The sequence below is a fragment of the Pipistrellus hanaki genome (assembly GCF_964339955.1).
Source record: "Pipistrellus hanaki genome assembly, chromosome: 4".
Taxonomy (NCBI): domain Eukaryota; kingdom Metazoa; phylum Chordata; class Mammalia; order Chiroptera; family Vespertilionidae; genus Pipistrellus; species Pipistrellus hanaki.
The window spans coordinates 43,955,478-44,099,656 of record NC_140506.1 but is presented as its reverse complement, the minus strand read 5'-3'; positions in this window follow the sequence as shown (position 1 = coordinate 44,099,656).

Below are 144,179 nucleotides of genomic sequence, written 5' to 3'. Positions count from 1 at the left end.
TGGTTCAAATTTCTTGAATGTAAGAAAGCCAAAGGGGAAAAGTTGAGTTAAAAACTGAGACACTGAAAGGCAGAAGGGAAGGAATAGGAAGAAACAGGAGAGAAGAAGTTTTGCAGAGAGAATAGATGGATCAAGAGCAAAAAAGGAAGAGTTTTTTAATGATATGGCATTCTGATGTGATCACTAAGTCAAAGTTTATAAATTTGATGATCTATTGTTTGCTGATTTACCTGTGTACAAGGAATAACAAATCTCAGATATGCATTTTGCTTATACATTTAAAAAATATATTTCTTTACTGATTTCAGAGAGGAAGGGAGAAGAGGAGAAAGATAGAAACATCAATGATGAGGGAGAATCATCGACTGGCTGCCTCCTGAACACCCTCCCACTGGGAATAGAGCCCACAACCCAGGCATGTGCCCTTGGCCAGAATCGAACCTGGGACCCTTCAGTCCACAGGCTGATGCTCTATCCACTGAGCCAAGCCAGGTAGGGCAATTTGCTTATACATTTTGAGAGTTAACCAAAACAATAAAAATGACTCCTCTGAAAATTAAGACATTTAGTAATCCTGAGCCTGCATAGAGGAACAGCAACAGTCACAGAAGGGTTCAGGTTAGTTAGCCCCTTTAAAGAGAGAATGCACTTCACAGTTTACCTCAGTATTTACCACTACCATTATATGTGGGATAATAATCAATAATTAATAAGTGAATAAACATAGAATTAAAAGCATATATTATGAAAGCAGAGATGATTTTCTGCTAATTCATCTATTGTTTAGTGTTACAAACTTGAAAAGAAGTAGTGACATGTTTAGTGAAATCTAGAACATTGAAGGCAGGTTGAGAGAGGGCACTGCTTATAAACAACAAGATGTGGCTTTATTGTGCTGGGAAATTTAAGGACATTTTACCCAAGAATTGTAAACCACAAATGGAAGTTAAGGGGGCAGGAACCAAAATAAGCACAAAGATATTTTTAAATTAGAACAGTTCTACCTCTCTCCACCTCTTCCCTATGATAATGAGCAATGAATCAAATGTATAAAATCCAAGATCCTCTAATTCCCTGCAGGCTAACTCATACAAATGACTACTGCAGTTTCACATTTCTGAGAATCTAACAAAATAATACATTTTCTTATAATATTGCTTTTGAATGTTTGTTCCAAAGTGAGCTGGTTGCACGGTTTTGGATCATATTTAAAAAAAAAAAAATCAATGCAGGTAATGAATTACCCTGATGTGTTTAAATTTACAACTATCATTGTAGAACTATTGTACAGTTCCCTAAAACTGTTCTTATGTGAACTTGAATAAATCATTAATGTTTTCTCACTGCATTTCAAATTTTCACCTCTAAAGTACTTGTAAAGTCCTCTTTCCCATCCAATCACGTGTCAGCTTTCTAGCCTCGAGAGAGAATGGATTGGGACTTTCCTATTTTGATTTTATAAATTTTAAGTGTTTGATGCAATCACACATTTAAATCTGCTCAAGCCCAATGGGTGCTGCCTACACAGTTTTCTTCAGAAAAGTGCACATACATGAGAAAATGTGTCCTGCTTCCCTTCGCCCATGCTGTAGAAATAGTCATAAATGGAATGAAATCCTCAGGAGGGGGTGCAGAGGATCAGAAACGTGTTAGGTTTTTTCCTCTTTGCTTCAGCATCACATTCTCGCTTTTCTGGGTCTTGTGGTCTAGTTCTAATGTTTCCCTCTATGCGACCACCCACAAGTTGTCTGGTTTTGTCTGTTGATGTCAAATGGGTCCCTTTTTTTATAATCCTCCATCTGATCAGTTTGGGAGAAGAAAAGCACCGGATGCCAGCAAACCTCGTTTTTGTTGTTGTTGTTGTTGTTTGTTTTTTTTCCTTTTCTTTTCCTGAGCATATCTAATTTAGAATCTATATAACATTGGCACATGGAAACAGGTATTGTGTTTTCATGTTGCCTTTTAGTCACTTATTCCCATCAAGAAGAGACAGACCTACATTTTCCAAATACAGCTCTCCAAAAACACATAAATAGCAAGCTGTTCCTTCACATGAATCTTTACAAAACGATATCAATAACAACAAAGGAAAGAAGAAAACCACTCTAGTATTAAAGGATTTTTTTTTTTTTTTTACATTTTCCTCTAGTTGATTCTAAAGATAAACGTTAAAAACAGAAATTTAAATAGATGCACTTACGTACGAATGTACTCAAGCAAACATTTGTTTACTGCCTTCCTCCACACCCACCACTTCCCAGGAGGGGGAGGGAGGAGGAGGACCAGAAAACCACAGATTTCATCATGGCGTGGTGCTTGCAGCAGCTATTGCTATGGGACTGTCATCATTCTTGCTAATACTTTCTGTTGTAGTGGTGTTTATTGTTTTGTTCCCTTCGGAATATAATTGGATACTTGAGCATATTCATGTTGTTATTGAAATTGTTTTGGTGACATGATGTCACTTAATTGCTAGATTTTAAAAATAGGATTAGTGTTGTCTATCAACTTTAAATCAGTAGATACCACTAAGATTTCAATCAGCTGATGCTGATGCTTATGATAAATAAGGAGGAATAATCAGAAATTTCTGAGAGGCCAGGTATGGAATCACAGCAAAATTTTCAAGCTTAAATTTTCAAGAGCATCTTGAAAATTTAAGCTTGAAAACTGCCCACAATCCGGGCATGTGACCCTCACCAGGAAGTGAACTGGCAGCAGATACCCAACCAACTGAGCTATACAGGCCAGGACTATATTCTAAATGTCTTAAGTATTTTAACCACTGTTTTTTTTGTTTTTGTTTTTGTTTTTGATTTTACTTGAAGAAGAGGAATCACTAGGCTGTTAAATCAATAAGTGAATTTTATATAATTTAAATTATTAGAATTTAGTTGCTGCTAATGCCATCAGCATCATTTACTATCAGCAACTTATCACCATAGAAAGGTACTGAATTTTGGTTACCTTCAGAAATAATAAACCGCCAAAGGCATGATCCTAAATTGAATTTTACACTGCAAGAAATTTACTGCTCTAAAAATTTACTAAGAAGGATACCAGCACATCTGCCTCTATAGGGAATGATTTTGCATAGTAAGTGTTGATCTGCATAACCATATGATCATTGCAAGTGCTGATTACCAAATCTGAATCATCATTACTTAGCAAACTTCTATAAATACACATGGCACCATGTAATATATTCAGCTGTGCTAAATTAATGACAACGCCCTTACCCCAAGGAGCTTGGGGGTCTAAAAACAAAGAACGAAACAAAAGTCAGAAATGTAGAGCACACACTGAGTTGGGAGAGATCTTCCATGATAGAAATTCAGTGAAGGATTTTTATGGTTTGTGGCAGCCAGGGAATTAAGTATCCACATGAAGTTTGCCTTTTGAATTGCTCTCACTCTAAGTTAAGTGCTGACCTGTGAAAGCACTCCAGCATTTTAATGTCTTGCCTTCTCGGGAATTTCAGACATATATTTCTAACTGCACTTTTAAAAAGCTTCTTCACGTGAGTATATTTAAATAGCATAAAGTCAATGTATCCAAAAACTCATTATCTCTTCTTCACTTTTACTTATTTTTTTTTTATTGTTCCTTGAATAAGCTTCTGGCTTGAGTAAAGGCACGGTGTATTTCCAGTGATGACTCAAGAAATTTCAGAAGTACCTTCTCACCATTCTTTTCCCTCACCTGCCACCAAATCCCATAGATTACCAAATTGATGCTATATTCCCCATGTGCACCTTCTTACTCCTATTTTAGGTTGCCTTACTTTATTTTAGAACATGACTGTGATCTTTCATCCATCTCCTCCCTAAGGTGACCCTTAAAGTCACATTTAAAATACCTCTTAGCCACTCCTGGACCAGGTCATTTCCAGTTCTTTACAATCCAAACCACACTCCTCTTTCCATTCTTACTTCCTACCAATCCCTACTCACCATACCCTAAAACTGTAGGTTTTGATACTCTAGTCACTTTACATAACTGTATATATTCTTTGTCCTTATTATGTGAGACTTATGAAAAATGGTCTAACGAAGCCCAGGAATAAATGTGTCCTCTGACTTATATGTACCTATATAACATGATAGAATTTGCTTTTGTCTAGAACAGTGGTCGGCAAACTGCGGCTTGTGAGCCACATGCGGCTCTCTGACCCCTTGAGTGTGGCTCTTCCACAAAATACCACAGCCTGGGCGAGTCTATTTTGAAGAAGTAGCATTAGAAGGAGTTTAAGTTTAAAAAATTTGGCTCTCAAAAGAAATTTCAATCGTCGTACTGTTGATATTTGGCTCGTTGACTAATGAGTTTGCCGACCACTGGTCTAGAAGACTTTGGTTGGCTGCCTCCCCAACAGTAACATCCCCTTTACACCATCAGGAGCACCCAGATTTCCCTTTCTTATTTGATTGGCATTATAATGCCTGGAATTCTATTTGTTTTCTTCCCAGAGGGGATCAAGCCTGTGGTTAGAGATGAGAGATTCATTGTAGGATACATTTTATTTTATTTTATTTTATTTTATTATTTATTTTTTTTTATCAAGCTGCTTCCAAAATTGGCTTCATCCATGGACTAATCTGTTATGTGAGTTACTCACCTTTCTTTCTTGTTTTTTTTTCCTTCTTTTTTTTCTTAAACCAGAGTTGAGTTTTCTGATACATGCATCCTAAAAAATCCTGTTTCTATATATATGGATGATTTTCTAAACTTACAATATTTTCCCCAGTATAAATTATGAGGACAAGGAGTGGCTAGTATCTCCAGTGTCTCCTCATCCTGCCCAGGGTGGCATATTGGGTTAGCAGTAATTTAAGCAGCTACCATATGATGACCTGTCAGGAATGCTTCCAAAAGAAATACCTCAGGGATGAGAGATTGAACTATGTGACCTGAAGTGTCCCTTGTACCCCTCGTCATTTTTTATGACTCTATTAATTAAAGGCTCCAAAGGTATTTCATGTTGCAAAGTTGCCTGTGATAGTGTACACAATAAAACAAAAAATTGAATGTTTTCATTTCCTGGAGTGCTCATGACCAAGTACCACAAACTAGATGGGCTTGAACAACGGAAGTTTATGGTCTTATAGTTCTAGAGGATAAAAGTCCACATTCAAAGTGTCAGCAGGACCATGTTCCTTCTGAAGGATCTAGGAAAGAATCTGTTCCATGCCTTTTCTCAGCTTCTGGCTGTTGGCTGGCAATCTTGGGCTTCCTTGACTTGTATAATTCCACAAGCCTTCTCACAAGGCAGATTCTTCCTTTGTGTTCACATGGTGCCCTTCTTATAAGAACACCAGTCGTATTGGATTAAGAGCCCACACTACTCCGAGTATAACCTGATTTTAACATAGCTGTTTACATTAATATCAACCTAATTTCCAAATAAGGTTACACTTTAAGGTGGTGGGAGGTTAGGACTTCAGCATATCTTAATTTGGGGGGACACAATTCAAACCATAACAAATGCCAATAAGTAGTGTTTTCAAGGAGGAGTTTAATTAGGGCTCCTTGTTCTAGAGAGGGGAATGGGATAATTAAGACTCTGAGGGAGAAAGCGAAATGATTTAAATGAAGCAAAGAAAGTACTGGTATTACCCATAAGTGGAACTGACACCTGGTGACCAAAGACAATTTTTTAACAAATATGTTTTTCTCTGTGACTGGTGATTCCATGAAAGAAAAAATAATCCCAGTGGACACCAGCTCCGCCAGGCAAAAAGCCATTCATGTTAACAACACAACCTTACCCGGTGAGGAGATGCTTTTATTCAGTTTTGCTCATGAATAAATTATCTCTTTAAAAAATTCATAAGAGAAAAATACCGTGTTAAGTTGTTTTCACTTTTATGGGGTTATCTGTTTATCCAGATGAGGGCATTATGTAATTTTAATGAATGAATGCAACAATATATTCTTTTGTTTCATAACAAGATTAAAATTGATTCTGAACATAATACAGATCATTCTGTTGAAAGGCGAACCCCAAGGCTTTTTCTCCTTTATGGAAATATTATCACAGAACAAATTCACTTGTAACACCTGTTTGGAGTCAGGCATTTCTTGGGTCAAATCCTGTCTTCACCAATATCATTTTTAAGTGGCATTGGGCAAGTTACTCAACACCCCCAAACCTCACTTTTCTAAACTACAAATCTCAAAAGATTGTTAAGATGATTGAATTTAGTATATTCACGTGGGACATTTATTATCTTGCAATAGCATAACAGTTTATTACAATAGGGCTAGAAGAATTTCTATTCAGAAACATTTGATGCAGAAACAAAGCAGAAAAACCTAAAACAAAATAAAATATTAGATACATTTTTAGTTATGTGGACTTCCTTTTTGTAATTATTCTGTTACATAATCACATGTAGGACTCATTTAATTTGCTGTTTCTGCCACCCAGTGTTAAATATACACTCATATGTGAAGCTCAATTCACAGGACATAGTCACCCAATAATTCAGAAAGAAACAAAAAGCTTACACACCAGAGTAATCTGGATTGACTCTACAGAGATCTAAGGAACCAGGTGATAACTAGTCTACCATGCAATCAATGCTCTTGTCTTCCTCCTATGCCCTGACCACTTATCATTTTTCAGTTAAAAAAAAAAAGGTAAAAAATGTTTAACCTTTTTTCTTCTCTTGCTCAACATTTTCCATGAATGATCTATCTTCTCCCATGGTGTCAGTATCACCCAGGTACTGATAACCTCCATCCCTCTGTAGTGAGCTACTTGCTTCCTAGATTTTTCTAACTAGCTATGGAAATCAATAGAACATGAGCTATAGGGATTTGCCTATATTATTTACCACTATATTCAGGGTTTATCACAATTCTCTGTTTCCCAGGCACAGAGTAGGGGTTCATTAAAGATTGTTTAAGTAAAATGAAAGTATATTACACAGGTACCGCTGACCATTTTCCCTCCAACATGCTTCTTGCTCTTAGCTAATGGAACCAAGATCACAAGATGCCTAATCCAGAAACCTGGGGAACATATCCAGTTGTTGTTTTTTTAATATATATTTTATTGATTTTTTTACAGAGAGGAAGGAAGAGGGATAGAGAGAAACATCGATGGGAGAGAAACATCGATCAGCTGCCTCCTGCACACCCCTCACTGAGGATGTGCCTGCAACCAAGATACATGCCCTTGAGCAGAATTGAATCTGGGACCCTTGAGTCTGTAGGCTGATGCTCTATCCACTGAGCCAAACTGGTCAGGGCTATTCTTGCCTTCTCTTTCCATATGCAGTCATTCTCTAATTCTGTCAATATCATCCCTTTAAAACATGTCAAATTGGTCCACCTTATATTTTTGCTGAGACTACCTTAATCTTATGCCTCCATTACTGCATCAGCCCCTATCTGGCGTTCTGCTGATATCTGTTGTGCATAGTACTCCCAGAGTGAATTGGAGTGAAATCCAAGCTCCTCTTAATTGTATGCACATCCCCTTGAGAAATTTTCCAGCTTCACCTCTCAACACTCCCTGCTTTCCGCTCTTTTCTCTAATCACGTTAAATGGTTCCCCATGCTGTGCTCCTTTGCCCTTCAGTACAATAAACATGCTTAGCCCTTGCCTCAGAAGGCTCCTCCTGCCAGCTCCTTGTCTAACTAACTCTTTCTTCGCTTTTGATCTGAGTTTTGACATCACCCACTTTGGGAAACTAACCCCGATTTCCCTCCGCTAAGACAAGTGTCAGAGCTGCCCCCTATTCCCGAACCCAGAGCACTCTGATGTCATTTAGAATTTGACTCCCTGTATTGCTTCTGCTTCTCTCCCCAGGAGATGCTGTAGGCGTATTGCATGCCAGGACTGTGTTTCAGTCATTGATATATTTCTAGCACCTAGGACAGTATTTGGCAAATAATCAACACTTAATAAATATTTGTCGAATGAGTGTTATGTAGACACAGTGCAAAGTAGCCTTTGGCCGAAGCCATGATTACAGTATTAGCAAATCTGTGCTATTTTCTTTTCCTTCAGAACAGTTCACTTTGATTTATCTTGAACTGTTATGCAAGCTGTAACTAAAAACGACTGTGCTTGACACTGACTATAAAAATACCACTGTGCAGACTGTGTTTTTTAAAAACCAGTATTGAAGCTCAAATCATTTATAGTGGTGTCCATATTAAATGCTCTCAACCTACGTTCACTAAGTGTTGAAAGATTTTTTTTTTTTTTACATCTTTCCTACAGATTTTTCTTCCAGCTGCTACCATGATTGCTTCCCTTACTTGGTCCGCACACTTGCTAAATGCAAACAAATCAGACTGTGAAACAGAATCCACCTGATTCCAGGAGAAGACGGAGTCCTGTGAATCAGCCGCTGACTCACTCAGCACTGGCTGCTGTGACTCTACCCTGGCATTTGCAGGCACCTGAGGAGGTGGTTTGACCCACAGAGTGCTGCCTACTCTTTCTATACTTTAGAAAGTTTCAGATTTGAAGGGATTAGGGTAAGATAGCATGCCTCACTGTTGTCTCTTCCTTGTCCATGTGTGAAATATGTTTCATTCCTGATACTTCTTCACACTTGAGGATAGTTACTACATCAGCTATGATCAGACTTTCCTCTCAGATTTATTGTTTTTCTTAGTTCAAGATTTTCTCAGATATTACAGTGAACCATATCCCAAATATACATTATTGAATTTTGAAGATTCTTACACTTATTCAAAGTTGTTATTAATCTTTACAATGCACCCATTATCACTATTTACATATTTATCTTACCATTAAAAATAAGAACAGAATTATATTTAAAGTACTCTCTGAAAAGCAGACTAACAATATGGTTAAGGTCACAAGTAAGAAAGCCCAGTCTTAACACTGATTTGTGTTCCTCCCAAATTCATATGTTGAAACTCTAATACATGTGAATATATTAGGAGATAAGAAATTTAAAGAAAAATAAAGGTCAAATGAGGTTATAAGGGTGGGGCCCTTGTCAAATATGACTGGTGTCCATATAAGAAGAGAAAGAGACACTAGGGTGGCACACACACTAAGAAAAGTCTATGTGAAGATACAGCTAAATGGCAGCCGTCTGCAAGCCACACAGAGGCTTCAGAAGAAACCAAATCACCAATCACTTTGATCTTGGACTTCCAGCCTTTAGAATTGTGAGAAAATGATTTTTTGATGTTTAAGATTTTTAGTTTGTGGTATTTTGTTAGGGCAGCTCTAGCACACCTGAGTTTTTGACCCCACCTGGGTTTTCATCTTGGCTTTAATTAACACTTAGAACTGCATGCTGATAGTGAAGACATCTAGTTCCTGAGTTCTATTGCCTTATTTGTGAAAAGAGTGTAACTAGAAATGTCACGTCTATGGGATCCTTGTGAGATAAGTCGCAAATTATGGTGACGGTGCTTTGTAACTTTCTTAAGTATTACATATTATTTTTAGTTCTCCTTAGTGTATTGATATGTGCTAAATAGGAATTTTTATTTTTTTTCTTTAAATTCAAAGATATTTTGAGTCATTTTTTTCCCCAGCAGTACCAAATTTTCATTTTATTTTAGGACAATGCTCAGAATAGGGAGAAAAAAAAAAAAGGCCTGATGTGTTGAATCTCACAAAACAAATCCCAGCTTTACTAACGACTACCCATGAATCTTACAGCAAGTTACTTCTCAGAGTCCCAGTTTCTTTCTCTGTAAATTGGGTCTGAAAACAATTACATCTGCTGGGATTGCAGGACTAAACGAGAACACGTGGACCCTAGCACAGGTTTGCCCCTGATAAAGTGTGTGCTGATAGAATGAGTGTGTCTCCCATAATATCTGGGTTCCTTTCTGCCAGAAGTGAAGGAACTCTATCTAGACATTCTTGTGTTGCTTTCCTTTATTACCTGTGGAAAAGATAACAACAGCAGCACACAACTTCATCCTGTGTCAGGCACCATAATAAATACTTCAACTGAATTAGTTTATTTAATCTTCACAGCTCCTCATTATTGTACTTTTTGTACAGTACATGCCAGATAACTGAGGTCCACAGTAGGGTTGCCAGATTGAGGATGGCCAAGTACAATATGGGATAAACTTATACTAAAATAGTCATTGTTTATTTAAAATTCATATTTAAATAGACATGCTTTTTTTCTTCTTTTTTTTCTTTTTTTTTTTTCTGGCAATATGGCTCAGAGAGGCTAAGTAACTTGCCTAAAGTTACACAGGAGCTAGGCTTAAAACCCATGCACATGACCCATAGAGCCCCAAATCTTGCCAATGGATTACTGGTTACATATAATTTTAAAGAGAGACCATTTGGATAGGAGAAAAGAAATTAAGCTGGGAGTTATACTAGCTGATAATTGAAATATCTTCATAGATTGGGCTGTTTGTAAACAAGGTCAAGGCAAAGGCTTCGGGAAAATTCCAGTCTCTGAACTGAAAACTCAGGGCCCTACTTCGTTGGGCAATCTGCTTTGACATCAGGAGCAGAACAAAGTTTAAAAGCAAGCAAGGTTTCTTTCGGCAGAGTTGTTTAAAAAAATATTTCTCTCTTGCATTGGAAAACATTTTCTTGAACTGGAAATAATGCTACAGCTGAATTAGATGGCAGCAAGTTAGAAAATGCTATTAAGCGTGCTTCTTTGTAGAAGATGGTACTGTGTGACCGCTTTGCCTGTGAGTTTGGTGAATTGAAGCTGGAGCTCTGCCCAGGTGCGGACTGGTAATGAACTATCTATTGTAATCTGGTTTCTTTGGCCCTGAACAGTGAGTGAAGCAGGAGACCTTGTGCCTCACAATAACCTAGAGATCTGTTAATTACGCCAATTATGACTATATTAGGAGATATATCAATATGTTTTCCGATGGTCTTAGGCTCTACAGCAGCGGTTCTCAACCGGGTCACCTAAGACCATTGGAAAACACAGATATTTACATTACGATTCATAACAGTAGCAAAATTACAGTTATGAAGTAGCAACGAAAATAATTTTATGGTTGGGGTCACCATAGCACGAAGGTCGCGGCATTAGAAAGGTTGAGAACCACTGTGAGAAAATTCACTCAGAAAGGAAATTCAAGTGGGCGTGTCCTAATGAAGGCAGGGACTGGCTTCTTTGTCTTGAGGGGTTTTATTTTCTTTCCGAAGGTGGGGAGTTTAGGAGAGGTCTTGGGGAGATGGCAATAGAACATTCATCAGCCAATCTAGGTGTGCCCTTTCAGCGTCCTGGTCTCCACTGATTGGTCAGCACCAGGTCTGCACTGATTGGTTAGCACCAGGGCGAGGGCTCATTAGCCATTGCAACTGGTCCTGGCTTTACCTGCGTGCTTTTGCTGCTTTTCTGGGCCCAGAGCTGAAAAACAACTGAAGCCTGGATGGCATCTCTAGGCAGAAAAGGTAAGTGGAGGGTCTGAACCACATGACTAGTGATGTGCCCAGTGGTATCTCAGGGGAGGAAAGACCACCCAGGGGGCAAAGCCTCCCACCAGTTTTGCCTGTTGTTAGGTACGTGGGGCTTTCTGCTCTGGTGACCTGTTTCTGGTGGAAAATTGCTGGGCCAGTTTGTCCAGCTATCTGTCTCAGTTTTCCCATTCCACTTGCCATGGAATTTTTCTAGCTTCTTATTATCCTGCATTTGAATTGGAGATTGAGAAAAGTTAACAAATTCCAGAGTAGTTTAAAAAAGTTAAATCAGAAGTTCTCAGACTTCAGCATGTATTACAGATTGCTGGGCCTTAAAGTCGGTTTCTAATTTCGAAGGTCTAGAGTGAGTCCTGAGAATTTACATTTCTAACAAGTTTCCAGATGATGTTTATGCTGCTGGCCAGGAGACTACACTTTCAGAACCAGTATTTTAAATTCACAGGATTTACAATAGATTGAATGTTGGAAATGAAGGCAAGAGCTATAAAAATAATGATTTTGAGATTTCTGACTGAACCATGTTGGTGTTATTTGCTGGGATGGGAAAACTGAAAATTTAGAGGAGGCATTCATGAGTCCTTGATTCACCTGATGAGTCTGACATTCATTTAAAACCCACAAGAGAAAATGTTGATAGCGTGATGGATATATGCCCCTGAATTTAGAAGAGTGCTCTGAAATAAACATTTTAATTTTAGAATCCTCAATATAGCGAGGACAATTAATATTGTAGAAGGGGACAGGTTTGCTACATGGAAGCAAGGGGTCTTAGGACCCAGTCTGAGGAATTAGTTCACAAAGGAAATTGAAAAAGTATAAGGAAAACAAGAACAGCAAAAGGTCCCAGAATCAAAGCAATGGGGACACCCATGGTTCCTCATGTATGCATATGACCGTTAATGTCTAGGTCAGTGGTCGGCAAACTGCGGCTCGGAAGCTACATGCGGCTCTTTGGCCCCTTGAGTGTGGCTCTTCCACAAAATACCACGTGCAGGCACGCACGCACAGTGCGATTGAAACTTCGTGGCTCACGCACAGAAGTCGGTTTTCGGCTCTCAAAACAAATTTCAATTGTTGTACTGTTGATATTTGGCTCTGCTGACTAATAAGTTTGCCGACCACGGGTCTAGGTAGTTCTTTCTGACTGCCAAGTCAAAAGGCAGATTCCATTCACTTCACCACTACTTGAATTTTTATTACTTTACATTTCAATAGTTATTTTCCTACACACCTATTCCTCTGCACAGACAGTATTTGTCCCCAGTTACACTTGGCAAACACCTTCAGTAGCTCTTTGTCTTTTTTCTGATTTCAAGGTAAGCTCAATTTCAAAATGACAACTATTTCCTTTTTCTGAGTGTCTGGGGCAGATTATTATGGGACCATTACATGGAAACCATCCCCTGTTTCCCCTAGTCATTTCTGGTTTTCTTTGGCTCCCTGGACAATTGAATCCAGGATCTCAAATGCCATGAGCTTTCTCCCTGTCTCTCTGTCTCTATGTGCATCTGTTTCTGTCTGTCCATGTCTCTCTCCAAGTTTACATGAAGAAGAATCAAGATCCTTGGCAATTTGGGGCTGACTTCTTTACGGCATCACAACAAAAGAGAGGGATGAAGGAGAACTTCTCTTCTCCATCATAAATAAATACTGAAGATTGCTTGTGATTGGTTAAGTTTCAGTCATACAGCATTTCCTATACCAATCACTTTAACTGGAAGCATGAACTACTCTAGTTAACCTGGCTGATGTCATGTTTCCAACTCCACAGGGGCAAAGTGATCTTGCAAGTCTTTCCAGAAATCCATGTTTAGGTTGAGGAGGCATAGCTCCCCAAAGAAAAAGGATTCCTGTTGCCAAGGGAGTCATAAATTCAGGAAAAATAAAGCAGATACTTTAAATTTGTTACTTTTATTTCTCATTACTTACCCTATGGTAAGTAATAATTTTCACTTCAGTTTGTAGTTTCATACATATTTGAGTTGATTTACTGTGAATCCTATCAGGCATTGTATCTTCTTTGGTCTCATTTGTGTTCCCAGGTGTTGGCAGGGTGACTAACACAGAGTAGGTCCTTGATACATATAAGTCTAATGAATTAATAAAATCCCCAAGCTGAAACCAGTTTGGCTCAGCTGATAGAGTGTCAGTCTGCGGACTGAAAGGTCCCAGGTTCGATTCTGGTCAAGGGCATGTACATTGGTTGCGGGCACAGGGGATGTGCAGGAGGCAGCTGGTCGATGTTTCTCTCTCATCGATGTTTCTAGCTCTCTATCCCTCTCCTTTTGTCTCTGTAAAAAAATAATAATAATAATTAAAAAATATATATTAATATATCAATAAAACATATTTTTAAAAAATCCCCACAAATATTTTATCTGTAAATAAGTGCCCTGTCCTGGTATCATTATCTTTCCTCTCCATCCAATTTTTTGGCATATTTTATTTTACTTTATTCAGGCTTATTATCAGAGGATTAACTAAGGGTCTCAAAATCTGCTTCACAGGACTTCAGAAGATCTAGGGCCGAGGTCACCAAAGTGTTTCCGTTAGGGCCAGATGGTAAGTATGTTAGGCTTTAAAGACAATGTGGTCTGAAGTACACCTACTCAACAACTTTATAGCATGGAAACAACCACATACAATATGTAAATGTTGGTATGGCTATGTTCCAATAATACTTACTTATTAATACTTATTTATTAAAAGTGATTCTTTATGTGAAAAGATGAAAGGATTTTTCCTGAGGTTTACTCGACCCCTGACTATCATCAAAACTTCCTGCTGGTTACCATCGGAACAGCACTGAGTTCACCAAAGTATACACATTAATATGAACCTAATATTATGAACCTGGTTTTAGTGATTTCATTATTTTCTTCTTCTCATAATCCTTAACAGATAGTTTCCTGATCCTTGCATTAAGTTTAGTAAAATGGGAAGTGACTCTCTATGAGAATGTTATACTTGGAGTGAATAGGAATTAAATATAATTCAGTGTTTTTGAATGACCAGTAAATTAGGAAAAAAGAATGTGTCTGGTTTTGAGTTATATTTTCAGTATATAATCACATTAGTCCATGTGATTATATATTGAAAATAAGAATGCATTAACATACCTTTTATTGAGCAAACAAGATTGAGACATAAAGTTTACCATTACACATTTTATTTAGAAAATCAAGTTTAAAAGAGTGCCTTAGATACCCAAAGGTTCAGTTTTAATTTGATTGAGGTAAGAGAGAGAAAAATAAGAATAAGACTTAGAAAGAAGGAAAAGGAGTGAATTAAGCTTATCTTTCAGGCACTATGTGATAATATTTTATTGAATAACTCAAAATTCTAGCAGTACTGGCAGTGATATAATTTCTGAGGGAATTCATCCTACAAGGCTGATGGTCAATTTTAATACAGAATTCAGAATAATATGATGACATGGGGAGTTTCCACCTCTGATTATGTCACACCCTGGGGTTGTTCTTCCCAACCCAATGGAGAAAAACAGATGCCTGTGGTCCAGGATCATGGCTCTGGAGAGCTTTTAATCATAGGTATGAAAATAGATTGATGTCTGAGTAAATACCTGCAGCCATCTAAGTGTCTCCTCACTAACTTTACTGTGAATTGATGAATAAGCATGGCATATAAACATTACACATAGTTCAAAGAGAAAGGAGATTCTCAAATTATTCCATTTTGAAAAATTCAATAGCATATTTAGCTACTAGAGTCATTGCTTGCTCCAAATTTGAGAGAAAGAAAACAGACTATTTAAAACTTAACTTTTCTTTGCATGGAGAATTTTAAAGTCTTTAGATGTATAACATTTTAAAAGGTAGAAGGGGCACTTCCTTCAAAGACAAGAATCTCTCTGCATTCCTGACAAATGATGTCTACCTTCCGTTAGAAAAATGTTATAATGATGCCCATTTTATATCTTTCTCACTTTCAGAAATTTCCCCTTTGTTCCTGTCCTAAATCTACTTGCCCATAGGGTCCACCGGTTGCTTTTATCACCTCTATTCCCAAGCAATATGCAAGGCCCTATCTCTCTTCTACATGAGAACTCAAGTTAATTGAAGAGAGCTACAGTAGTCCCCCCATATCTGGAGTTTCACTTTCTAAGGTTTCAGTTGCCTGTGGTCAACTATGTTAAGTAAAATATTAAGTAAAAAAATGTAGGAATAAACGATTCATAAGTTTTAAATTGCTCACTGTACTGAGTAGTGATGTAATCTCATACCCTTCTGCTCAGATGTGAATTACCCCCCCCCCCCCGAGTCTCCATTAGTCACTTAGCAGCCATCCTAGTCATCAAATCTACTGTTGCAAAATCAGAGGGCTTGTGTTCAAGTAACTTATCTTACTTAATAATGGCCCCAAAGTGCAAGAGTTCCTGACATTGATGATTCAGATATGCAAAGTGCTTCTTTAAGCGAAAAGGTAAAAGTTTTTAACTTAATCAGGAAAGAAAGAAAAATATGCAGTGATTGCCAAGACCTACGCTAAGAATGAATAATCTATCTGTGAAACTGTGATGAGGAAAAAAGAAATTTGCTCTAGATTTTATCTTCCTTCTGCCCAATTGTCAGGTCAATAGTAACCTAGCTCTTAGTCACAGTGCTACATCATTTACCTCACTTCATCTCATCACCTAGGCATTGTATCAGCTTATATCATCACAAGAGGAAGGGCGAATACCGTACAATAAGATATATTGAGAGAGACCACATTGATATAGCTTTTATTACAGTATATTATGAACATTTGTTCTATTTTATTATTAGTCATTGTTGTTAATCTCTTACTGTGCCTAATTTATAAATTAAACTTTACCATAGGTGTGTGTATAGGAAAAAACAGCATGTAAGGGTTTGGTACTACCTGTGGTTTCAGACATCAACTAGAGGTCTTAGAACGTAAACCCCATGGACAAGGGGAAACCATTGTACATATAATTTCTATGATTCCAGCTAAAACAGTCCATTTTACCTCCCTGTTCTTCATATTAGGTGATTTGCAGTCCTTTCACTTACCAGGTCCTTTATACAAGATTCTGCTTAATGCGAGAGTCTCAAATCAGGACTAGATTCTTCCATTGGAGTCTGATCTGTGAGACAGAGTAGTCTTCTCTGATCAGACCTTTTTTTCATAAATAACTGTCTGGCTCACTAAAATGCCATCTCTTCAGGGGATGAAGGTCTATAATGATATCATTGTTTCTAATATAATTTTTAAAATTACTTATATATAAATATATATATGTGTGTATCAGTTGTATAGGATTAAACTAATTATATCATCCAGTTCATAGTATCTATCATCATTGTCCCATGCAAGTGTATATTGTTGTGTTGTCTGGATGCATTTTAATATATGGGTATAGTATTGTGTGTATTTTTTTACTCAGTACTATCTTTTAAACATCTGTGGATAGGTGGGTATTTAGTCTGTTGCTCCTAGCTGCTTCATAGAACTTTGGGGTGTGCATTTATCTCAGTGATGGATATGCTGACTATCTCCGACACTCTGACAAAGAATATGATGGTTGATAAGCTTCTTCAACACTGTGTAAAGGATTTGGGGATTACTGGACAATGGGGTGTAAATATATCAAATTAGATTCAGTAATGCCAGATTACTCTTCAGAAGGACTATCTAAGTCTGCCTTCTGCATGAGGGTCTCCATAACTTCACATCCTCAACAACTTTTGCTGTTTTCTAGGTTTCTCAATTTTGCCAGTTTAAAGAGATAGGTCGTTGAAATCATATTGTTGTTTTCATTTTCAAGTTACTAATGAATTTGAGCATCTATTTATGTTTGTGTTTTTTAAATTTCTTATTCTGTAAACTGCTTACTATTTACTTCGTATTTATTTTTTCATTGTGTTTTTATCTTTTTTCTTGTTGATTTCAATACTAACATTTTTAAACATTGCAAATATAATTCCTCAATGTATCATATGCTTTTTATTTTTGCCCATTCATAATTATTTGGCATATGATTAGTTTTATAAATTTTATTTAAAATATTCCCTTTTTGTAAGATATTTTCTTACATTTTATCCCATTAACTTGATAGGCTTTTAATCCATTTGAGTCTAACTTTGTATACAGTGTTGTGAGTTGTATTTGCTCCACAGAATGAGCTGCTATGCCTCACACCATTTAAAAGGAAATCATCATTTCCCTATTGGGTTAAATCTATATTAATTTCCCAAATAATACATATTTTATCTCTGAATATTATTTTTTAAAATTTATCTTTATTGGAAGTATTACAGATAACCCCCCCTTTTTTCCCATTGACTCTCTCCACCCCATCCTAAGCCCTTCCCACATCAGACCTACTGCACTATTGTCTGTGTCCATGGGTTATGCATATATGCACATACATATCTTCGATTAATCTCTTCTCCTCCCCCCTTCCCCTCCCAGCCTCCTTCACTCTGATATTCATCAGTCTGTTTCATGCTTCTATGTCTCTGGATCTATTTTGTACATCAGTTTATTTTGTTCATTAGATTCCACATGTGAGATCTCTGACTGACTTATTTCACATAGCATAATACTCTCCACATCCCTCCATGCCGCCTCAAATGGTGGGCGATCCTTCTTTTTTACAGCTGCATAGATTCCATTGTATAAATGTACAACAAGTGTTGTTTTTTTTTATCCATTAATCTACTGATGAGCCTTTGGGCTGTTTTCAAATCTTAGCTATTGTAAATAGCACTGCTATGATTGTAGGGGTGCATGTATTCTTCTGATTGGTATTTCAGGATGCTTAGAATATGATTGATCACTGGGCTAAATGGGGGTTCTATTTTTAATTTTTTAGGAAAACCCATACTGTTTTCCATAGTGGCTGCACCAGTCTGCATTCCCACCAGCAGGGTTCCCTTTTCTCCACATACTTGTCAGGACTTGTCATTTGTTGACTTGTTGATGGTAGCCATTCTGACAGGTGTGAGGTGATATCTCATTGCCATTTAAATTTGCATCTCTTTGGTGATTAGTGACATATTTTCAAGTCATCTCTGAATATTCTTCTGATTCATTTGTCTGTTTTGTGCTGAGGCATGACTTTTATTCCATGTCCTTGTAGTTTATCTTCATATTGGTTGGGAGAGTCTCTTCATTATTTCCTTTTATTTGTCTAAGAGCTATTTATTTGTCTAAGAACATTAAATATATTCATTAAAACATCTGGCTGAAAATAAGAGTGGGATTGTATTGAATTTATACATTAATTAGAGAAAACTGACACTTTTATTAAAGTGAGTCCTGGTTAAGAAAATAAAATTTCCATTTATTCAGACCATGTTTATATAATTGATTTTAAAGTTTTCTTCAAATTGTTATTAAATACTAGTTTTAATCTAATTTCCAGATAGATGTACTCAAAACTATACTTCTTAATCAGTGATTTTTTTTCTTTTGGTTGCATTTCACAAATTTTGGCATGTGTTCTTACTATTATCATTTAATTAAAAATAGCACAGTACCTCATGCCTGAACGAAGCTATCTGAGTAAGGAACATCACAGCCTTCCTGTAGTTGGGAAACTAGACAGCACTTTAGCATTCGGGGGACATTTTAAGCAGCAAAGACACCCAGAAAAGCACAAATATTTGAAAATTATGGCCCTAAATAGAGAACAAAATGAATGGTTATTTACAATATGAACTGAAAAGAGAAGGCAGAGCATCGCCTGCTTGGACCTCAGCCCATGAGGAGACTCAAAGTTTTAATCTCTCTACACATGATTGCAAATGACTAAATATGCTACATGTATTGATTTGGGGGGTACAAATAAATTTTAGAAAGAGGGAAAATCACAAATAATGAATCCATGAATGAATAATGAGAGTTGACTCTCTGTATAAATTGTCTATAGAAATATATACATCTCTCTCCCACCTATATCTCCCCAACTTCCCCCCAGCACACATCCCCAACTCTGGAATTATAATTCTTTCTCACACCTATCATTTCCCTAGATATGTTTTTGGTTGTTTTTTTTGGGGGGGGGCAGGGTAGGGGCAATGGGCAGTGAGGATTTGGCAGGGAAGCCAACAGACCATGTTAGTTGTCTTGACTAGTATATAAATTAAATCAAGACAGATTACCCACTAATTGTGGAGGTGTTAGGTTAAGGGCTTGGCAGTGGCAGTATAGCATAGGGAAGATAGGCTTGGAACCAGCCACTAGATTACATCACATTAGCAACCAAGCTGAGGAGGCAGTAATGATGGGGAGGAAAGAGGAGAGAAGCTAGACAGCTTGGTATAGTCTGTGAACAGAAATCAGACTGCACAGAGGGAGGAATCATAAACTACTCCCATGACCCCAAATAGCACCGGGGATTACTCCTGAGGATGTGGGTGTGGGTGGAAAGCTGAGTTTTATCAGTTCTTACTTCCAACCCTGTGTGTGCCTGTGGGTTTCCATTTTACTTCTTCAGTGCCCCACAGCGGTTGGTGATTATTGTTATTTGAATTATTTTTATCAATAGTGTCAATGACACAGCTTCTTTCTCTAGTTTAATCTAACCCCGTTTAATTCTCCCAAGAACACATGGTTCTCCAAAGAGGTCTGATACTCCTGTCAGGGGATCCTACTTCCTGACCTGGGACCAGATAATCTCTACACAGTGCTCTGACATTTACCAGACTGCTTTTGCCTAGTGAATTATAGATATTCTAGTTCATTGAAAACAAAAATCATGGGGATGGGGTGGATGAAGGGGGACGAAAGGGGAAAAGGGAATAGGGATATCTGTAATAGTGTCAACAATAAAAATAAAGAGAGAGAAAAAAAACAAAACCCACAAACACAAATGTATCCACTTACAATGTTATATTTTAGTCTACCTTCCCCTTAAGGTCGCTAAATTTAATTATTTTTGATGACTATGAACAAGCATAAATTTATATATTACTATAATACCCACTCATGGATAAAACAGTATTTTCTTTATGATTAGCCATTTTTCTCTTAAAAATACAGCTTTCTGCCCAGCTGGCATGGCTCAGTGATTGAGCATTGACCTGTGAACCAGGAGGTCACAGTTGGGGTTTTTTTCAAAAAACCCAGGGCACATACCTGGGTTTTTTGGCTCAACTCCCAGTGTGGGGCATGCTGGAAGCAGCCAATCAATGATTCACTCTCATCCTGGATGTTTCTTTCTCTTTCTACCTCTCCCTTCCTATCTGAAATCAATAGAAATATATTTTATAAAAAGAAAAATATACACAACCTTTATTTAGCATAATTGAAATATATTTATGGAATAAATCTTCTGACTGATTATTATTTTATTAGAGTTTCTCCCCAAAAATTATTGCTCTCCAAAGTGCTACTGTTTTTTTAAAGAGCCGTTGTTTCTACAATGAAAAGGATTTTGGAGAATTAATTTAAGAATTTTCAAAATCAACATTAATAATTACTATTTGAAACCTGGATTCGATTCTTGGTAGGTTCAATTTAATCCTCTCTGCCACACTGAAAATCTGTACTCCATCTCTCCACCCTTTGTACAGTTTAATGAAGCAAATTATCTGAAGATGAAGTAGTCAGACTCTATGAACATGGTCATTTTTCAAATGCCAAATGGAAGGGCACTGTGATGATCTGAATATTGTCTTTAAAAATAGGTAATTTGTTTGTAACTACAAATTTAGGTGGCAATGGAATGACTGGAGGTATCATACAAGGATAGAAGGAAACTAAGCACAGAACAGTGTTCAGTGAAATCTTTTGGATGGAATTGTTTGTCTAAAGGACCATTTTTGCCTGAGCAATGGATACATTATGTCTCAAATTTCTGCAGGTTATGTTTCCTCTAGCATTTCTTGCTCCATTTCTGAGCCATTTTTAATGCCTGTGTGAAAAAAAAAAGTTAACTATTTTTGTGGCCAAAAATCTGCTTTTCATCTCTGCAGCAAGTGGAGCTTTTGTATTTATTTTTCAGTGCAAGAAATCATGATAATTTGAATTCTGAATTCATGAAATTGGATTTAGAAAACAATTGGGTTTTGGAACTTCTAGCAGTAGAATCAACTGGAAGGACCCAATTTTATCCAATTTGTAGCTTGATTTCATCCAGCAAGACATACTTAAGCATAAAGACCTAAAAGTGGTAGGTGTTGTATTGAAATAGCATCACACTTAGGGTGCAATGAGGCGTAAAGTAATGCTGAATGCTTTACATTCACTAACACGACATTATTCCAGCATGACACACAGTTCAAAGCTTTTGCAATTACAGCTGTGACCCCAAATTAGATTTAAAACATGTATATATGTATATGCATTTTAAAATCTCCCTTAGTTTTTATCTCCTAATAGTTTAGAAATGCAAATGCCTGTGGCTTCTTAAAATAACTCTCTTCACCCTGAATATCATCCTTCCACCTCAGCTGACTTCTTTGGACAATGACTTTTCTTTTTGGGGGATGGACAGGATTTTAGGGAATGGAGTTAGGGGCTGAGGAGCTCCTGCTTCTATTAAAGCAAAGCTCCACTATTTACCTGGAATGATTAAATTCCTTCTCTCTCTCTCTCTCTCTCTCTCTCTCTCTCTCTCTCTCTCTTTCTCATTCCATATAAATTAAAAGCAAGACTCAAATTCAGGTTTTTAAAGCTACAATGACAGTGCCAGCTGAGCTGATAAAAAGTCCCCCTTCCTCTCTTGTGTCAGGATTAAGTCACAGGGGCTCCTCGCTGCCTCCAGGCTGAAATTCTGAGCGACATGAGCTCAGAGTGGCATCTTAACATTTTCTCTGTGCTCATGGAAGCATTTCCTTTCCCCCAGAAGGCACTTTACATCACGAAGGGTCCCAGACAGGGAGGCTCTCCCCACTCTGCTGGCTGATCCCCACAGTACCGGGCCGCCGAAGGCCTGGATTGACATGCACATTGTCTGAATAAGCCCTATGTGTGAGCATTTCATCTGTGCCTTCTGTCCCACGGCTTCCTGCCTCCCTTAGAAGATTATATAATCACTTATCTTTTCTATTTTTAAAGCAGATTAATTTGATTTAGTAGGAAGGAGACAAGGGAGAAAAGAAAGGAATAATGGGAGAAAGCCAATATTATTTCTTTCGAAGCAGTTTGGTTTAGAGTCATTTTAATAGGTCTGAAAAATTAGAATTGGAGAAAAAGAAAATCAATTGTGATGCTATATTCTAGTTTGGAAGGGAACATAAATCCACACCGGCACCGACTTCCTCGTGCTAGATAATTAGGACTGCTTTGTTCTCGTGGGAGAAGCAGGGGAATCTTCGGTTTCTTAAATCTATTATTATTATTAACAATGTCATGAATACCAGGAATTCTCTTAGGAATGCAAGATGTTTGCAGGATGCCTCCATCATGGGAGCAAAGAGTACACAGCATGTCTGCCCCTCACAAGGCTCCACCCATCCCTCTCCCACTTATTGAACATCAGGTTAATTCCTGTCTATCTCCTTTCTCTATGAATCTTCTAAAGATTTTATTCTAGAAAATTATTCTGGCTCTGGCAGTGTGGCTCAGTTGATTGGATCATCACCTTGTGTATCAAAAAGTTGCCCGTTAGATTCCAGGTCAGGCCATATACCAGTTTCTGTTCCCACTCCAACTCTGGTCTGGGGGTGGGGGTGGGGGTAAGCGGGGGGGAGTGTTGGAGCCACACTGATCATGTTTCTCTCTCTCTCTCTTTTCTTTTCCTTCTCACTTCCTCTATCTCTAACATCAATAAAAATATTTAAACAATTATTCTGAAAGAGTAAAATAAATGCAATCTATACCTTGAATTTTTTTTTCCCCATTTTTCACCTGAGGATATTTTCCATTGCTTTTTAGAGAGAGGAAGGGAAAAAGAGAGACATCAATGTACAACACAAACATTGATCTGTTGCCTCCTGTATGCACCTTGACCAGGGATTGAACCCCAAACCTAGGTAGAAGCTCTGACAGGGAACTGAACCTGTAACCTTTTTGATGTATGGGATGACATTCAACCAACTGAGCCATCCAGCTGGAGTATACATTGGGTTTTTAATGCAATGTAAAACTTATTTCAGGCTTAGTTGAGTCATAGGAGAGTTTTTAAATGCTGAGGAGAGCTAGTGCAAAAACTACTGGAGGATTTGAGGAGGAGATTGTTCAATGTGATGAGGCCATCTGATTACTAATTCTTGCTTATGAAAGTATAACCCTCTCCATCCCAGAGAGAAGGAGATTACATGTCAAAAGGATGGCTCCACGGTTCTTGAGAGAGACACTCTTAGGTTGTAAAACTGGGAAGAAACTGAGAGAAGAGTTATATTTCAGGGGGACAGAAAGAATTCACAAGTTTTCTAAGAAAATGGAGGTCAAAGTTGTGTATTTAGGCATATAAGGTTTTGTTAAGGTGAGGGGAACTTTAAGGCTACTGTATCGGTTAAAAAACACCAAAACTGTAAATGTAGGGGTATTTTGCAAATCTTAACTTATTATGTAAAATATATGAGTCTGCTCCATGAAATTGATGTGTGACTTAAAGAAATGTATATGTGTAAAACATTTAGAACACTTCCTGAGATATAATAAGTGATGAAAAATATTAGCCATAATTTGTTATTATTTCTATTAATTATATAAGAAGAGAAAATTAAGGATACTCAAATATAGGGGTCCAACTTTTTTGTAAAAGAAAGGGTCAATTAAAGCTTTATTAGGATGTTCTAAATTATTAATTAGGAGTTATTTTGCATTAAAGGAAGAATAATGCATTGGGATCAATATTTACCCTTTACCTCCAACTTTTCAGTTAACGAAGACTGTGCATACAGATACAAAGGTATAAAAAGCAAGGCTCACTTTTGTTTTCAAGTAGGTCAAAGAGGAGTAACATATAGAGGACACTTACAATGCAACATTCAAAGGCAACAATAGAAATAGTATTTTTCTAATTGTCAATGGGAACTGAATTGACCTGGATTTTTCCTGAGTGGTGGGCAATACTCTACTTGGTAGCAGAATTCGATAATGAGATCATATGTTTACTGAATAATCTATAGAAGTTTTAAGGCTGGATTCATCCTTGGAACCCCTGTGTCCAACATAGAATGGTATTTTGTATACCAACATTTGATTAATTGCCTCTCTCCATCCCCACGGGAAACATGGACAAGTTTGACCAGGGGAGCTATCAGGAGGACAGAAATAGTAAGCCCTTGTTGCTACTTTATAACTGTAACTTTGCTACTGTTAAGGAATCGTAATATAAATATCTGTGTTTTCCGATGGTCTTAGGTTCTACAGCAGCGGTTCTCAACTTGTGGGTCGTGAGCTACAGGTTGAGAACCGCTAGCAGGGTCACCTAAGACCATCAGAATACACAGATACTTACATTATGATTCATAACAGTAGCAAAATTATAGTTATGAAGTAGCAACAAAAGTAATTTTATAGCAACAAAAATAATTTTATGGTTGGGGGTCACCACAACATGAGGAACCGTATTCAAGGGTTGCAGCATTAGAAAGGTTGAGGACCAGTGCTATATAGGAAGCAAACCCAGAAGCACTTATAACTCAAACCCTCTTAACATAAAAAAATGGTAGAAAGTCTAAGGGAGTGAAAGAATGAGAAAGGGAGTCAGAGTGGACAGACACTGTGTGACACTGAAAAAGATTCCTTCTGATCAAGGCAATTTCCAAGGACTGGCACTGAAAACATTTTCTGGATAGGAGCCAACATTTTTTTCTTCTCGTTTCATGGTAATAACAAGAGAAGCCACTGAAATAACAATGAAAGCAACAGGTGCAGCCATTGTCTCTCCTACATTTGGAATAGGCTCTTAACTTCTCTCATGAACTACAGAAGGAAGAATGGTGCCAACTACAGAAACTCATGCCCATGGCTAGTCCTCTGACATAACTCACCAGTAAAAGGACATAGGAGACTCCATGACCCTAGTGTCCCTGAGATCTTGCAAGAGAGGCACATGAATAAAGAGGTCCAAAATACTATATTATCCAAATGGGGCAAAACGAGGCTGTATTGGTCAGTGATTATGCACAGGAAGCAAAAGGCCCATGTCCTGTACCTCTGATTCCATTCTGAATAGGAGTGGAGCCTCCCCCCCACCCAAACACTGCACCCAAGCTATTTACTCAATAATGGCCTGGCTAACTCCTTTATTCCTACCTGTGCCACCGTCAATCCTATCTCCGTCACATTGAATAATGAGCAACGTATCACTAACACTGATATGGCCAAGGGGATGAATTAGCCATTGATTATCTTCATAGGGTAAATAATCATCTTTTTTTCAACCTTTTGGCCTAAATCTTCTTTAGCTAAAGAACTTGGCCTTGAATCTCTGTTCTTTTCTGGAAATCGTTTAGACTCTTTCCCAGATCAGAGAACTCTTCAAATTAATTGCCAAAATGTTTTCATTTATCTACCTTTTGTCTGCTTTTAGCTCTGTATCTGCCAAAGCCATCCAAAACATGGTGGGGGGTGGTGGGGGGGTGGTGGGAGGTGGGCACAAATAAACTTGGAGAATAAAAAATAAGTGAACCCAGGTGAAGAATCTATTTTCCTGAAATGTATAAGTCTCTGAAGTCTGTGCTTCAGTTTACCTCTTGGCTAACAAATAATCCCTCTACATCCAAACCAGCACTGCCAAATCATTAATTATAAAATGTTGAGCAAACCTTCAACCATAAAAGGAGGCTCTAAGGAGTATTTTCGAAGAGAAAGTGAAGGGGAGGATTTGCTTTACTCTTGCCAAAATATTCAACCCTTGCATTTTCCTTACATCAAAGCCAAACCTACAAGCTTACTCTGATGCAGTAACATTTGATGCTGTGAAAGGATACATGTGTGGAAAATTCCAATATCAAGTACCTATGAAACATTACTTTAGTTTTATAAACTGATAAGCCTGTATGCTGTAGGCAACAAGAATGAAGTTACCTTTCTCCACTTGTCCTTTATTTAATGTATGCTAGAATACTTGGACATGTGCGCGCGTGCGCGCGCACACACACACACACACACACACACACACACACACACACATGCCTGCACCCTGCTGGGCTAATGCAGCCAATTGGAATGCAGAAGACAAAAGTGTCAGACATTGTCAAGCAAGGACATGACCAGGGGAGCTATTGGGAGGACAGAAATAGTCTTGATTATCTTCTGCATTTCATTAGAGTTGCTATGAAACCCCTGAAATCTATCTTAATATTTAAGCAGTATGGAGCCCAGATAAACAAGCCCAATAGGAGTTGGGTGCAAAGCAGATGTTCTTCTTTGGGGCTCAGAAATGTTATTCCTTTGTGTTTTGAGGGTAATAAAGCTGATTAATTACGTATGGTTTGAAGAGAGAAGTTTTGCCTTATTCAAATATCTTCTAGTTAGTATTTTTTATTCCCTTTAACATAGGTGTTTGTGTCTTTTTTTCTTGTCAGTGTGTAGTATATTTTCCAGAAAGGTGTTATAGGTATCCTGAAATCAGGATATAATAAGTAGGGTGATATAGTTTATCTTCCACCTTTGGAAAAAATAACAGTATCTATAATGATTTCTACAAGTCTTTTTTGGAAAGGTAATACTATGTTGATATATAAAAGCAAATTATACCTAAAATATTCATTTAAAAGAAAAAGTGGCTTTATGCAATGAGACAATTTGTACTAGTTGCTATGGTATCTTTAATATTGAATGGAAATCAGTCCCTAAAAGAAAAACCTACTAGTCCATCTTTATATATGGGTTGTAATTCAAATAATTTTAGCTTCATCACTAATGTAAGCTGATATTTCTGTTTTTACTGCAAGTAGAGAATGATTTTAGGCCGCTCTTTTGATATGGTAAGAATATGAGAATAAAATAATAGACTTTTCACAAGATAGGAGGCTGTAAAAAGAATTAACTTTGTTAGGCTGAATAGAAATTTCATGGGGCAGAGCCTGCCAAGCCAAAATTAAAAACAAATCATGTAATACTGCCTCATAATCCTTCCTCTGAAGAAATAAGAGGACTTTCTACCTTTTAAAGGTTAGAAATTTGGTTTATGTATTTGTGAGCTTAAGTTGTTTGTAATAACAATCTCTAGCGTCTCACATGAAAGGTTGAGCCACCTCCTGCTCATTTGTACAATGAGTCATAACAACCTCAACAACTCTGTCTAAAGCAGCAAGCTGTGGTAGCAAATGTCCACAAAATTAATTACGTTGAGGGGAAAATACCAATTCAAGAAATATGCACATTAAGCCTCCATTAAAAATAAAGAAGCATCAAAATCTAATATACCTTTATTTTGACAAGTTTGCACAAAGAAAATAAATCATTACTAGTCATAGGAAGGGCTGACATTGATAAGATTGCATTTATCATTGTCTTTCAGTTATGTAAAATGCTTAAGCAAGAACAATTCCAATGTAAGAAAGGCCATTGTATGTTTATGATGCAAATAGGATGACTTAGACTAATTGTAAACAACCTAAACGCAACTTTTCAAGTTAGTCAATGTAACAAATGTGAAATTTGCTGGAATTGCTACTCTACATTTCCATCTGCCTTGCAAACCATGGCAAAATGCTTTTCCCCCAATTACTTTCATTCTTCTCTTATGAATAATCTGAGCAAACAGGGCTTGGAAAACACATATAAAACCTACCTATTAAAAGGGGGAAACTATTTAATATTGTTTATTTTTGCTATATCCTTTCAATAATACTACAAGGGTGCTTGAAATCATTTTTGTAACTCATGGATTGATTGTGTATAAGGATGAGTCATCACCATTTATGAAAGGTCAATTTAAAATCTCAGTTATTTATTTTGAATTAAATAGTGTTTTATTAAAAGGATGCATTTTCAGAATCATTCCAGTACATAGGTATTTTTCATTTGAGTTTGCTGAGAGACTATAAAAAACATCTTTACTATCAAGCCATTAGATTAATAACTGGCTAATTGATTAACATCATATAAATAAATGATGAAAAGTAATAGAATTTTTCAGGTAATTGGTTAAAACCATCAAACTTTTTTTTTCCATTTTGCACTTTGAAATTAGCAGTTTAATTACCATGAAATATTTTCCCTAAACAAATTTTAAAATAAAAATATTCTCGTTCTTGTGATGTAGAAAATTTGGGTGGTAATTAATAGCAATCACTAAATAAAGTAATTTTCATGGCCTTACCAACCTATAATCTTGACCTACAGCTTTGAGAAATGAGTTTTGATAATTCAATCCTTTTCCTCCCAGGCCTTTTTGCTCTGTGTTGAACTCACCAAAAGGAGAGACAGGAGTCATTCAACATCTCCAGAAATCCATTAATTTTCATGTGTGTCTGTCTCCTGAATGGTAAGTTTTTGCCTATTGAAACCCTCAAATGGCTCGCCTCCACCAGTGGAAGCACGTGGAAGAACAGTTGTGAGAGGTAAGAGATGGGCTCTTTTCCTATTTCATCCTGCAGAAAGTGTTGTCTGTCTGTTTTCAGTTCCAGGAAACTATCTTATTTCTCCTGTAATCTTATCAGACTTTCATCCGTCCCATATCTTAACTTTGAATATCTTAACATCAAAGAATTTCTCCTGAGATAAAAAGTAAATAAAGCTGATGCAAACAAATGCACATTTTAAATCAAAGAATCCTACCATGATTAAAGTTATACTGTGATCCCAAAGCCATTAGTCCTTATCTCTACCACCTACCTCAACCTAATAACATGTCAATGACCTGTTTTGGTGGATTAAAAAATGGACAACTTTAAAAAAAAAGGGGGTGTAGACAACTATTTAACTTATGAATGGCATTTTGCTGAGTTGAACAAATGAATAATTTATAATAAAATCTTACTTTACCTTACATAACAGTTTCCTATTCCTTAAGCTTAACTAAACCTTTTTCTTTTCATTTGTTTTTAATCCTCACCTGAGGATACTTTTTTAGAGGTGGATGGAGGGAGGAGAGGGAGAGAAAAGCATCAATGTGAGATAGACACATTGATTAGTTGACTCTTGGCCGGGGAGAATCTGCAACCCAGGTACGTACCCTTGTTAGGGAATTGAGCCGACAATCCTTTGATCTGTGATTTGGATGCTCTAATCACTGAGCCAACCCAGCTAAGGCAAGCCTTATATGTTTGAAGGTAAGGTGCTGCTATTTAACAGAACAAAATCTAAGAGACAGCAGGAAAACATGGGTTTTGTAATCATAGTGTCTGATTTGAAGCTCAGCTCCAATGCTTACTAGATTAACAATACTTAGTATTTCAGAGTTTTCACAGATGTATAATGCAAAGAATAACAGTATGTGCTTCAAAAATATAGAGGGATTCAAGGCTTTGATGTATTCAAAGCACTTAGAACATTGCCTGGCACACTGAAGATGTTAGCTTTCTTAGTTCCAAAGTAGCTTGGAGCTGAACCCTTCTCTTACATCCTTACTCTCTGCTACATGATGTCTTGACTGCATGTAAGGGAACTTTAGAGCTTAAGCTAAAAGAGAGACAGAGGGGAAAAACCTGCTTTTTATTTAAATAATCTAAGGAAAGTTAGTCTTATATTCTGCCAAGATACACTTAACGATTAGTCCCCAGGCTGATCCATCATCAGTAGTTTGTAGGTAGTTTGTTCCTTGCCCTAGAGTAAAGCTGAAGGAATGTCTTTCATTAACAAACTAGACATTAATTCAGGTAAGCATGGGACTAGAATGTATAATTGCTATTTTAAAGTATAAAGAACATTACAAAACCAGTGGATTTATTAATAAATAAATAAAATACAATTTGTTTTCCTAAAATATAAAAGAGAACATTTCATTTTGAAGAACTGGACATAAGGTTGTAGTCGAAAAGAATTAGTGAGCTCGGCTGGTGTGGCTCAGTGGTTGAGTGTCAAACTCTGAAACCGCAGGTCAGGGTTCAATTCCCAGTCAGGCACATGCCCAGGTTGCAGGCTTGATCCCCAGTAGGGGGCATGCTGGAGGCAGCCGATCAATGATTGTCGCTTCTCATTGGTGTTTCCATCTCACTCTCTCTTTCTCTCTGGGAAAAAAAAAAAAAAAAAAAAAAAAAATATATATATATATATATATATATATATATATATATATATATATATATATAAAATAGAATTAGTATAACTCTATTCTCCCTTTTAAGCTTTTTGATGCATATATTTCTTCTTATTTATAGGGATTAGAGAGAAGGGTTACATACATAAAGCAGACCAAAGCTAGTAAGACAGGTTTCAAATGCCAATCAACAGAAAATGTCAATATTCAGTAAATTACAAATATTTATAACTCAAAAATTAAGTCTGATAGGAGTAATTTGATTGTATGAATGCATTACTAGACATCTGCCACTCAGAAGCTCATCTTTGAATTCTCGCAGACTTTTGGAAGCATTTCTTTGATGAGAGATGTAATGATGTTAATCAAAGTGGAAACTGTTTAACAGCAACCATCTCTCTTAACTATCATAAACACAGCCTAAAATGACATATTAGCTGGTAGCAAAGGAATGTAGAATCTAAATTATTTATGACTTTTACCCACAAGCAATATTTTATGAGCTAGATATTGGTGTATCAAGCCCTTGTTCATTAGTTGTTTATTGCTTTCTGTATTGGTGATTTGAGACTATAGTTTCATTTCATTTTCAGAAAATTGATTTGTCATAAGATTCAGGAAAATATCTGTATCCCTCTACTTTTAGAATGCTTAAGGCATTGCATGTGTTTTTTTCTGTGGACAATATTATTCAACCAAAGCAGAAGTGGCAGATGCATTTCTCCACAGAAAATTCCTCGAGAAGAGGCTAAATTATGAGGAATCTACAACTAAAATTATGTTAGTGTTCTCAAACTACAGGAAACTTGCTAATAGTTATGTTCATTAATTTTCTGTCCCTTGGTTCATTAATTTTATGTTGTTGACTGTGAAAATGATACTGTGCTTCCAGCCTGAAGATTATGTCTTCTTCTGCAATTTTTTTCATTATCACAACTAGTCCAAATTGAATTAAACTATATTCATGGCATCTGAGAAAAACTGAGTAAATGCAGTTTATTTTTTATGAATGAACCCAAAAGATTACCCACTAAAAAAGAACAAAGCACTGTGGTTTCTCTGTGAACCCTTGCCCTCTTAAAGAGGCCAAGATCAGGGGCAACAAGACTTACGTTTGATAGCAAAAACAATCAAAATAAGATTGTTTGAATATGAACCCATAATTTGAGCAAGTTTTATGCACCAAGAGATAAGGTTAGGGTAAGTTAGACAAATCATTACTTAAGACCGTATTTTGCTGAAGATCAATATCTTTGGGGCACAAGACAGAATTGTCTTTATGTCATTTTCAAGCCTCTATCTATCTACGGAGGAAAAATGGATACCTCCCCATAAAACAATGACAGAAATAGGCTGTGGATATGCCTCTATGTCCAATCAGCAGCGATATGCATAGTAATGTGTGGCACAGCTTGTGTAATGAAGTTCCCAGCGTGCGGTCTGGAAAGGTATCCTCCAGTGTGTAGGGTGATTTATTTCCTCTGTCAAGATGCAGGACAGCCAGGACTTGTCCTTCCCTATTCTACCTGCAAAATACTCTGTCATCTTGGGAAGTGGTAATGGGTTCTGCCAGTGCTGTACAGGGGCATTGTTTTGAACCCTTCATTTTGCTGGGCTATTTCCCATCCCTTTTAATTCTGTGACCTGAACATTAATGGGGATTTCTTGAAAAACAAAGCAATCTCTAGTGAGAAGGACTACCAAATCATACTATTGCCTTGAAAGCAGTATTTAGAATGCTGAATAAAAACACTTTTTGCTGTGGTAAACGTATAAAGAAAACGAGAAGGAATAACTTTGCATATAATTTAACAACTTTGTAGTCTGGTAAAAGAAAAACAAAGTATGTCTTTGCTCCTTAAAATCATTTAGAGAAATCCTTATTGTGCTAAAATGTAGTTATTAATATAGTTTTTCATTACCATTTATATTAGATTTTGATTGAAAATTTTATTTTCCTTTTAATCTTTTTTGAATATATATGGAAATTTGACCAACAATAGCTATTTTCTCCCAAACCCGAATTTTTAAATAAATAAAACTAAATAAACTTACATAAAAAGTTTAATCCAAACAGTTATTCATATTTAAACTCACCTCCAGTTGTAATAATTGTTACATAATAAAATGTTCATTTTTTAAAATTATTAGAACAACCAAGACAATAAAATTTAACAGGAGATCTGCGAATATTAGTATACTTATTATTACTATTACCAAAATTTGTGTATTCATTTGGAGAAAATAAGATCTGATTTGTCTAAAGGTAAGACTGCTGAAAGGCTAATATGAGAAAAACCATTTTTTTCCAGAAAAAAAACAAAAACAAAAACAAAAAACAGAGAGAGAGAAGTGCCCTGGCCATTGTGGCTCAGTAATTGAACATCCTCCTACACACAAAAAAGGTTTCCTGTTAGATTCCCAGTCAGGGCACATGCCCAGGTTACTCATTTGATTCCCATTCAAGGTGTATGAGAGGCAGCGTATTGATGTTTTTCTCTCTCACACGGATGGTTCTCTCTCTCTCCCTCTCCCTTAAAAATACATTTTAAAAAGAGAGAGAGAATAGAGAAATTATCTTAATGTTAAAAATGAAATTCTTCCAATAAAATTTTATTTAGACTTATTTCTAGTAAGTTTATCTTAGAGAGGTTGGGCAGTTACTTGGCCAAATCTATTGAAGAAGCATACTGTCACAGGAAAAGATCTTAGATGCCATGTGTGTTAGGTTCAGACTTAGTTGGATTAAGAGCTCCACTAGTTACTGGTTGTATGCCTGTATGCAAGTTGATTAGAAAAGCATCAGATTTCCTATCTGTAATACAGGAAAATAATGTATTGGTTGTTATAGACTATAATATTTTATAAAGTTAAATGAATTAATTTTGGAAAAGTTTTAGCACAACAACTAGCATCTAGTGAGTATGTATGATGACATTCATACTCCATTGAATAAGCATGTCTATGCCATTTTAAATTCTGCTACACAGCAACTTTATACTTTGCCATTTTAGCCACTAAAAATGTTTTGCTTTCTATAATTCAGATTCTAGGTGCTAATCTCTACATAGCTACTGTGTGGATCATTTTGATATTTCTCTATTTTGTTATTTTTGTGGGAATTTCAGACAAGAGATATTTTCAACAATGACATTACTTACCCTGTAGGACTTGTTAAGAAACTGTTTCAAAGATTAAATTATCTTCTTCCATTTGGATAACTCTAGCCATTGCCTTTCAATTATCGAGAATTTTTTTCCCTCGGTGCTCTCTTATGTGTATGCTTGTGAAAATGTTTTTATTTTTGTTTTTTAAATCTTTATTGTTGAAAGTATTGCAGATGTCCCCTTTTCTCCTCATTGTTCCCTTCTAGCCACCACCCCTAGCCTTCACCACACTGTCTGTGCCCATGATTTATGCATATGTGCTTAAAAATTCTTTGATTAATCTCTTCCCACCCACCCACCAACTCCTGCATTCCCTCTGAGATTTAACAGTCTTTTCCATACTTCTATGTCTCTTGAGTCTATTTTGTGCCGCAGTTTATTTTTGTTTATTAGATTCCACATATGTAAGATCATGTGATAGTTATATTTCTCTGACTGGCTTATTTGCTCAACATAATACTCTTCAGGCCCCTCCATGCTGTTTCAAAGGTAAGAGATCCTTCTTTTTACAACTGCATAGTATTTCATGATGTAAATGTACTACAGCTTCTTGATCAACTCTTCTCCTGATGGACACTTGGGCTGTTTCTGAATCTTAGCATTGTAAATAGCACAGCTATGAATATAGGTGGACATATATTCTTTCTGATTGGAGTTTCAGGATTCTTAGGTTATATTCCTAGAAGTGGGATCGCTGGGCCAAATGGCAGTTCCATTTTTTATTTTTTGAGGAAACTCTATACCGTTTTCCATAGTGGATGCACCAGTCTGTACTCCCACCAGCAGTGTACTAGGGTTCCCTTTTCCCCACATCCTTGCCAGCACTTGTCATTTGTTGATTTGTTGATGGTAGCCGTTCTGACGGGTGTGAGGTGATACAACTTTGTGGTCTGGGTGAAAGAAAAACAAAGTCTGTCTTTGTTTTTGTCATTTAAATTTGCATCTCTCTGATCATTAGTGACTGATATTGAGCATTTTTTTTTAATGTGTCTCTTGACCATATGTGTGTCCTTTTTGAAGAAGTACCTATTTAGATCATTTGCCCATTTTTTAATTGTATTATTTGTCTTCCTTTTAAGTTGTGATTTCTTTATACATTTTTAAAAAAAATCTTCTTCAAATAATAATCTTGTCACATTCTATCCTATATCATAAAAGGCTAATATGCAAATTGCCATCATGCCCTCACACATAACAACTGATCAGCAGGAGGCTGTGTGTGCATGTGCTGGTGGGCGGGGCTGCATGCATGACTGGTCACCAGGAGATGCATGGAGCACTCTCAGTCCCTCCCCTGCCACCCCCAGCTGCTATGGGTGGCGGTGGCGGTGGCGGTGGCTCCCTCCTGGCTCCCGTGGGAGGTGGCTGCTTGCTCCCGCCTTTTCCTGGCACCAGAGGCTTGCTCCCACTTCCCACTGGTGCTGCAGCTCCCTCCCACTTTCTGTGGAAGTGGTGTGAAGTTCCTCCTGCCACCCTTCCCTGAAAGCAACTAAGCTCCTGCCAGCTCCCACAGGTGTGCTGCATCTCCTGTCAGCTCCCGAGAAAGCAGTGGGCGGTCTACTGCACGTGATTTCAAGAGCTGGGTCACTAGTATATCCATAAAATTATAAAGGTTTTTTTAAAAAAAAAAATAGTAAGAGGGTACCTCAAAATTACGTGCTTTTGTAAAAGGAATTAATTAATTAATAACTTGGAAAACATCCAGGTAGTTGAGTATAGAATTTAGGAGGCCTTTGGAGCATATACAAAGTATTCTATTGACTTTCACTCCAAAGGCCGTATGTTTATGTGGTCTTGTTACTACAGAGGCTTTCTACTTAGACTATAAAAGAGAATTCATGCTCTCAATATCTATTAAAATTTTGAATAATGCACAATGAAGCCATATTGAATAACAGATGCAGACCAATTTGCTGATGAATCACTCAGGCAACTACTTTGGGAAGATTAACATCTCAATGGAATCTGAACATCTATCTATTTATCATCTATCTATCTATCTATCTATCATCTATCTATCATCTTTCTATCTCTATCATATATCTATATCTATCTACCTTTCTATTATCTATCTGTCTATCTATATACATATCTAACTGTTCTAATCAGCCAGCCAAACTGGGCATTTGAAGTTTTGTTCATCACATCAAAGCTACTTAGAGTCGGGGATGCAATAAAGATATCGCTAATTGGTATGGACTATTTATGTTGACCCACTGAAAGACTACTATTTTGTGGCTTTTAATGTTATATTAATTTTGATTTCTGTGGAGCAAGTTTAGAAAATGCCTAATCATTTATCTTCTCATTATATTTCCTATGTAGTCTCTAAGTCAGGCCTAGTGCCCTACTGTCTCATACTTCTCTAGAAAACACATCCTTGGGGACTTGTGCCTTGTTAGCCTTAATCCCTGTTAAATCCAACAGTCTATTTTTATCCCTGCTGCCTCACCATTTATTAGAAAAGGACCGCATTTATATTTATACCTTAAGGAAACCATAGTTTCTGCATATCAAAAGATGTTTGCTTACTCAGTTACCAAACCAGGAAAGAGCAGAAGTAAAACTTCGGGCAGAAAGAAGGTCTCTGGGTAGTTATAGAAGGTGATACTATATTTTTCAGTTGGTTAAATATGATAATAAAACATAAAATAAATGTGGAATACACTATTTTCAAAAGTGTTCTGACCTTTGATTTTTCCTCCTCAGTTTTTACTAGAGCCGAGGATTTTGGTAGATTTCAATGTATTTTCAATCTGGGACCCACGTAGATATATTACATTTCTGTATTTATTTATATTAGCCCATAACTAATGAGTACAGTCCTTTCAGAAGCTAAACCAAAGCAAACCACAACTGTATCAAGCTTACTTGATATTTTAGAAGATTTCTGAAATTTAGGTGGCTGTTTAGCAGATACAAATAAAATAATAAAAAATGTGATTGAATCTCAATCTGAATTATGTTTGATTCAAACCATGGCTTGAATGGCTCTTATATTTCAAACTTAGGTCTCTTGTTCTGAAGTGACAGATCCACCCTTTAACTATCAGGCAAGTGTTTGGATGCGGAGGGTGGGTGGGAGTGTCTGTATTTTCTTACAGCCTGAATTCAATGCTGTCTGACCACCAAGGCAAGGCAATACCAGCCCAGCATGCATGTTATTTAAATACACAGACTTGTATTCAAAGCACATTTAATATTCTCTTAGTTGCCCTTATGTATAAAGGAGTCCTTCAATTCATTCTTTTGAGCCTCTGCAGGGATAGAATAATAGAAAATTAAGATGATTCTTCTGAATATGGACTTTAATCCTGGAGAGCTAGATGAGCATGTGATATATTGACCTCTCTTTCTCTCTCTCTCTTTTTTTTTTCTTTCTCCTATACAAGCAGAGCCCCAAAGTGAAATCTGTGGAAAATAGCTAAGTGTTCATCCGTTAGCATTTTACCACTCAGGTACTACTAATACAAATTCAAAAAATGCTAATAAAGTCTGAAATTTCCCAGTAGGGGAGTAATGGAACACTTTTTTAAAAAGGCACTTTCAGTTAATGACTAAGGCATTTTTTGCTAACAGCAATTTTGGCTTCTTATCCCAGGTGGAAAAAAAAATGCATTAAATAGGAGATTAAAATGTCCTTTCAACTGCTTGGTAATGCCAGCTGCTGCTGCAGGCTAAGGCATCCACGAAGTGGCATTTAGTTGATGGTGGTTCTGTTCCATGGTTGGAGCAAGTCTGAAAATCCCCGTGGATGGGGGGGGTCTCTTTAAATATGCTGTGTACGCACAAATAGCAAGTGTAGGAGCTGGGCTAGGATGGTAAACTGTACAATCTGTTCGTTGCATTTTGGTTGCTAATTAAGAGGTGACATACAATATGAATGCACGGAACCTGTTGAAATTCTGTCAGGCTCTGTCTTTGCTTTCACATGTTTGAATGCTATTTAATAAGGCGTCTTAATTGAAAGCAGAGAAATATAGAAAAGTAGAGGGCAAATATGTTGGATTAGGATTCTGTGACAACGTGTGTGTATATATTCATGATTTCTAACCCTTCGGTGCTTCTCTCGGAGACAGCTACTCTACTTCACAAGCACAATATGCAAATTCCGTGATTTTCGTCTTGCTGTGGGGGACAGGGCTGGAGTGGAAAGTTGGAAACAGAACTTGCAAACACAAATGTGAACTTAACAGTGACTCTGACATAAAGGAAAAATGGTTTCTCTTGCCAAGAAATACCATTTTTTATGAGGGGTGTTTAAGCAAAGAAGATGGAAAAAAAGGGAGGGCACTTAACTTTTAACAATGTATTGTGTGTGCATATATTTTATCGTTAAGTGCATACTTTCTCTCAGCCTTTCCTCAGTGTATGAAGCCAGATTAATACCAAACTTTATTTTCTGCAAATTGGCTTCCTAGAGTAAGCATAATGAAAAAAGAAAAAAAGAAAAATAGAACTAGGGCCAAAGCCATTGGTCTTCGTGAAGTTGGAAATTCTAGAAGCAGAAACATCCAGAAGTATCGCGCAAGGATAAAAGACCCCAGAATTGAAAATTTTATCTCAGTGCTTTAGTTTCCCCATTTATATAAAAGGTTAATGAGTTAAGAGGTATGAAGTACTCAAGGTTGCCCGGCATAGAAAGTACTCAAAATCATTTGCTCCATTTCTTGTGGTTGCTGTTATTTAGTTCTTGGAAATGCCAATAGACTTAGGAAATCTGATCAGAGTAAGCTTAGATTTCTCATTGACCATGCTGCTGTGTTGAGATAAAATTATTTGAATTTGTTTTACTTATGTTAACTAAAGACTACTCTTCTTTCTACCTCACAAATGACAGGTAAAAGCATTATTTAAACAACTATATGCACCTACTTTAACAATCAGTGATAGCTTAAAAAGGCATATTTTGAGTTTGAAGGTTCCTGTCCTTTTCCATTTGTACTCTTCTCATCTTCCCAGTCTCCTGGTTCATTGTACTCATAGAGTTGGGTAGGACTTTCTCATTTGAGAAATCCCCCAAATCTGTTGACACTTTCCCTCAAATTCCAGCAATATCTAAGACAAAAAGACATATAAACTATTATGCCTGAGCAGAAGTTAATTTGGAGCATTTGTCTTCGTTTGACATAAACCATCTGTATTGTGGACCCAGAGTAGCTTGAAGTCATAGTCCACTGAAACTCGGAATTAACAATAGGATGTTGGAAACAGCCATTCATTATTACATAAATAACTGAGTGGTTACTTGAGTAGAAAACTTCAGCAAATGTATATTCAGAACAATTTAAAAATAATTATATCCATAGCAATAGGTCCTAATTTGTACGTTCATAATAAGCATAAGAAGTTCTGAACTTAGACAACTGAATAATAACTTGTAAATATTTAGGTGAGTTTAGAAAGGGAGGGAATAGATGGAAGAAGAGTACTGTTCTCTTCTGAGATTTGATCCAATCTCTGGATCCAGACACCTTTATATAACAGTACAATATGTTAAAAAATTATGCATTGAAACTTCAAATTGCCAGGAATTATGTTCTGATAATTCTCCATACGTTTTAGTACAGTCTTTTATAAATACTGGGCATAGAATTATCAAGAAATACTTCTAGGGCATTTACAGGTATGAAGTACTGTCCTTGGGCTAAAATTAGGATGATCTGAGATGACCCTCCTCATCCCCCACCACTGCAGCTTTGAAATGCCCTAGCTTCCTAACAATAGAGCAGAGTAGTTGTACAAAAAGTTTTATGCTGATATTCTTTCACATATTAGTACAGATGTAAATATTATTAGAGATTTCAGACTCCTAATCACCAAGAAAATAAAAACCGTAGTAACGCCCTCAATTATAAGTCACTTGACAATATTACTTACCGTAAGAATTTAGTTTTCCTTGGTAAATGCCGGTTAAAAAACATAGCAATTACATGTTCTTACAGATTACTTGGTGACTCTATTTCTAAAGTTTGTGTGACTTGCCCTCTGATTTTATAACCAAAATAATCTCTTCACCCTATAATTACTTGCTATGTAAATACTTGTCAATAGATGATTGACTCTGGCCATATCCATTTAATTAAAAGGTCAATGCCAGCACATAAATACTCTTTTATTTAAAGATAATATTTGTGCTTATAACCACACAGGTAGCTTAGTATCCAAGACAAATTTATTTTTTTGCTGTGCACACTGAGATACACAATGTGAATTTGATGTCACAGTCATGTATCATCCATTTCCCCACATGGCAATTATAAGTGCTAGGCCATTTGTAGATAATAATAATACATAATGAACACACATAGAAATGTTGTGTAAAGTTATGAATCACGTACGAATTCATTGAATTGTTGCATACATTAGGTAATAACAGGGAAAGAGACAGAATGGTTCCAGAGATTTTGTTTAGTTGCCCACATGTACAAAACTACATGTTCTCATAATTATTCTTCTTTGAGCACAACAGAGAAAATAGGAAGCAGAGATAAATCGGACTTACAAAATGTATTCCTCTGCTCCTAGGAGAATTTGTGGGGATAGCAGGGTGAAATGGAGCAGAAAGACAGAGGAGGTCAGATGGGCTATGTGACAGGAGTAAAGAGCAGGCTAATTGAATTTGCAAATGATATGAAATTGGGAGTTGTCAGGAGCAGAGGGGAAGACACAGCCTGTGAGCAGTGCTAATAGATGACTTACTTAAGTTTCAGCAAGTTAACATTCTGGAACTTCGAACATTTACACTTTGCATACTTTGGCTCTGCTTTGTTCTTTGCCATAGGTTGTATTAGTTGCTGTCTCTGAAAAGAGCCAATGATTATTCCATCGTCCATTCAACAAATATGTACCCCAAATGGTCCAGCCCTTTTGCACCCCAGAGAAGGACACAGTGATTAAAATAAATATAATCATTATTTGGATAGCTTTCCTGGCTTAAAGACACTCTTGCCCTGGAATATTTTAGTTAAGTGTAGGACACGTGGCAATTGGAATTAGTTGGCTGTTAACCTAACTCTTAATTTTTATTTATTTATTTTTTTTACAAAAATCAAGTTAGAATTGAATCTGAAGGAGAATTCCATAGACAGGTTTGCAGAGCAAAAGCACCCTTTGTATAGGCTACATCAAAGGCATGGAAAATAGTGACTTTTTTGGTGAGTTGGTAGCTGGAAACTGCGTCATCCCTGTTACCTTTACTCAGGATGGAGAAATAACATTTTACACTTCGAAGGGTTTGGCCTCCTTTGCTATGTATGAAATGTCTCCGCTTTACTTTAATGGAATGTGGCTTCATTTGTGAGTAATGCAAGGTGCCTGACTGTCAGTCCCGAGAGGAGGAGCCCCTACCCCGAAAGGCCCATGGGTGGAAGGTGGCGGGAGCCTAGGCTCTCACTCGGCCGCGTTAATCTTCTCTTGCTTCACCTCTTTTCCAAGCAGCTCCATGAGCTCCAAAAAAAATGCTCTGGGAATGAATATAGACTTCATAATATAATACGAAGAAATGTGGGTCATGAAAATTTCAGGCCTGATGGAAATAGTTAATGCTCATTTATGCAATGACCTATGTTGTTTAATTTATTTATAACTTCTAAATGTTATAACATTCTTTTTAAAACTTATCTCCTGTCAGTTTTCTTACAGTGCCCCAGGGAAAATTTTAAACTTGAAAGTTCCAACATTCGGATTTATCAAAGTGAAAGTATTTCTCAGATTCTCTTTTCACTGGGTTTCATGGATTTTTTACATTAGAGAGTTAATGTAACTAAAAAAAAAAAAAAATCTTTCCGTTAAAAAAAAAAAAAAAAAATCACCTCTAGGCTGAGACCATATTTGGAGAGATTCTGCTCCAAAGCAATTTTGAGGCTATTTACATAAGAGGAGGAAACTGGAATTTATAACGGAAATTATTTAAATGACAAAATTTGCTAAACTTGATGTTATGATAATGACTGATGAATATACACATTTTCTAAAGGAAATCAGATAAACTCTCCTCTGGTTAAAACTCAAGTTTATAAAGCAAAAATACTTGTTTTGAGGTGTTATTTTTAAAGTATTCTACAGAATGTACACTCTCAACCATTAAAAAAAAAAACATGTTTATTCTTAATAGCAGTAACTGATAAAATTGGTTAAGATGATCAAACTGTCTCATAACCAATTTGCCACTATTGTAGCACTCAGAGCCAAAACAGAAAATGCTGTGGAGAGAGCATCTCCTAGTACATAGAAAAAAAGTACTTTTTACATACTGAATCATCTATATGTCCATGGGTTTAATGGGTGCCTTTAATAGATCTTTACATGCCTTAGAGCTATAAATCCTTTCAAGTTCAACAGCAGGCCTAACTAAATGCCTTGACAACTGGAAATTTAGCCAGGGCCTTAAATATGATTAAGTAAGAGTTTAGTAAATCATGCTATCATACTTTCTCATATACCATATATATGGGCATCTAAATTACCACTCCCTGATTACTATTCAATTAAACAAAAAAAGTGCAGGTAAATTGCTCCTGTCACTATATAGGCTGTGGACAGGTTCAGTGACTGTCACTCAGCTAACCCAGTCCCCAAATGATTAGGTAGCTGAAGGCTATACAGAATATGTCATTTCTTTCAAAACAACCAAGAAGTTTTTTGAGGGAGGGGTGTTATTATATTTATTGTGCATTTCTCTCCATGTGTAATTGTGTAATTTGGTTATTTTGAGACAACAGCTTGGTGTGAAAATTACACTATGCAGCAATTTTAGTCCACCTACATTGAGTGGCATTTTGCATTGTTCCTATTCATATTTATGACATTTTAAAACATAAGCCAGTCGTTTAAGACATTTGAAAACGTAAACCTGAAGTACAGGCCACCTTGCTAATGATGAAGAACATGTTTTCTCACTAAAATGCTGGTCCATGCTGTTTCCTTGCCCTCTGCTCCCACCTATATCCTCTGCACTTCTGTGCTACTTACATACAGGCTTTGCTCTCAGAGCTCCTTCTTCCCTTGGACTTTGGTCCAGTATGGCTACTGCTCTGGGTCCTATTCCTTGGAGGCCTCACTGTGACCATCTTTCCACTGACTTCTCCCAAGGTAGACAGAGTCCATTGGGCAGACTCAGAGGGCAAGCTTCGTTGGAGCCCCAACTGATGGCAAATGATGACCTCTTGGGCACTTGGAACCCCATAATTTCCTGCTCAGATATGTCTGTGATCACTCTCTGGGGCTGTGCTGAAGGATTCTCCAGGTCCTTTCTCCTGAGGGTGTCAGTGCACTTTTCTGGAGGAGAAGAAGAAGGTGGAGTTTGTGTCAAATGAGCATGAATATCTCAGTGATGGGTGGCTGCCCAGAGGCCTTAACAGAACTAATGTCTGGCCATAAAAGGGATGGACCTGGTGTCATTTACCCAGAAAAGGTAGGTGTTCCTGCCCTCCTTGATAAGGTCAAATGCCTTTATTATTTTTACTAGAGGCCTGGTGCATGGATTTGTGGACTGGTGGGGTCCCTTAGCTTGGCCTGCAGGGATCAGGCTGAAACTGGCTCTCCAACATCCCCCAAGGGGTCCCAGATTGTGAGAGGGTGCAGGCCAGGCTGAAGGACCCTACAGGTACACAATCGGGGTTGGGGAGAGACCGTAGAAGGACTCCATGGCATGTCTGGCCCATTTTGCCCAATCCCAATCAGCCAGACCCCAGCAGCAAGCTACTCTACTAGTTAGAGCATCTGCCCCCCAGTGGTCAATGCATGTCATATTGACTGATTGAACAGTCAAATGAATGGTCGAACACTTAGCATATTAGGCATATATATATATATATATATATATATATATAGGATAGGCTATCAGATCATTGCATGACATGACAATCCTTGAAAATTTGTGATTTTACATTTATTTGTGAAGTTATGTGCTTGCTGTTCACCTTGCTATACGTTTGTGGCATCAATTAAGCCCCCAAATGGGTTTGATTATGTTCAATATTGTATTCTCTTGTCAAATACATTGGCAAACTCATAGTAGGTGTCTAATCAATATTTGTTATGAATGAATAAGAACTTTCTCACTTTATAATATTCTTCTGAATACTGGAAGGCCAGTGATCTGTGTGAGCACAGGAGGCTTGATATGCATTTGGCAGATAGTTAGGAAAAGTGCTTTAGCTAAGGTTGGGCCAGTCACATTGATAATCAGTCTGAGTGAACATTACCTGATTGGCATAGGTCTGCTACCTATTATTTGGTAGTCATAACTGTTCTGGTTTGCAAACCCTATTTAACACTGCCTTACTGATATATCAGCACATTCAACTGAAGAGTCCAGAGCAGTTAATTAGCTTTAGGTACAATGGATAGAGGAGTTCAAGTGGTAAAGTTAGTTATCTGTCTCCTTCCATCTCTGAAAATTGTTAGGTTTTGTACCCTGGCAAGCATTTTCAGTGATAGTTGTCCTAAAAGTTCTAGGTCTGAATCTCATAGGTCAAGTCTGGCTGACATATGCCACCCTAAACTACAGAGGTCAGATCATTACAATATAGGAATTTAAAAATAAGGGTGAAGCATGTTCCTTAAAAGAAAATTAAGGTGTTATTACTGGGCAGGTAACACCACAGATACCTATCTACTATAACTATCAACAGTCTCTGCAGAACAGAGATTCCCAATTTAAGATGAATTGATTTAATGACTTACAGTCAATTGCTGCTGGCTTATCAATTTATCACACTAGAAAGAGAAGGAACAAAACACAGCTTTGCCTTCCAAGCCTGCTTCCAGAAGGACTCTGTTTAAGTATCCCTAGGTTCTGCTCTCAGAGTGGCCCTTCATCACTGCCTCTGGGGAAGTTAGAAGGGGGGATTACTGGCCCCATGTTTCAGCCCAGTCTCACTCTCTCGAGTTCTGTTGGTTGTTGGCCAAAAACCAGAATTAAGGCAAGCTGAGAAGAGCAGAAAGAAAGAATAGGGAATGAGGAGAATGTATGTTACAGTGGAGTATACAAATTATGGTGCTTTTGAGACCCATAAACCACTTCTGTAGATAATTCCTAAAGATGAAATGCACTTAATGTTATGGGAAAATACAGAATCATTTGAATAAGTGTTACTTCCCTAGGGGACTCTGAAAAGTCAAAGTAATTTTTGGTATGTTTGTTTAGAATAGGGAAGTGATTAAGAGCTTCCCTGGTTCTCTGAGTCTGGTTTTCTAAGTTCAAACTAAAACTCTGCCCTGCACTAGTCTTAGCACCTAAGTCAAGCTTTTTAATCTCTTGCTCCTTCACAGTCCATATCTGTTATGTGGGAATACTAATAGATTCTATAAAGCAGAGATGTGATAAGTAAATGAGTTGATATCAGTAAAGTTTTAAATTACAAATGGACACATGTAATCATTTAAAAGTTGGCATAGCTATTAGAATGCACTTGTAAACAAAATAGTTTGTCTATATTAGCTACTAGATTATTAAGATGAGTCTCAATATTTTTTAGGCATGTGTCATAAACAACCCATGAAAGTTTTTTAAATGATTAATAAAAGCAAGGGAAAAATAAAGTAAGTGGTGCTGATTGCAGTCAGCATTATGGGATTTTGTAGGCTCAATGGGGACTATGCCCTGCAACAAGAAGCCAGATTTGTGCCTTCAGGACACAGACCAGCTCTGTGTATGGGAAGGTTCAACCACCATTCAGTCTAAGCTTTGAAAGTCTTGGCCACTGTGAAATAGCATAGTGATTAGGGATCAAAGGATAAACATGTCAGTGCCAATAAGGATCATTTCATGGATTTTAAAGGCTGGTAGTACTTGTGTAACAATTAGTGTGCAGGAGACAGCCACAAGTACTGACAAGATGGTAGGTAGCAAAGAAAACAGAGTGACTTCATAATTGGAAATCAGCATATAGATCAAGAATATCCACTCAGTCTATTTATTAGTTTCACATATTCATTCATTCAACACATAGTCATTGAGTAGTTAAAATATAATAATATGCCAGTGCTTCATATATATAATTGTGAAGGATCAAAAAGCTTTACAAAAGTTGTCATTAGGCAGAAAGAGGCATTTCAGTGGGCTAACAGAATGAAAAAAAGCCTAAGATTCACCTTTGAGCATTTTGGTTGGGCAAATTCTTGAGTATGAATGAAATCCAGGGTTTCAATTAGATTTAAACAAGATTGGCCAAGTGGAGCCCAGCCAGCATAGCTCAGTGGTTGAGCATTGACCTATGAACAAGGAGGTCCTGGTTCAATTCCCTGTCAGGGCACATGCCCGTGTTATGGGCTCAATCCGTGGTGGGGGGCATGCAAGAGGCAGATGATCAATGATTCTCTCTCATCATCATTGGGTCTCTCTTACCCTCTCTCTTCCTCTCTGAAATCAATAAAAAAATATATTTAATTTATAAAAAATATTGGCCAAGTGGAGAGACAGAAGAAAGTATGGCCATAAAACCATATCCCTGGATCAACTTTCTGAAATATTCACCTACTACTGATTCTAGGTTTCCTTCCAAATGGTCTATTCCAAAATATTGTCTGCAAAAACCTCCCCTAGTTTCCTCTGCTTTTCTAATAAATTGTTTGATCCTAAATGAAACAATCCTTTAATTTTTAGGATTAAAAGTTGAGAGATATTACTAATGAATTTATAAACACGATAAATTACTAAATAATATTAAATACGCAAGAAACTTTAAGTTATACAAACATTAAAGGGTTTTACGTTTTAGCTATTCCTATGCAATCTGGGCACTAGTCGGAAGAATTACCTTTTATTATGCCTTTACTCCTAAGAGGGTGGAGGTCACCATGTTCCAGTTAAAATTAGCCTGTCCCTACAAGTCTGTGGAAAATCCAGTGTGCTTCCAGGAAAATTAGGTTATTCCTAGGGGATTTACATTGTCTGACTCCAAGCTTCTGCTAAGTTAGTGCAGTTACGGAGTCTCTGTTCTCCAGAGCTGAGATCATCCATGTTTGTTATACTCACAAATATCACCTAGCATCTTGTGTGTGTTGCAGCCTTTGCTAAAGCTTTTGAGAGATGCTAAAGGTTCAAAAGTTTTGTTTTAATTCTGGAAAGAATTTTACTTTCCTTATATAAAGTATGTAGAGATAAACAATCTGGTTCCTGAATTCAAGTTTGGAAAAACCTTGAATATTGATGAACTCTTCAAAATAGTATTTAGTGACTTAGATTGGAAAGTCATTCAGAGAAACTGAGAACAAAAAATAAATATAATTTGCTTTATCTTAGTATTTTGGTTGCCATGAGATAGATCATTTAATAGCACCTACACAAAAATGCTGGTGATCATCTATTTTTTAATTTAAATTCTTCTTTTAAGATTGGTTTGTGACCAGATTTAATAATGTAAAAAGAGATTTTGTTTCAGTCATATAATTTTAACATTGTTTTCTAAATATCATTTTTTAAATTTGTCTAGTAGCTCACAAATCACAGGTGATGGATGAGAGATCTTTTGTAGACAATTAGAATTAAAATTGCTTTCTCATCCTACGAACATCACTTAACTATTGTTTTAATGAGCTTCAGAGGAAAAAAATATTAAAAAAGAAATTCTGGTCTTTTTGGAAGGACAGGGGAAAGTAAAATGACTTAATTGCCTATTGCCCCAAATGTGTAATGAATCAATTATAGATTCTGGTTATCTGTAAGTGCTGACATGGTTCTTCCATATATTTATTACTCATATTCTTTTCTGATCTATAATCTTATTTTAAGTTTCATTCTTATGAACCTTTTCTATCAGTCGTCATCCATGGTTATTAATGTAAGGGATGTGGCTTTTTTTGTTTTTTTGTTAAACTGGCACAGTATGAAGTGTGAATTTTATGATGTATTTTAAACCCCATGTTCATGAATTGTTTTCTTCTGAGTGGGTGTATCACAGCTATATAAAGACATGTTATGTTTCAAGGTCTGTCTCAATTTGAAATATATATGTTTACAGAGTATAAATAAGAAACAAAATGAGGAAAATTAAATTTTAAGAGCCTCATATTTCAAAAGCTCGAACGTTATTTTAAAAAATTAATTTTGAGGAGAGACTAATCAGTGGAACGAAGATGAAAGGAAAGTATTGGCTTAATTCTAATGAAGAGTAATAGTGTGGAGGAAAACTGGGACTAAGTGAGGAGGAAGAACCAGCAACCAAGCACTGTCAGGTAGAGGGTCTTGATAGGGCCCTTTGTGTTCCTAGGGATGTCAGTGCTTCTTAAGTTTTATGTTGCATGACAAGTCTGACTTTAAAGTAGATTAGTTGCTTATTAATTATTAACCAAGTGATTAATTTGCTATTTGAATGGATTTATCAAATTTTGTTAAAAGAACCCAGAAATTTAACATGCTGTATGTTAATACTACATTCTCACTTTTGCTTGCATAAAATGTTACACAATATAAAATTGGGACTAATATATTCTCTTTAGGTTCAGAAAAACATATTTGATATACAGAAAGTTTCTGATTAAGATATAGAACTTTTCTATCACCCTCCAAAATGACTTATGCCTCTCTGTAGTAAATATTTATGCACACTGTCACCCCTGACAACCACTGATATCTCTTTTCTCTAATTTTGCCCTTTCTGATATTAAAATTAATGGCGCCATGTACTGTGTATACTTTTGGGTGTTAGCATAGATGTTTGATATCCAACAACGTCATTGCTTAAATCAAGTGTACATTCCTTTTTATTGGTGAGTGAGAGTTCCTCTTATGAATGTGCCACAGTTTGTTCAAACTTTTACCAGTTGGAGGATATTCAAGTTCTTTCCAATTTTTGGAATTTATGAATAAAGCCCATTGTAAACTTTCACCTATGAGTTTGTGTGTGAACATATACCAATATTTTCACATCTCTTGAGTCTATACCTGACCATGGGTCATATGATGAGTGTATGTACAGCTTTATAAGAAACTGCCAAATTGTTCTGTGAAGTATTTGTATAATTTATTTTTTATTTTTTATCAGTACTATACAAGTTCTGCATCATTGCAAATCACACTTGTTATTAGTTTTTGTTTGATCATGTTAAACTATGTGAGTGGTATTTCATTTTAGTTTGTATTGCTGCATGACAAATTAGCACAGACTTAGCATCTTAAAGCTATATAGATTTATTATGGCAACACTCATGTGGCTCAGGAGACCAGGCGAAGTTAGCAGGTTTGCTTGCTCAAGGTCTCACGAGGCTGAAATCAAAGTGTCAGTAAGGCTCAGGGTCTTTTCCAAGCTCATTCAGGTCACTGATACAATTCAAAGTTTTGCATTCTGAGGTCAATGTCTGTTTTCTTATTCTGTTGGCCTGAGGTCGCATTCAGCTCCTAGAGGTCTCCCAGTCACTGGCACTCTCACAATACGACAGCTTAATTCTTCTTTAAAGCCAGCAGCAGCATGTCTCTGATGTCCTCTGTTTCTGACTACTAACCTCACCTTTATGAGTTCATTTTTTTGTGTGTGTTTTGGGGCTATGTACCCAGTAGAGGGATTGCTGGGGCATATGGTAGCTCTATTCTGAATTTTTGAGGAATCACCAGTCTGCATCCCCACCAGCAGTGTCTGAGGGTTCCCTCTTCTCCATGACCTCTCCAACACTTGTTATTACGTGTCTTGTAGCTAATAGCCACTCTAACAGGTGTGAGGTGGTATCTCATTGTAGTTTTGATTTGCATTTCCCTAATTGCTAGTGAGATTGAACATCTTTTCATATATCTATTAGAGGTTTGTATATCTTCTTGGGAGACGTGTCTGTTCAGGTTCTCTGCCCATTTTTTGATTATTATTTTTGTTGTTGTTTGGTATTGAATTTTATTAGTTCTTTGCCAAAGGGAAATGGGGTATGGAAGGTAGGATAGGGTAAAGGGGAGAGATGTATGGTGATGGAAGGAGACTTGACTTGTGAATGAATATACAATACAATATACAGACGATGTATTATAAAATTGTGCCAGTGAGACCTATAAAATTTTACTAACCAATGTCACCCTACTGAATTCAATAAAAAAGAATCCTTCCTACATAGTCATTTTAATTTTAATTTGCATTTTCCTGTGACTAATTATGTTGAGAAAATTTTAATATACTTTCTTGCTAACTTTATTTCCTCTTCAGTGAAGTTTTTGTTGAAATATCTTGCCCATTTTTTAATTAGTTTCTTTGTTTTCTTATAATTGAGTTTGGGGAGTTTTTTTAAAAATACATTTCAACACAAGTTCTTTATCAGATAACTGTTTTTCAAAATATACCCTCCCATCTGTGTCTTGTCTTTATATTTTCTTGTTTTATCTTTTGAAGAGCAAAAAGTTTTTAATTTAATAAGGTCCATTTTATCATAATCTTTCTTTCATGGTTCTTGCTTATAGTTTAATATTTAAGAAACAGTTGCCTAACTCAAGTTCACAAGGATTTTATCCTACGCTTTACTGAAAAGTTTTCTAGTTTTAGATTTTACATTTAGGTCTATGATTAACTTTTAGTTAATTTTGTTTAGGGTACAGGGTTACTTGAAGTTAATTATTGTGGTTATGAATGTCCAGCAGCCCCAGCCTCTCTTATAAAGACCATCTATTCTCCATAGCCTTTACAACTTTGTCAAAAATCAATTCACCATATATGTGTGGGTCTATTTCTGGACTCTCTATTCTTCACAATTGATTTATGTTCCTATTCTTTCTCCAATATAACACTAGCTTGATTACTGCAGTTTAAAAGTAACTCTTAAAGTCGGATGATACGAACTTTCCAACTTTATATTTCATTTTCATACTTAATTGTCTTTCAATATTAAATGTCATATTACCTGTGAGTTTTATTTTTTTAGGTGCCCTTTAGTAAACTGAGGGAGTTCCCTTTCTATTCCTGGTTTTCTGAGAGTTTTTATTATGAACAGACATTGTATTTTGTCAAATGATTCTTCTGCATTAATTGAGATGATCTATGCTTTTTTGTTCTGTTTGTACGATGAAATTGTATTAACAGTTTTATATATTGCTGGATTCAGTTTTTTTTTTTTAATTTGCATCAATGTTTATGAGAGAGATTGAATTGTAGGTTTGTTTGTTTCTTTCTAATGGTACTGGTTTCAGGGTAATGCCATCCTCATAAAATAGTTTGGGAACATTCTTCTGGATGTAAATTTCTATATTGAATTGATGTTTGTTAGGAGATTTTAAACTACAAATGCAATCAGTTTAGTAGATATAAGACTGTTTAGGTTATCTGTTTTTCTTGAGTGAGCTTAGTTGCTTTGGATCTTTCAAAAAATGTGTCCATTTCATCTGTTAACAAAATTTATGGGCACAAAGTCCATAAGATTTTTAAAAATTATTTTTGTATCTAGGAGTTATTTAATGATCTCATTTCTCTTTTACCTGATATTGCTATTTGTTTTTAATTATTTTCTCTATTGATTTTTATTTACAAAATTATTATTTTATACCTTTATCTTTATTGTTCTTTTCCAAATGTTTACTTATGTTTTTATTTTTTCTTCTTTTTTTTTTTTTTTAGCTTATTAACATGGAAACTTTAATTTCAGACTTTTGTGGGTTTTTTCCCCCCTAAAGTTAGCATTTAATGCTATAGATTTTTCTTAAAATAAGGAGTTAGTTATATCCTAGTAATTTTGAGATGTTAATGTTTTTATTTTCATTCATCAAATACTCCAAAAACTCCATTAAAACTTCCTTCTTAGCTCACAAGTTATATAGAAGTGTGCTGTGTAATTTTCAAATACTTAGGTATTTTTCATATTTATTTTTGTTATTCCTAGTTAAATTTTGTTATAATATGATAATGTACTTAGTGTGATTTGTAAATAGCACTTATGCCTGGAAATAGGCCTGAGCTTCCTTCTCCGTGGCTGTTACAGTGAGAGTGGAAGTCAATCTGGTCGGAAGGTGAGATGGGTTTACCTTGTGCCATTGCTTTGATTACCTTCAGTGTCCCCTCTGACTTCAGATTTCTCCAGCTCAACCTTTTTCTTAGCATGGGACTGCTTTTCCAGAGGGTTTCTCAGTCAGTATTAGGCTTTCCCTCTGTGCCTACACTTCAGAGAGGGTCTCTCATCATGCGCTTGTCCTTTCTCCAGAGGTGTACTACTGTTGTTCCTCTGTGCTTGCCAGCTTACTGGTGAGTTCCAGGAGGATTCTCAGTTGTCTTTATATTCTATCAGTTCCTTAATCCTTGGCAAGAGGTTTTCTCTGGTATTCTGCCCATCTCTCAGAGGTAAGAGACTTTTAATGATCTGGCCCAGCAATGGTTTCTTGACTTTCCTTTAGGAGTGAATGGATTTTTCCCTTCTTCCCCCAGTCACACTGGGTTTACACCTGCAGCCTGAAATGAGAGGGGTTGTGTTTCTCACAACCTCAAGCTCTTTATCCACAGGGAAGAAGATCTGTAGGAGTTTTCTGCCTTCTCTAGCGAGGGCCCTGATTGTATTATGAGGGAGGCTTCCTCCAGTCTTCCTCTCTGATTCCAATATCTCTGTGGGACCTTGTGAAGATTCTTGGAGAAGACTGAGGGAGAAGAACCTGTGAGTGGATGTAGCATCTCCTCTGTTTCCAGCCCCCAGGTTTTCTCAGTCAGCCCACACGTTAGCAATGGGTTCAAGTTTACTGAATTCTCCTTACCTGCCCCATCTCCTCTCCTGCTCTTCTCCCAGTGAGAGAGTGTTTGAGACTAAAAGCTCCTTGGAAGCTTCTGTCTGTCTTTAGATTTCAGGCTAGTTGATCGTCATTTAATTTTACCAACCTCATTGGTGCAAAAAAAGCTATCATTTTGTCTTCTTTTATATTGGTAGGATGGAGCAACACTCCTTTCTGCTCTCTATTTTTCAGGGAGAGGCCAGACATTAACTAACCCATTTTAAAATATTTTATACACATTAACATTATCATATATTTAAGCTCCATAAATGAGAAAGCCATGGAAACTAGGTGTAGGTGCCTAGGATACCACTATTGTCTGCACTTTACAGATGAAGTAATTGAGCTTGAGGGCGTTGAGGGAGAGGGAGGGTGGTACCCAATTCTCTCAAAGTCACACAGCTAGTCCTGACAAAGCTGGACTTGTCACCAGGTCGGACACCAAAGCTGGGTCCTTGACATCTATTGTTTATAGTCTTACATACAAAAGTGCTCACTCACACCCATGCACTCTCACAGAGACCATTCATTGCATATAATAAAATTTTATGTAACATCCAAATAGAAAACATAGATTTTAAAAGATGAATTATCAAAGCATCCACCTCCTCCCTGATGGGATTGTATTTAATCTTTTTATTACCAGCATTTAGCGGAGTTCTTCGTAAATGTTTTCTGAATGAATTGGTTAAGTTACTAAACAGGTACAGAAATAAATTGCTTTCCAGAAATACTAACACTTAAGTATTTCACTGGGTCTGCTTGCAAACAGGATCCCAGGATTTTCATACTAAAACATGGCACTTCCTGACAGCACTTATTTTTATAAAATTTGTATATTTTCTGTGAACTTTATTTTCAGGAAAAGTGACACGATCTCAGTTAAATAGAAAGCAGACAGAAATTTACAGGAATGATGACATTATGATACCAAAAACTCTCAGCTAGTTTTTCAGCATAACTAACTGCATGTAATAAACTCTGATTCCCTAGGTTCATTTACGATAATTGAAGGACCGCATCCTAGGAAACAAACCTAAAGAGCAGGAAGAATATAATTCCATAGGGACAGTAATTGCAAAGGAATAGAGAGAAGAAACAATAACAAAGTAATGGATAATATCTGAGCTTTGGAAAGTATTCTGGGGCCAGGGTTGGGGATTGGAGGTGGAGGTTTCTTTACCTTTTCTGAAATGGATTCAATAACATTATTTTATTTAAAAACTGGAAATATAACTTTTCTCACACAGATCAGATACTGTCTTTTCTATGCACAAATATAACTTTTCTCACACAGATCAGATACTGTCTTTTCCTGTGTGTGGGTGGTTTCTGACATAAAAATATAGTCTTTAAGGCTAGGTGTGTATTGACTATTAATGTGCACATGTATATGGACATTCATGGAGCATCATACAGATATTTGAGAGCACTAATATTATAAACAAACACTTAGATAATCTATTGTTCAATCCTCAGAATAAACAAGAATTATTTTAGAATATTTGCTCTCAATTCTTTTTTTTTTTAATTTTATTGAATTTAATGGAGTGATATTGGTTAATAAAATTATATAGGTTAAAGACTGATGCTCTACCATCTGAGCTACCCAGGCTCCCACTAAAATTATATTTATCCATAGAGATTCTTTTGTCAACTTCATCCTAGACTTGTAACATTAGAAGTTCCCAACAGCTGCTGTCTCAATTCTTGCTTTTCCCATCCTGGGGAAAGGTACTACTACAATATATTATATATTTTTGCAGTTTTTTTTTCTTTCCAGGTTACTTAATATTCAGGTGAAATGAATTTGTACTCAAAAGCAATTTTTCTGTTATAAAAAAATCCCTGTAGGAATTCTAGAAGCAAATCTTTCAATTGGCTATCACACAGTATGGATAAAACCAAATTAGGAAATTCCTGAAAAAAACTTCAAGAAATTCTACAATTTCCTCTTTTGTTTTGGTTTTGTTTAATGATAGTCACTCACTCATATGAAATTGTGAATTTGAAGATACAAATATCAGAAAACAAATTAGACAGTTTGATTTCCTAATAACGTAATACAGTAATACTTAGTAGATGATTACATCAGAAAATCTATGCTTTGGAGATATTTGCTAAGCTACACCACACATCACATAAACAGATTTTACTTAAGCCCTGTGATCTGGGTCAATATAAAATAATCCAAGCACATAACCAGGTTAGATATTCAGGGATTTAAGGAACCAGGAATTATCTTCCAGGTTTTGTATTACCTCATTGAAAATATTTTGTTCTCTAGTTTTTTTCTTCTAGGTGACTGACATATAATAAAAGCATAATTCATAAAACATTCTTACATAAAACATCATTTGAAAACAGAATATATTTTAAAATCATATTATAAGTTAGCAATACTTTGTGTAGTTACATTTTCAATTTGGATCTACTAAAAGAGATTTCTGAATGCTTTTTCTTTAGGTATTTTAAACAATTAGAAGTTGTCCTCCAGAGACTAGACATGCAGCTATCTAGAAGTCTGGAGACATTAGAAAGGCTAGCACAGAAGGTAATGCTCCAGGGGTGAAAGAAATTGAAGTGGAAGCAGTACCTCATCATATAATTTCTTCATGGAAAGGATGTACTCTAAATCAGTCAAGAGGTTATTAAAGTTAGTGTCTGTTGAGTATTCACTAAGTCCCAGATAATATTAGGTCTAGTAATAATTAATGTCGTTTTCTAATACTTTTTTAAATCGAATTTATTTAAACAATACAACAAAATTTAATCAACAATATAGTTGCCGTTGTTTTCTACTACTTGTGCCCAACGCTCAGGAAGCATTTTAATCCCTCTGTTGTAAAATTCTTGTGATTTTGATGCAAAAAATTCGGTCAATGCATTTTTGAGGCATTCTTCATTATTAAATTTTTTTCCAAGAAGAAAGTTTTGCAGAGAATGAAACAAATGGTAATCGGAAGGGGCAATATCAGGAGAATATGCAGGTTGAGGGAGAACTTCCCATTCCAACTGGCGCAGTTTTTCAGCAGTGATTCTTGCAGTATGCGGTCTTGCGTTATCGTGGTGAAGAATTACGCCCTTCCGATTAATCAGCGCGGGTTCTTTTTCTCTTAAAGCTTGGGCTAACCTTTCCAATTGGGCACTATACACTGCACTTGTAATGGTTTGGGTAGATGGTAAAAGTTCATAATGAAGAATTCCTTTAAAATTCCACCAAACACACAACATCACTTTTTTCGCATGCAAGTCAGGTTTTGGCGTGGGCTGCGGAGCCTCATTTTTGTCCAACCATTGAGGCCGCCTTTTCAAATTAACATACAGCACCCATTCTTCATCTCCGGTAACAATTTGCTCTAAAAAAGGCAAACGGTTTTGACGAGAGAGGAGCGAACTGCAAATTGTGACTCTTTGATTACGGTTGTTGTCGGTCAACTCATCAGGAACCCATTTTCCAAACTTTTGGACTTTGCCAAGTGCACGCAATTGATTGGAAATTGTTTTTTGTGAACAATTTAAAGTTGTCGCAAGCTCTTGTTGGGTAATTTGAGGATTTTGCACCAATAGAGCTTGAAGAGCTTCTTGATCAAAATTGGACACACGGCCTCGACCACTCTTGTCATCTAACGAAAAATTTCCCTCGCGAAATTTCTCAAACCAACGCTGGCATTTTCTGGCGCTAACTGCATCTTGACCAAGAGCACTACAGATGTTTTTTGCAGCCTCACTTGCTTTTCTTCCTAATTGGAACTCGTAAAGCATGCAGTGCCGAATATGCTCTTCATCCGCCATCTTCTTAGCCCTAGTTTTGCAACAAAAAACAAACCAAACAAAAACTTTTTCAAGCAAAACTTGTTAATTGCACTTCACACATTCTGTAGATACCACGTGTTTGAAGGTTATGTCAATACAAGTCAACGCCAAGCAAGATTTTAAACGAATGTTGAAAAACGACATTAATTATAGACCCGATAGCTTAACCACTCTCATTGGCTAATATTTTTTTTTATCTTTTTAACAAGCATAGTAGAAAGTTTATATTATCCAGGTATCAAAGGTGAAAAAGTGAGGCACAGAGAAGTTAAGTTCCCTGAGTTCACGTATTGTAAGTGGTGGATCCAGGTAGGGACCTTGTTAAAAATCCACATTTGAAACTCTAAACTCTTTGCGATTCCAAATTAGGAAGACTATATGTTTATAAATAAAAGAAATGAGATTTGTAATGAAGGTGAATTTTATACAGTAGTAGATTCTTTATAGCTAGAGATACATTTAATTTATTTAAATTACATCTTTGAAGTTTATTTTACTTTTATTGATATTTGTTTTTAGGGTTATAAGCTTAGATACTCCTAATGATAACTCCTATTTTATCAATATACAGTTCTTGGTTAAATAGCCATGTTGCTGAAATATTATTTGTAAATAAATTGTTGATTGACCAGATGAAGATGAAATGTTTTACACTATGTTGCTTTCAAGAAGAAGGTCTTCATATGTATCAATAAAGAAAATGGCCTATTCATTTATAAATTGTCAACTAGTATAATTATAAACCTGAGGCAGTGTCAAAATGTTTCTGGAGTTACATTCTTTCATAACTGCAACCAATCTTTAAACCTAATCTCATCATGAAGCCAGAAGGTATGCTAAAATCTTTGTGGTTCGTTTGATTTGCTGACTATTTGGCCCTCTGCAAGTTTTATAACCAGTAGCAAATAATCATGGCTTCTTTTTAAGGCCAAACCTCATTCTGGAAATGTACCATTGTTGGGTCATTTCTATGAGAAAATGTGTTCTATTGGTCAATGAACTAATTTTATGTTATTTATTTTTTATTTTTTTCCAACACCCTTAATCCCTTTTATGCCCTCTTCAACCTCTACCCTCGCTCTCCTCACCACCATTTCCATTCTGTTGTCTATGTCCGTGCATTCTCTCTCTTTTTCATTTTGCTCAATCAAGTGATTCTTTACCCCAAAAAGCACCACTGTCAACGTGGGGTAAATTTTCTTCCATGACATTATATGAGTGTCTATTTCTCTGCTTCACTGGGATTATGTAGTATGCAGTTTATATGCTAGTTGTTGTTTTGTTTTCTTATGGCTAACAATGATTTCTAGTGTTTTAATATTTAAAATAATTATTTTAATAGTATGATTATATTCCATATAGCCTTTTCATATTTCACTATTATCCTATATAATAGAGGTAATATGCAAATTTACCCTCATGCCCTCATACAAGATGGCCACCCCCATGTGGTCAAAGATGGCCACCACAAGATGGCTGGCAAGGAAGGGCAGTTGGGGGCAACCAGGCCTGTAGGGAAGGGCAGTTAGGGGTGACTGGGCCAGCAGATGAGCAGTTAAGTGTTGATCAAGCTGGCAGGGGCATGCTTAGAGGGTGATCAGGCTGGCAGGTAGGTGAGTGGTTGGGAGCTAGCAGTCCTGAATTGAGAGGGGGATGTCTGACTACTGGTTTAGGCCCAATCCCACAGATTGGAGAGGGTGCAGGCTGGGCTGAGGGATACGCCCTCCCTCCAGTGCATGAACTTTGTGCACAGGGCCTCTAGTCTATATTAAAAGCACAGTGACCAAATAGTGGAATGACCAGAACAACTGTTCAACCAGTTGCTGTGACACACACTGACCACCAGGGGCAGACGCTTAACACAGTAGCTGCTCCCTGTGGCTAGTGTGCTTCCACAGTGGGAGTACCCCTTGGCTGACTTGGATGAGCAGCTGTTCCTGCAGTGGGCCGATCCCTACAGGCAACACCCCCCACCAGTGCACAAATCCCGTGCACAGGACCTCTAGTATTATATAATGCTGCCAGTTTGTATGCAAACTCCTTTTATGTCTCATACTTTTCTTAAGAAAATTCCTGGGAGTGCAACTATTAAGTCAAAGTTATGAGCAATTTATTTCTTCCTTCTTCTTCTTCACTTTTCTTTCTCCTTTTTTTTTTTTTAAGTAAGAAAGAGATTTGTTGGAATAATATTGTATATCTCATAGAATAAAAATAAATCATAATCTCCAGGTCCTAATAGCAAGATAAATTTCTGAGACCTATGGAATATTTCTTAAGGGTTAGCCATTGAATGATTCAGTGCCAACTGTTTTCTGTCTCTTTGTGTCTCCTCTTAAGATCCATATTTCTAGAAGAGAGCATATAACTCTTTCATCGTGTTCCTTTCAGAAGCTTCCAAATTATCAGAACTTTGTACCATAGAGTGAGAGATACTTATCCCCCCTCAGAAAAAAAAAAAAGCAAAAATAAAATAACCTTTCAATTATATTCAACATCTGATATAGGTGCAATCTAATTCTTAGCTGCCCCAAATTCTCTTCTCCAACATATAATTGATATAACACAATCATCTATCCCACACTTTAATTTTTTTTATCTAATGGGAAACCATTCAAAATCATATTCTTCTCTATATCCACATATCATGGGTATCACTTTTCTGATTCCATCATCAGGGACATTCATCTCTCCTTTAGTTTTGTTTAAATATCCTGATAGAATCTCTTCCATAAGAAAAGCAAGACCCTACAGAAGGCAAGTAAGAACAATGGATGCCAAAATCCTAAGAGAAGAATGCTTTGTGCAGGTTCCCCCCTTTTACATGGGAATATCAAGGCTTTTGATATAAAAAGGCAACTAGCCTTTCAGAAAATTTGATCTAACTTGCAATCCCATCAGGAATATGTAAGAGTACCTGTTTCACTGTATCCTTGCCAACATGAGTATTAAAAATTATAAAAATAATAGTTGTCATATAAAAACACTTGCTTTAATCTAAAATATTTTAATATCTTTGTTACCAATGAGGTGATGAAACCTTGGTTCTTGTCTTCTTGAAAGAAAGGTTTCAATCAAGAGACAAAGTATAGAAAAGCAAGAATTTCTTGACTGCAGCAAAAACATACCTACAGCAGGGAAATAAGGAAGGGCATAGAAGAAGCAACAGGAGAGTCTAGGCTGGCCTGCTCTGGCTCACTGGGAAGTTGGGGAAAATGGGACCTTGCATATCACTAGCCCTTTGAAACCCTCCAGCCTTTGCATACCTGCAGGCCTTTGCAAATCTCCAGCCTGCATTATTTCCCCATGTAATCTTTGTTCTTTTATACAATATAAGCAACTGGCTTATGGTGGGGTGCAGAGTAGATTTTTGAGGATGACTTGCTGCTCTCCCATACTGCTGGCAGTACTGGAATAAACACTCATATATGATTCAACCCTGTCTCTGCTTAATTGGCTCAAGCAGTGACAGTCAGCACAGGCCTACTGATGGTCCAATTACATTACTATTCTATAACACCCCTATGATTGGACAGTTTCATATATTTGGTGGACATTTATGAAGTTCCTTTGTGAATGAACATAATATCATTTGCCAATCTTTCTTTTGGGGTATTCTAAAGACACCTTTAACATTCTCCAAGTACTAGCTTAGATTACCACTAAGGGAATGAAATACAGACATACACATTTGCATATGGTTATTAGTTCCTGAAATATTACAAATCTTATTTACATTTCATCTCTTATAAAGAGTAGTTAGCTGTTATATAAGATTTTTATATAATGTTATAATTATCTGATTGAGAAAGGGAACAGAAAAAAATGTTTTTTATAAAAGTAGAAGTTAAAATGAACAAAGGCTACCCAACATATTGGTAGATTCAAAAGCAAATAGCATAAAATCAGAATTCTTAGTCTCTGAACTACACCTTGTTAGAAGTAGATTAGGCACATTAGGAAGCTGAATCAGCGTGTTATGTACTATTTTATAAGTCCTGCTTGTGAGTGACCTAAATACAGCAGTTCTCAAGTGACCTGAGAGAGGCAGCTTCCAATGGTAGGTAAGGTTACAACCAGGGAGCGAGCTTGAGCTGTGGGAGAATTACATCAATAGGGCTTAAAAGCCTTGCCTGGGCAAGGGTAGGGTGAGGTGGGGGAGCAAAAACTGTAAATCCAGCCTAGTCTCACTGTGTCTGGGAGCACATCCTGAACCAATGCAATACTTTTCCCAAGCTTTCTTCCTCTCAATGTGCCCCAGGTTACCAGTCCTAAAACCCGAAGCCACAGGATGACATTTAACTTTGAACTATCTCTGTATTTAGTGAAGTGAGTGCTAATGAGATATTGAAGATAGATAATAATTGCAAGAACTTTAGTTAGCACTCTTGGCAGTTTCCCACAGAGGGTAGAGAAGCTACCAAAGAGCAAGAGTTCACATTTGATCATAAGCTAATTGAAGAATTCTTTATGGCTTTTTAAAGTAACAAAAAAGTAATGAAAAATCAGGGGTTTAAATAGCAAAGAAAATTTGAGGGGCTTTAAATCTGCTAAAAATAGACTAAAAACATTATTAAAAAGTATTTTTTCCTGAACTCCGAGAGCATGGTGTTTAAGTATTGTGTTGTTTTCCATATGTTGTATTATGATCACTTCCCTGCTAGGTTTAAGTTGATGAGTGGAGTCCAAGTCCATGGACAGTGACCTTTACAGTAACTGTTGCATTTTGAATATGTCCTGATCGGGAGCTGAATAGATGAGCACACATTTACCAATGGCCATAAAATTAACAAAAACAAACATCAGTGCTGCTTTTTTTTTGTTTGTTTGTTTGTTTTTACCAATTTAACTGCTTAAATATACTTGAGTTAAGTACTTCATAAAATTTTAAAAAGCCGTGAATACTTTGGAAATCACCAGTCTTCTTACTTTTAGACTTGAAGGTTAATTTGTTATATTATCATAATATAATAAGAATAAAATATTATAATAATATGATTATCACAACATAAGATATTATAAGGATCTAGATTTTTAAAATTTATTCTTTAATGATTAAAGTATTACATATGTCCCCCTTTTCACCCATTGACCTCTTCCTGGCCATTCCCACCCCCAAGCACATGCCCTCACCGCCCTAGTGTCTGTGCTCATATGCATGCATGCAAATCCTTCGGTTGATCTCTTATTCCCCCTCCCCCACCAACACCACCCTCCCCTGCCTTTCCTCGGAGACTTGGTGGTCTGTTCGATGCTTCTCTGTCTCTGGGTCTATTTTTGTTCATCATACTCCACAAATGAGTGAGAGCATGTGATATTTATCTTTCTCCAACTGGCTTATTTTGCTTAGCATAATGCTCTCTCCAGGGCCATCCATGCTGTTGCAAATTATGAGTTTCTTCTTTTTTATAGCAGCATTGTATTCTATTGTGTAGATGTGCCACGGTTTTTTAATCCGTGTATCTGTTAGCAAATGATACTAATTCTATATGTTTTACCAGATGTATACTAATTCTATATGTTTTACACTATGCTACATAATTAATTACTAATTCTATACTTAAACACCATGCTCTCAGAGTTCAGGAAAAAATATTTTTTAATAATGTTTTTATTCATTATTTCCTTTGAAAATTATTACTCTGCCGAAATTAAATCTGCAATTAACAGAATATTTCAAGCCTAGTTAATATGTTTATATATATATATATATATATATATATATATATATATATATATATATTTAGAGTCTCTTTGATTTCTGGATATAGTATTTCTCCAATACACATGATAAAATGTAAAATTAATTTATCATCTTTGTGTTATACACTATTTACTTATCTTGAGACTACCATCCTAATTGTGGCATTTAATATTCCTTGGTCATTTTGTTGAACAAAAGCTTTCCTTTATTTTAAATTACCTAACACAGATTTTTTTTCTAATTCAAGCAGAATATCAGATTTTCTTGCCTGTGACCCGCATCTTTTTGTTCTACTTGTGTAGGTGTTTGAAGTTAAAGGTCTATACCACATTATCTATGTATAAATAGTCTTATGTAATGGAAATAGTGCTTTATGACTTCAAAACACTATAAGAGAAGGGTAAAAAACAGGGTAGCAGAAATTCAGAAGGAAACAGATTGTTCTCCCTGAGGGAAAAGTAAAAAAAAAAAAAATTGCAAAAGGACTGGTCTCTTTTTTTAAACTTGGAGATGAAAATGGTAACCATAGAAATAACAATAAAACTTAGGCTTCCTTGTTAAAGAAGTTTTCTTGGTGAATGACAGTTCCCCATATTATTTTTAGATCTTTGGCCTTATCACACTTCCCAATATATATATATATATATATATTTTTTTTAATTGATTTTTTTTCTTTTTACAGAGAGGAAGGGAGAGAGATAGAGAGCTAGAAACGTCGATGAGAGAGAAACACCTACCAGCTGCCTCTTGCACACCCCCTACCGGGGATGTGCCCACAACCAACGTACATGCCCCTGACCGGAATCGAACCTGCGACCTTTCAGTCTGCTGACCGATGCTCTACCACTGAGCCAAACCTGTTTCGGCATATTTTTTAATTTCTAGAAAGACTACCCCTGTGCCATTCATAGACTAGCAACTTGGCCTGAAAACTAAAACAGAGCTGAAAATTCGGGCTTTTCAGAGAGACAGAATATAAATACAAACCACAACTATAAGGAATGGGAGAGAAAAACGGTGCAGGCTCACTCCTCACTCATATTTTACCACTTTAGTTCTTTCGTTTCCTAATGCACAAAAACTCTGAGAAATCAATAGAATCACATAAAATAGCTTATAAATTTTAAGAAAATAACTAACTGGGACTTGAAAGAAGGAAAACTACAACAGCAGAAGTTTGTAGATTTTGTTTCTAGAATGTTGTTCTTGTTGAGGATTTGTTCCAACAGCTCTTGCTTGGCCTGGGGAATTTTACCTACCAAACACCCTGGAGGAGAGAGGAGTCCAGTGCACTCCGGTGATTACTCCTGGATCAGTCATCTGTGACAAACCAGTTCAGGAAGAAGGGCTAAAACCACTGAGAGGAACTCCCCCACTCTGCTTGGGAGACAGTCCCTAGGGAAGGGGAAGCATTTTGGAGGGCCATCATTGTAAAAGGCACTGCCACAAAACCCATGTGATTAGGGTCAAAATTGAAAACACCCATGCGCAGGTCCATAAACAGTCTTCAGTCTAGCAAAACCAGTGATCCCCCTGCTAAAGGTATGTGTTTGTTTATCCAGTCAATTCATTTGCTCATTAATTGAGCAATTATCATGAAACACTATGCTACATAATAAGGGTACAAAGATCAGTAAGATACAACCTTGGTTTTAAAGAGTTTATGGTTTACCAAAAGGAACAAAACATGCATGTGTTGAAAGCAGTGAACCATAAAACTTCAATGATAAGAACAATTAAAGATGCTACACCGTGAATTTAAGTTTAAGGGGACAGAATGTGCTTTATGTATTCAGATTCTCTTAAATTCAGTGCCACCAGGACTCTCCCAGGATCCATATTTAAAGCAAGTATAGCGGATCCGGTCTCTTGCATCTGTGTCTGTTTTGAAGTGCTGTTTCCTGCCTCTCAGTTTCACTCATGTCTTTGAATAAAAGGTCTTACTTTTCAGACTGGATTTCAGTGTCCTCCCAAAGACCCTTCTGATTTCCAAATCATGTCCACTGATTCCTAAAATTATTCCATTGTAGAATCTAATTTGCTATCCCTAGAAAGAGAACAGAACAAAGGCAATCTTCACATCTTTTCACAGCCCGTTTCAGGGCTTTACCTGGTAAGAAAAATTAGAATGCAAAGGATTTTTTTTTCTCTCCTTGTGTCCGGGATTATGCCTAGCTAAGGTTCATGCGGGGGAGATGAGTGAATTCTTTCACAAATAAGTTTTGATTAAAGAAAGTTATTAGGCCTGTTTCCAGCTTCTGCAATTAGATGCATGAATATAATGTAGCAGGTTTGCATTTATGTGCAATCATTTAATTCTATTTAAAGAGGAGTGTCCTGTATATCTGAAACCATGCAGTAAAGTACTTTCATATTTAAACACATACACATATCCTTATTCTGCAATAATTTTATGTCTATGAGACAAGGTCTCTGTATAAGAAACACACTTTCCTTAACAATGTGTTGGGTTACATAAAGTTATCTTGTGTCAACATGCTTTCCTATCCTGGTTTGAAAAAAAATAGCTCTATACAAACCATATATAAATGATGAATAAATGTAATTTTTTTTCTTTATTGATTAAGGTATTACACATGTGTCCTAATCCCCTTATTGCCCCTTCACACCCACACTCATGCCCCTATCCCCCTGATGTCTGTGTCCATTGATTAGGCTTATATGCATGCACACAAGTCCTTGGTTGATCTCTCTCCCTTACTCCCACCCTTCCCCACCTTTCCTCTGAAGTTTGATGATCTGATTGATGCTTCTCTGTCTCTGGATCTGTTTTTGTTCATCAGTTTATGTTGTTCATTATATTCCACTAATGAGTGAGATCATGTGATATTTATCTTTCTCTGGCTTATTTCACTTAGCATAATGCTCTCCAGTTCCATCATGCTGTTGCAAATGGAAAGAATTCCATCTTTTTACAAGACTGTAGTATTCCATTGTGTAGATGTACCGCCATTTTTTAATTCACTCATTTGCTGATGGGCACTTAGGCTGTTTCCAAATCTTAGCTATGATGAATTGTGCTGCTATGAACATGGGGGTGCATATATCCTTTCTAATTGGTGTTTCTAGCTTCTTGGGATATATTCCTAGAAGTGGGATCATGGGTCAAATGGGAGTTTCATTTTTTTTTTTTTTGAGGAAACTCCATACTGTTCTCCACAGTGGCTGCACCAGTCTGCATTCCCACCAGCAGTGTAGGAAGGTTCCTTTTTCTCCACATGCTCACCAGCACTTGTCATTTGTTGATTTATTGATGATGGCCATTCTGACAAATGTGAGATGGTACCGCATTGTCATTTTGATTTGCATCTCTTGGATGATTAGTGACTTTGAGCATGTTTTCATATGTCTCTTGGCCTTCCTTGTGTCCTCTTTCGAAAAGTATCTATGTCTGTTGTTTATCTTTCTTTTGTTAAGTTGTATGAGTTCCCTATAAATGGAGATTGAACCCTGATAACATTGGCAAATGTATTCTCCCATTTGACTCTGATAGATTCTAAGAAATTAATTTCAAGGGCTATAGTAATTGATTCACCCAGTAACAGTGAGAAACAGGTCTCAAAATCAGGGGCAGTTACATACTAGTCTACTACCTTTCCCTTACTCTTACTACCACTTTCTCCATCTCCTACCCAGAGGCAATGCATAGGTGGTCACTGGAAATGAACTGCAATAGACAAAATTAGCATTGTTTACAGATGCTAACAAGCTGTCACTAAACATATAAAATGCAGAAAACCTGAAGTTGCATAATATTAAAACTATGCTGCTATATTGCCAAATGCCTTCCAGGATGTCTCTTTTGTCTGTACAGGCATTGTTTCAAAATATTACTAGCTTATTAAAGTCTCTACCCCATTACCAATCTGATTTCAAAGATCAAATGGAAGCTATAAAGCCCTCTCCCCACCCCACACTACCAACTTATCTGTACCCACATGCACTTCAGACCTTCCCTAACATCTCAGAAAATATTGCTTCTCTTCCATCCAGTTGCAAATAACATCCTTCGTGACCCCGTTTCCAGGGACTTCTACCTACTCAGAGACCCCATCCCTTTAATTACTCTCTTTTAAGTCTACCTGATATTGGAGCAAGTAAATGCGTAAACAAATAATTATGGATAAAACTAAAATGCCGCTCTGTAACTCTTTTATGCCTTGTAAGCTTCTGAATTTCTTTCAGGCTCTAGCCCATGTCTATAAAAAGGAGTCTGTCTGTCCTTCACTTCCTCACCTCTCTGTTTTCCAGGCCACTGACTACACTATTCTGTTTCAGCGTGGTTGACCAATAACCACCTAATTGCCAAGTCAGATAGACTTTTATTTTCAATATTTTTTTCCTGTCCTCATTTTACCTGACTTAATGTCACTTTTGACAGTGATTCTATTCCCCTTAAAATTTATTTCTCTCATTTCTTTCTTACATGTTGTCTTTTCTAATATTCCAGATAATTCTCATTTAGATTGCTTCTCTTTCGCTGGTTATTCTTATTTCTTGGTGCTCTTCAAGGTTTCAGCTTTATCTCTCTTTCATAATCTAATCTTCTCTTGTGACCTCACTTCCCTCTCTAAGTTGATAACTTCCAAGTCCCTTCTGTCACCCTACATCACTCTGTCAGCATCACACACATATCTTTCTTTCTACTGGCACTTACACTTCTATGTGACACTGGCATCTCAAGTTCAACATGAGCCAAATTAATTTTATGATTCTCCCCTAACAACCATCTCCTGTCAACCTCTCCTTATCCTATATTTCTATCTTGTTGTATGGCACACAATCCATCCAGTCTTCCAGGCTATACATTGGGAATTACCCTTAGCTCTATCAACACTTTCATCCCATCCCTAAACTTATTTCTCTTAATTCTTTCCATCATACTTCTTAAATATCTCTCAAATGCATTTAAGTCTTTCTAGCTCCAGAGCCACTGCCTTATTTTAGATCCGCATTATTTCCCAAGTGTATTATGCCTGTGGTTCTTCCAACCCATTCTACAAACTGCAGTTAATATTCTTTTCATGTTCCCCCAAATAAACTTTTAGTGTTTTCTTCAAATTACAGTCACTTTTTTAAAAATGAGTTCACACAGCTATTCAAGATTTAGTTTCCTACGTACATACTTCTCCAGCCATTGGTTTGTAGCTCCTTCATTTGGTCAGTTCCTGTGAATCTTTAACATCTTAACTGAGCCTGGCCATGTGGCTCATTGGTTGAGTATCAACCTATGAAATAGGAGGTCATGGTTTGAATCCCAATCAGGGCATATGCCTGGGTTGTGAGCTCAATCCCCAATGTGGGTGGGTAGAAGGCAGCTGATCAATGAGTCTCTTTCATCATTGATATTTCTATGTCTTCCTTCCTTCCTTCCTTCCTTCCTTCCTTCCTTCCTTCCTTCCTTCCTTCCTTTCTCTACTTCCTTCCTTCCTTCCCTCCTTCCTCTACTTCCTTCCTTCCTTCCCTAGCCTCGCCTCGCCCCTCCCCTCCCCTCCCCTCCCCTCCCCTCCCCTCCCCTCCCCTCCCCTCCCCTCTCCTCTCCTCTCCTCTCCTCTCCTCTCCTCTCCTCTCCTCTCCTCTCCTCTCCTCTCTCTTCCTCTCTGAAATCAATAAAAATATATTCAATATATATATTTTTAAATCTTAGCTGAGACATTACTTATTATGGGTACTTTTCCTGATTCCTCTATTTTGCGTTAGGGGACCTCTCCTCTGAGCTTCCATACTTTTTCATGTTTATAACTAATAGGGTATTTAGCATATATACGATAATCTCTATTTTTTTTTACAAGACTTTAGCTTTCTTATTACAAAAAGCTTGTTTTCTTGGTGGCTCCAGAATCTGCCACAGCACTTGGAATGCATCATGCATATAATAAAATTTTATATAATATCCAAATACAATATATATTTGGTAGGGGCATGCTTGAGCTTACAACTATGGAAAACATAACTCTAATGTCCCTGTCCTCAGAGAGCTTACATCCCAAAGGAAGTAATAAATAAATAAACTTGGATTCTAAATAATTAACAAAGTAGAGCCATTTAAAATTTCTAATCAATAAGTTTTTGGTAATAATCAGAAATACATCTCTTTTTCAAATTGCAGATTTTATTTGTAGTACCAAATTTTCTGGATAAAGTGTAAAAATTATGCTAAACTAGATGTTTTATCTGTAAATCTCATATCAAACTTCAGAATGTCTCCAGTGCCTCTGATTTAGTGTAAGTATGATGATCAATTTCATACTGTACACAATTCCAATTACATTGACTTACAACACTTTAAATCAAACTTTGCATATAAGATTTTATTTTAGAAATCTCAAACCATAAAGTATGCAAAGAAAATGGGCTCTGAATGGATGAGAGTCTAAAAAAGTGTCTAATTTCTAATTCCAGCTGTAAGGAGAAGAATGTCAACTATGTTAGATTGTGGCTGTGTCTGCATCCACAAACTGATTTTAAAAATGATTGAATTCATTTAAATGGCCAGTTATTTTGACAAAACCAACAACCCAAACTGGCCAAATCTAGTCAATACCTGGTTGTTTGCATTCAGCCCACTTGCCCCTCAAATTGGTGCTATGTGTAGATAGTCTGTGAATCAAGAATTCAGGGTGGGCCACTAATGTCACTTTATGAAAACAAGTTACCAAATAAGAGTGTTTTCTGGCCATTTGCTCTTGGCCACCCATGTGTCTGAGAATGCAGTGCGCCAGGCTCAGTACCTTAGAGCCTTACATTTTTTTTCTCATCTTCCGAAGTGTGGGGGAAAAATAGTTTGATTGGAAAACAGTCAACCTGGTGTTTGTGGATATAGTTACCATGGAGGTTTGTTATCAATCCAAGAATCATCCAGCAGGGGCTGCCACCTAAGAATCCAGCAATTCATACTTTCTTTTAATTAAACTGAATAGACTATTAGATAGAAATGTTTACTCAAAAGCACAGACTTGCATAATTTTTTTAAAGTGAAGTGACTTTGCTTTTGAATTACATTTGTTTCTGTAACAATTCCCCAGCTTTAGTTTCTGTCAAATAAAAGACCAACTAGTATTTTTCTAAATACAAACACCAACAAATATGCTTACTGCAATTACTATAGCTGCCTTTTTACTATTGTTAGGAGATATTGAAAGGCTTAATTGGTTGTATTTCTTGCAATGCTGATTAAAAAATAAGAAAATGCACACACACAATTCAATGAGAACTGTGAAAAAAATAAGGTATGGCTGAAAATATAGCCTGATATTCCTGCTGATCCTTATCGAGGGTTATTACTATATTTGTGTATGAAAGCACGATATAGCTATTACTATATTGAGGATACTCCATATTATCATTTAGTTAATTTTTAACAATGCCTATTCATCTTATTGGTCTATGTGTCCAAAAAGTAAAAATCTATGCCTAATGTATATTTGATCCTATTCCACTAGGAAGGTTCAAAGTCTTTTTGGAAAAAAAACAGGTAGGAAATCAACATTGTATTATTACTATAAAATTAAGTTGTCCCTAATAATTTCCTATGGTTTATAGATAGAAATAATAGAGATGGCTAAACTAGAAAAGGAGGAGCTTAACTCACTCGCTTATAGTCAGACATGAACATTGTGAAGAAATGACTAGAAAAACATTGATTACTCTCTAGGACACCTGAGTCAGCAAAATCCCTTGCCCACGGTTGCAGAGGGTTCTCTCGCAGTGCAGATTTTGTGTTTGATTTTAAGGAGAACTCAAAAGCCATAATACAGTAGCTGGCATTTATATTTAGTAAGAGTGCAATATACGCCTTTGAAGTTGGAAGATGAGTATTTATTGAAGCAGCTGGCAAATCAGCAGAAAAATGCTGATTTTGAAAAAACTATTCTTCTTCTGTGGAATCAGACCTACTGTATTTAGCAACACTATTATAATTGAACACAAAAACTGCATTAAAATACCATTAAGAAGGAGACAGAAATCCAGGAAAAATAAGAGAATTCTAAGTTAAAAGCTGTCACAGCATTCCTGAGTCAGCTCTTTCAAGCATAAATGCACACATGCACAAGTGATCTTTCAAGTATGACATGAGATGAACCTACTGGACTTTACTTCCTTGTCACTTATGGCCTCTATCAAATGCAACCGGCATATTTTTTTCAAGCTGACCTCATATAGCTCATCTATCTGTATTTCCAGCAGCACCAATTCCACCCTCTTAAAACACCAAGAAATTGGACGCAATTTTAATTTTAGCATGACACAAACCCAGCCTAACCTTTCCTTCAAAATTATGTATTAATAAAGGATGTTCTGTAACTCCCACGAACCCTTGTGCCTACCACTTTGAAAACAGAGCTGTACTTTTATACACCCATAAGGAACCCAAAGGATCACCAGGTTATTCCCCCCCCCCCCCCCCCCCCCCAATGAGAATAGTGGGAACTGCTTAATTTATGTGATTTACTAAAGGTCACAAAACCTGTTTGTGGCTAATACCAAAGTTTATGAGTTTCTTCAATCCGGTATCTTTTTCACCACATTCCTTACCCTTGCTAGTTTGTCAGTGATGGTTTCTGTGCATAAAATAAAGATGGACTCTGTCCCAGTCCTTGTCCTTAAAGGCAAGTGGGAGGGCAGAAGTGGGTACTAACAGTAGGGCGTATTGTGAAGCACTTAACTGTTACTATTTTCTCCTCCCGCATTTAATAATGACAACAGTCAAGTAGAGTTCGTCCACCTCCCCACACAGGCCAGGAAAGTCCTGTGGCAGACCACTGTGCAGTTTCCAGGGCAACAGGCCGTTTCTCTCTTCTGCTGCCCTCAGAAAGTCAGGGAAATATAGGCCGTGCAGAAGGCAAGGTGCAGATGCCAGAGGGCTCTCCTGGTGCAGCTCAGCCCTGGACCCAGGTTCATCTTCAAGGCAGATGTTCATCTGATGATTTCTTGGAAATGTTTTGATGCTTTTTCTTAGAAATAGAAAGTCAGAAACTCTCTGGAGATCAGCGTAACCTTCACTTTTATTCATGCAGTCTAAGAACAACCTAACATTAGCTCAGTGGAATCAAGCAGAGGTGTTGTACAAAGTGTGCCTAGATCTAGCTTTTAATAACCCTCTGTGGGATCTCAACTGTTTAGGGGAGAGAAGGCTTCCCAGGATGTCCCACTGGAAGGCCGCATGGCTTGGGAATGCCTCTTGGATCTTAACATTTGTCAGAACTCAGGAGAAAGTACATGTGGTGCCAGTGGGTTTGTAGAATCTACATTTTTGTGCTCAGCTCTGTTCTTCAGAAGTATGATCCTGCCCTCTCCCACACCCTGAACATTACCGTAGAAATGGATTTACCTAGAACATAGCTTTCGAGCTCTCACAAAATCCAGTCATCTTTCACCTTTAGAGAAGCTTGAATTTGTTGGCTAAGATTCATGTCTTAACCCTGGGAAGTTTATATATAAAAAAATGGGAAACCTATTCATTTGAGTTCAGAGCCCAGTGTCCTTATGGTTGAAATTTTAAATCTAACACACTTTTAAATATTTAACTTCATGCCTTCTTGGCAAAGGATGACCTTCTTTTCTTCTTGAGGAAAAAGTTCTAAAAACTTCAAAAATTACTTTTTAAATCATTTTAATTGCAAATGAATTAGAAACATAAGGATGATGTATTTGAAATTGCATTTAGTTGCTAATATTAAAAGGACAAAGATTAAAACAATTTTTGGACTTCATCAAACCATAAATATTCAAAATATACTTTTGGAAAATTGGTGTGGAAGCATAATGCTATGGAATGCCTTGTTTTTAAAATATTAAATAAGCCTGGCTGGCATAGCTCAGTGATTGAGCATCAACTTATGAACCAGGAGGTCACAGTTAGGTTCCTGGTCAGGACATATGCCCAGGTTACAGGCTTGTTCCCAGTGTGGGAATGCAGAAGGCAGCTGATCAATAATTCTCTTTCATCATTGATGTTTCTATCTCTCTCTCCCTTTCCCTTCCTCTCTGAAATCAATAAAAATAAATTTTAAATGATTTAAAATATGAAATAGAATTAAGGAAAATTTTTTCTTGAGTATGTATAGTGACAACCTTAAATCTGATTTGTTCTACTTCCAGGAAGATATTTTGCTTTGCTTTTTTATTCTGGATATTTTTATGTTAACATATCTTTTATGAAGCAAACCATTATAAATCTTTATAGAAAACACAGGTTTGGCCTCATAAAATTTTGGGACTTAGTCTGTGGTTTTTAACATGGATTGCTTATAACCTTTGTTGGATCAGATCTGGTTAGAAGTCTAAATAGTCCTGAACTATTACTATGCTATATTTAATAGTCCCATATCAACGATATCAAACATTTCCTAACTTAGATTTTAGGCAGACTGATTTGCATGACAGGCTCAGTGTGCAATCCCAATCTATCTTTTAGTAATTTGTTTTTTATCTTTATTTAATTACATTTATTTTGGCATTTCATTTTACTTCCAGAAGTGTCTTTATGGATTATATTTTTAAGGAACACTTTTTACACACTCTTGGATATAATGTTCCTTTTAATTTTGTTAAGGGCAATCAACATTTGTTGAGTGCTTACTCTATACAAAAGACAATATCTGTTGAGAACTTCAGTATGTGGCTTTTCATACAGAATTCTAAATTTAATACTTTATTTTTAAAGTCAAATGCTCACCTTTCATTACCCTCTGTCATTTCCCTAACCCCTGCCATGCTCAATAAAATTTTTTGCAAATCTTTTTATTTACTACATAATTGCAGTTAAATACAACATGGGAGGCCAGGAAAAGATGCTTCCATGAGAAGCAGAGCTATACATCACCTGCTTATGAGTTCAAGGGTCTTTATAGTAAGAACACCCAGGACATCTTTATTGCTCCACATACCAGCCTGCTCTGCTCCCTTGTGTATGAAAGGATCATGAGACCTATTCTTTTAACTGTCTCCCAAGACCAGTATTTGAGAGATACAAAGCTTGAAGGCTAAAGGAAGATGTACATATACTGCATATACTTGCATGCAGTGATTTTCTAGACAACTGGGGTGGGAGTGTGAGAAAGCCTGACTTCCCTGACTCTTCGGGCTAAAGGGAATATGAGAAGAGTAGGTTGAGCATGGAAGTTAATGCTGAAACCTCACTGTACCTCACTGATATAGCTTCAGTCTTGACTGGCACAGAGCAAATTTGGACTGCCCCAAACCAAATAAAACCCTTGAGTAGGGCAATAAGAAAATAAACAAACAAGCAATACATTCTTATTTAAAAATTGGTATTTAAGAAAGGAGCAGTCACCTTACACTGGGGATTGATCTTGCTCCTTATTACACCAAGGCTGGGCTTCCTCTTTGCTTTCTGGGTGTGGGGGTAGCCAGTCCTAGAACTAAACTTCCAGTGTGATTTGTGTCAATGTAGGTCTTCTGAGAAATACTGAATGACTAGTTGGAATACATCTGTGAAGTCTGAAGGGGTAGGGAGCAGAAGAGGGTAAAACCAGCCTCTGGCACAGTGAACACCAGGCATTTGTAAAAGGAGAGCGGGAAGACATGAGAATAGGATAGGGAACACCTTAGATTCATTGCAGTTCTGAGAAATTCTCAGCCAGGCCTGAGAGGAATCTCCTAGCAAAGGCTGTTCACTATATCACTGAATGACGGGGCTCAACTCCCTACTTCTGCTTAGTCATTGGTTGGGGAAGCGTGCACTCAGTGCAAATGGCTCAGTGGGTCTAGAGGTGCTAAAGCTGGAGGCTGTCAGCTAACTGTGCCTGCTGCAGAGAGAGCTTACTGGCATCTTGTCACCCAGCATGTTCTTGAATATTGATAGAGTGTGGTCATCTTGTTTGGACCCGAAGTTTTTAAACATGAATCTTCCTTTGGGACACTTGTTGTTTTGGTGTGACTCACCTCACATAGTTATATGAAAGTAGATTTATCCCCCTTCTCTCTGCAAATACCTTTGAGATTAGGTAGGCCTCCCAAGCTTTCCTTGCTTGTAAACTCTTCTACCTCTCGAAAGTTTCTTTTGTATTTTTCTTTTATAAGACTCTTTTAAGAAAATTAAGTAAGCAATAATTATAAAATATGTTTTATTGTAACATACTCACTACAATATTTAATAAGGATCAAGGATTTCAATTCTTTAGGTCTTTTTGAGGAATTGTCTCTAGATCACATTTCCTATTGCCCTTTCTCTTAGGTTGATGTGCCCATTAAAGGCTATAATACTTTTGTTTGGGTAGCAGATACTTCTGGAAAAATTGGAGTTTATTCCAAATGTAAGAATAACTTTGGGAAGGAATTTTTAACTCCTTTTCTGCTCCCTGTATGTCATTGGTTAGGGTTATAAATGCTAGCTGTCACAACAGACAAACTCCAAAATCTTGGTAGTTATCCAACATATTGTAGTTTAGCAGAGGATTCCCCCCCCCCACCCCAACTTGGTAATTTAAGGATCCAGGTTTCTTCCATTTTGTCACATCTCCTTATCACCATATGACTTCCAAATCTTTGTAACAGGGAAGAAGAGTAGGAGGCCTACTAGCTCATAAATGTTCTGAACAAGAAGTGGCACATCACTTCTAATCACATTCTCACCTGCCAGAAATCACTTCTATGTCCCTAGCCCAACTGCAAAGGAGGCTGAGAAATGGGGATGAGCACAGTGACCCTTACTGAGCACTGTCTGTTTTGCACATCATGTCAACTTTGCTCCATCCTCACTCCAGGTGAGATGACTAATCTTCTATTCTTTTTTTTTTTCTTCTTGTGTCATGGCTCCCAAAGTATCTCCATAGGCATATATTATCTCCCTTGCCAGGAAAAGAGAGAGAGGGGTGCAGGGGGGGGGGGGGGAGAGGAAGATTTATGGAAAGAATATTTCTAGAGATACCTTTAGAATATTTATCTGAATTTCACATATTTCTCACCACTGAACCTCATTGGCCAGGCAGAATGTGAAGATTTTTTTTTCATTATTTTAAATGGAAGCCTGATGCATGAAAATTCATGCTAGAATGGGCTTTCCTTTCCCTGGCTGCTGGCACCAGCACCACCTTTCCATTCCACCCCAGAGCCACCTCTTTCCGCTCCGGCCCCTCCTTCCTGCGCTGCCAGAGGCCCTGAGAGGCTGGGGGTGGAGCAGAATGCCTGCGTCCCACACTCGATGGCTGAGTATGCAAATTAACTGTCATCTTTGTTGGGCCAATTTACATATCACTCCTGATTGGCTAGTGGTATACTAAAGGCACAGTCAATTTACATACTTGTGTATTATTAGGTAAGATTTTATTGGGGTGACCTTAGTCTACATAAACATATAGGTTACATGTGTGGATTACTAGTTAACAATATCTGTATATAGGACCATGTGCCCACCACCCGAAGTCAAATCTTCTCCTGTCACTTCTTATTAGGACCCCTTTCTTCTTCTATCCTCCTCTCTCTGGCAACCACCACATTGCTGTGTGTGTTCATAAGTTTTAGTTTTATATTCCACATATGAGTTAAATCCTATAGTTCTTAGCTTTCTCTGATTTATTTCAGTTCACATAATGTTCTCAAGGTCCATCCATGTTGTAAATGACACTATTTCCTCCTTTCGTGTGGCCGTGTAGTACTTGGCTGTGAAGATCTTTAGGAGGCCATTATTCAGCCTATACACTGAGCCATTTACAATTTTTCTTACACAGCTTTTTATTTTTTTATTTATTTATTTTTAAAATATATTTTATTGATTTTTACAGAGAGGAAGGGAGAGAGATAGAGAGCTAGAAACGTCGATGAGAGAGAAACATCAATCAGCTGCCTCTTGCACACCCCCTACTGGGGATGTGCCTGCAACCAACGTACATGCCCCTGACAGGAATCAAACCCGGAACCTTTCAGTCCACAGACCGACGCTCTACCACTGAGCCAAACCGGTTTCGGCTTACACAACTTTTCAATAGCTCATATTTTTCAATCAGCTGGATGAAGACTGGGATATATTCTATGGTCATGATACAATAAATTGAGGTTATGCATCTAAGTATGTGATACAATTGCAAAATGCCATGCAAATTTATATAAAGGCCAAGAAACCTTTTGGGAACAGGAAGATCAAGGGTATGAAATAGTTGGGGACCATGGTATATGGTTTATATAGCACTCCAAAATAAATAAATAAATACATAAATACATAAATAAATACATAAATAGAAAGACCTCTACCACTCTATATTGGGGTTCAAAGTTAAATTTCCTCTGATGCATTGTGGCAGCTAGACAACAGAGGTCCACAGGTAGGACAGACTCCCAAGGGGCACCATATTCTAGATGGCAGCGTATTCAGGAAAATAAAAATAACTTATAGGTAATTAAATTTGTAATTTCAATCACAAATACCTCCAGCCCTAATTACAGATGGGATATTCTATTGGCAAAGAAGTTTTCATAGAATTAAACAAATTCACTAAGGTAAAACTTTATTAATAGAACTGATTCTTTGCTGGATATCAATCTGATCTTTCCAAACCTAGACCTGGTTTTTCCTTTCAAGTGTCATACGCTGTGATATTTTCCATGACCTAATTGTTACCATTGCAGTGATGTTCCTGTAGAACTACTCTGAAATCTTTTAACCAATGTAATGGAATTATAATGGCATTATAATGAGCTCCCCATAATTTTTTTACTATTATAATGCTGTCATAATGGCATTGTAAGGGGTTCTCCACAAACATACACTGAAATCATTTTGCCACCATCATGACAGTGAAATGAGTCCCCACAGAGTTTATTTGAAATTGTTTTGCTCTTATAATGGCATTATTAATGCAGTCTTCATAGATATACAGAGAAATTGTTTGACCATCACAATGTGGTCTTCACAGGCTTACAATAAAATCGCTTACCAGTGTAATGTGGTTTCCATTAACTTTCACTAAAATTATTTTCTTACCATAATGACATTATAATAGGGTATCCATGAACTTGGATTACCAAAGTTTGGTTCTTTTGATGGCATCATAGCAGCATTGCTACAAAGATAGTTAAAATAATGTTGATACCCTGTTGTGTCATAAGCAAAGACTATAAGTAATGCACATCTACTTTTCACACTTAAGTATCATGTGGTTTTTCCTTTAAAAGTAATGCCCTGACCACAATATACTTTATAAACCAACAATAATCATTTCTCCAATAACTAGATGAGAGAATCCTAGATTCTTAGGCAAAAGATCTCATTTCATGTACCCTTTATATAAATTCTAATGCTTTTTATTAATTTGATTACCTCCCACCCCATTTTTTTAATACATTCTTTCCTCCTGTTCTTCCAAAAAAACAGAAATATTATTTTTATTTTCTTTTTTGCGATAATTTGTGGTGGTGTTTTTGTTTCGTTTTGTTTGTTTTTTAGATTTATATGAAGTACAATTATTATTTCCTAGTCTTTAGTATAACATGCTAAAAAACTTGATATTTATATTTATAGCAAGTCTTTTGTAACCTTGGTTATGAAATACAAATATAGAGAACTCACAGGCAATGAACGGATATAGTATAAAGATAGAAAAAAATGTGATAAGTAGAGTAGATTAAATATTTACTAGATGCACAGTCCCAGTGTTAGGTACATTATTAGGACATTCAAGCCAAGTAAAAGATGTGATGTTGAGGAATGTTTGCATAGGTTGCAATTAGTTTTCCAGTAACACAACTTTGCAAACAGCTATCTGGTACAATTTACCAGCTGAGAAAATTTCAATCAATCCTTCTCTGAATTAGCAATAGCAGGGTGAAGATACATATGATTTCAGGAAGCACAATGTGTTACGTTTCTGTTATTCTGGATTTTATTTCTGTTATTAAAATCATACTATGTTCTCAGTCTTATTTCTTTTAGGGGCTCATGTGCTCTCATATCAGAAAGCAAGGCAGTGTAATTAGGATATAAAATAGTTGGGGACCATGGTACATGGTTTAGATAGCACTTTAGTTATTTATAAGACAATAAAAAAGCAAATGGCTGTTTTCTAAAAAGCCACCAGCCAAGTCTTTGTGTAAAGAGAAAGTTGTCTTGGAGGAGTTTGTTTTTTTGGATATAGAAAGTCTCTTTAAGGTTGATTCTGCACTTAGAAGTATAAGGCAAGTAAGTACCTAGGAAAGGGTAAAACAAGATGTCCTTTTTGGGTAATGTTGGTGGAGGTCATTAAGAGGGTGTGACCACCTGTTAACTCTCCAGTGGGACCCAGGCAATTGGAGGCTCTACCCATGGCCCTATCCTTGTAATGTGCATTCTGACTACTCTCCCTGCACTAATAGTCATTTTAAGGATGTAGCCTTTTAAGAGTAAGGTGTTGCTGAGACCATCTGGACAGTATACATGGCTGAACCCCATTGAGGCCTCTACTTAAAAAAATTGTATTGACTTTATTGGGGTGACACAGGTTAATACAATTATATAGGTTTCAATTGTACAATTAATACATCAGCTGTATACTGTATTCTGTATTTACCCCACCAAATTAAGTTTCCTTTCATCACCATTTATCCACCCTTCTTCATTCTTTTCCCCTCTGGTAATCACCATACTATTTTCTATGTAGATGAGGTGTGTGTGTGTTTATTTTCCTTTGCTTAATCCCTTCACCTTTTTCACCCATCCCCCAAACCCTCTTCTCTCTGACATTAGATTCTGCTGGGCAGGTGCCAAGATCTATTCATCTTGTGGTCACTAAGACAAGCCTCATAAATAACTAGTCTTGTCGGTTAAACCTGTCACCTAGCAATCTGAAGTGTCTCTTTCTTTGGTCTCTCCTCGCCCTCTCTGTAAGATAACCAGTTTCAGATTTCACCCGGTGAACACTCAGGTTTGTGAAGGAACAAATAAAAATTGTCTCTCTGATACCCGCTTAATATAAAGTGTTTATCACTTAAGAGGTGGTGGAAACCTTTGTACAAGGGTCAAGAATCCTTTTTGAACTAAAGAGATGCAGACCTCCATCATTTCCTTTTGAGGCTCAATCCTAAGTAATACATTACTTTGATGAAGTGAGGCAGTTAGACAATAGAGGTCTACAGGTGGAAGAGATTTCCCCAGGGAAACTTCCAGGGGTTTATACCACATGGGGTGCCTCAAGTGGTGACTAAATTCAGTTCATGGGTTGGATGACAAAGACTGTGGGATTTGTCTTGAGATAGGAGACTCTCCCAATGCTGTGTGCTTCTAGACAATACTCTTTAATATTTAATGGAATAGAACAATAACATTGCTATAACATGGATTTTCTGTCTGCTTTACATAGATCACCTAAAAATAACTTAGTGATACACATCTAACCCTCAGAAAAATTGAGAGAATAAATGACTTGACCAAGGTCACACAAGTATTAAGAGGTTGAGTCACAGATTCCCTCAAGCAGTTTGACACCAGTGTCTATCTATTTTTGCACCATAACATTTTAGGATCCCAAGCTTGGGGCACCCTTGTCCCTAGCACCCTGACACAGTAGGATCTTACTCCCAGGGCTGAGAGCCAAGGCAGTAGGAATAATTTCAGAACTAGACCTCATGCTTACAGTGGTATGAGGAAACAGTGAGGAACAAAATTCCTGTACATTAGATATTTTGAAAGTCTTTCCAGGATAGCAGTGACATCAGAGCAGCAGATGACTATAGCATTTCCATGCCTGGGCCTGTGCGTGTTTGGCAATGACAAATGTGGCTGAAAACAAAGGAATTGCAACAGAAACTAAAAAACTTTCTGCCATTGAATTGATCAGTTTTTTCCAGCTCTTTTCCTCAAAGTGTGAAGAACTGATCCCCTTGGAATTAAAAAGTCTCCAGAGTTCTTGAAATATTCAGAGTTGGAGGAGTCCCAAGAGAGATACTTGAGTTCCTGCTAATCTGCATGTGAAGGCTCTAGAGATTAATTTGAAGACTAAAAATAGAAATGACCTCATTTATATCACAAGCTCATGAAGCAGGTCATTTTGCACATTCTGCAAAGACCTCTGTAGTAACATATACCAGCCAGGTTTCATAAAATAAAATGTAACCAATGATTATCTCAGAATTACTTAATGAAAGCCACTGGCTTTTACAACCAGGGTTGGGTTGAAGACAATGAATAAAATAGAAAACAAATCATAATTGTCAGAGGATAGTAGCAAAATAAAAGCAGGATAAAGTTAAGAAAATAACCGTGTAATTATAGTATAGCTACCACTTTATTGATCTTTAAAATGCCCAAAACAAATATTTATGCTTCTTAGCATTTTATCATTTCACTTCTATGACAAGGTTGACATCACCACTAAGAATTGTCATCATTTTTCAACATTAACAAGATGATCTGTGGAAAGAACACTGAGAAAGGCTCTCAGTCAGGGAGATACAGTAGAACCTATCTCATAGGTTTGTTGTTAGGATTAAAAGAGATAATTCACACACAACATTTAATATAGTGGTAGATGCATGGTGAGCATCTAATAGATGTTGGCTCTAATTCAGTTTTTATTGTTGAGTTATTGTTATTATTTGCCAATAAACCTGTGGCTTCAGAACAGGTCACAATTCCTCTGGGTCAGAAATATCCTATATTCAAGAGGAGATAACAAAATTAGATGCCTACTAAGCCCTTCTTATTATTCAAATTGTGTGCATATATGAATATGCACTGCAGTAATTCTGATGGCAATATTTTCTAAATACTTTGTTATATATGATATCTTAAAATTACCGTATTTAGGCACAAGTAGAACTGTTGTGAAAACTTGAAGGAAAAAAAAACCCTGAGTTATTGAGAAAGGAATGCAGAGTGACCTTGTAGACAGCAGTCAAAGATGAGGACACTGAGTGTAAAGATTATTAAGGACCTTAAGAAGAAAAAGCTGGTGGTTATGTAGCAAGAAATACCGCCAAACACGATTTATTCAGTCAGGAGAAAGACACATTATACAAACAAAATAAGTATTGTATTCTAGGTCATTTTTCATTCAGTTTTCCAATTTCCTTGGATTCATTTAAAATTTTAATTATTTCCTTAGCAGAAGCTGAAAGGGCCTAAAGATCTGGGTTACACTTATCCTTTGCAGGGTTTTTTTCCTGTCAGTGTCCCAAAGAAATTCCTCCTTGGTCCTTTTAGCAGAGGGATTTTGCTCCAGGGCCACCAGATTTCTCTCATTTGAGCTGATACAGCTCTCCTGTCAAATCCAAACCTTACAAAGGCTATGCCCTCACTAAAGTAAAGGGCTTCCCATCTGCTTCAGGGAAATTCTGTAGCTCAGGAGTATTGGAACAGATTATGTGGTAACAATAACAAAAATAATTTCTTGTTACATGTACTTAGGGCAATTGTCATCCAAATTAGTATAAGGGTCTTCATGCATGTTTGTATTTGGACTAGAGCTACAAAGAAGAACATTCATTTTGTTGTTGCTGTTTAGGTGTTGTTGCATGATGATTGATGGCAAAGTCATATATTTTGTTTTTCTGTTAGGATTTCTAATTCTATATAAATAAATGATTCTACTGAGACTGTACTTGATGTTGCCAAAGTTGTACCAACTATAAAATCAACCTCTTGTAAAATCTGCACCAACTCGTCAAAGGCATTAGACTTCAAATTACTATAGCTGTTATTTACATGGAAATGTAAATTGATTTATGAATTTTGCGAACATTAAAACTCAAGACATTGTGATATTCCAAAGCATAAAATACCTAGTAAAATAAAGGAAACTCATCTTTTTCTGCCTTGATGGGCTTAGAATCTTGTGGGTATCATTGGGCTAAGTTCTTAAATGTTAAGTTTTACATGTCCTGAACTAAGTGACTTAATGGAGAACTCAAAGTTTCAAAATTTATTCAACATTCAAAAGGATCCTTTACCTATAGTTAGAAGAAATAGTTTCAAGCATCTCTTTCTTCTTCTTCTTCTTCTTTTTTTTTTTTTTTTTTTTTTTTGCATCATTAAACTTAACTGGCATTGTTCTAAGTCCTGAGCAATTAGGAGTGAATGAGACAGATGTTCCTGTTGTCTTCTAAAGTTTCTGACCCATTGTTATCTTAGATTCTCATTGGAATATCATAATCATGCTTAATGGCTGCAAGCTTAGGTCACTGCTGGGTTTCGAGGCAGAGAAGTTGAGTTTGATTTCCAGCTGTGCCATCAATACCTTGGTCAGTTTATATCTTGCCTCTGAGGTTGAATGATTTCATCTGTAAAATGGGGATAACAGTTCCCATTGTCTGCTTAATCAAAATTTTAAAAAGGAAATTGGATTGCACAGGAGACTGAAGACAATTATTTTCATTATGTGGCATGAGCAGCTTTTTATGTAATAAAAGGAGCTAGTACACCATTAGTTCTCACTGTCATGGACATTGACAATCTGGAGGAATAAGGAAGAAAAATTGCTATTGGCTCAAAACCCCTTATATGCCATAACCTTCTTTGCTCTTTTCAGGCACATTTGTTCAAAACACCATTTGCCAGGCATCAGATCATGCTTCAAGTATAAGTATAATATTTGGATGCCCGGGCAGACATGCATCCAAAAATATACCTTCTTTCATAGAAAGAGGACTCTTATAAAGTTCCCTCAACCTTGCTTCATTCCACCATGTACTGTTTCCTTTCCTTATGGGTCAGTTATCCCATTTTGCTAATGAGGCATGTGAAAGCTAAATGATATCATTCAGGCACAAATGACAATTAGATAGCGGAGCTGGAATTAGAACCCATTAGATGGCTTTACTTCTAGGTCTGCTCTCATACCATTGAACAAGACTTCAGCTCAGATTTCTTATTTACAGTCAATGTTTTGTTGTCTGAAATTTCACAGATGAGCACTTTGACCCTTTAAAAGCAGCTTTAGGTGGTTGTAACACCCTTGCCTCAGTGCACTTTTACGTTCATTTAATCAATTCATCCAAACCTTCTATTGTTAGCAGAAAAAGGCAGAGACCAAAAACTTCCATAACAGCTCCAAACATGGGTAGTATTTTATGGAAACAACATAGCTAGCTACAACCACAACCTGATCACAAAAAGAATATCCCTGTGCTACAAAACCAAAGATAAAGAATCTGATTTCATAATTCTGTATTTTTCCCATAAGAAACTTATTTTTCATATGTACCTAGTCTGTCTATTCTGCTTATATAAATTAGGCCAAATTAATCTGCATGCCATGGAAAATCTGAAAATAGTACAGATTTACACACACAACAAATTATTTTTCAAATTATTTCAAATTATTTTTCAAATAATTTCAAATTATTTTTCAAATAATTTCAAATTATTTTTCAAATAATTTCAAAAAACAGGCAGTCTAGGTGTGTTGATGGGCACCATGGAGACAGAAAATCTTACTTTTATTTTTCTGCATCATCCTCAGCCTCAGTGTGTAGCTTCCACGCTCAATGTCAGCTCATAACCCAAGGTGGCTGCGAGAGCTCCAGTCCTCATGCCTTTATTCTGGGCAGCAGGAATAAGTGAGATGGGGAGGGCAGATAGGTGCACACAAGCAGTCTTCCTTGTAAAGGACTTCTGAAAGTCCCACAAAGTAACATCGGCTCACCTTATTATGCCCACCTTTAACTATGGAGAGATAAATGTTTCTATTTTGTTTTGTTTAGTTTTATTCTGTCCTGTTTTATTTTTAAGCTGACTGTGCCACTCTTCTATTGTTATAAGGTTTCATATTAAGAAAGAAGAGATGATGATTAATGCATATACAATTAACAATATCTGTCAGTATTTAAACCAGGCATTGAGTAAATATCAAATATAAAGATTATTTAGGGACTAACTATAAGTGAGCTTCCAAATAATTCTCATAAAAATAGTCCATTTAAATGAATAATGCTTCACAATAACTATAACAAAGTCTTTAAATACTTTTCTGCAATACTATATAACTACAAAATTATGCATAATTATTATAACAAACAATATAGAAATAACCTCCCACATTTCTCTTTGCCTTTGTCTTCCTCTCACTTCTAAAAATACTAAAGAAAGCAGTTTGTCTGTTTTCCGACATTTCTGTAGAATTGTACAAATAAATGGTGCACATGTTTTTATTGGTAATCAAAATTGGCTCATAGTATATAAATTATTCCGCAACTTAAGTTTTTAACCTAATCTAATTTCAATACATAGAGATAACCTCATTCTTTTTAATAGCTGCTTAAAGTGATCGAGTATGAATATGCCATAACTATTTCACAAAAAAGACAACTTTTATTGATTAAGATGTCCAGGAAGGCAACAAAATCAGCTTGATGAGATACTGGGACAGCTAAAAAGACAGAGCCTGAAAGACTGCAAGCTAGAGGTTTTAGGGTCAAGCCCATTAAGTGGGTTAACCTGGCTATCTAAGGACACCGAGCATGCTCAGTGTTACTGCAGCATTTTCGGGACAGAGGGGACACTTTTTAGCATAGCTTCTTATGCCACAAAATCCCTAAAGATGCCATTTATGCCATCTGGCTTTGTTGTTCCTCTCAATCAGCATCTTTAGACATTTCTACTATTCATTTTTTCCCCTTTTCAAAACATCTCTCCAATCAAATCACCATCTAATTGCTAAATTCTGGGGGGGGGGGGGGAAGTTTTCAAAAATTAAATACTTTGCCCTTAAACTACTTTTTCTAGTTATTAGTCCACCTGTTGATACTGTTGGGTTTTTTTTTCCGTTTTGAATTTGAAAATTATTTTTATTCTTTCTCCACCTTTTGCACATTTTTTGTGTCTATTCTACTACCCTGTTTCTGCGAAAATAAGACAGTGTCTTATATTAATTTTTGCTCCCAAAGATGCGCTAGGTCTTATTTTCAGGGAATGTCTTATTTTTCCATGAAGAAGAATATGGTACCCATTTATTGTTAAATGAAAATAAAGGAAATTTATTACCTGTATATGGTACGGTAGTATGGTAGTTGTCAACACAAACCAGACAAACTGAATCCTACAGTATCAAGAATTTACTCATTTATTCAATGACAATCATGTCATCATCTTCTGGAACATCATCATAACAATCCAATTCCTGAATTTCCTGGTGAATTCCTTGTGACTCCATTTCTTTCAGAATCAGTGGACCAAATCTCTCATGTTTAGCAATAGCATTCTGAGACAGAGATTGGGGGGGCCTTATTTTTGGGGGGATGCCTTATATTTCACTCAGAAGGAAACCTGTAAGTAGGTCTTATTTTCAGAGGATGTCTTATTTTTGGGGAAACGGTAGTATCTTCTTGCCCCCTTTCCTTTTTTTTCCCATATGATCATTTATCTCACCCTCTTAATGTTTGTCAGATATTTACTTATGGAATCATAAACTAATATGTATGTTTTCATCATGAATTGGCAAGAGCATTTTAAATTTAATATGGAAAGGGGCTATGTTAGAGTCTGAAACTCCAGGTTTGGTGTTTCTCCTTCTGTCCTCCTCCCCACCCTTTCCCTATTCAATTTGTGAATTATATAATGAATGTGGTGAAATAATAAAGTAAAAAAGCAAAGGTGAGTCTATGAAAGAGACACATATTCTGAAAAACAAGCATGCAGGGCAGATGAATGTGATCCTCAAACAAGCACCAGGCTGCTCAGGTTCTTTCAACTGATCCAAACTTGAGGGGGTTTCCCTCACTTTGTGTTTTGTGGTGTGGGACTGGGTAAAGAGAGAAGCAGTGATGATCTTCATTGGGAAGGCTTCACATACTCAAGCATTCTTTAATCTTTCTATTTCCTGCTCTCTGCCTTTTACTATGAGGTTAATTGGGGAAGCCAGGTCATTGGGAGCTGGTCTGGAAAGTATCTGTCAGCATAACTACATGTTTTCCTTGGTCTTTATACCACTTTCACTAACGAGCATGATCTGTATTTACGTCACAGTTAATGACAATATTAATAAGAATACAGATCTCAGAGAATCTCATCTACAAAATTAATTTGCCTGGGAAGAAACTGAAAAGATAAAATGGTTTGTCCCAAATTATCTTATTGTTGTTGAAGCCAGAACCAAGCTCTTGTCCCTCATGCAGGCTTCCCTTACTCTGCCCTTGACTTCAGGTTGCTTCGGATGTTAAAGTGATGGATGTAGCTAAACCCGCCATTGTTTCCAAGAAAAATAAATCACCTAGAATTTTATTGAAAGCCGATCACATACCAGGCACCACTGTGCAAGAAGTTTTCCTGCTTGCCTTTACTCCAGGGGTGGGGAACCTTTTTTTCTGCCAAGGGCCATTTGGATATGTATAACATCATCTGCGGGCCATACAAAATTGTCAACTTAAAAATTAGCCCACTGTATTTGGTCAAACATTTAATTATCCCACCCCTAATGCCTTGGAAGGGCCAGACGGAATGTTTTCATGGGCCTTACATGGCCTGTGGGCTGGACATTCTCTACCCCTGCTAACTCCTTGAATATATTATTTATATATATATATATATATATATATATATATATATATATATATATATATTATATATATATATATATATATGTTATTATAATTATTATATTTTTTTACAGAGAGGAAGAGAGAGGGATAGAGAGTTAGAAACATCGATGAGAGAGAATCATCTATCAGCTGCCTCTTGCACACCCCTACTGGGGATGTGCCCACAACCAAGGTACATGGCCTTGACCGGAATCGAACTTGGGACCTTTCAGTTCACAGGCTGACACTCTATTCACTGAGCCAAACCAGTTTCGACTTCCATGAATATTTATTCAGGGACATTTATGTACAGCCTCTTCATAGGAATGGTAGGCAAGTCAAAGAAGGTTGTCCTCATGGAACTTACATCTGGGTGTGTGTGTGTGTGCGTGTTGACAGAGGGTGAAGGTGGGAAGTAAAAGAATAATAAGCAAGTAAACATATATGTATGATTATATCTGATAGTGTTTTATGATAAATGAACACCAGAGATAGGATAGAGAATAGACAGCAGTGTGGAAGATGAGGAAAGACAGTCACTTTATATTATCACATTCAATTCTAACACCAAGTCCATAAGACAGGAACTAATACTATGCCTAATACACAGATAAAGAAATCAAGCCTCAGAGGAGTTTGATGACTTCTAGTTCACACAGCCTCTTGGGGAGAAGGAGTTAGCACTGAATCCAGTCCTTCCTCACACCAGAGTTGTACTCTAATCCCTATGCCAAAGGCCTCTAATTGGGAATGTTATGGGGGAGAGGGAGGGAATTTTTGCTTGAATTTCCATACAGAGATTGTTACTTGAGAAAATACAATGGGTAAGTGCTGATGATTAAGTATCTGAATGGTTGAGCTGAGTGGCTTAATGAGGTTAAGGCTCGTGGCATCAGAACTTGAGTTATTTCATCTTGAGAACAGCGGAAAAGAGGCCAAATAAAAATGCATGATTGGACTCATCTGGTTCCTATTTTCAGGGATCAAAGAATCAGCTAATAGGTACACAGTTCTTGAAACCATGCTGTTCAAAGCAAGGTCAGCAGCTAATAAAGACATCTACTATTTAATCATGGATCAGACCACTCGACTTTGCTTGTATCACTGATACCAGCCATTATTGGCAGAGGACCAGCAGAGTACTCAGTATAGCATGAAATAAGAGAGGTTTGGGGATCTGTTAATTGCATCTTGTCTGAGCTGTAAGAGGTATGCTACTCCAAAATCAGTCCCTTCCAATTATTCCAGGTTGCAGCTGGCATGGTGACTCCTGGGTTGTTTTCACCCAATGAAAGAGTCTAATTTTATCACAGAATCACAGGACTGGCAAGACCTTGAGAGGTCAGTGGAGGCTTTCAGGCAAGACTGCAGTGAGTGAATGTGTCTAATCCTATTTCAGGCCATCTCCAGAGAGCAGATTCCATGATTCCTCTTGAAAGCCAATGCTGGGATTAAGCAAACTTTTCTGGAGCCAGCCTAACATTCCTAGTGACTTATTTTAAATTTATCTTTCACTGGGTTCAGAATGATGGTTTGACTATCTCTATTTTCCTTATTCATTCTTTAAACAATAAGTATTGGTGAAAATGGAAATAACTCCTTATGTTTGCACAGAGGAATTCATTAGTTGTTCAATGGGAGATTTTATTAAGTATTTAGCTTAATATGCCTGAATTGAACACCTATTCTCGAGTAGCTTTAAGAATTCCAAAGAAATAAAGATGATTTTGAAGGACTTTTCCACCTAGCTTCCACTTTCCATCTGGTTCCCTAGCCCCAGGCACACTGTCCAATTTTATATCCTCAAACGTGCCGACCTTATTTATTTTTTACTCAGGGCTTTTGCACTTGCTATTTGATGCTGTGCCTGTAACAGTCCACCGTGAATCTCCCAGGGCAGGGCTCCTCTTCCTCAGAAGAGCCATCCCTGATTGACCTATTTAAAGTTTCCTCAGAGCACGTATCAGTCTCTAAAATTATCTTATTTATTCTGTAGTTGGCACATATGTTGTTTCTCTCCTTCCCCAGTATATTGTAAGAACTATGAGACAGGGGACTTCACCTGACTTTTTTTTTTTTTTTAACTATGTAAGACCAGTGTCTAAAATAGACACATTGTATGTACTCAATAAGTATTTGATAAAAAAGAAAAAAAGAGAACGGAAAGGTATTTGCATAGCAATGCATCAGTGCAACATGTTTCGTAGGCCTCTGTTTCTTTGTACGGCCCCTGGAGTGGCATGTTTGAGAGGATTCACAGTGTGCCTGCGTGGTTTCAGGACCCAGGTCCAGCATCCACCAATAGTGACAGCTTGGACAGGTTACTTACATTCTCTGAGTGTCAGTTTTGTAATCTGTGAGATGGTGACAATGAAAGTGGCCTCATTTGTCCATTCTTAGGACATATGGTTTATTATATAAAAATAAGTTATTTTACATAACTATTAATTTACTTTAAAAAATCTTTTTAAATATATTTTTTTCTTGATTTCAGAGAGGAAGGGGGAGGGAGAAAGAGATAGAAACATCAATGATCTAAGAGAATCATTGATTGGCTGCCTCCTGCATACTTCCACTGAGGTTCAATCTCACAACCCTGGCATGTGCCCTGACTGGGAACCAAACCATGACCTCTTGGTTCATAGTTCGATGTTCAGTTGCTGAGACACACTGGCTGGGCTCTATTAATGTACTTTTTAGAACAGTATTTATTGAAATGGGATTTTTGAGCTGGAAAACGCGGTGTTCCCCTGGGCAGGATGGCTTTCCCAAATTCTTTGTCCATTGGAGTTAAAGAATGAAACCACGGACAGAAGATGGTATAACAAAAGTGGAAATTTATTGAAGAATAGGGACAGATTCCCACATGGGGAGGAGGAAAGAGATCCACCGAATTTCCTTTTCCTGGTTTATAAAGGCTACAGATTTTTGTGCCCTGATATTCCCTCTGTTGGATCACTATTACCTCTGATTTGGTCACTGTAGCAACTCCTGGGCTCAAAGGTCAAACCTCACATGGGACATGTGAGGCCCTCCTTCTTTATTTTGTAAATATAGACCTTTGGATACTCCCAGTTCCCATGTCTTATGGAAATGTAACTTCTCCTGGCTCCCTGCTTCCTTGTCTTATGGAAATATACCCTTTTGCAACTCTGTAGTCCTCAGTTGTTTTTTTTTCATGGACCACCCCTTAATTTAAAAAATTCTCTAAATCTGCCTATTTATATGCCAGACTGAGGATATAGTAATGATCAATCAATTATAACCTCTTTCCTCAAAAGTTATACTTTGGTATATAGAAGTATATGTTTCAGAATTAAGAGCAGGCTTCTGTATTTATCCTACATGGAGATTATATTTGAAGTACGATCAGTGTGCCAGTATAGGCTCTTCTTTCAATAGTCAATATATATTTACTAAGTGCCTATTATGTACACACCCATAACTATCTAGTTAATAATGGTATAATAGGAGGGTTTAGACAAGTCTAAGAGGGCTTGTACAGTCATTCACGGCATAAAGATATTTCATTCAACCACAGACCACACATACAAAGTACAGCCCCATAAGATTATAATGAAGCTGAAAGACTTCTATTACTAGAAGTCTTAGCTTTCATAATGTCATAGTGCAACATAATGCACAAATATCATTGTATTATAATTGCCTACAGTAGCCTATCTAATAAAGAGAAATTATGCTAATTGACTGCCATACACTCAAAGATGGTGGCACCCACAGCCACAAGATGGTGGCAACCAGTCCCCTCAGATCTTCAAGGGCAGCAGGCACGTGGCAAGGCTGGGCCCACCCCCAGGGTCTACAGGCCTAAAATATGTCTTATCACTTATCACCCTGAAATATGTCTGTTTGGAGTAGGATTATTTTAGAATGGTTAATTTGAAGAAACAGCAGAAATGGAAGAAGGTCTGAAAGCAAATAAAAGTTAGCCTTTGTAAAAGATATTTAAAGGAGGACTGACTGGTTTGGCTCAATGGATAGAATGTCAACCTGCCAACTAAAGGGTCCCTCTCCACTCTCTGTCCCTCTCCCTTCCCCTCTGTAGAAAATCAATGAAATATATATTTTTAATTTTTAAAAAATATATTTTATTGATTTTTTTACAGAGAGGAAGAGAGAGGGACAGAGAGTTAGAAACATAGATGAGAGAGAATCATCGATCAGCTGCCTCCTGCACACCCCCTACTGGGGATGTACCAGGAACCAAGGTACATGCCCTTGACCGGAATCCAATCCAGAACCTTTCAATCCACAGGCTAGCGCTCTATCTACTGAGCCAAACTGGTTTTGGCTAAAAAAAAAAAAAAAAAATTATTTTTAAGGGAAAGCTCCATTTGTAAGAGTGCCCCCCTGGAATTATCAGGTAGAGGCTGGCTGACCTTATCTCTAGAAATTCTTATCAATGCAGATGACAGGGAGTTAAATTTGCATAACAATATTACCCTTATTTACTGTGCTTTTCACAGCTAACCTCCCATAACTGAACCTTTCCCAATCAATAACATCAATTGTCTTCAGTCAAAGATGGTATTTATGGTAATGGCTTTAGCCATTTTGGCAAATTACTTTGTTTTCTTGAATTTCTCCCAGGTATACAGGAAGTACACATTACTAAACTTTTGTTCACATTAATCTGTCCTTTATTACGTGGATGTCTCAGCCAAGAATCCAAAAAGGGTCAAGAGAAAATTATTTTTCTTTCCAACAGAGCAATAGGTTATGCAAGGCAACCTAGGTAGTAGGCTATACCATCAAGGTTTGTGTAAGTTCACTCCATGAAAGGGCATCAGAATGTTACGGACAATTGGATCTTGGTTCAGCAACCTCAGTAGTTGAGTTCTGGTTAGAAAAAAAATTCAAAGCCAAGACTCAAATATAAGAACATTTTTAATTAGAAAGTCACAGAGGTAGAAGTGAGCTTAGAAGAAGTGAGCCAGCTAGGCTGCATAGAGTCAGAAAACATGTTACAAAGACCAAATAAAGGTCTTTGGAACTTAGGAGGAAGAAAGACAAAGGCAACACTTCTGGGGGAAGTAGAAGGCGCAAAGAGAGAGAGAGAGAGAGAGAGAGAGAGAGAGAGAGAGAGAGAGAGAGAGAGAGAGAGAGAGAGAGAGAGAGAATATGCTGTGGGTTTTTATTTGCTCTCCAAAGGTGGGGACCCTAGACAAGGCCTAGGATCTCATTGGAGGAATGGGCATCAGCTTTCCAGGTCTGTCCTTTCATGTCATGGTCTCTATGATTAGTCAGTGTCAGGGCAGGGCATCCTTACTCATCACAGCTGGTCCTGATGTCAGCCAGGGCATTACCCCACCTGGACTTGCTGTTTTTGTGGACCTGGGATTGAAACACAACTGAAGCCTAGATGTTACTTCTAGTTTGGCCAAAACTCTGTCACCATCAGATCTGAAGATTATTTAATGTGAGTCAGAACTTCATTGTCCTCAGGGCTTAATGCTTAAGGGAGTGGTTATAGAAGGGATTGCATGGGAATCCTATGAGGCTATTCTTCAGCCCCCTTGTTCCTCCTCTAAAGGGGTCTACCACATGACTAGCAACATGAGAGGGGAAGAAAAGGTTAGGGGAGAGTCTGGAACCACATTACCAGCAATATGAAAGGTCAGAGGGTCTAAACCACATGTGCTGTCATATGCTAGGGGAGGAAAAGTCACCCTGGGGATGGGGTCCTACACGGCAATTGTCCATTGCTAGGCACCTGAGGCTTTCTGCCCTGGTGACATGACCTATAGTTCCTAGTCTGCTCATGCCTGTCTATCTACCTACTACAGTCCCACAATAACGAAATTGCCTAAATGCTCATTTCTTAGAACATATGTCTTTCATTTAAGCAGCATATGACTGTTTTGATACCTACAGTGCATAAAGAAATGTTTAAAAATATATAGAAAACATTTTTAGTATCAATTGAATGTATCTCAGAAATACTGACAACCAAAATATAGGTAATTGTAACTATGGACCCTTGCTAAAGAAGACCTCAGGGGGGCGGGGGGGGGGGGGGGAGGGGCGGGCATAATTTTTCAGTTTTAAACAGTGAACCATGTGTACTGATGAAAGTTAGTGTCCTGATTTTTTTTTAAACCTCTATTTTCCACCAATTATACATCTCATTTGAGAATATTTTTTAAAAGAGCAATAAGCATCCTAGTAAAACATAGTATATATATATACTAGTAAAAGCCTAAGCAACCAGCCAATCAGCCAGTACCACCAGGGGGCCGGCACTCAATACACAGGCATGGGATTATGGAACGAACTGATAAATCTCAGAGGGAAGGGGGGATTCGTGCCCGGGTGAGGTCCCTTGGCCTGGCCTGCGGGGATTGGCCAAACCCATTCTTCAATATACCCCAAGGGGTCCCAGATTGCGAGAGGGCGCAGGCCAGGGCAAGGAACCCTACTGGTGCGCGAATCCGTGCACTACGCCTCTAGTTTTTAATACATTTAGGTAAAGATGTTTTTGCACAGCCTTGGTCTGTGTGGCTCAGTTGGTTGGGCATCACTTGGTGCACTGTGAAGGTTTTCCAGTTCAGTCCTAATCAGGGCACATTGCTGGATTTTGGGCTCCATTCTCCCGGGGGGGGGGGGGGGGTATGCAGGAGGCAGCCAATCAATATTTCATTCTCACATTGATGTTTCTCTCTCTTCTCTTCTTCCTTCCTCTCTCTGTCAGAATCAATTGACAAAATAGAAAAAAGATGTGTTCTTACATTTTTAAAAAAACGTGAGTTTATATTTCTAAAGTTTATCTTTTTATTGACCACATTTTAAGTTAACAAGTACAGAGATTCCCCCTCATTTTTAATGACAGTACAAGATCCATGTATAAATGAATCATAATAAATCTGCTCAGTCTTCAGTTGTTGATCATATAGATAAAAAAGGAGTTCTATGGAAAATAACACCTCACAGGATGATCTGATCATAAATTCTCAATTGAGCAGGTCAGAATGGGGTAGTCATACCTCAGCCATGTAGCTGCTTGAATAAAAGGCTTATCTTTGCTTTAACCAAGCCTTATTCATGGTTTCTGTGCTATTTTTAAGATAGGGACAATACTAGAATCTATTTCCAAAAGTATGTTATGAAAATTAAATGAACTGATACATGTAAAAGAATTAGAACAGCCGAGACCGGTTTGGCTCAGTGGATAGAGCCTTGGCCTGCGGACTGAGGGGTCCCAGATTCGATTCCGGTCAGGGGCATGTACCTTGGTTGTGGGCACATCTCCAGTCAGGGGTGTGCGGGAGGCAGCGGGTCGATGATTCTCTCTCATCGATATTTCTAACTCTCTATCCCTCTCTCTTCCTCTCTATAAAAACTCAATAAAATATATATTAAAAAAAAGAATTAGAACAATGGCAAGCATATGAGTTTAATAGATATTGGGTTTCATTATTATTGTTATTTTTTATATTGCCCCTGTGATTTTATAGACACGAACAGGGCAAAGAATGGAAGGAAAATGGGACGATATCAAAGCCAAAGCAAAGATAGCAAAGCAAAAGTGCCAGGTTTTTTCCACTATATTTTTATAACGGGGAAAACCCATTACGTACATGCATCAAGAAACAAACCTGGCCTGATTGGTGTTGCTCAGTGGTTAAACTCCCCACCCATGCACTAAAAGATTTCCGGTTTGATTCCCAGTCAAGGCATATGCCTGGGTTTCAGGCTTGATCCCCAGCAGGGGAATTGCAGGAGGCAGCCATTTCATGCTGATGTTTCTCTCTCATGAATATTTCTATTTGTCTCTCCTTTGTCTCTCTCCAAAAGATGGAAAGATTGGGCTCTAAGACTATAAAATATTTAAAAATATTATGCAAATGCAAAAGAACAAATTATCATAATAAATATTGAGAAACCTTTATAGATATTTTTTCTCATGATCATTGAATGACCAAAATTAATATTTGCTCTTAAACAGAGAGTAAAATAAATACTGTTATGGAATTTGTGGTTTTAATTAATCTAATTTTATCCATATAATATATGAGTCAACTTGGCAAGGATGAAATGCAATTTATTTATCAATTTAAAAATTAAAAATTCAGTTCACTATTTTAAAACTGTGTAAAAGTAAAAAGAAGCAAAATAAGAATTATTGCTTTCAAAGGCATCCTTTCTGCTTTTCTCATTCAAAAATGCTCTGATTAAAATTTTTAGCTTTGACAAGCAGTTATCCAAAAATATGATCAAATGATAAATGGATGAGAGATTCATGACTAAAACCCAGCTTTGTGCTGTGCTTTCTAAGTAATATTTTAATCAAATTTGAGTAATTATTTATACAATGCAGACTGATGTGACTAATATTTGAGCAATCTATTACAAACATAAAGTGGGAGAAATGCTCATATTATAGGAATGAAATAGAGAAAGAATTTCACAATTGAATTTCTTAAAATTTCTCCTGCTTATTATCCTGTCACAGGTTGGATATCTCCAGAAGTAAAATCTCAGACAGCAGATTTTAAAGATGTTAATTGAGAAGGGCTCTTGGGATCTATACCTGTGGGAAGGAGAGGAAGGAAGCAGAGGGAGAAGATGAGCTGTATCACAGGCCCCAGGTCACCTCTGTTGACCCTACTAGGAGCTCTCAAGCTAAAAAGGCCTTTCAGTATTCCCCCTGTTGAGTCCAATATGGCCAAATCTTAATACTTGGACCCCCATAGACAAGGGATTTTGGCTTCCCTGACAATTGTGTGGTCTTAGATGAGGCAGTTCTGCCCAGCTGAGGCAATTTCTTGAAGGGTCTAATAGCTATAAGTTATCTGCAAATAGCATACCCATTATTTGGACAAGATCTTCCTTGAATGAATGGACAAAATATCCACTATGTACTCTATCATGTTTGTGTAGACAAGGAGCGTAATTTCAGAGTAAATCTTCAAGGCAAGTTTTGTTAACCTTTTATTTCCAATCCTTTCTTCCACCCCATTAAAGCAATCCTATATAATAAAGAGGTAATATGCAAATTGACCATCACTCCAACACATAAGATCAAGATGGCTGTCCCCATGTGGACACAAGATGGCCAGCAGGGAAGGGCAGTTGTGGGCAATCAGGCCAGCAGGGGAGGGCAGTTGGTAGTGACCAGGCTTGCAGGGGAGGACAGTTGGGGGGGGGGGCAGGCCTGCAGGGAGGGCAGTTAGTGTCAATCAGGCTGGCAGGGGAGCAGTTGGGCATCAACAAGGCTGGCAGGGGAGTGGTTAGAGGGTGATCAGGCAGGCAGGCAGGTGAACGGCTGGGAGCCAGCAATCCTGGATTGTGAGAGGGATGCCCAGTGGGATCAGGCCTAAAAGGGCAGTAGGACATCCCTCAAGGGGTCCCAGATTGGAGAGGGTGCAGGCTGGGTTGAGAAACATTCCTCCCCCCATGCCATACACAAATTCCATGCACTGGGCCTCTAGTTGATTCATAATGTCTCTGAGATATAACTCCCACATCATCTTCTTTAGGAGGCCTTCACCAACCAAATAGATGTGTGTATATATATATATATATATATATATATATATATATATATATATATATATATTACTACTGAAACAGGAATTTTAGGGGTAAAATAAGACAGGTTTAGGAAATTTTAGAAAATTTGGAAATTAAGGGGACCATGGAGGAAGCAGAGGGCTGCACAGCAGCAGAAGGTATTATATATTTCTATAGAATCGGAAAACTGAAAAGCTGCAATGGGTACATTTCCATAGAATGAGGGAGCTGGGAACAGCAAAAGGTCTATAATTACAAAATAAAAGGAAGGAAGCCTCTCATCCAGAAGGAGAAGAAGAAAGCCCAAAGGGAATAGGAAAACAATAAGAAGGCGGAGAACTTCACTTATCCCAAGTGAGTCCAGGAGTTACTATGGTAACCAGTCTAAGGGAATAATGACCAATCATAGGAGATATGAAGGCACAGGGATCTGCAGACTTTATAAGCTACAGGGAAAAGGAACTCAGTGGAACCATTTCCTCCTCCCCATGTGGGAGCCTGTTCTGTGGAACTCTTATTTCCCCACATGGGAGTCTGTACTTGTTCTTCAATAAATCCCACCTTTGCTATACTACCCTCTGTCTGTGGATTCATTCTTTGACTCTCGCAGACAAAGAATCTGGGTTCCAGTCCAAAAATTCTGTTTTACTACTACTAAATTTTGTTTTAGAATTGTCTTTCCATGTGTTACTTTGCTTCAGAGAAGAAGAGCTTCTTTAGAATACAGATTGAGCCTTGATTATGGTTACATCTACCACAGGGTCTTCATTCTAATAGTAGCTCAATTGAATATGTATTAATGAATGAATTTGTTATTGTTTCTCTTGGGTTCATCTTAACTTCTCCTAATCCTTACCTTATAGCAGAATTAATACATAAGATATTGACTTACTGAAACTTATAAACTCTGAATTAAAAAAACAAAAAGGAAAAGAAGACTGTCTTTACCACTGGCACATCATCAGTCCTGGCTTAAGATGCCTAATAGTCATTGAGTGGATGAATATCGTTTTAATAACTCTAGAGGTGACAATGATATAGTCTGTACATAAGGAGCTACATGATTTGGAGTTTTATTGGGTTAATTGGAGGCTTTAATAAACCTCAGGAAAAAATGACATAAAAATGTTAACATTATTATATATTAAAATAAGGCATTTTGTTGTTTTATAGAAGATTTGTGAATATTCAGTACTTATGTTGATATTTAAAAATGTCTGGATTCCTATTTTTATAACAATAGACAATGCCTTACATGCACATAAACAATAATTATTTTTTATAGCCTGAAAGTTGTGTGATTTAATTGTGTTATATCACTTAACCTTGTAAGTGTATGAAGTTTGCATTATTTTTGTTCTCATTTTGTAGATGAAAAAAAAAAAATTAAGACTCTAAGGATTTCAGAGATACTCCATGCCCACATTTAATGAGTGGGCAAAATTGGAATTCAAACTGATTTATCAGATTTAAAGAAAAAAACAAACAAAAAAATCTTAATACCACAACCAACAGCAGTGATTTAGAAATCTACAAATAAAGATTTTTAAATAATATTTTATCATATTTATATGTACATATTTTTATCTTCAGAATTTATCAAGAGTAAAGCATGTCTTAAAAAGCATGAGAATTGGAGGTGATATGTTGCACATTGCGTTTTACAAAGACAGCTACAGTTGTAATTCGCTATCTCACATGTTCTTCTGCAGTGAGATCTTGCTACTCCCCCTCAAGTTGGGAAGTCTTACACTTCCTCTTGAATATGTGCTGGCCTTGGTGACACTTGAAACCAAAAAAATGTGGCAGGAAGGACTGCATGACTTCTGAGGCTGGGTCAAAGAAACCTTGCAGCTTCTTCTTCTTTGGTCTCTTAGACCTCTTGCTCTCTGGCTATTTCCTGTTCAGGTACTCTCTATTGATTCCACACACTTTTTATTTATTTTTTTTAAGAGGTTCAAACTATGTGGAGGCTATCAAGTCAAAACTGAGCTCAGGAATGGAATTATTCCACCAGAAAACATACATGAATGAAGCAGCTTCCAGACTCTTAGTAAAACTACTCACCTCTAGCCATTTCCCAAGGCCCCAGACATAAAATAGATAAGGCAACTCCACTCTGACCCACAGAGCTTCTTAGCATAATAAAAAGGCTGTTGTTGGGGAATGTTGGGGAGTTGTTACACCTCAGTTAGCAGACATTTTAGGACTAGAGATTTCACTTTCTATTACCCAAATTTTAGGGAGGTACCTGAGTTAATCTGCCAAAGATCAAAATAACAGTTTGAAATATTCCAAAATTTTAGACATTTCCTTATGAATACTTACAATCACACAACTCTGGTGTCTTGAATAAAAAATTCCAAGTTATTTAAATGAATAATGCTAAAAAAAAAAAAAAAAGACAGTGATTGAGTCACTTAAGTTGTATCTTATATAGACAGTAATGAAGAGTTCTTTAATTTCCCCTCTAAACTCCTTAAATGGGAGATTTAACAATTTTACCATGAAAAATTTTATTTATCTTTCCTAGTAACTACCTAACTGGCTAATGACTATTAATAGCTTTATGGACATGGTAGTACAGACACAAACTTTATAGAAATTGATTTAAATCAGGTTTATAATAAAGTAAATAGTAGTACTTGGCTACTGTTTAAAAACTCAAATAATTAAAGACTCAAATAAAGAGGTTATTAGTTAATTCACTCTAAGTTCAAAGAGGTTATTAGTTAATTAACTGTTACTAGAGAGTGTGGTGATTAGTTTTATGCATCAACTTGACTAGGCTAAGAGTTGTCCAGGCAGCTAGAAAAACTTTACTCTGGGTGTACTAATATCTGTGAGGGAGACTGTGGGAAAGACTAGTGTTTAAATCCATAGAAAGAGTAAAGATGATTGTCTTTACCAATGTATGTGGAGCATCATCCAATCTGCTGAGGACAAGAATAAAACAGAAAGGCAGAGGAAGGGCTAATTCATTTGCTTCTGTGTTTGAGCTGAGACATTCATCTCCTGCCCTCAGGTTTTCTCAGGCTTTCAGACTCAGACCAGGATTTAATGACTGGCCCTTGATTCTCAGACTTTTGAACATAGACTTACACTGTCAGCTCCCCTGATTCTCAGGACTTTTGTTTCTGGGTGAATTACATCACCGGATTTCCTGGTTTTCAAGTAGATTTTGGGAATTCTTGGTTTCCAAAATCAGTGAGCAAATTTCAACATATATATATATAAAAGGCTAAGTGACCGACCGTCTGTCCATCTACCTGTCCAACCTACTAGCCAACTGGTACATTTGAGGCACACTGGCAATTTAAAAATAAACATTGAATCATACACGTGTGATACATATAAAGCTATTGCTGGTGCCAATCGCACATGTGTTTTAATTTTATACTATACTATATATACTATTTTGACATGTAATTTTTTGCAGTAATGTAATTATTGCACAAATCTTTCTTCTAATTAATTTCCTTTCAACATTCATGAATCTGTACACCAGGCCTCTAGTAAATAAATAATCTATTCGTTCTGTTTCTTTGGAGAACCCTAATACAAGGTTCTCATGTCAGGGTTCTCATAAGACTTTTCCTATTTCCTTTGCTGCATAATTTTTTCCCTTATGTGGATGATCCCTAAATACGATTAGTCATAAACAATGTAGCACAAGTAGGTAAAGGTCAGAGGTTATAATCTCCAGCTTCTAATTGTCATCCTTGACTAGAATGAAACATATATTTTCATTCCCCTTTTTACCCAAACTGATTTAGTAGAGTTATGTATTGAGTGTTGAGGAAAAGGAAAGAGGCTAAACTTCTAGAAATAAATTTTGACAATTCAGCTCCCCATATATAAAATACTCTAAAATATGTTTAGTCATAAGTGTCTTTATTATTAGTTGTGATTAACTTTTGAAGATTATGATTTTTTGTTACATTTTATTCCATATGTTCTTCCACATTCACAGCATGTTATATTCTTATATGCATGTATGTGTGTATATACTTGTGTGTGAGAATATGTGTATGTGCAAATATTTGTGAATAATTATGCAAAACCATATAGTAGAGTAGCTAATTTATCTCTCTAGAATTTCATAAAACACATAGAAATAAATATTAAAAATCAGAACTAGGAAGTAACAGAATAAATCTATTAAGTTTTATTCTTACCCTTCTTTATAAAGTGAATGGGAAATTTGTTTATATCAACATTTTCTGTATACTTTCACTGCCTAGTACAAAGCAAAATAATAGCTTTATATATATATTTCTTCAAATGGTAAAACCAATAATTAGATGCCACTCACTTTTGCTTCATATAGCTTCTTGATTCTGAAAGCAACATGAAATTCTTCATCTATCTATTTCTATTTTTTCTTTTACTACAAAGAAGTCAGATTAATAAGAGACTTTAGCTGATGGGAATAAAACTACTCCTGGATGTAGCGAATATTCAAATTAAAAGAACAATTTGGCAATTGATCTGCCATAAGGTGAAAAACAAAAACAAACAGGTGAAAATGCAGGGCAAGAAAACAAATTTGTCTTTCTTAAATGCTCACTTTCAAGTATGTCTGGTGTATAGCCCAGTTTGTATCAAAAGGGATCAATTTTTCCCCCTTTTCCCTGTTCTACTTTTGCACTGGTATTGTCTGAATCCCAGAGTGAGCAGCAATACATCATCTTGCTTCAACATCTGCTAGAGCCCCCTCTCTTCCTAATCTGCCCAGATCCCCAAAGCCTTTTCCACCTGCTATAGCACCAAATGCTCATTACAGCACACAGCTACGCCCTTCACTGTCCTTCCTCCCAGATCCTCAAGGTTAACGTGGAACAATGACTATTATTAAGTGGGGGCTTTGGTCTGCTTTTATAAAGGCAGACTGGGCAAGGAGAGAAGGGGGAGGGATAGTGGGAGCACTGGGTAGAATGCCAGGAGAGCTGGCAGGGAAGAGCTGCTAGAAAGCTGTGGCCAATTTTCCAGTCGAAACAAGAGTCACTGAACAGAGATGCCCTAGAAATAAATAGCTTCCCTGTTCATTGCCCAGTGCAAGCAGAGACCACACCCTTCAGTGGTTTTGTGTCAGGTCACTTTGGGGTATGGTTTTGAGCAGCTACTGGAGAAAGGGAGATAAAAATGGCCAGTGTAAGGAGGCTGGCAAGTCTAGAAGTTGTGTTTACTGCTTGGCCAAATGTAAATTGCAAGCCATTGGAAGCTTTTCTCCCCCTTCTTTTTTTCTTCAAACTACCAACCTGTTCCTTCTGCTTGTGTCATCAGACCAACCACCAATGGAAAATTTGAGGCACATTGGATCAGACTTCTAAGAAAACAGAGAAAATCAGAAGTCTCTCTGATAGTCTGTGTTCACTCTCGTATTATCATGGGACCTGAAAAAATATATATAAAAAAGAATCTAATCAGGGGGAAAGAGGCAGCTTTAATTTAAATTTCCTGTCTTTAGCAGCTGTGTACCTCACTCCCAGATGCCATGCTTGTTGCAATTTCCTTTTAGTTTTGTAGGAGATATTTTAAGAAGTGAGATGCTGCTTCCCCGGTGACATTTACAAGGATGATCTTGATAAACCACATGAATGCCGCTGGCCTCTGACGGAGTTGGCTGGCTTTGCCCTGGGCACACTCTCCTGTTAACGGACATTAGGCAGCATCTCCAACAGAATCAAGACACTCTCTGTTGCTCTTTAATGCCTGGAAAAAGTATAAAACCGCAGATTCCCCCAAAGGTCACTTGGCAAAATTTTACTTGCCTTTACCACCCTGAACCCCAAGGAAGTGTGTGACTATTCTAGAGCCACACAATATACTGATCTAAATGAGACAAAGGCTTTCTAATTCAGTCACTCCAGGAGACTGGTGGAGTTGAATGAGCTCTCATTGATGAAATCAGCGAAGTATAACGTTGCCTAGGCTGGACAGAGTAGGAGCCTGTTACCTGCTCTATGAAATGACGGAGCACCCAAACTCAGATTTATATTTATAAGATTGTTGTATTTCCCTTTTATTTATTTTTAATCCAAGTTTGAAAGTTACCACCAATTTTGGATAGACAGCTTTTTAAAAACATTCAATTAAGAAAGTAGAGAGACACTCTGAGGATTAAAAGTTCCTTTTTCCCCCACTTGGGTTAATCAAGATATTAGATCTGTACTGTGGGTTTGTACAGGTTAGAAAATGACTAGTTTTGAATGGTGAATATTTCAGAAATAATTTTAATAGCTTTATCAATAAAAGTAATATACATTTAAGATGCACAACCTTATGTTTTGATATACTTATACACTGTGAAATGGTCAACACAATGAAGAGAATTAAAATACCCATCACCACTTGTGTGGGTGTAATGAGGTTCCATTTAAGATCTACAACTTTTGAGTTTGATCAGCTGCATATATTATTATTATTATTATTATTTAAAATATATTTTATTGATTTTTTACAGAGAAGAAGGGAGAGAGAGAGAGAGCTAGAAATGTCGATGAGAGAGAAACATCGACCAGCTGCCTCTTGCACACCCCCCACCAGGGATGTGCCCACAACCAGCGAACATGCCTCTGACTGGAATCGAATATGGGTCCCTTCAGTCCGCAGACCGACGCTCTACCGCTGAGCCAAACCGTTTTCGGCTGCACACATTATTTTAACAAAATTTCCCTTTTTCTTTCAGTCCCCACAGACTTCCTCTCCAATTGAATGTTATGTACAATTACTGTCTGACACACATTCTGACCTCTCGCTCTTTTTGAAAAAATCTTTCTTTAGCCAGTATTATCTCTTCTACCCATCTACTCACTCCCCACCTAGTGTTCACCTCATCCTACTCAGCCTTAGTCAGTCTAGACTGAGTCTTCCTTTAGCAACTGAAAAGATTGTCTTTGACTTAAACCTCATACTAGAACATCTCAGGTTATTTTTCTTTTCTTCTCAGAACTCTGCATTAATCTCAGGGAAGCAGTGTGAATTTCTTGACCATTTCTCATTCCCATTTAACCCCACTTTCCTGACACTGTCTCCCCCAACTCTCCTCCTGTGCCTCTCACCAGGCCTTCTCTAGGTTCTCCTGCACCTCTAAGTCTAAATCTCATCCTCTTCCCTTTCCTACCTATTCCCTCTGCTCTTAGTGATACCATCCACTTCCAAAAGTTTTACTTTCACCTCTATGAAGATGACATGCAAGTCTTTTTGTTTACTCCAATGTTGCAACTCCTAAATGGTGCAGACCTTAATTTTCAGGGCGCCATCAGGAGCCCACACCTGGGAGAGGAGCGGGCCTGGGAAAGGAGAACTTGGCGAGGGACAGGGCAGCGAAGGAAGGGACATGGCGTTTTGATTGGTGACAGAACACTTAAGTAATAAAGACAATTATCTTTGACAAACTTCTTAGCTGATTCATGATCTGGCCACTTCATTCTGACATGAACTGCTTCTTCCATAGCCGCTGCTTCTCCCCACATCTCTGTGTCGCAGTCCTGCTGCAGCGGTCCCCCTTCTCCAGGTGCTGTTTGGATCCCTCCTAAAACAGTACGCGTATTGTTGATTTCAGCATCTTTATGTTCTTTCTTACTTATCTCTATGTCTTGTGTTAGCAGTTTACTTCTCTGCCAGCGATCCAAGTTCAAATCTCAATTTCCCTACATTCTCCCACATTCACATTTGTTTAATGGTCATTGCAACCTTTGATTCCCCCTGGAATTTCCCTTGCACCCAACAATGGAAATGCATTTTATTTCTTATTGTCATTACTCTGTTCACACTTTTATTTGACTTTTCCCACATTATCATACTCTGTCCCCAAAAGATGCATTTACTTCTGATTATCCATCTTGCCTGTTCACTGCTCATTACTGTCTTCAAGTTCATCACTGTTAAGCAGTCCTTTCTCGTATCTTTATCCTCTTCCATGGATTCCCATTGCCTATCAAACAAACCCTAAGGCTACACCTTGGCTTTCAAGGCCTTCTGAAAATCAGGTTGAACCTAATTTTTATGGTTCACCTAAAGCCTCCTTCAGTCTCCCTGCACTGTTACAGCTAAATCACACTACTGTTGAATGATTTTGGTTAATCACACCTTGGTGATGCGGCTGCCTTCATGTGGTCAAGAGGCTTCTCCACATTTCCCAATTGTTCAGTTGTTGAAATGTTTTGTTTTGTTTTTATGTGTGTGTGGTGTTTTGTTTCCTCCCCCCCCCCACCCCGCCCCCAAAGGTCAACCCAGATGTCTATCTTACTTGAAATCTTCCCAGTTTCTACCTACCTAAATTTTTTAAAAATATATATTTTATTGATTTTTTACAGAGAGGAAGAGAGAGGGACAGAGAGTTAGAAACATCTATGAGAGAGAATCATCAATCAGCTGCCTCTTGCACACCCCCCACCAGGGATGTGCCGCAACCAAGGTACATGCCCTTGACCGGAATCGAACCTGGGACTTTTCAGTCCGCAGGCTGATACTCTACCCCCTGAGCCAAACTGGTCTCTGCCCTGCCTAAATTTTTTAGTTATACACACACACACACACACACACACACACACACTTTTAAATTTTGATTCCGTACTGTATTCAATCTTGTGCTATAGTTATTTGTACCATTTCCTTTTCTCCTCTAACTTATTAGGAATATATTTTTCTCCAGAACCAGATCTTATTTATATTTTCCTCCTTTTTCACCACCAAAAAAATTGCCTGGCTCCACTAATTTCTGTTCCAATAATGTAGATTAATCTTGATATAATTTAAATCAATGTAAAATAAAATAAATTACTATTAAGAAAAAATTTGGACTTTTATTACTGATGTTTCTTAGGTGATTGACTATTTAAAATAATTATGATGGTTAGAGGAAGCAACCTTTAGTTTTTTGAATACATTTTGTTGGTTGAATGACATTATATGGGCAGCTGCATCCTTCTGTTTTCTAAAAACCTCCATGTTTGCATGTGAGATGGGTAACTGTAACTTTGTTTGCTTGGCTGTACATATCTACATACCTGAATTGGGAGGAATGAACGTTTGAATAGAAAAAAATAGGTTTTTTTAAAAATAATAATTTGTGTTGGATAACAATTTTTGTCAAGAAATAAGAGAACTTTAAAAGAACAATTAGTAAAATATTTCTGCTATTTAAAAATAATTTAATGAGCCCTATAGAAGGCAAAGTTCTGTGTTGTTGTTTGTTTTTTAAATTTAGATATGGGAAATAACATTGTTACTATCAGAACTAATTTCCTTAATAGACACTACCAAGTGTCTATTTTTTCCCTTCTTCATTTCTTTTCTCTTCATTCCACCAAAATCTAATAATTTTCCAAGTTCTATATATAAAGTTTTGGGTTAAAAAGTACATTAAAACCTTTAAGAAAAGCCAGTTATTTGAAGGTATTTGGGAGCCACATCATCAGCAAAACTCACATCATAAAAGTCTATATTTAGCCATGTTTTAAAAGGGAAGCTGGATGGTGTGATGGCAGCTGTGGGTGGCCATGCTTGGGAGATCCCGTGAAAGGCCGCGGTCTGCTGCAGGAGGTTTCAGTCTGGGTGACAGGATATTTCCATGTGTGCTGCTTTCAGTTGATACCTTCCGGCAAAGCTTCCTGTGTGCTGCAAGAGCACACACCTACACCGCCCACAGCACAGTTTCTTGATTTGAATTGGGTTTCATGGAGTGTGGGTCGTTTCAGAGGTTGATTCCATACTCAGATGTCTGAGAACGTAGTGAAGACCTCATTGTTGAGTTCAAAGATTCTTATTATTATATTTAAAAAAAAGTTTTCACAAAGATAGAAAAATCTATAGAACTAAAATATATTACTTTAGGTCCTTAAGTTGGAATCTAACTTTGTGATTTTGCAGATGAGGAAACAGAGACTGAGAGAGGTCAATAACTTGCCCAAGAATCACAAGGTGAATATAGGTTTTCTGACTTATAGTTACCCAGTCTTAGTTTTCTCCAAAGTAAACTACCTCCTTAATATTAAGAACTTGAATGTTGTATTTAATACAGATAGTGAAGCGACTCCCCACCCCCCAGATCTTTTTCAAAAGAGCAGATTGAAAAAGCAAGAAAATGTATGACCAATTAAAATGGGCCATAATTTGGTTACATATAATTTAGTTCTTAGGAGCCACAAATAATTATGTGTGTGTGTGTGTGTGTATGTGTGTGTGTGTGTGTGTGTGTGTGTGTGTGTATATATATATATATATATATATATATATATATATATTATAAATGATAAAATATAGTTAAATATATATTATAAATGATAAAATTATAAATAATAAAATATACTTATATACTTAAATTGCCTTTGGAAGTTATTGGGATAAGCTTCACACAACTATAAAATGTCCTAAAAAATTTGGTAACTTGTTTTTTCTTATATGTTATTTTCCCTAATGAGTTCATGAAAGGTGAAAAAAAGTTAGTGGAAATGATCTTTGTCAGACACTTAAAAAGGCAGGAAGGAAAAAAGGTAGATTTAAGTTATTTGTATATGCCTCCTATGTGATTTTGTTAAACCATCTTTAGTCCACCTGAGATGAATCATTAAATTCCCACTTTAATACAAAAGAGGTCAAGTGATTTTAAAGTTCATTGTTACCTTAATTTGTGCATAAATTCCTGACTCAAAGGAAATTTTAGAATGAATAGTGGATTCTGTAATTGAAATTCATTTCAGTCAGTAACTCAAGACAAAATTGAGATTATCTTGCTAATACTTTAGCTGTCCCAACAATGATCAACATTTGCTAAGAAATTGGTGACTTTCTGGGTTAGGCCTATATCAAGTCACCACAATGATTACCTGTTTGGAGTCTAAGTCTTTGTTTAGGGGAAATGTATATACACACTTTAACAGCTGATAGATCTGTTTTGAAAATGAAATGTATTTTAATGATCACTGCCTTTATAGTTATTCCAAGTGTGTGTATACTTTTTTGGGGGACACTCTATGTATATGGTATAGTTTAAGGATAAGATCCAGAGTTTCAAATATAATCACAAGATATTTGTGAAAAGTTGCAATCAAATATCTCACTAGCCAAATTAGGTGGAATAAATGGAAAGTTCTAGAAATGATATTCAGTATACACTGGAGTGGGGAATAATTAGAGGGAAAGGAAGTATCATTCTGATAAGGCATAAAAGACTGAAGATTGAGCCATGGAAATGGGACAAAATATTATTGTGAAAGAATAGTTAACAGTTAATGGAAATGCAGAACAATATGAGAAAAGAATGATTAAATATCTAGTAAATGTAGATCTAGAAAATACTAAAGATGAAAGTCTTTATAGTTAAGCAGTTAGGAATGCTTATAATATAGCTTGATTCTTACAGAATGTTAGGGAATTAGATTTTCTTCTCAATATCATGGTACAAATAAGAAAAACAAGATACAAGGAGAGTACAGAGGTGTTCAGAATAAAAATTTACAAGGTCTCATTCAACTGATTCATAAAACTCAATAATCCTCACATACTTTTAGCTATTATTCCCTCACACCCACACACACCTGCTACCACTAATTCCATTGCAGGCATCCGGAAGGATAAATTCAATAACCAGAGCTTTTTCAAATTCCAAGACAATCAAACTGCTCTCCAAGACATGTGAAATGATACCTACACTAGGAAGCATTATAGATCTTAAATATCTGGCCCCTGAGTTGAGCAAATTAATAAATTACATCTCAGTGATCTTGATGATAAGTAGATGATATAAAATAATCCATTAGAACAAATGTTTTTTGCTTATTTGATACTCCTTTTTGAGTCAAGTTCTGTATCTTGAGCAAGGCAAGATTTTCACCCCACCTTTCTCTCAAAGGAATAGATGGGCGCATCGAACGATTTTTCTAAAGAAAAAGAATTCCCCAAATGCGGTGTAATTGCAAACTTCATTGTGCTTCTGGATTACATTTGTTAAATTCAGAAGAAGAGGGGCACTTGGCACTTGTGTGTTATTGGAAATTCCCCAAACACAGACAACAAAAGCTCAGTCAGTTTAATCAAATTATCAGCTTTTCCTCAGTCTGTGTTTAGTCTGTGTTTGTCTAATGTCCGGGTGCATATTTTCTACTTAAGAAAATCAATAAATCTGCTGCTTTAAAAAAAGGCACATTTGAAATGCAGTATACAGCGTATTGCACTATCTGATCCAGCAATCTGTCTGCCTCTGCCCCACAGAAGGAAGGAACAAGAAATATGCCTGAGAAGCTTGTGAGATGGTTTAGGAACTCCTATAGGAAGGGGGGGAAATGATGCCATTGAGATGTGCACACCACTCACTTCTGATGGAGACATGTGTACCTGAAGCTGCTTTCTGCCATTTTGAATGTCTTTAAGTAGTACCATGAGCTGGACTAATGTGATCTTAGCAACAGTGTCACTAAGAAAGGTTGCCTAGAGAGGAGTCTTGTAATATTCTTTCATTGACATAATTATTAGTTCTCTGTTTAGTTTGAGATCTGACAGCATCTCATCCTTTATTGCTTTGCATTGTAAATATTTGAGCTGTCAGTCTAATGTATGATACTCCATGTCTCCAACTGAGGGAAGTGACCCTTTTACTTCAGGGGCTGTTCTTCACGTCCCAGTAGCTCTCAGGTTCGCTGTCGGTATCTATTTATTGGCAGCAGTAAACAAGCACAGACCAGTTGTTTATGTAAATCACCTTAGATAGTAATACTTTTGATAAATAAATAGCTTATATTTGTTCTATAAAGATCACCTCATTAATAAAAAATCAAAGTTCAGGCTTTTCTTAGACTCAAACAGAAAAATACAGGATTTTGATGGTAAGAACTTAGTGCGTTTATTTCTGTGGATTAGTTCTGACTGTGTTATAATTGGTGCGTGTTCTTGCCCAGAAAAGTAAATCTATATTAAATAAAATTTGAAAGGAAATAAGGAAGAGAGGCTTTTTTGGAAATAAGATGAATTTTCTCCTATTGATTAAAACATCTATAATAATAAAAGTGTAATATGCTAATTAGACCAGACATCCTGCTGGATGACCTTCTGGATGAATCTGAGGCTGCGAGGGAAGCCAGGGTCCCGGGTGCCAGAGGGAAGCCAGTGCCATCAGTCGGGGGAAGGACAGCCTATTCTTGAACGAATTTTGTGCATTGGGCCTCTAGTATAAACATAACAAAAAATAGATGCTGCTCTTCTTAATAAAAATCTACAAATACTAATAAATTATTAAATATGTTATTATATTAGAGATTTTTTTTTACCTAAATACTTGCTCACCATTAATCCTTAAAGTGTGCCTTTTATGATAGAAGTCTTTCCTCTCATAAATAGCATTGATACCTCTAAATAAGTTAGTTGGTTTTGAGTAATGATAATATATTGGGTTTGATTGCTGAAGAAATTTTGTCTAATCTTTCTCCTTCCATGTTTTCTTTGGCAGTAACTAGATATGGAAAAATAGTGAAATTTACACTCCAATGAATTTGTCAAATATTAATAATTGTCCAGGTAATTCATGACACTTTTACTGGTTTGTGTTTATACTCATAGGGGACAATAAGGAACAAGTATTGGGGAAGGAATAGAAAGGCCACTTAAAACAGCTTCCCAAAATAGTCCTCAATAAAGAAAAAATTTGATTAGCTAACTCCCTTCCCCCCACAATATTTGATAGCAAATACTTGCTTTATTGTAAAAATACAGAAGTCACCATCATGAAGTGACTTTCTTGTTTATTTCTAATGATCCTGGGGGGATACTTTCATGTTTAATACACATCTTTCTCTGAGTCCAGTTTGCTGTTTTCCCCACGGTAGTTTACGTGAAGAATTTTCAGTCAGGGTAAAAAAGGTGTTGCTTATGCAGAGAATCCGTTTAGTGGAGCAGGCTAATAGGCTGACCAGTCATTAACTAAAACACAGCTGGGAAGAGGCTATAATCCCCCAATTTCCTTCACAAATGCAGTAAATAAATATTCAAATGAAGCAGTGCACACATTTGCATATGTGCTAAACAAAAGCCCAGCTGAAGATTTGGCTTAAAAGCTCTGCTAATGTTTTCCCCTTTTCTACCTATAATTCCTCTACCTGTATTTCACAAATGTCCCCGTACTTCTTCCAAAATAGAAGTCCCTTTTACTTCCAGAAGTATTTTAGAAATCTCTTTTGCTGACCTCCATTAGCTATTTCATTGAACCCATTTTTAATAGGAATAAAAACCAGCTATCAAATTAAGTGCATTTCCTCTTCTGTAGATATTTTAAATTTCAGTATCGTCAATGTGTAATATAGCTTTGACACTCTGTTCTTTTGGTTTGTGAATAGCACTGGATTTTGGACCACAGAGCAAGAAATACTTAGGAAATAAAACTCTGAGGCTTGGCCTTAATATAATAATTTGTTAACCCCTTGAGCTTTAGGAATCAGAGTCAGATCAGCTTCCTAAATTCTTCAGTCTGTCTTCTGAGATTTTAAGAAAGTGATGTAAGGTAGAACGCTGTTCGGTTAATTATTCCTCAGAATGAGCCTCCGTATTGTTACAAATTCCCCATTCTGCCTTTTCTTTCCCTCTCCTGCTCTTGTTCCACGATGGTAATTTCTGGAGTCAGATTCTGGGGCACGCCTGACCTTAGGCTCTTCTGGGTTGCTTATCCTGAAGCACCGTGGGCCCTCCCAAGGTGTCGAAATATAATTAGGAGAAAAGGAAATCATTCAGTGAGGAGCCTAAGGGAGGACACGAGGGGTTACTTTCTGAGGGGAGAAATAGATTGTCCAAAATAAAAAAATTAAAATAAAAAATCAAGTGATTCTGAAAAGAAAAAGAGGGGAAAAAAAGAGTTCTGCATTTAAAGAAAGAAGCAAATGAAAAATTACCGAGGTAAAATTGGCTTTCACTTGTTTTCAGCACTGTCTGTGACTAGCAGTTTTGCCTCACTCCCTTCCCCAGGGGAGAAAGAAAAATAAGGCAGCAGCCAAAACCCCCGGAGGTTCGTAGGTTAAAGTGAATTTCTGCTTTCTTTTCTAGTTGTAGGCATTGGACTATCCTTAGTATACGTGTATACGAAGACATATACAATGGTATATACATATATCACATCTGTATATATAAAATTTATGAATATGTAATCTTACTGACTCTTAGCAAAGTGAGGAGTGGATTTTCAATCTGTGTATCTTATAAGGAAATGGGTGAGTTCTGGAAGCACTAAATCAGAATGTGGGCCTCCAATATTGTACTTTCAACTAAGTAATAGAGGAATTATTTTTGCCAACCTGTAGTTACATGCCTGCACAGAATCCCTACTGGTGCCTTGTTAGTTACTTGCTATGCAGCATCCGGACGTGTTCTAATTCTGCACTGAGGAGCAAGTGTAGCTTAAACAATACAGCTTTCCACAGTTGAGATAATAAAAGATTTTTTCCTTCTCATTCAATCACATTTACAAAGCATACTTGTAGGGAGAAGGCCACTGTGATATAAATGATAATGCTTTGTATTTTAACAAAACCATGTCAGTATATTTTGAATTATCCTTTTTTTTTTTTTTTTTACAAGTAAATTTTTTCCCCTGAAGAAAATGAAAGCTTTAATACTAGGAGGCTGTTTCAAACATGCTCTAGGCTAGCTGATATTATCAAAGTACAGAAGGGCACTTTTAAGAATCAAGTTGTGTGAATTGTATAGAGGGTCTAGGAACATTACAGGTTGGAGCAAAAGTAGTTTTACAGTGTGAGTACACAAAACACAGTTTATTCTTATATTATCACCTATTAATTATTGTATTCCTTTCTGTAGGAATAACTATAAACCTAGTTTTGCCCTGCTCTGTATTTCACCTATTAATTATTGTATTCCTTTCTATAGGAATAACTATAAACCTAGTTTTGCCCTGCTCTGTATTTTGAAGAGCCTTTAAAGTTTTCAAAATGCATATAGAACATAGAAAATAACAATAAGGATAACATATTTACCCACAGCCACTTTAGTGTAGCTCCTCCATACATTAATTAATATTGGACAGTCCTTTAGGAAAAATAATACTATCTTTTCCCATTTGTATAGTAGGAAAACTATATTATTATTATTATTATTTTTTTTTTTTTTTTGTTAATCCTCATTTGAGATTATTTTTTCCATTGATTTTTAGAGAGAGTGGAAAAGAGGGGGTGAGATAGAGAGAAACATCTATGTGAGAGACATATCCATTGGTTGCCCACTGCACATACCCTGACTGGGGCTGGGGATTGAGACTGGAACCGAGGTGAGGTACGTGCCATTGCCTGGAATTGAACCTACCACTCTTTAGTCCTCTGGCGGAAGCTCTAACCACTGAGGAATCTGGCCAGGGCAGTAAACTACATTTTTAAAATAACTTTTAAAAGAATTATCTCTTTTGATTTTCATACATTACTTTTTGTTGCTATTATCGTTATACTGATTGATTTAAGCACAAAAAGTTATTGTATAATCAGTTTTTTCTATTTTTTCTTTTCATTATTGTGAAGGCTCTAAGTCACATATAATTGTGGTGTTATTTTTTTGGGATTTGAGCTTCCTAATCAGCTGCATGTCAAAGACTCTGGAACTCATGCGAGTAATCACAAGCTATGAAGTAACAAAAACCAGGAGAGAGAGAGAGAGAGAAGGGGAGAGAGAAAGAGAGAGAGAGAGAGAGAGAGAGAGAGAGAGAGAGAGAGAGAGAGAGAGAGAGAGAGAGAGAGATAGTTTCAGTCATCATGGCAGGGAGGTTTTTATCAGCCATTCTGTCTGAGCAAACGCAGTGTGTTCAGCAGTCCAGACTGAGGTCACGGCTGCCCCAGAATTTGGGTGGTTGGGGATATTTTGGGATGCTTTCATTAGAAGGTACAGAGTACAGTTAAGAAACAGGCTTGGGGCACAGCATATGATTATGGCAAGACGGGCTGACCACTGGGAAATTGCTGAGCTAACAGGCTGGGGTGTCAGGCTGACCTCCCCTCGGGCCAAGTCCACAGAGAGCCACCACCCAGCACACCTTCTGAGGGGTAATCTGAAGCACTCGGTGTTCTAAATACCCATCTGAGCAACAGATGTTTCTGTAAGACAAAAGTATTGTACATGTTCAAAGGCTCTGTTTGTGAATCTTCTTGCCTTTCTATTTTTAAAGATGCTTGGACCCAAAAAAACATCCCTTATATTTACTTTAGAATGTTCCAGCACCCTTGCTGCCGGTTCCACTGGTGGTGGAGTGTGGTGGGTGTGTGTCCGGAGGAGGGGTGAATGGGGGTTGCAGAAGAGTTCTAACTGCAATGCAAGAGTCACACACTGAACAGGCTGCAAGCTCCCCGGAGCTTGTTCACAAAACCATTATATAAAGCAGATCTTTTTTAGACTTCTTATATTTAACGATGGTTAATGCTTATGGATAAAAATCTTTCCAATTTCATTTTGTGGTTAACAAAATATTTCTTTCTTGTGTTTCTTGCTTCTTATAGCACCTAAACTTGATGGTTTATTTTTCTCCTGATTTTCAAGCAGCCTATTTATACAAAGCATGGAAGGGAGTTAAAGTGAGAGAGAATTTGGAGAAGGTGTCACTTGATAACCATGACAACTCAGAAGGCAATGAGAAGAAATTTGGAATCTAATATTTATTTTATGAGAAATAGAAAACCTGGCAATTGAAGCAACAGTCCTCTGTTACCTGGCATAGTCAGAGCATGGTTGAAGTAGAATAAATGTGAAGAAAATGGAAAAATGTTAATTTTATAACTTGGAAAGGAAAAAATACATTAAAAAATTCACTAATGTCACTTTTTGTCATCTCACAACATCTCACAAAGTCTTTCTATTTTAAACTACAATTATATCTACTGATGCCCCTTTGTGAGGTTTTGATTGGGTAGTAGTATATATATGTTTTTCTTATAATAAAAGAAAAAAAATGAAATAAAATGCTAAGCAAGATAAATTAATTATGATAGACTAAAACAAATCCTGTTGAATTTGACTTGTTTTGAGTGTCATGGGCTTCAATTTAATTCAGCATGATTTAAGAAGATCCCAGAGCTTGTGTGAATCAAAATCTATATTTCAAATTTGGATGCTTAAGAAGCAAAACGTGTGTTATATATCAAAAGGACAGACTAAGCTCAGATCATAAGTGATTGTCAGGTTTCTGCTAAAAAGGCAACAGATCAAAAAAAGTAAAATTAAAGTTTCTACAGAGAAAGGAAATCTGTAAAAATATCAAGTCTATTTACCATGTTATAGTTTGCCTTCATTTGTAAGCATGTGTGTGTGCTTGCATGTGTGTAAGTATTCGTGTGCATACTTTTCCTGGCCACACATTTGCTTCTTCTCTAATTTATTTCCTCTCTTATTGTTGCTTTCCATTTCCTTAAAAAATATATCTTAAGGTCTTCTTCAGCAATTCCAGGCCATCTGTCCTCACTGTACTAAATAAGCATTCATGGACACATGGCTCCCTCCTCCAGACTGACAAAAGCTCTTTAGTACAGCTAAGAGAAAATGACCCAACAGTGGTAAAGATGCCTAAAAATATTTAAAGTGAAAAAAATTAAGACTCACCAACTTTCTCTTTACTTGACTCCCCCTCTTTTCTTAAGTTTATTTTATGTTTAACCATTGGAATCTGCCCTAACAGAATACATTTGCATAATTGCCTGCCAAATTAGATATAAGCTTAATTTTAATGGTAAAGAATCCTTATATCGGAAGAAAGAAATTAATTAAAAAACAACCTTTAACTTCCTTTTAAGCCAGGGTTGCATATATTCCTGTGTATAATTGGAGAATATTTAAAAGCTAGAAAGGCGGTTATGTTAAGAAGCGTTTGAAATTCCCACTTCTGTAGTAACTATAAGAGGGTCGGTGTATATATATATTTAGCAGTTTAATAAGGTTGCACCCAATGAGCAGATATGGTTTCAAATAACTTACATAAATTGTAAGGCACTAAGGGAACATAATTTTAAAAGAAGTAGTATTAACATTTTATATAAAAGACTGACTCTTATTCCTTTCCAGTTGACCAATCTTTGATTTTTTTTGCATATAGAAAATTGACTTGTTTAATTCCCAATGAATACTATTTTCTTTTATAAGTTTGTTAGTTTATTAAAGCATTTTATCTAATGAAAAATATTTTAATTGGATGTAAATTATCACTTTATTTTTTCACAACAGATGCTGTGCGAATTACATGAACTTATATGAATTTCTGAGCTACTCATAAGTATTCAGAAAACTGTTAAAAACCTGTTAACTGAATAGAAGATATTTCTATCCTCTTTATAGGCTAAACTACTTGCTTATGTAAAAATCATTGGGCATTTTCCTCCTGAAACTTAAGTAATTATGTATAAACAAGTGTTTCTTTATTCTTACATCTATGCTATATATACTTATACCTATTCTAAGTATAGCCCAAAGTGATGTCTTCTAGAACTTAGGTTACAAAATAACTGAACACTACCTGCCATATACTTTACATTAAAAGAAAAACTTTGCTCGACATTGCTGCTATCTGTGGACAAGTATAAATCTTTCCTCAGCATGCTTTTGGCTTAACTCCAGTTATTACTACTTAATTTGCTCAAAAAAGGATATGCTTCTTTAAATAGCCCACAATAAAAGTTTTTAGCATATTTCTAGAAATAAATGAATAACATTTTAAGTGGTCCTTAAATTACGATGGCACAAACAGAGCAGCCGTCTGGTTGATACAACAAAATGGAAGTCAGACACCCGATAAATTATCATCTCATCTGTTTGACATACAAAGATTTTCCAGTTTTACAAGCCCTCTTTTAGAAATGCATAGTATAGTATATATGCTATTAAAACTGGTCTTTTGAGAGCGTGTGAGTGTGTGACTAGGGGGGAAGAGGCGATGAGGTGGTAAAGAAGGAACTGAATTTAGGTGGTGATGAATTTCATTAAGCAGTAGGTGTTCATCAGTGTGTGTCTTAGACTGCTCAGTGTTTTTTTTATAGAATGTTTCCCCCTTCAAAAAAAACAAAACAAAAAAAAACACACACAAAAAAAATTAGTGGGTGTTCAATGGGCTCTTTTGTTGTTCAGTCTGTAAATTAGAAATTTACAACAAATCTTAAATGAGGGACCAAGTATGGTACAAAAGTCTACTTTAAGATTTAAAAAATGTGAATGCCAAATCAAAGTCAAAATTATAAACATGGGTGGAAAAATACCAAAAGGTTTTCTATTTGAAAAGAATATCACTGCACCCTCTGAGAAGCAAAAAGTAGGATTAGAGATATGCCCAGGGTCTGATTCGGGAAGGAAGCAGAATCAAAGCAGTAGAAATATATATAAGACTAGAGGCCCCTTGCATGAAATTCATGCACAGGGTCCCTAGGCCTGGCCAGTGATCAGGGCTGATTGAGGCCTTTTGGCTGCCAGCCAGGGCCTTCGTTCATTCCATGTCTCTCCCTCAATGGTCAGCACTTGTCATAGCAAGGGATCGAACTGCCGGTCTCCCGGATGAATTCCCAAGGGGACACTTTGCATATTAGCTTTTTATATAGATAGATAATAGATAAAATGCCCACATATTCATGGTTTAATTTTTGCTGATGCGGAGAAAGCAAATTATATTTCGAACTCAGAGTTTTCCAAATCCTGGATAAGTGGGTAGAGGTCAAGGAACTGCTTCATCTCTAATATACTAAATCGCTGGGGGAGGCAGGAAGGAAGAAAAGAGGTTGGGAAGAGAAACCAGGAAGTGGAAACATCTAGCTCTGAAGCTGAGCTGACACTCAGTCCAGTTCTCCTTAAGTATGACTTAAGCTACAGATAACAGTATAAGGCATTTCTTGTATGTTTTGGGGTCCTATTAATGAAGTTTTCTTCAGTACTTTTCTTTTTCAATTTACTTTTCAAATTCTTAATGAATATCAATAGATGAAGAATTTGAACCATACATCTTCTATAAATTTTAAGTTAATTTCATAGGGGGAGAATAATTGGCCAAATATTTATAGATAATCCATTTGAAAATAATCCCTAATGTAGTGAAGCAGCTGTTTCACTCTCTGGGAAGAATATAACATAATGGAATAATACAGACATTCAAATAAAAACCTAAATTATATATTTTACTACATTTCTTACCATGTCAAATTGCTTACCTCCCTGATCCTTGGCTTCCTCCTCTGTAATCAGGAGACAATAATTGCTTCATCATGGACTAATTTTGAATACTAAATAATATATGTAAAGTGTCCAAAAGAAGTTTGGGCACAGACTGGGTGCTCATAAAAAGTAAATTCTCTCTCCTCTGCCCACCTGGACCTGGACATCTAATGGCATATGATCAGGTTAGTCACCAGAAGAATGATACAGTTCAGGAAAATTCTCCAGGATACTTTTAGTATTGACGTCAGCAGTCTTCTAAATAAAGCCTGAGATCAATAGTTAAAAGTTGTATGTGGTTAACTTCAGCAGGGGAGTTTTCTTTAAAAAATCCCCTGTTGAGAGCTATAACTACCATGAGTTCTACTAAAGAAGGTATTAATATTATTCTTTTATTAATAAATTCCCTATGTTCATGTATATATAGTCCCAATCCATGGCTTCATAAAGAGGAAAATATGAGTATGGAATATAATCCATGAAAATAATACTTAAAGTTATAATATTGTCACAAATTTTATAAATATAAAGATTTAAGAAAAGGAGGGAGTTTTATTTTTTTACAAAATAATTGCTGGATTTCTCTTTCAACATTTGATAATAAAAATAAATTTAAAGGATTTTAAATTGAGATATTTATAATACCCATTTTAATAGATGAATAAATAATAAATCATCTACATAAAACAGTTTTGAAATTAATAAATCTATTTAATTGGAGGAGATATTAGGTAATTTCTAAATAATTATCTTTAATTTATACAATAATGCATGTTTGTTATGTTTAGAATGGGTATATATGATGCAAATAGAACTGACAACTAGTAAATCTTGAGCAAAACCATTACTTTACAGAAAAAAATAACACTCTGCAAATGAGAAAAATAAACTTTTCAAATTACACCACACCATAATGCTTCATACAATTTTAAAATTTCCTCTCTGTGGCTTGAGAAAAAGAATGTACTTCTAATCAATGATATATAGAATATACTTTGTCCCTATTTAGATATTTCTGAAAGTCATCATGGCCTTCTTCCAAGTAAGTCTGTTAAGTGTGGAGTTTTACTTTTGTGATTTTGGAGAAAGTATGAATAAATATAATAGTGATATTTATTATAATTAAAAATTCATAAAAGTTCATTTTAAACTGATTACACTATTTTTTAACTTTAAACATACGAATATGTACGTGCACACAAACATACTCCTCATTATTTACTACTTAACTATGCTCACAAACGCACCAAACTATTGTTCTAGGCCAGTGGTCAGCAAACTCATTTGTTCACAGAGTCAAATAGCAACAGTGCAACGACCGAAATTTCTTTGGAATGCCATTTTTTTAAAACTTAAACTGCTTTCAACTCCACTTCTTCAAAATAGACTCGCCCAGGCTGTGGTATTTTGTGGAAGAGCCACACTCAAGGGGCCAAAGAGCCGCATGTGGCTCGCGAGCCGCAGTTTGCCAACCATGGTTCTAAGCTCATCTCAGAAAGGAGCAGAGAAACATAGAAGGGTTGTTTTAAAGTTAAGTGTGTTCTATTTAACCTGTATTACAAAGGGTCCAAACATTTTTGGAACCTAGAGATGTCTAATGGAACTGATATCACTTAACAAAGATTCCATAAGGCTAAGATCAAACTTTGCTTTCCACTTATAGCAGAAATAGTTAAAATCGCTGTGGAAACAGAATCCTTTACATAAAATACTAATGCTCACTTTCTTTTGTTGCCAGATAGGAGCATGAACACTGCCTAAGTAAAGGAGAGGGAAAGTGGTTGTAAGGAAAAGATAAGCTATAAGGGTATGAAAGGAAAGGTAATAAAAAGGAAAATGAAAGGGGTCTGGTTGACAATGAAAATTATTTCATAAAACTGTGGTTGGATGTACAAGACAACAAGTTAAAGGAATTATTTCTGGTTAGTTCAGACAGTAAAATAGTCAATCTGGATTGATCTAAGTATATATTTAAATTTCTGTCTGAAGAACATAGTTTAACCATAAATTCATAATCCTGCTATCTAGACAATATATAAACATTTGATCTTATATTGGTAAAGTTAAGCACTGCCTTCATTGTAGCCTCTGATTCTGAAAAAAGATAAAAAATAGTGTTCTCCCATCGTCTCTCCTGTGTGTGTGTGTGTGTGTGTGTGTGTGTTTGATTGAACCTGAAAATCTTAAATTTACACAGTGTTACATGCCAAATATATTTCAATAATGAATGGTGTTCTTTAAATTTCTACAAATCAAACTGTGAGTGTAAACAGGGTAGGCTAGATTATACTGAGAGAATAGCTCCAGCATTGCTGTAGACGAGCACATAAAAGGGTATTTCTTGTTCATCTTACATGTACATAACAAGACGACTGGGAACTCTGTTCCACACCATCTCACGCCAGGCTGCCGAGGCTTCTGTCATCTGGAAAGGGCTGGTTGCCTTGGTGGGTAGAAAGGAGCAACAGCAAATTAAAATTTTCTTTAAGAGGCTTCATCTTGAAATGACACATGTCACTTCTCACATTTTAGCAACCAAGGCAAGTCAGAAGGAAATAAAATAGGCTTCTTGTCATGAGGACAAGGAAATGTGACCATGTGACCAAAAGAAGAGATCCTAGTGGCCAATCACAAGAGACAACACAACCAGCGGGAAGGCTGAGTGATCCATTTTGTCTATTTTCACTTTGTTTATCATCCCTGTGGTTCTAATGATTATGGAGAAACTCACATTGATTAATGTGGTCAAAATCAGTGAACAATTTTCCTTCATTGTTTTGTTTCAGACAAAAATACAGTTCCCTATATTTTTCTCAGAGATTCATTTCCCTGAAAAGTTTTTCTTTCCCACAAAACATCAGCCACTAGAAAATTGTTGGATTTGTAAAAACACAACTATTTTAATAATAAATATCCTAGCAACCCAGTATATGAGTTGCAATATGCTCATATAGCAGTGCTGTGCACATTTTCTTAGTTCATTTTATATGCTCTCTTTCTGTTTGTCCTGAATGTCAAGGCCCCTGCTTCATCCAAAAATGTCCTTGGATTGACATCGCCATTATGGCTCCAGTTGTTATTGCTGTGCTGTTGCCAAGGCAGCCAAAATATAGACTGGATTCCAAGTAGTAACTGGGTGGGTAAAAGGGTAGTCACTTCCACTCTCATGAATACAGCTGCTCTGAATGTGACAAATACCATTATCATCCTGGGTCTTATTACCTCAAACCACAAGGTGCTAGCTGAACAAATGCTCGGTTTTAACTGTCAGATTCTTGAACGTGTCACATTTTTCTTTGGATCTTTAGGTTATTGTAACAGCTGTTTGTAAACATTGTAAAGTCCACATTAGGGACAGAATGGGTAGGAATATTTTGACCCAATGTCTGCCCTCTGAACCATCAGAAGGAATGCAGCATGTCTGCTGACACTTAAAGCAATAGATTTAAATAGCAACCAGGATCAACTTCCAGTTGAATAAGTCAATAGGAATTTTCAGTTTCTGACTCCATCTGGGTCAGTTTTCTTTCATCGGCTGGCCTGAGGACGTCCAAGGGTGTTCAAACCATAAACGAAAAAAGGGTAGCAAATAGATATTTCCAGCAAGATTGTATCTGAACAATATTTAACTAAGAGCCTAGTGTATCCTCTTCAATAGTTAAAGTTACTGGTGCTTGTTGAATGGCAATCCTCTTTTTTTTTTTTTTTTTTTTAGCACAGGGACATGAGAAGCTTCAGAATTTCATGCTCTGATCTCTTTCATTCTGAAAATACCCCCATGCTATTTTTTGTAGTGGTAATGAATTAGATATTTCTAGTGCTTGCCTGGGTAAGCAGTCAGGAGGGCTGTTGTAATAAATAAATACTAAAAGCACATTGCTCTGATAATAGCGATTTTCATTGAATGATGTGAAGGTGCTGTGCAAAAGAGTGATACAGAATGCTTAGAAGGGCTTTTATTAGCAGAAATGTAATGCAGTTTTAAATGGAACAGTAAGGCAGACTGTCGAATCTCTGACATTGTGAATACAGTATCATTGGTAATTTTGGACACCTTGGATCTCAACCCAAGCACTTGAGAAGCTAAGAACAATTCTCATGTGAAAATACACTTATAGAACATTGAATATTATGATAAATCTTGTCCTAGGGATTTCTAGATTTTGTATTCTCCACATATCTGCCAATAAATTGTATTAGATAGTCATCTTTGAAAACACCCATACGATATATAACCAGCTGAAATTTTATTTAGGATTAAAAATAAGATTCTCACAATCATCATATTCTTTACTGAATGCTTCACAGAATAATTATTGATAGCTATATATTTAGCCATGATCCCCAAAAGTTGAAGTTTCCCATCAAGTTTGCTTAAAAACAGAAAACTCCCTACTATCTATCATCTATCTAAAGGGTTAAAACAGTAAATAAAGATTTATTTCTAAAATAAGGACTTTCTTGAAGAAAATTAACCTTCATATTAAAAATATATTTGTGCCCTGGCCAGTGGCTCAGTTGGTTAGAGCATTGTTTCTTACACCAACAGATGACAGGTTTGATTCCCAGTCAGGACCCATACCCAGGTTGTGGGTTAGATCCCCTGTCAGGGTCCTAAAAGTGATTAATGTTTCTCTCTCACATAAATGTTTCTCTATTTTTCTCTAACATCAATAAAAATTATATATGTAATAAAGAGAGAGTATGCAAATTGACTATCACACCCTTGCACAAGATGACCGCCTGATGTCACCACAAGATGGCTGTCAGGGGAGGGCAGTTAGAGGCAACCAGGCCAGCTGGGGAGTGACTGTGCCTGCAGGGGGGAAAGGGCAGTTGGGGGTGACCAGGCCACCAGGGGAAAGCAGTTAAGGGTGATCAGGCTACAGGGGAGGGCATTTGGGAGGTGACCAGGCCTGCAGGTGAGGACAGTTAGGGACAACCAGGCCAGCAGGGGAGAACAGTTGGGGGCAATCTGGCTGGCAGGGGAGCAGTTAGGCATTGATCAGGCTGTCAGCAGAGTGGTTAGCGGGTGATCAGGCTGGCAGGCAGTAGTGATTAGGGGCAATCAGGCATGCAGGCAGGCAGGTGAGCAGTTGGGAACCAACAGTCCCGGATTGTGAGACGGTGCAGGATGGGCTGAGGAACACCCTCCTTTAGTGAATGAATTTTGTGCACCTCTCCCCCCACCTATATAAATTTGGGTCATAAATTAGGATTCAATGTATAACTACCAAGGTAAGGTAACTTAGGTGCATGATGGGTAACAGGACAAAATCAGATTTAAGTTTACAATGGATATCTAAGACTTAACTGAATCTAGGAAATATGGTTTCATTTTAAAAGTGCAGGAAAATCCTTTTAATATGTTCTTTTCATGTGGTGGTTGGAAAATTGAGGTATGTTCTAGTCTTCACATGTACACACAAGGAGAAGCTCAAAATGAAACAGGTAAAGTTGTGTTCCGCCCTTTTATAGCGTGATGTTGCTTGTGAGGTCTCTCGTTGTTGTTTTTTTCTTTTCTTTCTACAATTTGCCATGAAATAAAGATGGAATCTTTAGTGGGCCTGCATCCTGAATTTCTTTATGAAATAAAAATATGAAAATGGAGGCTAGAAATAGTGCTTAAGAACTCTTAAGTCTGTTCTGTCAGGAAAATTACTCTTTGTTAAGGCTGGTCCTTAATAAATGGGAAAAGTATATTTTTGCCATATTACCTTCTGCATTTCTTTGTTTTATGCTAATATATATTTATAGTATATTTTAGATATTAATCCCATTCCAAAGCATCTAGGAGCCCACAATTTTGTGCCCCTGGGAATGTAAGATTTTTAGGAAGTACTCAATATATATATTATTATTTACTCTCCTTTATTATTACAAATTTTCTAGACTAGAATCTCAGTGCTGTGAATTATAATGTGTTAAGGATATCACTATGGTAAACATGTTATATAACGTGAGCAAATACCCATCCTATCAAGGGATTTGTTCAGATAATTTTCTGTACAAATAATGTTATAACTGTTTTTATGTATTGTATTTTACATTTAATACCCCTGCTCCTTTTCTGGCTGTCCCTTTTCCTGGTCTAATCTCAGCTTTGCTAATAGGAAACAGAGTACTAATTTCCACTATTTTCTGAAAGTGAGAATGACTGTTAATCCCCTAAACTCCCAAAGGTTGAGAGTGGTTAGAATAGTTGCTACCCAAATAAATCACGAAATTACAGAATCTTAACACAACATAGTAAGCCCAGGTAAAAAATGTTCAGATAATATGTAAGAATTTATTTTTCAGCCAACACATGGGCATATCATGCCAGTCTAAACTTTTGTTTTGGGGTCTCTTTATAATGCTCATGATTTGGGGATCTTTTTCATTTTTAACCTTTGCACCATAGAATACCTAAAACGTCCTGTTCATCTTCACTGTACTTCCCATTACAGAAGCTGTAAAGCTTTGGTGTGTGGGAAAGTGTGGCAGGAAAGAAGGTATTGCGTACATCAACTTAGTGTAAATCAGAAACCCTAGGTATTTGCATTCAGCTGGGGACTTTCTGGGGATAGCGCCTTAACTGGAACTGCGAGTTAGCCATTCGAGCTCTGTGGAAGGTTGTTGAGAAACTACTGAAGTCCCTCAAATCATGCTGAACCTCACTCATACCACTTTTTTTTTGTAACTCAAATAATCATTTTGCCAATTTTTAAGTGAAATAGGTGAAGCTTAAAAATCAAACCCTAACTTTCTAGCCATGGTCCTATTGCTCACTAACCCTGTGTTTTGGGAAAACACTTCATCTCTGTAGGTCTCAGTTCTGTCATGAATCAAATAGGATTATGATTCTAGCTATGACTTAAAAGGGTGCTGGTGGAGATACATGGACTGGACTATTAGATGCTAACATGCTTAGACAAAGTCAGAAGCATTATGCCAATTTAAACTATTTTAATTATAAAATACTGTAAGATGAAACAAATTGTAGCCTTAAAATATTTTCTCTAGCTCTGTATTGGCACTGATTTCTTATAGGAGTCAAGATCAAGAGTTAGGGAAGCCAAATGTCACTACTTTCATAAAACTGATATTAATATGCAGCTTTGATTTTTATAAAGTAATTGTTGGGATACATTTATACAATTGCGTGTCCTTTGTCTTTCATAATTCTAGGAAACTCAATATACTTCTCAGGATTATTCAATAACTGAGACAAGTAGGGTTTTTTTTCTCCCCTTTTCGACTTTTTTCTTTTATATTTAAGTTGCAAGTCTTATTCTAAGTAAGAGTTTAAAGGTATTTGAACATATGTAATAAACGAAAATAAACCTAAATTAAAAATAAAGTTTTAATTTTATATTATAGAAATCATTTATTAGAGTTTATAATTTTGTTTTGGGAGCTAAGAATCAGCTTTGGTAATTTCAAGATGAAATTGAGGCAAATATTACAGAGGATTGGATCCTGTAAGAATGAAATGGAGACAATATTCTACCTTCTTGTCATTGAGGTTCATGTTTATCCACAGTCCATGAAATATTAGGAAATACAAGCCATAATGCAGTCCCTTCTACTTCACCCAAAATAGGGTGTAGTGCAAAACCAAACCCTGTCCATTTTCAAAGATGGTAAATCCACAGACTTGGATTTATAATGTGTCATATGCATAATCGAGAGCTGTATTTGATAAAAATCTGAATTATTACAATTTTAGTACTAGTATTCCAAAATATTTCACAGTGGATCTTATTCACTCTAAAAATGTAAAACATTATATTATTTTACCAATTAGGAACAGATTTTAAATATATTTCAATAATGAATATTTATTATGCTATATATATTGGTATATACATGTATAATTCTATGAAGCATGAACATGTATAATTAATAATCTTAAACATTCTCAATATTGTTCCTTCACAGTCATTTTTTCCAGAATTTATATTAATATTGTGCTTTAAAATTATTTTTATTCTCTTTATGAAAGGGCTTATTAAAACTCTATAAAATATCTAAACACTTAATACACCCTGATTATTAGACATTATTAGACATTAAGTAACTTGGGTACCAAAGCCAAATACTCAGGAATTTAACAGACCAAAAGCCACCTTTGAATCAGTGCATTGTACACTTAAGCAGAAAGCAGATTAGACAAGGGGTCATCATGTCTCTTGCTACATAACTATCCAGGGAGTCAGAGAAAAATCCACTGGCCTCCAAACTGAAAATAATTATGGTGAAAGGGTTATTCAGAAATCTGGGTGTCACCTTTACTCCTAATTCTCCCTCACCCCACTTCTAATCAATGTAAAAGTCTCTCTCTTAAACATCTTATATTCATGAGTTTCCTTTAACTCAATCTCTCCAGTCACCGTTTTTCTCCCTTGAATCACTAAAACAGTTTTCTAAATATAGTTTCTTATAATCTAGTGACCCTAAAATTAATTTTTCATACTGCAGTAAATATAATCTTCCAGAAATTCAAATACTATCAAATCTTTCCCCTAATAAAAAGTCTACTATACCATTTTCCTTAGTCCTAAGGACAAATGAATTGGTACATTTTGTTTGTTCACATTTGACCTTGTTTTTCAGATGGTTGGCTTTCCTCAACTTTCTCAAAATTTTTGGAGGTAGTCACACTTCTACATGATGGACTGTACTGAATAGTAAGGGTAGCTAGAATATATTCTATTTGCTCTTGTTTAGGATTATTTCCCCAAAAGCCTCTCGTGTGAGCGAGAAGGCTGACTGAAGGTTCCCTGTAGGTAGGGGAAGTCAGGGGAATGTTTTGACAGCTATTTTCTTTCAAGTACCCATGGGAAAAAGCAGGTTACAGAACAGGAACCTCCTACAGGCCTACTATATTTATTACTAAAAGAAAACGCTTTTCTGCCTGTCATCTTAAACATATATATATATATATATATATATATATATATATATATATATATATATATATATATATATATTTTTATATCTGTGTGGCAGACTAAGTTATGCTGAGTTCTGTGTGACTTCTCTCTTAGACGCTAGTGTATTCCCAACATAACTTTCTTAGGAACATCATCCATGTACCCACTTGATTTTGAGAACAGCTCTTGGGTTTTGGCCACAGAACAAGAGCCTTTGCTATCAAACCACAGTTCTATTTACACCTGTTTGGGGGGCGGGGAAGGAGGAGAGTTAAAATTTCCTAGTTGTTTGGAAAGTAGATTCCTAAATAATGACCCAAGATTGCCCCCAGCAGATCCCTGCCCTCTATATTTGTTGATTCACCTTGGAGATCTGGCAATTTTTGTTAAATTTTATCATTAATTTCTCTACCACTCTTTTGTGTACTATCTTCTGAAATTTTTTATAAAAATTTAATTCACTGATATGCTTTTCTTGTTTTCCAAAGCATTATGGTGTCATTAATTTTAACATCATTTTTCTTATTCAATGCTCTTTGAAAGAAAATATAGACAAATTCTAGTTTAATAGATCATTTTAAACTAGAAGATTAGTTTTATCTTAAATTTTTTTTGGAAAGTAGTTTGAATAAATCAATAATTAGATAATTATAGGAAACACAGCTTAAAACACTGTTCTAAAAACCTTTAAGAATTTAAAAACATTTTTGTTAAATTATAAATACTTTATTCATTCTTTTTGAAAAAGACCCTTTAGTATCAATATATAAAACTTGATTATTTGACCATACCAAAAATTTGTCTTAATAAAAAATTCTTTTTTCCAATTCAGATAGATATTATCTTAAGAAATTTGAATTAGTTAATTATAAAATATCAATAATGATATGGAAATCAGTCATATTAACAAGTAGTGACTTGTTGATGCTAAAATGTTATGGATGATATTTAGGCCATTTTCATTATTTAAACAAATCTTATTTATTATGCCAATGCTCAGCCAATCTTGTTCTTTTTATCACAGTATAATTTTCAATTACCACATTTTCTCAAATCAATTGAATTTATAATAATGGGATTAACTAAATTCTATGCCTTTTTGAATTCTCCTAACAACTAGAAGATTATTGATGAATGACTTAGTGAAGATTTGAAAACCATCATAAAATCTCCTTAGGAACTTGCTTATTTTAAGTGATCCAGGAGGATAGAAAAGAGGAACAGAAATAATAAAACATATGGAGTCTTTCATCCCAAAATGGCTACAAATAGTATTGATGGACATCAAATATTTAATTCTTACTGAAAGATAGCCTTAGAAATTAGTCTGCAGGGCATACATACATTTCATACAGAAATTCTTTTAAGTCTATCTGAGAGTTAGCCCATGGGACCAGCACAAATGGTTCTGTGGTAGGAAATTCTACTCTTAACTAAACCTTAAATAAAATTTTACTCTTGTTATTTTAAACTGATTTCTCAAGACAGTGATTCCTTTGGAATGATCCTTAGTTCAATTTGCTCTCTCTTTCTGTGTGTTTTTTAAAATTATCTTCAGTACCCCTTTATTTCCCTGATGTTCATATTTTTTCATCTCTATCTACTCTGTCTTTTCTACTCTCTACAAGTTATGTCCTCTCTGTCTAGGACCTATCAGTGGTTATCTTGCCCTCCACAGAGATCTGTACATATCATAAACCACTTTATTCTATTATCCTTCTCTCCATGATTAACTTTTATTCCATCACCATTTATTATTAGAAGCAATTATAGATTTGGTTAGATGTTTTATTCATGAAACTTTAGCTTTGTACACTAAAATTCTGAATTGTGGAGGGTAAAATGGTGATGATAATTTATATTAGTCAAGATAAAAATTTTCTGAAAGTAATTATTATTTTTATTATTCATCTGATAAAAATAGCTTGCAAATTTTACATATCATTATAAATGGTCTATGTCTTTTATCTTGATGAGAAATACCTTTGTATCTAAAGAGTATAAAAAGTTGTTCATATAGCATATGATCTACTAATTTACAACAAAGAAGCTAATATATACAATGTGAAGAAGACAGTCTTTTTAATAAATCGTGTTGGAAAATTGGATAGACATATGAAAAAAGGTGAAACTGGACTATTATCTTGCACCATACACAAAAATTAACACAAAATAGATTATAGATTGGAACATAAAATTTGAAACCATAAAACTTCTAGGAGAAAACATAGATATTCAGATTCTTGACATAGTTCTTGGATATTTTGAATCTCACACCAAGATTAAAAGCAACAACAACAAAAATAAGCAAGACTACATCAAACTAAAATGTTTCTACATAGCAAAGGAAACCATCAACGAAGTAAAAAGGCAATTTACTCAGTCAGAGAAACTATTTGCAAATCATGAATCTGACCAGAGATTAATACCCAAAATATATAAAGTGCTCATATAATTCAATATATATATTTAGAAAAATCTAAATAAATACTTTTGCAAAGAAACATGGAGGTGGTCAGCAGGTATATATAAAGATGCTCTATATAATTGATCATCAGAGAAATACAAATCAAAACCACACTGAGATATTATCTCATATCTGTTAGAATGGCTATTCTAAAAAAACACTAGAAATAACAAGTGTTGGCAAAGCTATAGGGAAAGGAAATCCTCATGCACTGTTGGTGGGAATGTAAATTGGTGCAACCACTATGGAAAGCAGTATGAAGGTTATTCAAAAATAAAAATATGACTACCACAGAATCTACTTCTGGGTGTTTACCCAAAGAAAATGAAAAAATGAACTTGAAGAGTTACATGCGCACCCATGTTTATTACAGTATTATTTATAACTAGAGGCCCGGTGCATGAAAATTCATGCACTGGAAGGGCGGGTCTCTCAGCCTGGCCTGTCCCCTCTCACAGTCTGGGGGCCCTCAGAGGTAAAGGCAACTCAAAAATTGGGAGAAGGTGATGCCCCCATCATACCTCTGCTGCTGCTACTGCTGGCAGCACAAGCTTCAGCGGTCCTGATTACCTGAGCCTGGGGTGGCTCTGGGTGGGTGGGCAGCTGTCATCAGAGGTTTTCCTGCACCTTGGGCCACACCTGGTTGCTTGGGAGGCTGAGGAGACTGATGGACTCTGGAGACAGCCGCACAGAGCAGCTGGACCTGCCTGGGGCTGGGCACAGCTGTGCTGCATGCCTGCCACCATGGCAGGGCTGAGAGGAATGAGCACTGCCATCTTTTGAGGGCATGGTAATCAATTAGCATATTCCCTCCTTATTGGCCTTGGGCACCACCATCTTTGTGAGGGTGTGATGTTCAATTAGCATATCCCTCTTTATTAGATAGGAGAGCCAATTTAAGGTAGCAACCGAAGTATCCTTCCATGGATGAATGACTAAAGAAATTGGGGTATATAATGAAATATTATTCAGCTATAAAAAAATAAGGAAATCTTGCCATTTGTGACAACATGGGTGTATTTTGAGGTCATTATGCTAAGTGAGACAAGTCAGACAGAGAAAGACTAATATATAATTTCTCTTCTTTGTGGAATCCATAAAAAATGAATTTAAAATAATAAAAGCGAAATATGCTAATTAGACCAGACATCCTTCCTGATGACTTTTAGACAAAGCTGGGGCTGTGAGGGAAACCCAGGTTGCCCCCGGTACCTGCTGGCAGCCAGAGGGAAGCCCAGGTCCTGGGTACCAGAGGGAAGCTAGTGCCAACAGCGGGGGAAGGAAGGCCTACTCTTTCATGAATTTCCTGCACTGGATCTCTAGTAAACAAATAAACCCCAAGTTTATATATGATTGCCAGAGTTAGGAGGAGGGAGTGATGGAGGAGGGGTAAATTTTTTTTTTTTAATTTAAACAAATTGAAGTTTTTATTATTTTTATTTTTAATATTTTTTTTTTATTGATTTCAGAGAGGAAGGAGAGGAAGAGATAGAAACATAGCTATCGGAGAGAATCATTGATTGGCCGCCTCCTGCACACCCCCTACTGGGCATCAAGCCTGTGACCCAGGCATGTGCCCTTGACCAGAATTGAAACCGGGACCTTTCAGTCCACAGGTTGATGCTTTATCCAAACTGGCTAGGACTATATTGAAGCTTTTAATTAAAAAAAATATATTTTATTGATATTTTACAGAGAGGAAGAGTGAGGGATAGAGAGTTAGAAACGTGGATGAGAAACATCGACCAGCTGCCTCTTGCACACCCCCTACTGGGGATGTGCCCACAACCAAGATACATGCCCTTGACCAGAATCGAACCTGGGACCTTTCAGTCAGCATGCCGACACTCTATCCACTGAGCCAAACTTCAGCTATATGGAAGTTTTTAAGAATGAGAGTATGATATAGAGGAAAGAATGTGACTTCAAGTTCAAGCTGGAAGGATGTCATATACCCCTACTTCTACGAGCCTAGTTAAATGGCTGAAAAATTAAAAACTGAATAAATAAATAAATACAAAATAAGCAACATTGTTAGAAAACAAAGAGTGGACTAGAAATTTTGAAGAATTTCTGAACAAGAGTAGGCTATTGAAATCAGATTGTTGGAGAAGAAATTTTTATGTAAGACATCAGGGCCCAATGTGCATCCAGAGAGGTACCCTGGAGAAATTACAACCTCAGGACTAACAGTTGAAAAGAGCAATTAAAAAATATATTCTTATTTCTCTGTAGAGGTCGACAGGTCTGGAAGAAACTAATGTTGAAGTTAGGTTAAGGTCAAATTCTTTGGATCTGACATCTGTGATATGCACACTGTAAAGATCATGATATTAGGGATGAGAAAATAGGGGGTCTGAATGTAGTTTTTCAGACTAATAATCACAGTCAGCAAAGTTTAACATCCTGATTTTCTGCTTAAAGGAGATGATGACTCATTAATTATACAGAGCAACTCTGAATAGTTTTCACACATTTTTTATTCTAATCCATTTTCCCCTAAGTGAGGAAGGAACACAAAATGTAGAGAAACTTCTTTCTTACAAAAAGAAAGGGAAAAAGATTAGAAAGAAGGAAGAAAGGAAGGAAAAGCTGAGAGGAAGTAAAAAAAGAAAAAAGAGCAACTACTTATATAATTAAATTGTAAAAAAGCCCTACTGTTAAATAATCCTATTTTGAAGGTGACCTTTTGGTCAGTTTAATAGTTGAACATTTCTTTTCTTTTCTTTTCTTTTCCTTTTTTTTTTTTTTTTTTTAAATGAAAATCCCAAGTTTAACCAGATTAGAAATAAGAGAACTATGTTTTACAAGGAATAAGGATGATATTCAGAATTGTATTCTAGGCACTATTTCCAATTAAGTCTTTGTTGATAATTCTGATAGGTGCCATGAAAAAATAGGTAAAATTAACCACAGAAAAAGCTTCCTTGACTTTATGAAACCGTGCTGTTCCCGGTGGCTTCTCACAGCAGCAGACTGTTTGGTGCAGGGCATGGTCAATTTCTGGTTATGACTGACTAAAAAGGGGATATGAAAAGTCATGTTGTATTGCTAGATATTCTGCATTCTTATGTAAAAGTGCATTAAGAAATAGATTTTTATGAATACACTAGAGGCCCAATGCACAAAGATTCGTGCAAGAATGGGCCTTCCTTCTCCTGGCTGCCTGCACAGCCTTTGCTCCAGCCAGAGCCACCTTTCCACCTTTGTTCCTGCCTGGCACTGCCTTTCTGTCTTCCTATGCTGCCCAGAGGCCCAAAGCGGCTGGGATGGTGCAGAACACCTGAGTTGTTGCCATGGTGACAATGCAAGCACTCCACCCTGGCTGCTTGGCACCTGTGTATGCAAACCAACCCAACATCTTTGTTGGGTTAATTTGCATACTCACTCCTGATTGGCCGGTGGGTGTCACAAAGGCATGGTCAATTCGCATCTTTCTCTTTTATTAGTGTAGATATAAAAGTCTTAGAAGATATAAATGTTTCCCTTAATTCTCCTCAAAATAGTCATTAAATTATTAAGTAAACAAAATTAATTCTCAACTATTGCTTACAAGAGCAATGAGAAAAAAATCAAATTTCCAAGTTTTATAAATATACTCTCACCTCATTGATTAGGACTCATGAATGGGGTTTTCTCTGTCAGATTTCTAGGCAGCTCTTCTAGAGAGGTATACTGCCACAAGTCAGTGTAGCAAACCAGGAAGGAAAGAACTGCAAATACTGTGGCTGTAGCTTGGATTCACTTCATTTGGCTCAGTAGGATCCACTTAACTGCATGCAATATAGGAAATATAACATTGAGAATGGCCTCAACATCCAGCCCCTATAATGTCACCACTAAAAAAAGAAGAATAGAGAGTAGATGAAAAAATTGGCTGAATGCTTATAGCTAACAATAGAGTATCACATATTTCAAAATTTGATGAAGATAGATCTCATGTTATATGTTCTTACCATAAAGTAAAACTAAACAAAATCAACAGACACAAGGAAACCTTTGAAGGTGATGGATTTTTTTTTATTACTTTGACTGTGGTGACAGTATCATGGTTATATGCATAGGCTCAAACTCATCAAATTGCAGATATTAAACTTGTGCAGTTTTTTATATGCCAATTATATCTCAGTAAAGTAGGGAAAATGGCCTAAATTCTAAATCCAATTCTGAGGGTCTAAGAAAGAGGGCAGGTGTGAAATGCTCATCTCCGGTTGACTTTCCTCATTTTCCAATAGAGTAGATGTACGCTGCTGTTAAGTGGAGCCAACCTGTATGTGCAGAGTATGGGAAGGGGAACGAAAGCTTCTCTTCAAGATAGTATGTTCTCTAGTCCCAAAGCCATATAATATACATCCTGCTGACAAGTCTGCTAGGGATATAAAACCCACACCTAAGAGCAAAAGGTTTCAGCAGCAAAGAAATAAAACAGAATTTTCCCTTTGACCCTTGAAGTCATAGCTGGATCTTGGAATGTTTCTTTTAGCAATGGCATCACTAGGACTTCACCTAATACCAACAGAGCTATAAATGGAGCACTGGTCACAGTACCTCAAATCTGCTTACACGTAGGCTTAGTCTTTAAGGATTAGCCAAGTAATCATAAATAACTTAATTTCATAAAGTTTTAAAGAACTGAGCTAAAAAACAAAAAACAACAACAACAACAAAAAATACAGTTGACTGGAGAAAAAATACCTGTGGCATCCCTGATATAGAACCTCAGCATGAAAGTAGGTGCTGAAAACAGCTGCTACTCTTTTGCAAGGAATAGAAGAAAGCAGAGTAGCTGGAAACAAAAAATGAACTGATTAAATCTTATTAAAGAACAATTCAAGTCAATTGTTGAAAGTAATGAAGTAGTGAAAATCAATGGTTCAGATAATCGTTCATAAAACAGGGAACAATTGAGAAACGTGCAATGTGGTACAGATCATTCATTTTCCACAATAAAAAACAAGACAGAAAAACAGGATAATAATCTAATCCAGATCCTATGTCATGAACATTATATATATATCATTTTATTAAACTTTGTATTTGCCTATTCCCATTTACTAGAAAAATGAGCACACTCTCAGAGTTAAGTCATTTTCCCAAGATCACATAAAGGGCATTTGTTGGTTTTGACTTTAATGTTACCATGTTTTCTTTTTCTGGCATTTAATATTTATTTTTTTTTAAGGCTACTCTACTCCATTGAAAAAAAAAATCAGATAATTGATTTTATACTTTGTGGAAAACAAAATTTTAAGATGTGTGTGTGTGTGTGTGTGTGTGTGTGTGTGTGTGTGATAACTTCTTGACTAAAGAATTTCAATTGTATATTATTTGCTTAAACCTTTCTGAGAAACAGAAATTAACAATTGGTACACATTTTTAATAAACATACACTTCAATGTGATTTGACAGAAACTATCTCTAGGATTATTTGCTTTTGTTTTTTGACCTCAGAAGAATGATATAGAAAGAGGAAAATAGCTTGGAATAAATAAAATGCTATTCACTTTACACATAAACTTTATGATCCAATTTAAATTATACTTTAGATAGAAATCTTTCACTTTTATAAAAGTAACTATTTGAAATCTTTTAAGAAATTATTCTCTTCAAACATTTTGAAACAAAAATTTGCCTTTTGATAGGAACTATGTGTTTTATTATAAAGATGGAACATGATGTTCTGGCTTACATATTCTCTGCAGAAGGAGGTCCTTTTTTGTACTGAATTTTTAGCATATAGTAAAGATCCAGATTGTAAAAAATTAATTTCAGGCATGACAGACTGGGAGTATATATTGAACAGATCTGGGAACAGAAATGATGCAAATGCTTTCCTTCCAGCTTCTGAAAGTTATATAATGGACTAGAATTTCAGGACAGACTTCTGTTTGAGTGAAATATGGACTCCGAGTCAAAGGAGAGTACCATAATGACTTGTGGGCAGTTTCCTACAAGTGGTAGTTCCTTTGACATTGACCCTGTGGATATCATTAGAGCTAAACACTAGGATATGCCCATATATTCTGATTATTAGTGATAGTAACAGAACTGTGATAGAAAAAATTTCTCCTGAATGAGCTAGAGTAGTAAAGGAAATTGACTTTTGAAAGGAAGATCAGTTATGCATTAAAAGCCAGAAATAAAAATCAATGAAATTGTTTTAACTCTTCGCTATGTTGCTATTATGTTTTAAAGTATGACATTCTTTGTTGGGTAACAATGATCATGGTAACATTTACATTGCCTTTACATTGATTTATGTATTATTTAGTGTTTCTGCCTCAAACAATAGTGATAAATAGGTTGATGAAGAATACTTGAAATATTTGTGCCTTCCTACTAAACTATTTAAAATATGACAGTTGCATATAGTTCAATTGAATAGTGCTAATTATTTGTCAGTTTGAGTTTTATAATAATGCTTTTTAAAAAATGGTGTTTATTGGGCTGACATTGGTTAACAGAACCATATAGACTTTAAGTGTGCAACTCAACATAATCTGCATATATTGCTTTTGATGAATGATATATTTATACTCAGAAAACCTAAAGAAAAACTAGACATTCTAATACATGAAGGAATGAGTTTACTTGTATTTATATACATACTAGAGCCCTGGTGCATGAAATTCATGCATGGGGGGGGGTCCCCTTAGCCCAGTTTGCACCCTCTCCAATCCAGGACCCTTTGTGGGATGTTCGACTGCCAGTGTAGGCCCAATCACTTGCAATCCTGAACCTCTGGCTCCTAACTGCTCACCTGCCTGCCTGCCTGCCTGCCTGATGGCCCCTAACCACTCTGCCTGCCTGCCTGATAGCCTACTCTGCCAGCCTGGTCGCCCTAACTGCCCTCCCCTGCCAGCCTGGTCACCCCTAACTGCTCTCCTCTGCCAGCCTGATCTTACCTAACTGCATCTGCCTCGGCCCCTGCCACCATGGCTTTGTCCAGATGATTTCTGGTCTAATTAGCATATTATCCTTTTATTAGTATAGATAACTAGAATTAGGAATATAAGTGTAATTACTATTAATAGTACAGGTAGGTGAACGTGTAGAAATATTCTGTGAAACCAATCAGTTTACAATCTGTCTACAAATTTAATTCCATGCTATTCAACAAATGTTTATCAAGAACCTATTATTTTCTAGATGTCCCCTCAATCCCCTAAATATAGACATGATAAATAACATCCTTCAGAAGTATAAACAAAATGATGTGGGAATGGACAGGGACCTAAAATGCCTGAAGTATCAGGAAAGAACAGTTGTAGGATTGGCATTTGGATGGTACTGTTAAAAAGGTCAAGAATTCAACATGGAATTCTATGGTGGACATAATCCTAGGATGAAAGTCAGTGTAAGCCTACATTCATAAAACTACCTTTTAAAAATTCAGCAATGTCATTAGCTCACTTTTACTCAATAAGTAGAAGGCAAATGATGTATAAGAAGAGGAAGGGATAATCAGTTATCCTAACACTCAGGAGACCCTATAACAGCTAGGGCTCATGAATGAAGAGTTAGTGCAAAATATATTTCTATTTCTATCTCTATTTTTAATCTAGCATCTATTTTTCTACCAATTTCTATTTTACTAGTAATTATTATATATAAGATATATACCTATTTTTATTCTATGACAGTAATACAACTGTGTGTGTATGAGTATATGTGTTTACAAAAGTCTGCTGTTCTTAAAATACCAGCTGAAAATGTTATGCCCAAAGCATTTATAATCCATCAAAGTTCACTCTGAAATATTTTCATAGAAATTTTCCAGAGTGACCTTGCCAAAACTCATATCTTTATGATAGTGTATAGACAAAATTCTATGCCTCAGATTCCCACTATAATTATAAATTCTCATCTTTCTTATTATCTCAAAGAAGTGACCCCAAAGGGTAAAATTTGTTATAAAAAGGCCAGTTCACAAGAATAAAGATAAATGAGGAGAAATGTGAGATATTAATAATTTTAATATAATCACCTTTCATATTAAGGAAAGTTAAAAAAAGAAAAAAGAATAAAAAATAAAGAAAGAAAGAAAGAAAGAAAAAGAAAAAAGAAGAATGAATGAAAATATGTGTATGTATAATTGGTTAAATTGCTTCTGTGATCTGCTTAAAACCAAAATATTTTAAATATTATTAATGATAGATATATATTTTTATATTTATTTTTAATTAATTGATTAATTAATTAAAATTCTCATCCAAGGATATTTTTCCATTAATCTTTAATGAGAGTGGAAGAGAGAGGGAAAGACAGAAAGAAATATCAATGTGAGATTAGTTGTCTCCTGCACAGCCCCGACTGGGGCCCAGGCGGGGGAGGAACCTGCATCTTGACTGGAATTGAACCCGGGACCCTTTGTTCTACAGGACAATGCTCTATTCCCTGAGTCAAACCAGCTAGGGCTGGTTTTAAATTTTAAATTATGTATAAAACCTTAAATTTTTATTGTTTCCTTATTTTCAGTAGACTTCCCTGAATAATTAATATATTTTCCTCACTGATTATATTTTAATTTCTCTAGTGTGATTTAAGTAGATCTAAGCTGATGTCTTTATTTCAATATAAACATTTCATTTTTAAAAAACAAAACACCCTCTTATTGCTTATAATTTTATTTTATTTCAGAATGAATAGTTAATTGGTATATACTGTTCAATGGTGATAAACTATATACCTGTTCTTGAATGCCTTTCTCTTTCTCTACTTATAACATACCTTCTGTACTTACACTATACCATTCTCATGTCTTTCTCCTTCTCTACTTACAATATAACATTCTCAATATACTTCCTCTTACAAAAAGGACTCCTTTATATTCTCATATCTCATTGTTTGCTTATACAATGTCTCCTCCAAGAAATCTCTCCAAAAATAAAACAACAAAAAAATTATTAACAATAGTAGATCTCTTACTGCTTTTGTATGGCAGACACTGACCTGACTGCTTTTCATCTCTTAGCTCTTTTAAAACTTTCATAAATCTCCTGTGAGGAGTATTGTCAATTCCATTTACAGATGAGGAAACTGAGGGTCAGCATGGTTCAAGTTCATTTCAGGTGTTTCAGATTCCAAAAGCAGTATGCTCTTTGTGTATTTTTATCTTTTTCTTTCACTTATGTGTTTGTAAGCTGTGTGTGTGTGCAAATATATGCTTTATGTATATGTGAACATGTGCAAATATGTATTTTTATCTAAAAATAAATAAATAAATAAAGATTACAATTAGTCTTTTACATTGCCTGCAGATTGAATCACAAGGTGGGCAGGGCCGATGATAGAGTTGTATGCGAAGTCTTTGCAAAGTCTTCATTGGGTTTTTGTAGTTCCTTCATTAACACAGAATCTGGCACATAGTAGTTACTCGATAAATTATTATTGATTGAATAAATAATACATCACTAAATTTGTGTAAAGAATTGTATTGAATACAGATACAAATCCCTTACACTCTTATAGTATTTTCATTCCCTAATGCCCTCACAGCTGCTTTTCACCAGGAAAATATTTTTTATTCATTTCATGTTGCCCCTCTATATTTTAAAGTTTGTTTTAAGGAAATTTGCTTTATTACTAAGAATATTATGTTCTGGAAGTGTCAAATTGATTTTGAATAGTAAAAATGATTATCGATTAACAATTTTATCACATATCACCTTTTATATTGGGAAAAGTAAAAAAAATATATCTTTAGGGATTTTCTTTTTCAGTTGATACTAATTAGGTTTTTTTAAAACCAAGTATAAAGCTCACACTGTTCTGGCTTGATATTGCCAAGTGATAATCCGATGTGACATACATTTCCTATAGCAATAACATTTTGGCAGATAAACTCCCCAATGAGGAACAACCATTTCTATGCTTAGATGAATTTTGTGATAGAACGCAAATGCAAAAAAAAAAAAAAAAAAAAAAAAAAAAAGTAACAGGATTTAAAAAATACTTCATAGTATAATGAATTCTCTTTCCATGTTTATTGAAAGTGACTAAATCCATAGAGGGTGAAAACATTGAGCATACAATAACAATGCATCATAGATTCCTCATTGTTCTTGGAAGGTTGATAGAATAACTGAGTATTATTTACACTGAAATTCATTCCTAGAAATCTTGTATCATTCCCCCTCATTATGCAATGCTGTCTTGGACCTGGGAGTCTAGAAATGTGGAAATTATAACACTTTGACATACCATGTAAATGAGGTATCGCTGTAACATGCTATTTAAATAAAGTTTGGAACAAACATGCAGTAGGGAAGTTTGGAAAACTTATAACGAGACTATCTCCTAACTTTTTTTATGAGAGTATTCTTGTATTTCCCCCCAGCCATCTTTTAATTCCAATAAGAAGGTGGAGTGTGTCAATTTAGGTCTCTAGCAGCAAAGCCACACACTGCATTATTGTGGCAATTAGTTGGGAGCTGAGCTTGTCGCTTGAGCCTCTCTTTTTCTTTAAATGGATGATATTTGACTTGGAGAATCTTTGTCTTTCTGATGGAAATACCTATATGGGATATTACTAGTCTCGATCAACAAGCTATTTCCCATCATTAGTATACGACAGGTGGTAAAAGTTTCCACATTAGTCTATGTACTTAATTCATTTTCTACATGCCATATTCATGATTAATTGCAAGACCTGGACAACTGGATGTCTGTGGAAAGCTTTAGGAGAGATCCCATTTAAAAGCTTCTTGTATAAACATAAGCTTATTTTTAATAAATCTTTATTGTTGAAAGTATTACATATGTCACCTTTTTTCTCCCATTTGACCCCTTATAGCCCATCTCTGCCCCCCACCCCCCATGCCCCAGGTCTTCACCATCCTATTGTCTGTGTCATGTATATTCGCATACAAGTTCTTTGGTTGATCTCTTCCCATCCACCTACCCACCCCTGCCTTCCCTCTGAGGTTCCACAGTCTGTCTCATGCTTCTATGTCTCTGGATCTATTTTGTTCTCTGGAACAGTTTATTTTGTGTATTAGATACCACATATGAGTGAGATCATGTTATACTTGACTTTCTCTGACAGGCTTATTTCCCTTAGCATAGCATTCTCCAGGATTATTTTTAAAAGATCATGGCATTGCAGCACAAATGACTGGCCACAGTGGGGACTCCCTCTGTGGACCTCCGGGGGGGGGAGCGAGAAGTGACAGATATAAAGATACCTCGTCCTTGGAAATTAAGTCAATATCTTTAGAACTATATTATTCTTAGGGAAGTTTATTTGTTAATGAGTTAAGACAAAAACTATTTGGAAATAAATAGAATGTGGGTTACAAGTGTCATTAAAAATTTCAGACTCCCGTACTTTACAATCTCTGCCAGACAGATAAGATCTTGATCCAAATATGTATTGATTGAATCATATCTTCATCTTCTTACAATTCAAAAGCTGTTAGCAACAGGTGTCATAAAGGCATCTCAGTGGCACCCAGATCTACACATTTCTTATACTTTGTAGTCACATCTCCCATCCCTTCTCTCCAGTTACTTCCTTTTACTGCTTTTTCTGCAACCTCTATGTATAATAGATAAGTATCTAATGTGCAATCTCTTTCTGAACACACACACACACACACACACACACACACACACACACACACACACATATATATATATATATATATATATATATATATATATATATATATATATATAATATAACTTTTTTTTCACATATATGAAAAAAAAGTCCCACCAGGATAAAGACCAAAGAGAGCAAAGAACTACCCACAGAAGAATCTGGCGAAGGCAGCCCAGACAGTGCCTCTGTCCAGAAAAGCCGAGGCATGTCCTCCGAGACTATTTCAGACATCACGTATGCTCTAAATAGCCTTCTGAATAATTTCCCAAGGAGATTTCTTCCCAGGGCACTTGGGAAAGGTTCCTTCCATTAGGGTGGGCTTTTGGGAGGGAGTGGATGAAAGAGACCATTAGGTCAGGTTACTAAAGATAGCCTGCCATCTACTTTCATCCTGATGGAAAAATAATGAAACAGTGGAAAGCTTTTGAGTAGCAGTAGGAAGTTTTCAAGTTTTCAAGTCTGGTCATCCCATTGCCAATACATATTTACATCGGATTATAGAAGGTTATAGTTTATAAATAGCCTACCTTCTAATGTTTTCTTTCCCAAAACTATTTCCCAAAATAGTACTCTTACCGTTTTTGAAATTTGTGACCTTTCTTATTTACAATAATAGAGGAGAAAAGGCAAATCATGATCATTTCAATAGCTCTTAGGTATCTTCAATGTAGAAAGCCACTTGTCAGTTTTATTGGCCCAATATTTTCAATTAATGAGTCGTTTTTGGAGAAAAGCAAAAATCTAAGTTTAGATTCTTGTGCCCTTTGCCAGTTTGCAGAAGAGCCAGCTGAGAGAAAGATGAAGGGTGTGGGTTTAAGTGCAGAGTGGACAGGTTAAGTAGTTGCAGTTTCTTAACAGAGTTCACTCAAAACACATCTTAATTTCATACACTTATAATTACCTTGACAAGTATAGACTTCATTATGCCTAATTATTCGCTTTATTGAAATGAATTAAAGGTTTACATATATTTAAAGGAAATATTAATCTGTGGTAATATCAGCTAAATCTAATTTCTAGCTGTTATTTTTTATTTTATTTTACTCTTATTTATCTCCCATCAGAAATAACATTTGATACAGCAGCTTTTTATTGTTTTGTGTGCATATGTTCAAAATGCTTGAATACTTTTATTTCAGGTCATTGCTATATTCAAATGTGGAAATGTATTCTTTCTAACTCTGTCTCCTGATTTATGGACACATATAAACTTAGATACTTCACATTAAACACACTTTCCAATAAGAGATTTTAAAATTATAACATTCCTTTAGTCTAAAATGGTCATATTTTCATATATTTCCTGGTGGCAAGGGGAAATAGTTTTTTTCCTCTACAAATGTCCGCAAAGACAGTGTTGCCTCTCTTTTGTGGTAGTATGAATCTAAGCAAACCTTAAGGGAAGGTGGTTTCTAGATTTCCCCCCATTGATTAGATGTTATGGGTTTAGTGGAACCACTGACAAATTATGTAATAATTTTGTCTAATTTTTTAAATGATTTTTTTTTTTATTTTCAAGTCCCAAGTCCTGAATACATTTCATTTTTAAAATCTCTTGCATATGTGTACTAGGAAGCCATTTCATTATACCTTACACTTATTTGTTTACATTTATTTTGATTTTTTTCATAAAAATACTATTCCCGGCCTAAGCAATGATGAGTTAATTCTAAAGCCTTTCCATTATGATCAGTGAAGCCCACCACTGGAAGCCACATCTTTTATTTCTTTACCTTTAACAGCTCGGGAAAACATGTTTTCTAAGTATTATCTGAAATTTTATGAAGATTAGATCATCTCTGACTTTTTTATTTTGATGAACGTTAATTAATGAAATCACTATCATTTTAGCCTCCTGTATAAGCTAATATTATATATAAAAAAGGAATTAAAATATAAGACCTTTAGAGATCTTAACTTTTGTAAATTTCACCTTAAAATAAAATGAAACATAGATTTGAATAGCTGCTACCTGCTCTTAAAACTTATGGCACTTTATTCTAAGAAAAGATTAGGAATTGTGAATCAGAAAGTGTTAATAATTACTCTTGTGATGCTTTTCTATTAAACCAAATACATACGTGAAAAACCATGTAACTTTAATACTAATTATATAGAGTAAAGAAATCAATTGAAATAGCTGATTTTTAAATAAATATAATTAGTTGGAAATCAATTTAAAATCATATAATAAATATGACTAACTGGGAAAATGTGTACAACAAATAGGATAAGCATAAAGTTAAAATTCTGTGACACAAAGGACTAATTGATTAACGTGAAAAATACTAACATTCTGGGAAAACAGATAATTTGCAAAAAAAGAATCACACATGTGTGCTCTAAATAGCCTTCTGAAGGGAACATAAAAATACCAAAAAATGTGCAAAAGAGAAGTATTCCTTAGGGAGTGAGGGGGGAAGACAGAAGACATTTCAAACATAGCTATATCCTTTTCTTTCAAGAATAAATAAATCAATAAATGAAGCTAATATTGTAAAATTGTTAACACTGGTCAAATGTTTCCTGAGGGTTAAGGGAGGTTTCTTATTGTCTATACTTTTCTTATGTTACCAATCATTTGTAATTTGAAAAAAAATTATCAGAAAATTTACAAAAGAAATTATAAAAATAACCAATAAATAAAATAATTATTAATGAGTTTTTCAACATTGCAAGTAATCAAAAATTCAATTAAAGGAATGATAAAAATAGGCTAAAATGTTATGAAAGATTTTTAAAATGTAGGTTACTCAATGTTAACATGGGTTTGATGACAAAGTCATATTCATACAATGCTCTGGAAGCGTAAATTGGTGTAACCTTTCTGAAAATCTATTTGGCAGTAGGTATAAAGAGCATGGAAATGTTCCGCTCATTTTGATCCAGTAATTCCATTTCTGGGAATCTAACCTAACGATAAAAGACAAATATGAAAAAATATATAAGCATAAATATGTTGATCACTTATTCATTTATCTATTTAATGAATATTTATAGAACTTCCACTATGTCTCTGACATTGTATTAGCCACTAAGTCTGTAATAGGCATAGAGACAGACAAGGTTTCCATAGAGTTTTTTTAATTGATGCATCTATACTAATAAAAGGGTAATATGGTAATTAGACATGACATCTTCTGGACAACCTTCTGGACAAAGCCATGGTGGTCGGTGCCAAGGCAGAGGTGCTTAGGGGTGATCAGGCAGCTTGGGAGGGCAATTAGAGACAATCATGCTGGCAGGGGAGGGCAGTTAAGGATGTACAGGCTGGCAGGGGAGGGCAGTTAGGAGACAATCAGGCCAGCAGAGGAGCAATTAGGGAGCGATCAGGCTAGGAGGCAGAAGTGTTTAGGGGCAATCAGGCTGGCAAGGGAGCAGTTAGGACATCATGCTGGCAGACAGATGGGGTTAGGGTGATCAGGCTGGCAGGGGAGCAGTTAGGGGCATCAGACCAGCAGGCAAAGACAGTTAGGGGCTATTAGACAGACAGGCAGGCAAGTGGTTAGAAGTCAGCAGTCCCAGATTGTGAGAGAGGTGTCCGACTGCCAGTTTAGGCCTGATCCCAAGGGGTCCTGGATTGGAGAGGGTGCAGACTGGGCTGAAGGACCCCCCCACCACCCGTGCATGAATTTTGTGCACTGGACCTCTGGTTTCCTAATAACACGGGGTTTAATACAAACGAACTATTCAACAATAGTGGAAACTATATTTATATGTACGTATATGTTTATGTATATATGTCAATAAAAATTATAATTTTGATGGCAAATAATCACATTTATTGAACAGTTACCATGTAATAGGACCTATTTTAATCATGATTATATGTATCATCTCATTTAAATCTCACAAAACTCTCATTAGGTATTATTTTAATTTCATATTCTTGCTGTAACAAATTACTATAACCTAGTGGTTTAAATCAGCACAAGTTTTCTCTCTCAAGAGTTTTGGAGGTCAAAAATCCAAAATGTGTCTGATTGAGCTAAACTCAGAATGTTGTCATGACTATGTTTCTTCTATAAAATTTAGGGAATCATTTTTTTCCCCTATTCTATATTGTTTCTAGCCTTCTTTCCTCAGTTTGAGGTTACATTTCTCCATTTCCAAGCCAGGGAGTTCAGGCTAAGTACTTCTCACACTGCCACAACTGTAGATCTTTCTCCCCTGCCTCTTTTACTTACAG